We start from the raw sequence: 144,179 nt of genomic DNA on the forward strand, positions 1-144,179 counted from the left end.
GGTTTCAAGAGGCGTTCGCCTGGAGAGCCCTGCGATTACCGGCGAAGTTCCCAAACAGCAACCGCCCAACTCCCCGAGTGCCAGAACGCCAAGCTACTGGTCAGGAGACAGCGCAAAGGACATCGGCAGCGACGCCAGCATACATCTCCAGCAGCCACGTTACCATCGCCGCGCGGAGCTCATTGGGGAGCGCAGGAGCGTCGCGGACGTCAAGCATTAGGGTGAAGCCGGGTGGAACGTTCGTCTGCGCTAGGCGTAAAGCAAAGTGAACTGCTAGGCAGCTTCCTGGCGGTAGCCTTGACTGACAGCGCGATCAGAGCAATAACCTAGCAGGACCGTCCGGGACAGAGCAAGGGACAGGTATTGCCTCGAAAGGCGTTGGCCTGGAGAACAAAGCTTGTTCACCCTAGTCTGAGAACGGTGACGCTTCCCTAAGCCCACAAGGCCGAATTTTCTGCGAGTCTAAGGCGCGACAAGCGACCCGGAAGCAGCGCGTCGGCAAGCGAGCAGAGGCGGCCACTACGAGCGTCCCGAGACACAGGAGCCAGCGGACGTCGAGTCAACGCGTCGACAAGCCAGGAAGAGGAGCACCAGCAGCCGACAGAACCAGAGCAATGAGATACCGAAGCCAGCCCAGCCACACACCCGCTCTACTAATACCACGAGAATAAATCCCACTGTTACCATTTGAACTCTTTGTTTTCTCACTGAGCTACGGGGCAGTCACGTCATATAAATTTAGTGGGACGAACACACAATCTTTTGAGCTAACCGCACGAAACTCGTAGCGAGCAGACAATAAAATCAGTTCGTTACAGCCCAAAAGTTGAGGAATCTCAAATTTTCACAAGTTATGAGGGTGTTTTCAAAACCGACAGTCCAGTTAAAAAAATAAACAACAGTTACGCATTGTTTGGTATTTCAATTAAATTAAATTAACCAATTACCAATTCAATTGGTAGCACACTTGGATTTCAGGAACCAATCGAAATAAATAGGTAAGAATAGTGGGATTTTTTTTAATAATGACTAAAATTTTGATTGTTTTAAATTAGCATATGTTGTTAGCCCTTGACCCACTGTGCGTTGGAGAAAACGAAGATGTTCGTATGTATGTACAATGTACATTCCTTTTGTGGAATGTGGAATTGTGAAGTCATCCCTTATGTTTGTTTGTTGGTGCGCTTGCACAATTTAATTGCAGTTGTTTTTCTGGAGCAATTTTGTGGATTTTGTAACTTTGTTTTTAATTTTTGAAATAATTTAGCAGTAATTATAGGTAAAAAAAACTTGTTAGAGTGGACTGTGTTAGAAAGAGTAGTTGAAGTGGACTGCATTAGAATATTTATGTAAATATAAGCACGCAGCTGGAAAACAGTAAAAAATAAAAAGTGCAATTCTTAAAAAAACATTTTGGAATCGGGAATTTTTACTGTGGCTCGATGATATTTAAGACACACTTGGAACTAAAAATATATTTAAGCAATATATGGGTTGCATAGTAGCACTACAATATATTTCGTTTGTTATTGGGACTGTTTTAAGTCTGCAATTGTGGGCAAAAGAAACTGGAATATGGTCGCACACAAATAAGAGAATTAAAATGCATATGTTATATGCCGTTGCGTCGGACTAATCACTTTTGGGTTTAGAAAATATTTCATAAAGAAAGTTAGTCGAAATAGGGTTCGATAAACTGGCTGTATGACCGGTCAATAATGATAATTTGTGGAGCTTAAATCCAAAAGTTATAAAATCCGGTTCGACTGGACCAAAATGTTGGGCGTGGGGTTGGAATGATCGTTGAAAATTTTGAAAGTCCAAAGAAAGAAGAAATGAAAAACACGGGAGAACTTTCGGGCTGATTCGCGACTGGGAAATTAAAGCTACTAAAGCGGTGACTTTAGGGAGAGATGGAGAGCGGAGGGCAGTGCGAGCGAGCGAGATGTTGACATCTGGAGAAAACTGTCGCTCCACATTGCCTACAGAACGCCAACACCCCCTTGTGGCGTGAACACTTATATTTATAGATTATTAACTTCCTAGATATACTTTTTGAACAATGTGTTTTGGCGTTTTAGTGCCTTTTTTCCATACCTACATAAACTTGAAAGTAAAATCGGTGTAAGATATATGGTAAATTAAATTTGTGTTCTAACTTTAAGTCGCTTTACTAAGGCCCAAAAGGGATCTAAGCCAGAGAAACCTAAATGGTCATTGGCTAGTTACATTTCAAAACCTAAAAAAAACTGCTTCTTTTGTGCTAAAAAAGTTATTATCTTCCATCAATAGGCGCATTCGAATAAACCTAAAAAGTCATTTGTCCTGAACTGATTTCCATAACTTCTAAACGCGAATTTTCCTGATAATGTGTAATTCGTAAAAAGTTGAGGAATCTCAAATTTTTAAAAGTTACAAGTTTTCAAACCGACTGCTTAGTTTTAAAAAATCTCAAAACATGTGTACTAAAATTAATTATATTAACTGTAATATTGCAGAAATTTTGGTAAGAACAATAATGTAAAAGTAAAGTTTGAAGATCTTAAGTTTATCTTTCCAACGACATTTAAAACATGACTTTAGTATAAGGCGTTTAGCTACTGTGATCGGACCATCACTGCAGATTTTTATTTCTGCGGCTATATATTGTATTCGCCTTCGCACAAAAGTTAAGGAATCTCAAATTTTTTCAAGTTCTAAGGGTGTTTTCAAAACCGACTGACAAGCTAAAAAAAAAAAACAAGGAAGAACGCTATAGTCGAGTACCTCGACTATCAGATACCCGTTACTCAGCTTAAGGGACGAAAGGGAAATGGAGATATGCAAGCAGCAAAGCGAGAGTTAAATACGCCACCTACCGGCGGTAGACAGATTTAAGCGTTGTGGGCGTTAGAGTGGGCGTGGACAATTTTATTTTGGATCAATCGATAGGTATTGACGAGATCAATACATTTCAGCTACAATTTTTCATCTAGCATAACAATTGTGGGCGCCACAGGTTTTGGCGGTTTGTGGGCGTTATAGTGGGCGTGGCATATTCGCGTGACAAAATTGCGCTGCGTACAAAGCTACGGAATCTAAATCTGAGATCCCGATTCTCTATCTTTGATAGTTTCCGAGATATCTACGTTCATACTTACGATTTTTTGAAGTTTGTGGGCGGTTTGTGGGCGTTAAAGTGGGCGTGGCAAACTTTTTTTTAGGTCAATCGATAGGTATTGATAAGAACAACACATTGCAGTTAAAATTTTTATTCTAGCATCAAAACTGTAGGAGCCACAGTTTTGTGCGGTTTGTGGGCGTTAAAGTGGGCGTGGCACTCTACTGAAACAAACTTGCGCTGCGAAAGACGCTCAGGAATCTGCACGCCAAATCTCAATAGCCTAGCTCTCATAGTTTCCGAGATCTCAGCGTTCATCCGGACGGACAGACAGACGGACAGACGGACATGGCTAGATCGACTCGGCTAGTGATCCTGATCAAGAATATATATACAGTGGTCGGCATAAGTATTTTGACAAAACAAAAGTTAAATATACTCATAATTTGAACTTACTTGCTATAAGAAAAATGATTTTTGAAAAATTCTTTTTGCAGTTACTATTATTTTTGTTTGAAAAAACTTTTTGCATAAAAAAATTTAAGTTTTTAAGTCGAGGAAAAAAGTTTTAAAAAAAATATTAATGTTGATTTACACAAATTCGTCCTTTTCAATAAATACTGAATGGGTTAAAAAATGTATTTTATTATTCAAACGGCATTTAAATTACCTTTCAATTGATGCCTAAAGTTTACAAGAAGTAAATTCAAGTTATGAGTATACTTAACTTTTGTTTTGTCAAAATACATATGCCACCAGTGTACTTTATGGGGTCGGAAACGCTTCCTTCTGCCTGTTACATACTTTCCGACAAATCTAGTATACCCTTTTACTCTACGAGTAACGGGTATAACAAGGAAGAACGCAATAGTCAAGTACCTCGACTATCAGATACCCGTTACTAAGCTAAATGGACCAAAGGGAGATGGAGGTATGCAAGCAGCAAATCGAGATTGAAATGCACCACCAACCCGCGATCTCATTGTATGGTTATGTGGGCGGCAGACAGATTAAGGCGTTATGGGCGTTAGAGTGGGCGTGGCAAACTTTTTGGGTCACTCGATAGGTATTGACGAGATTAATACATTTCAGTTAAAATTTTGTATCTACAGGTGGCTGATGAATTTTGCTACATTAAGAAACTCAAATAATTTTTTTTTCAGTGTATGGAATTCATTTTTCCTTTATTCATGTTCAAGCTCATTCAATTTTATTAAATATAGCTCAATTAGTTTTAAAAATAATGGAATTTAAATGCCCCCCCTGCTCGTTGATGCATGTTCGGCATCTTACCAAAAAGTTGTTCATTACTGCTTGGAGAGTTGAGACAGGAATAGCCGCAGTTGTTTCTCGAATGGATTGCCTTAGTTCGTTCAAATTAGTTGGTTTTGCTTTGTAGACTTCCTGTTTGCAATAACCCCACAAGAAAAAGTCAGGTGCAGTAAGGTCAGCCGACCTGGGTGGCCAACGGAATGTGGAGTTTCTGGAATCAGCTTATTGGGAAATTTTCGTCGCAATTCTTTCATAACAGGTTGGGCTATGTCAGGAGCTGCACCATCTTGCTGAAACCACACAGAGTTGAAAGAAATTCTCATTCGGCGTAATTCTGCATAGAAAAACTCTCTCAACATGCTCAAGTAACGGTCTCCAGTAACCGTAACGGTGTGACTGTTTTCTTCGAAGAAGTAGGGCCCGACAATGCAGCGTGATGAAACTGCACACCACACTGTGACACGAAGTGGATTCAATTCCGTCTCATGGAGTATCTGTGGGTTGGAAGCACTCCATATTCGACAATTTTGTTGGTTGCCGTTTAAATCGAAATGGGCCTCGTCAGACATAAAAAGACAGTTCAACATGTTTCCATCCTCAATTTGAAGCATCTTCTGGCAAAATTCCAAGTGAATCGGCAAGTCTGCAGCGTTCAGTTTGTTGGCCATTTGAATTTTATATGGGAATAAGTTCAAATCTTTGTGCATAATTGACTGTAATGACTGTCTGCTTACACCCATTTGAGCAGATAAGTTTCTTGTCGAAACACGTGGATTGTTTTGTATGGCAGCAGCTACAGCAGCGATTGTTTCCTCCGTTCGAACTGAAGGGTTTCGATGGTAAGGTCTTCTGTTGACTGTCCCATGCTCGGCAAAATTGTTTACAAGTCTCATTATGGTCCATCTGCTCGGAGGATTGCCGCCAAACGTGCGCCTATACTCTCTTTGAACCGAAACTACGGACTCCAGTGCGTGATAGCGGCAGACAATCCAAATTCTTGTTTCAGTGTCCCAGTTATCCATTTTTGTTAAATGTAAAAGTCAATCTGCAAAAAAAAGTTATTTAATTTTTTTTGGTAGCGGCTTTTATCAGCCACCCTGTACAATGAAAATTGTGGGCGCCACAGGTTTGGGCGGATTGAGCTGCGTACAAGGCTACGGAATCTAAATATATTTACGATTTTTTGAAGATTTTGGGCGGCTTGTGGGCGTTAAAGTGGGCGTGGCAAAACTTTTTTTGGTCGGTTGTTGCGCCTTAGAGTGGGCGTGACACCTTGCTGAAAGAAATTTGTTATAGTTTCCGAGATCTCAGCGTTCATACGGACGGATATTCTGATTAAGAATATAATTACTTTAAGGGGTCGGAAACTTCTCCTTCACTGCGTTGCAAACTTCTGACTGAAATCATTATACCCCCTTCAAAGGTATAATAAATGCAAGGGTATAATAATTATTTCATAGTTTCTCTGGCCGTTTCTTTGACAGCTATATGTTAGAGTCGTTCGATTTTTATTAAATATAATTCGAAATTCTTAAAAATACACAAAATGTTATTCCCAATAGTATAAGATAATATATCAAAAAACACCGAAGCTATAATTTGTTTCATATTATTTTCCCAGAAATTTTCCGAATTTTTTTCCGTCTCCTTCACTGCGTTGCAAACTTCTGACTGAAATTATTATACCCTCTGCAAGGGTATAAAAAATGTTATTTCCAAGCTTAGAAGGTTTTATGTTAAACAAGAAAAGAAATTAACTTTGGCAAGCCAAAGTTTGTATACCCTTGCAGCTAAATTTATTAAATTTAAAAATACAAAAAATGATATTCCCAATAGTCCCAATAGATAATATGTTAAAAAACACCGAAGCTTTAATTTGTTTCGTATTATTTTTCCACCAATTGTCCGATCGTTCCTATGTCAGCTATATGATATAGTCATCCGATTTTGATAAAATTTAATTCGAAATTCAGAACTAATTAAAAAATGTTATTTCCAAGCGTAGAAGGTAATATGTTAAAAACAACGGAAGCTATAATTTTTTTCATATTATTTTCCCACCAATTTTACGATCGTTCCTATGGCAGCTATATGATATAGTCGTCCGATTTTGGTAAAATTTAATTCCCTCTGCAAGGGTATAAAAATACAAAAAATGATGTTCCCAATAGTATAAGATAATATGTCAAAAAACACCGAAGCTATAATTTGTTTCATATTATTTTCCCACCAATTTTCCGATCGTTCCTATGGCAGCCATATGATATAGTTGTTCGATTTCGGTAAAATTAAATTCAAAATTCAGAACTAATTAAAAAATGTTATTTCCAAGCGTAGGAGGTTATATGATAAAAAGTACCGAAGCTATAACTTGTTTCATATTCTATGATATATTCGTCCGATTTTGATAAAATTAAATTCGAAATTCAGAACTCATAAGGAAATGTTATTTCCAAGCGTAGGAGGTTATATATTAAACAAGAAGAAAGTTAACTTCGGCAAGCCGAAAATTGTATACCCTTACAGCTATATTTATTAAATTTAAAAATATAAAAAATTATATTCCCAATGGTATAAGATAATATGTCAAAAAACACCGAAGCTATAATGTGTTTCATATTATTTTCCCACCAATTTTCCGATCGTTCCTATGGCAGCTATATGATATAGTCTTCCGATTTTGATAAAATTAAATTCGAAATTCAGAACTCATAAGGAAATGTTATTTCCAAGCGTAGGAGGTAATATGTTAAAAAACACCGAAGCTATAATTTTTTTCATATTATTTTCCCACCAATTTTCCGATCGTTCCTATGGCAGCTATACGATATAGTCGTCCGATTTTGGTAAAATTTAATTCCCTCTGCAAGGGTATAAAAATACAAAAAATTATGTTCCCAATAGTATAAGATAATATGTCAAAAAACACCGAAGCTATAATTTGTTTCATATTATTTTCCCACCAATTTTCCGATCGTTCCTATGGCAGCCATATGATATAGTTGTTCGATTTCGGTAAAATTAAATTCAAAATTCAGAACTAATTAAAAAATGTTATTTCCAAGCGTAGGAGGTTATATGATAAAAAGTACCGAAGCTATAACTTGTTCCATATTCTATGATATATTCGTCCGATTTTGATAAAATTAAATTCGAAATTCAGAACTCATAAGGAAATGTTATTTCCAAGCGTAGGAGGTTATATATTAAACAAGAAGAAAGTTAATTTCGGCAAGCCGAAAATTGTATACCCTTACAGCTATAATTATTAAATTTAAAAATATAAAAAATTATATTCCCAATAGTATAAGATAATATGTCAAAAAAACACCGAAGCTATAATGTGTTTCATATTATTTTTCCACCAATTTTCCGATCGTTCCTATGGCAGCTATATGATATAGTCATCCGATTTTGATAAAATTAAATTCAAAATTCAGAACTAATTAAAAAATGTTATTTCCAAGCGTTGAAGGTAATATGTTAAAAAACACCGAAGCTATAATTTTTTTCATATTATTTTCCCACCAATTTTACGATCGTTCCTATGGCAGCTATACGATATAGTCGTCCGATTTTGGTAAAATTTAATTCCCTCTGCAAGGGTATAAAAATACAAAAAATTATGTTCCCAATAGTATAAGATAATATGTCAAAAAACACCGAAGCTATAATTTGTTTCATATTATTTTCCCACCAATTTTCCGATCGTTCCTATGGCAGCCATATGATATCGTCGTTCGATTTTTATAAAATTAAATTCAAAATTCAGAACTAATTAAAAAATGTTATTTCCAAGCGTAGGAGGTTATATGATAAAAGTACCGAAGCTTTAACTTGTTTCATATTCTATGATATATTCGTCCGATTTTGATAAAATTAAATTCGAAATTCAGAACTCATAAGGAAATGTTATTTCCAAGCGTAGGAGGTTATATGTTAAGCAAGAAGAAAGTTAACTTCGGCAAGCCGAAAATTGTATACCCTTACATATTAAATTTAAAAATATAAAAAATTACATTCCCAATAGTATAAGATAATATGTCAAAAAACACCGAGGCTATAATGTGTTTCATATTATTTTCCCACCAATTTTCCGATCGTTCCTATGGCAGCTATATGATTTCAAACAAAAACACCTCTTAACGAGGTAAAAAGTAGTGGCGAACGCGCCTTTAACAAAAATGTCTGATATCAACAATTGTGACGAAAAATGACATTACATTCGATAAAATAAATAAACTATATTCAATTTATGATTTCGACCCGCAACAGTAAATATTTATTTACCTACACGTACATTTTCTGTTGTAGCGTGTTTAAGTGTTATATATTAAAAGTTGAGGAATCTCAAGGGCTATATGATTTAAAATTTAAAAAAAAATTTAAAAATAAATTTTCATTTTGGGAAAAAGAAGAAAATCTTGTTTTTTGAATTACTTTTGAACGGAACATCGGATTTTAACAAGTGAGATGTCATTCGACGCGTATTCTCAGTAAGAATAAAACTAGCTAAACAGCCGGGGGCTTTTATCCCCACCGTATCCAGCAGCTCCAATTTTCTAAATTTTTACTTTTACACTTTCACCGCTTTTTCTCCCAAACAAATCTATATTTCGAAAGTCTTGGTATGCAATCTACTTAGTTTTTGCAATACCTTTCGATTGGTGTATCACTCGTTGGGACCATAATTGCAGATTTTCAATTCTGCGGCTATATATAGTAGTTGTCTTCGCACGCTCTCTTGCGCGCTTCGCCACTACGTGTACTGCCGTCCACAGTGATAGTCTTCCGATTTTGATAAAATTAAATTCGAAATTCAGAACTCATTAAGAAATGTTATTTCCAAGCGTAGGAGGTTATATGTTAAACAAGAAGAAAGTTAACTTCGGCAAGCCGAAAACTGTATACCCTTACAGCTATAATTATTAAATTTAAAAATATAAAAAATTATATTCCCAATAGTATAAGATAATATGTCAAAAAACACCGAAGCTATAATTTGTTTCATATTATTTTCCCACCAATTTTCCGATCGTTCCTATGGCAGCTATATGATATAGTCGTCCGATTTTGATAAAATTAAATTCAAAATTCAGAACTAATTGAAAAATTTTGTTTTCGCGCGTAGGAGGTTCTATGTTAAACAAGGAAGAACGCTATAGTCGAGTACCTCGACTATCAGATATCCGTTACTCAGCTAAAGGGACCAAAGGGAAATGGAGATATGCAAGCAGCAAAGCGAGATTGAAATGCGCCATCTACCGGCGGTAGACAGAGTGGGCGTGCCAAAATTTTTGTTGGATCAATCGATAGGTATTGACGAGGCCAATACATTTCAGTTAATTTTCTATTTAGCATGAAAATTGTGGGCGCCACAGGTTCGTGCGGTTAGTGGGCGTGGCATGTTCTCGTAACAAACTTGCGCTGCGTACAAGGCTACGGAATCTAAAGTGGGCGTGGCAAACTTTTTTTTTGATCAATCGATAGGTATTGATGAGAACAATACATTTAAGTTAAAATTTTTATTCTAGCATCAAATCTGTAGAAGCCACAGTTTTGGGCGGCTTGTGGGCGTTAGAGTGGGCGTGACACTCTGCTGAAATAAACTTGCGCTGCGCAGGAATCTCAGGAATATGCATGCCTAATCCCAGTATTGTAGCTTTAATAGTTTCCGAGATCTCAGCGTTTATACGGACAGACGGACAGATGGACATGGCTAGATCGACTCGGCTAGTGATCCTGATCAAGAATATATATACAGTGGTCGGCATAAGTATTTTGACAAAACAAAAGTTAAATATACTCATAATTTGAACTTACTTGCTATAAGAAAAATGATTTTTGAAAAATTCTTTTTGCAGTTACTATTATTTTTGTTTGAAAAAACTTTTTGCATAAAAAAATTTAAGTTTTTAAGTCGAGGAAAAAAGTTTTAAAAAAAATATTAATGTTGATTTACACAAATTCGTCCTTTTCAATAAATACTGAATGGGTTAAAAAATGTATTTTATTATTCAAACGGCATTTAAATTACCTTTCCGTTGATGCCTAAAGTTTACAAGAAGTAAATTCAAGTTATGAGTATACTTAACTTTTGTTTTGTCAAAATACATATGCCACCAGTGTACTTTATGGGGTCGGAAACGCTTCCTTCTGCCTGTTACATACTTTCCGACAAATCTAGTATACCCTTTTACTCTACGAGTAACGGGTAAAAAAATCCGGAAAAATCTGCACTAATTAATTATATTTAGCTCTAATATTGCAGAAATTTTGATAAGAACAATAATGTAAAAGTAAAGTTTGAAGATATTAAATTTATCTTTCCAACGACATTTCAAACATGACTTTAGTATAAGGCGTTTAGGTACTGTGATCGGACCATCACTGCATATTTTTATTTCTGCGGCTATATATAGCAGTCGCATTCGCACAAAAGTTAAGGAATCTCAAATTTAAAAAAAAAAGTTCCAAAAAATCTGTACTAATTATTATATTTAGCTCTAATATTGTAGAAATTTTGGTAAGAACAATAATGTAAAAAACTAATGTAAAACATGACTTTAGTATAAGGCGATTAGGTACTGTGATCGGACCATCACTGGTATCCAACAAATCAAGCAATATCCAAGTTGGGAACACTACCAGGCGCTCAGTAGCACCGAAGACCATAGAATATCAAGATGCGTAACTAGGAGTAAGAAAATGTACACAGGCGGGCTAATTTTTGCAAAGCAACCCTTACATGTATAGGAATCTATTTTTAGAATGCCGAAAATCGAAAATCCACACCAAAAATTTTGCCATACATTCCGTTTTATGGCTGTTACGCATCTTGTTATTCTATGGTCTTTGGTAGCACTCACTGCAGATGAAAATTGCTGATCAGCATATTATATGTCTCACTTACTCACCGTCACAACGGTACACTGACCCGCCAATGCAGTCAGCACATTTTGCAGTGTCAGCCGCGCCAACTACGCAAACTGCTACCATAATCATAATTCCCTGACCAAAGATAATATAAACTAGAAGATAAGTAACAGCCATACAACGGAATGTACGGCAAAATTTTTGGTGTGGATTTTCGATGTGGATTTTCGATCTTGCTTGTGTGCGTTGACCGTGTAAAGCTCTTTGGTTGAGTTGGTGTATCATTTTGCGTGGTCTGCTGCAATAAGGACTCAATGTCGCATTTGACTAACGTGAGGTGTCAATGGCCTGTAGACCAGGGTTCTAGTCGCTCAACCACGGGAATTGCACGTTGTAGTTCAACTCCGGCTGGGAACAACTTTTTTTTTTATGCAATCGGTCTTTTATTTAAACAATTAAATAAATTGAACATGGTGTTCATCAAAGATAATATAAACTATTCTATGGTCTTTGGTGTTCATGGTGTTTTAAACAATCTCCATGGTATTCAGCATATGTTTCACTTGATTTTTTAAATCAAACAACTGCAAAAGATGTGAAGCGATTATTTTAAAACAGGGAGAAATTTTAAACTCGCCTTCCGAAATTTTTATTGCAGAAAAAAATTTCTGTAACGATTCGGACTTCCTTCAGATATATTTTTTAATGTATGTAAAATACACATCAAGGTTTTTGAAAACATTTTTAATAACAATAAAAACAAGAAAACATTAAACAGGTTATTATGAGTAAATGTGTAACGTGTACTGGAGAAAGCGATTTTTCATCGTGGTTTGATGAAAATTATGAGTGCTATTCACATAAAATGCTTATGTTAGATAAATTAGATTAGAGTTTTGCTGTACAAACATTGTAAGTGGCAAGACTCCCCAGACAAATGTAAAACTAGCAATAAACAAAATATACTTCGTCATAAATAAATAAATACCTGGGGATCTTTGAACAGTAAAGCTTTAATTTATTTATCGAACACTTGCATTTTATATTGAAAGCACTCACCATATTCATCAAAATATTATGAAAAATCGTTTTCTCGAGTACACATTACGCTTTGATTCAAAGTGAATTACTTATTGTGTTCATGTTTTTATTGCTGTTAGATATTTTTTTAAAACCTTTGATATGTAATTTACACAAAAAAAAATATATCTTTAGGAGCGATTAATTCCTAAGGTACTAGTTGGTAAATTTAAAAAAAATTTCGGCTATAAAAACATGATTTAAAATAATAAAAAACATAAAATAAGTAAAAAAATCAAACTAAATAAAATAAAAAGCAAGAAAAAATAAAAAAAAAACTAAAAAATCTATCAAAAGTATTAAAAAAAAATGTCTAAAAGTACAGCTAAAAAAATATTATAATAAAAAAGAACTATAAAAAAATTAAGTTGAATCCAGTTTCAGAGTGGACTCAAACATGAAACTCAAATCCATTATCCACGGGTCACCAAAATACGCAGAGCGCCATAGCCCGCTTATAAACCGCATGAGCAATGCGTCTTTTAGATCGATTCCTTTTCGTCAACATTGAGACAAAAATTGAATTTTGACTTTTTTACAGCGCGGAGTGTCGTGAGCGAGATAGCAAGACAGAGGGAGAGAGAAGGAAGTAAAGCAACGGCATTCTAAAAATAGATGGTTGCTTTGTAAAAATTAGGACGCCTGTGTACATTTTCTTACTCCTCGTTACGCATCTTGGTATCCTATGGTCTTTGTCCTAACCTACTTTAGAATATAGCTTACTTCACTAATCATTACACTAAGCTTCCGTGTTCCAAGTAGTATATAAGCATGTATCAAATGAAGAATAAATCAGTTATCAACGCACCTCATAACTCCGCGGTTCTACTTCCTACCTCTGGGAACAGGGCTCGTAATACACTATCTCAACTAGCAGCTAACCACGTTAGCTCAACCTCAGCGCAGCTTAGCATCGCCTGTGGTCCGGCATCGCAGTAACCATCGTTACCGTTGCCGCGACGCGATCGTCCTGCCAGCAAAGCGTCCCCGTGCCAGCGACCAGTGCTCATTACCCCCTTGTTCCGCGGTGTGACCCAGAAGTGTCTACTTCGGTTAGGCACAAACAATTACCAACTTAATTGGTAACACACTTGGAATTTAGGAACCAATCGAAGTCTGATCACACTGGCGCTTAAATAGGCAAGGATAGAGGGATTTTTTTAAATTGTGACTTTAATTTTGCTTGTTTGAAATTAGCATATATTGTTAGCCCTTGACCCACTGTGCATTAAAGAAATCGAAGATGTTCGTATGTATGTACAATGTACATATGTGGGGAATAGCGTTGAATTTGAACAAATGTTTGCGGGAGTTCTGAAGTCATCCCTTATATTTGTTTGTCGGTGCGTTTGCACAATTTAATTGCAGTCGTTTTTCTGGGGCAATTTTGTGGATATTGTAACATTGTTTTTAATTTTTGAAATAATTTTGCAGTAATTGTATGTAGAAAAAGTAGTTTGAGTGAACTGTATTAGAAAGAGTAGTTGAAGTGGACTGTATTAAAATATTTATGTAACTATAAGCACGCAGCTGGAAAACAGTAAAAAATAAAAAGTGCAATTCTCACTGGAACTGTTTTAAGCCTGCAATTGTGGGCAAAAGAAACTGGAATATTGTCGCGCACAAATAAAGGAATTAAAATGCATATATTAAATGCCGTTGCGTCTGATTAATCACTTTTGGATTTAGACAATATATCATAAAGAAAGTAAGTCGAAATAGGGTTCGATAAACTGGCTGTATGATCGGTAAGTAATGATAATTTGTGGAGCTTATCTGAAGCAGTTCCAACCACCGTTACTGCTAAGAAACAATAATGGAAAATCCAGGAGATGAAAATTCAAAAATTTTGAAATTCGGTTCGACTGGACCCAAATGTTGGCGTGGGGGTGGCTTGATCGTTGAAAATTTTGTAAGTCCAAAGAAAGAAGAAACGAAAAACAATGAAGAGATGAAGAGCTGAGGGCAGTGCGAGCGACCGAGATATTGACATCTGGAGAAAACTGCCCCTCAACATTGCCTACAGAACGCCTAAACGCCCTTGTGGCGTGAACACTTATATTTTTCGATTTCTAACTTCCTAGATAAACTTTTTGAACAATGTGTTTTGGCGTTTTAGTGCCTTTTTTCCATACCTACATAAACTTAAAAGTAAAATCGGTGTAAGAGATATGGCTAATATAAATTAAATTTGTGTTCTAACTTTAAGTCGCTTTAATAAGGCACAAACGGGATCTAAGCCAGAGAAACCTAAATGGTCATTGGCTTAATTCTGCAAGTGAGGTCCAAAACGGAGTTACATATCTAAACCTAAAAAAACTGCTTCTCTTGTGCTGAAAAAGTTATTATCTTCCATCAATCGGCGCATTCAAATAAACCTAAAGAGTCATTTGTCCTGAACTGATTTCTATAACTAATCACACAAAAACTGAGAAATCTCAAATTTTTAAAAGTTCTGGGGGTGTTTTCAAAACCGACTGTTTAGTTTAAAAAAAATCCCGAAAAATCTGTACGAATTAATTATATTTAGCTCTAATATTGCAGAAATATTGGTAAGAAAAATAATGTAAAAGTAAAGTTTTTAGATCTTAAATAAATCTTTCCAACGACATTTAAAACATTACTTTAGTAATAGGCGTTTAGGTACTGTGATCGGACCATCACTGCAGATTTTTATTTCTGCGGCTATATATAGTAGTCGCCTTCGCACAAAAGTTGAGGAATCTCAAATTTTTACAAGTTCTGACGGTGTTTTCAAAACCGACAGTCCAGCTTAAAAAAACTCCGATAAATCTGTACTAATTAATTATATTAAACTCTAATATTGCACAAATTTTGGTAAGAACAATAATGTAAAAGAAAAGTTTTTAGATCTTAAATAAATCGTTCCAACGACATTTAAAACATGTCTTCAGTATAAGGAGTTTTGGTACTGTGATCGGACCATCACTGCAGATTTTTATTCCAGCTTCTATACATAGTAGTCGACTTCGCACACTCTCCTCCTGGTGCGCTTCGGAACTCTACCGTGAAATATTTTTGATGAGTCGATCTAGCCATGTCCGTATGAACGCCAATTTTCTGTATGAATATTTCCCCCGCACTCTATTGAGTTTTCTAATTCAAATTTATTATTGTTTGGATAAAGCTTTTTGAAAAATTGTCCGATTTGAATAATTTTGGGCATGTAGATAATGGGTATTGATAATAGGAACAAAACCGTAATTTAATTTTTTCCAAATAAAAAAAAATGTGGCAATAGACGGGTTAGCGTTATGAGCGATTGTGGGGAGAGGGAGCGGCACCCTGCCGAGGTAAACTTGCGCTGCGCAGGAAGCCCAAGTTTCTGCATGCTTTATCCCAACATTCTAGCATTTATAGTGATCATACGGATAGGCGGACAGACGGGGCGGACAAGGCTAGATCGACTCGGCTAGTAATCGGACACGCTTCCTTCTACTTTCCGACGAATCAAGTATACTCTTTTACTCTACGAGTAAAAGAAAAAAATTGATTGGATCGAGTGCTTGACGCAAGCAATGCTCTACAAATGGAATGGAATGCTAATTTATCAACTTTCAAGTGTTTGTTTCGTCGTGTTTTTATTCTCGAAATCCACGGTCTCTCCTTTGAAAAAGCTGAGTAACGATTTTATTATCAGATCTCATGTCAAATATCGCCAAAGAAATTAAGTTTGCCTGTAAATATCGCTGCTGAAGCGACTCCATAGTAGCACTTGCTTGGATACGAGAAGCCCCCTCTAACTTCAACATTTTTGTTACCAACAGGGTAGCAGAAATTCAACAGCGGGCGCAGCCACAAACTATGAGTCATCCATCTGATCTACCCGTTTAGTGGCTCTGATAGCAAAGCTACATCCCAGGCGCATCCAGAATTCAAAGCAGGGTTACAAAGGAATACATCCGATTTTGCTTCATCATCCAGTCACCGATGCAATAATCCCGCATTGCCGGACCACATTCCTTCATGCTGGTCCACAATTCCTCCTACCAACGGCTCGTCAACTATACAGGCCCATCAGAGGGCTTAAGGCGGCATCGAGTATCATCAATTAATTCATCCGTTGATATCGATTGCGTCCTAAACTCGTCTAGCCAAGCCCAACATTTTAGGTGACTGGCATTGACTTTTGGGGTCCTTTTTACACCAAATCAAAAGTCAGGAGCCGGGCACCAGAAAGATGTTACGTCTCAATTTTTATGGTTTTCAACAAAGGCAGTTCATTTGGAGTTGGTGGGGGATCTTTCGACGTCATCATTTCTCGTAGCATTGAAACGCCTCATAAGCCTTCGAGGGAAACTGCATTCAATATGGACTGATGACACCACTAATTTCGTGGGTGTTCGGAACGATCTAAATTGATCTGGAAGGGCCGGCTCGGGGTTGGAATCTTCCCTTGTTTCCTAATTTTTCTATCAAATCGTTTTTCCTTGGCTCGACCCTGGTGACAGAAAGAGGATATTTTATTTTAGATGAATAATTTAAATTTACCCGTTACTAATAGAATTAACGGGTATACTAGATTCGATGGAAAGTATGTAACAGGTAGAAGGAAGCGTTTCCGACTTTATAAAGTATATATATTCCTGATCAGTATCACTAGCCGAGTCGGTCTAGCCATGTCCGTCTGTACGTCTGTCCGTATGAACGCTGAGATCTCGGAAACTATAAAAAACTATGTAGATTGTTGATCTTCTTACGCAGCGCAAATCTATTTTAGCATGGGGCAATGCCCACTCACAAACGTCCATACGCCCATGCTAAGCCCTGTCTAACGCGCACATTTTTGGTTTCGTAAGTGTAAGTGAAATTTTGTTTTAATTATCTTCATGCCAAAAATGGTCCAAGTCCGAGCATTCATTAAAAAATTTTTAAGCAAATTAAGAAATCGATGCTTGGTGACGCTCTATCGGGGTGTTCAATATTTCGCTTAGCTTTTTATTTTTCATGGCCTAGTCACATATCCATTGTGGATCTCATTTCCATACACAGTTCTCCTAGATTGGTGTTTGTTGAGATACATCTGAGACGGGGTGGAAGGTTGTGGAACTTAAGAGCTGATCATGTTCCCCCTCACCTATCATCCCCCAGGGGAGCTATTCGCCTTCCACACTTCCCCACCTGAAGTGGCCCTGCAAACCTACATAAGACTGGCCACACTATCATGGTTTCCCTCTACCTTCCCTTATCGATTACTCTCAAATGCAAAAGCGGGATATTTCTGAGTGATCCACAGAGAAGCGAGATTGTCATTTGACATTTAATTTCCCTTCGTACACTAAACATCGGTGGAAGGCTGCCTTAAAGTCATCAAAATACAGTTTCCATCGCTTCGTTAGAAACTCTACCGTCTTATTTACGATTTAAAGATTCTTGCTGCTGGTTATTTTATATGGGGCAAAGCAAATGCAACGATCGACGAACCTGATTTAACCACCGAAACCAAAATTCGTGCCAAATGCAGCAAGCGTTCTAGAAGAATTGGAGTACGTCCTACTTGTCCGTGCTTGAAGAGCATGGGTCAAGGCACCATGGTCCCGATAAAAGAGGACAATAAACAGCCACTCAAGTGGCCCTTTGCTAGAGTCAAGAGAACGAACAAGAGAAAGAATATCAAGAAAATAGCAACCACAGTGGTGCAGAGGAGACACTGACACACTTAAAGAGGACAGTATATTTCCCGCATATGAAGCCATTAATAGTACAGACAATGAAAAAAGTACGACAGGAACCCGCAAAAAATGAAGTACTGCATTACAGATACGCCGGACAGACCTATGTCAATTATACACATAGATTTGTACTTTGTCAACAAGAAATAACAACTATAACTAACTATTATAGGCAAATTCCCGAGGTTTTCTTGGAGATATACAAATCCAGATAGAAATGGTATTAATATTATCAGCTCCATTGTAAAATTTATGACATTTTTTTGGGTGCCAGAAAAAAGAGTTTGCGACCAAGGGGCGGCATTTTCGTCAAACCTGTTCAAGGACTTTTGTAGGCAATACGATACGGAGTTGCATATGACGTCATTCCATCAGTCGTAGAGCAATACACCTGTAGAAAGGTTACATTCAACGATTACGGAAATATATAGTATCATTGTAGAAAAGAAGAAAGAAAGTTAGACATAAAGCATGAGGAAGTATTGGCAGAAACGTTCATAGCATATAATATTGCAATTCATTCAAGAACTCAACTCACGCCACACGAACTGTCTACGGGACGAACACACATTTTCATACATTAGTAATGTGACATTTAATGATGAACATGATTACCTAATCAATGCTTTCCAGACCGATCTATATCTGAAAATAAAGAAAAGAATGGAAAAGATAAAAACTATGAGGATTGAATTAGCTAACAGGGACAGTATGAAACTGAATGAGACAATATTTAGAAAAGAGAACAGAAGGGACAAACTAACGCCAAGGTTTTCAAACCATAAACTAGCTGAAGACAACTGTTTTACTATAACAACAACAAAACCACAAAAAGTACACAAGGAAAAATAAGAAGGCTAACAAGAGCTAACCAAGAATAATGATTTCAGATGGACGACACAAAGGGCGACAAGAAACGTCGACAGCACTTATAGTCCCACACACACAAGATATTCATTCACATAGTTAGACTGCGGGAATATGAGGAAAGCATAGAACAAATGGAAAAAACATTAAGGTCGGTACAAGAGGACGCAGAGACCAGGGATTTAGTTAAGATATTGCAGAAAAAACTAAGGTATATGGGAGATGATAGTACCGAGAATAAGAAAAAAGACAGGATTGATAAATGGACTAGGTTCGGTGATAAAGGTTTTTACGGAAAACCTAGACGCTGAAGAACAAGAAAGAAGAACAAGAAGAACATTAGACAATTCTATTCTTAAAAATTTGACAAAGTATTTTAATGAGGAGCAGATCAGAGTTAATTCTTTTATAAATAATAATAGAAATTGAATAAGTAAGACGTTTACAGAAGAGGATAAAAGGAAGTACATGAGGGAGTGTATCAATAGGATATCGATTACAATTGACTTAATAACACTAAACTTGAACGATTTAAAAGAAAGCTTACTATTAGCGAGAATGGGCATTATTCCCAAGTTTATTACAGATGAAAAGATTGTTCAGGCCCTAGAAGAGCAGGGAATTCAAACAGCATCAAAAGGGCACATGTATACATTTTTGGAATAAATGACTATAATGAATGGGACAGATATTATATTCTCATTGGTACTTCCAATATTTGAAAAATAAATTTATATCTTAAAAAGAATAGTACCTCTACCTTTAAATAAGACTGTATTTGTAGTAACACCTAAATTTGTAACCTATTATAAGAATATATTTTATTATTACACGAAAGAATATCAGAGTTAGAGATCTATATTTATGTAAGAGAGAAAGAAAATGTAAATGACGGAGGTGAGAGGTGCCTGAGGAATCTAATAGTCGGAGAAGCGGCAGAGTGCGAAACGAAGGACACAGAATTTCACCGGGAGATGTTCGAGGCGGAGCAAGGTCATATTGCGGTGTTTAACGGCAAAAAAGTCAGAGTACAATCAAGCTGCGGTCCGGAGAGGACAGTCGATGGCTCGGCGTTGATAAGCGTTAGTAATTGCAAGGTGACAGTCAACAACGTGCGATACGAAGCAGTAGAACGCTTGAAAGCAGAGAATCCAAAGATAGAGATTCCCAAAATCGAAACTTTAAGGAATAGAACTGGGGACAACGATACACATGGCAACAACGTATACTCCAGTTCGTATATTGACGCAAAGTGTGATCTGCATCGCCTGCTTAAAAAGAGGGAAGATTACTTATACAACAGCGGCACCAGTCCCGACCTAAACTCCAATCATAAATGCTGCCGACATCAGCAATCCAATGACCAATAGCAAATCTCCCAGCTCTCCGCCGGCAAATACCAGCGGCCACGAAAAACACCTTACATCAGCAGCGACAAAGCGACACCCGTTCCCATTGGACCCCAGAGACTCAACGATTCCCACACCACTTGCCAACAGCACCGTCAGCAAATTATATATTAAAGCCTAGTACTCACATCGACGAAAACCGCGAGCTAACTATAGGAGTGAGCGAGAGGCAAACAGGCGGCTAAAGCTTTTCGTCGGGTCAGTTTTTCAGCGCGGTACTCAGTTGACCTAAGGAAATACCAGAAAAAATACCAGATTTCGGGAGTGAATTTTCGATGAACGCCGTTAGCCGCGGCCCAAAGAATAAGAAATTTAATCTTTGGCGGTGTTCTTGCAGAAGCGGTGGGGAATTTAAAAATTTTAAATGGAAGAAAAACCCCAAAAACGGTTAAAGGAGATCAGTGCAGATGAAAAAGGACGCCTAATCCAAGGTGTTGCCCATTATTGTGGGACTTGACCGACAAGATGCAATACCACAACGGGGCAAATCCGCAGAATAGTTAAAGCGCTGGAGGAGATCCACTAGAGAATCCCAGTGGGAAAGAACATGGGACACCGCTCGATCTCCGACGAGTTCTCCATTGAGGACTTCTCCTTCACCAGCTACTTGGCAGCTGGTGATGGAGCGTAGTTAGAGGATGCGCCGGCTTCTATAGGGAGGAGGAAATAAGGTCACCCGCAAAGGGACAGCTGGAGGAGCCATCACCAGCCATTATTGGCCAGCTCGGAGCTGGACTACAGATAGCGCTGGAAAGATGGCAAAGCATCCGTGGGACGAGAAGGAAGCCTTAAACTTCTAATTTACATAAATAAAAACATTCGTTGAAAATTTCATTTACTTTTATTTTAATTTCTTTGTGCACCAGCTCTCTTCTTTTTTAAATTGCTTCAATTGATTTGTTTTCTGTTTGACAACAAGCCCCGCTGCTTGACAGTAAGACCATGCCACATGCATGGCGGGTGAACTTTGAAAACTTCGGTCACACTACAAAGAATAAGATTTTTCGACTAGTGAAACTCTTAGCCGATCTGAGTATTAGGCTTAACTTATAACCGTTTGGTATTTCAATTAAATTAAATTCATATATTACCAACTTAATTGCTAACACACTTAGAACCAATCGAAGTCTGGTCACACTGACGCTTAAATAGGCAAGGAAAATGGTTTTTTTTAATTATGACTTTAATTTTGCTTGTTTGAAATTAGCATATATTGTTAGCCCTTGACCCACTGTGCGCTGGAGAAAACGAAGATGTTCGCATGTATGTACAATGTTCATATGTGGGGTGCGAATAGCGGAATAGCGTTGAATTTGAACAAATGTTTGCGGGAATTGTGAAGTCATCCCTTGTTTGATTGTCGGTGTGTTTGCACGATTTAATTGCAGTCGTTTTTCTGGGGCAATTTTGTAGATATTGTAACTTTGTTTTTAATTTTTTAAATAATTTAGCAGTAGTTGTAGGTAGAAAAAGTAGTTTGAGTGAACTGTATTAGAAAGAGTAGTTGAAGTTGACTGTATTAAAATATTTATGTAACTATAAGCACGCAGCTGGAAAACAGTAAAAAAAATAAAAAGTGAAAATCTTAAGAAACAATTTTGGAATTGGCTGTGACTGTGGCTCGATGATATTTTACACACACTTGGAACTAAAAATATATTTGAGGAATATATGGGTTGCATAGTAGCACTGCAATATATTTTGTTTGTCACTGGAACTGTTTTAAGTCTGCAATTGTGGGCAAAAGAAACTGGAATATTGTCGCGCACAAATAAAGGAATTAAAATGAATATATTAAATGCCGTTGCGTCTGATTAATCACTTTTGGATTTAGACAATATAAAGAAAGTTAGTCGTAATAGGGTTCGATAAACTGGCTATATGACCAGTCAATAATGATAATTTGTGGAGCTTAACTGAAGCAGTTCCAACCACCGTTGCTGCTAAGAAAAAATTAAGGAAACTCCAGGAGAGGAAAGCCAAAATGTTGAGCGTGGGGGTGGCTTGATCGTTGAAAAGTTTGTAAGTCCAAAGAAAGAAGAAACGAAAAACAAGGGAGAGATGGAGAGCGGAGGGCAGTGCGAGCAAGCGAGATGTAGACATCTGGAGAAAACTGCCGCTCCACATTGCCTACAGAACGCCTACACGCCCTTGTGGCGTGAACACTTATACTTTTCGCTTTTTAGCTTCCTAGATAAACTTTGTGAACAATGAGTTTTCGCGTTTTAGTGCCTTTTTTCCATACCTACATAAACCGATGCAATAATCCCGCAATGTCGTACCATATTCCTTCATGCTGGTCCCCAATTCCTCCTACCAACGGCTCATCAACTATACTGAAGGCCAGAGGACTTAAGGCTGCATCGAGTATCATCAATTAATGCATCCGTTGCTTTCGATTGCAACATTTTTTGTGACTGGCATTGACTTTTGGGGTCCTTTTTACACCAAATCAAAAGTCAGGAGCCGGGCACCAGAAAGATGTTACGTCTCAATTTTTATGTTTTTCAACAAAGGCAGTTCATTTGGAGTTGGTGGGGGATCTTTCGACGTCATCATTTCTCGTAGCATTGAAACGCCTCATAAGCCTTCGAGGGAAACTGCATTCAATATGGACTGATAACACCACTAATTTCGTGGGTGTTCGGAACGATCTAAATTGATCTGGAAGGGCCGGCTCGGGGTTGGAATCTTCCCTTGTTTCCTAATTTTTCTATCAAATCGTTTTTCCTTGGCTCGACCCTGGTGACAGAAAGAGGATATTTTATTTTAGATGAATAATTTAAATTTACCCGTTACTAATAGAATTAACGGGTATACTAGATTCGATGGAAAGTATGTAACAGGTAGAAGAAAGCGTTTCCGACTTTATAAATTATATATATTCCTGATCAGTATCACTAGCCGAGTCGGTCTAGCCATGTCCGTCTGTACGTCTGTCCGTATGAACGCTGAGATCTCGGAAACTATAAAAAACTATGTAGATTGTTGATCTTCTTACGCAGCGCAAATCTATTTTAGCATGGAGCGATGCCCACTCACAAACGTCCATACGCCCATGCTAAGCCCTGTCTAACGTGCACATTTTTGGTTTCGTAAGTGTAAGTGAAATTTTGTTTTAATTATCTTCATGCCAAAAATGGTCCAAGTCCGAGCATTCATTAAAAAATTTTTAAGCAAATTAAGAAATCGATGCTTGGTGACGCTCTATCGGGGTGTTCAATATTTCGCTTAGCTTTTTATTTTTCATGGCCTAGTCACATATCCATTGTGGATCTCATTTCCATACACAGTTCTCCTAGATTGGTGTTTGTTGAGATACATCTGAGACGGGGTGGAAGGTTGTGGAACTTAAGAGCTGATCATGTTCCCCCTCACCTATCATCCCCCAGGGGAGCTATTCGCCTTCCACACTTCCCCACCGGAAGTGGCCCTGCAAACCTACATAAGACTGGCCACACTATCATGGTTTCCCTCTACCTTCCCTTATCGATTACTCTCAAATGCAAAAGCGGGATATTTCTGAGTGATCCACAGAGAAGCGAGATTGTCATTTGACATTTAATTTCCCTTCGTACACCAAACATCGGTGGAAGGCTGCCTTAAAGTCATCAAAATACAGTTTCCATCGCTTCGTTAGAAACTCTACCGTCTTATTTACGATTTAAAGATTCTTGCTGCTGGTTATTTTATATGGGGCAAAGCAAATGCAACGATCGACGAACCTGATTTAACCACCGAAACCAAAATTCGTGCCAAATGCAGCAAGCGTTCTAGAAGAATTGGAGTACGTCCTACTTGTCCGTGCTTGAAGAGCATGGGTCAAGGCACCATGGTCCCGATAAAAGAGGACAATAAACAGCCACTCAAGTGGCCCTTTGCTAGAGTCAAGAGAACGAACAAGAGAAAGAATATCAAGAAAATAGCAACCACAGTGGTGCAGAGGAGACACTGACACACTTAAAGAGGACAGTATATTTCCCGCATATGAAGCCATTAATAGTACAGACAATGAAAAACGTACGACAGGAACCCGCAAAAAATGAAGTACTGCATTACAGATACGCCGGACAGACCTATGTCAATTAAACACATATATTTGTACTTTGTCAACAAGAAATAACAACTATAACTAACTATTATAGGCAAATTCTCGAGGTTTTCTTGGAGATATACAAATCCAGATAGAAATGGTATTAATATTATCAGCTCCATTGTAAAATTTATGACATTTTTTGGGGTGCCAGAAAAAAGAGTTTGCGACCAAGGGGCGGCATTTTCGTCAAACCTGTTCAAGGACTTTTGTAGGCAATACGATACGGAGTTGCATATGACGTCATTCCATCAGTCGTAGAGCAATACACCTGTAGAAAGGTTACATTCAACGATTACGGAAATATATAGTATCATTGTAGAAAAGAAGAAAGAAAGTTAGACATAAAGCATGAGGAAGTATTGGCAGAAACGTTCATAGCATATAATATTGCAATTCATTCAAGAACTCAACTCACGCCACACGAACTGTCTACGGGACGAACACACATTTTCATACATTAGTAATGTGACATTTAATGATGAACATGATTACCTAATCAATGCTTTCCAGACCGATCTATATCTGAAAATAAAGAGAAAAAATGGAAAAGATAAAAACTATGGGGATTGAATTAGCTAACAGGGACAGTATGAAACTGAATGAGACAATATTTAGAAAAGAGAACAGAAGGGACAAACTAACGCCAAGGTTTTCAAACCATAAACTAGCTGAAGACAACTGTTTTACTATAACAACAACAAAACCACAAAAAGTACACAAGGAAAAATAAGAAGGCTAACAAGAGCTAACCAAGAATAATGATTTCAGATGGACGACACAAAGGGCGACAAGAAACGTCGACAGCACTTATAGTCCCACACACACAAGATATTCATTCACATAGTTAGACTGCGGGAATATGAGGAAAGCATAGAACAAATGGAAAAAACATTAAGGTCGGTACAAGAGGACGCAGAGACCAGGGATTTAGTTAAGATATTGCAGAAAAAACTAAGGTATATGGGAGATGATAGTACCGAGAATAAGAAAAAAGACAGGATTGATAAATGGACTAGGTTCGGTGATAAAGGTTTTTACGGAAAACCTAGACGCTGAAGAACAAGAAAGAAGAACAAGAAGAACATTAGACAATTCTATTCTTAAAAATTTGACAAAGTATTTTAATGAGGAGCAGATCAGAGTTAATTCTTTTATAAATAATAATAGAAATTGAATAAGTAAGACGTTTACAGAAGAGGATAAAAGGAAGTACATGAGGGAGTGTATCAATAGGATATCGATTACAATTGACTTAATAACACTAAACTTGAACGATTTAAAAGAAAGCTTACTATTAGCGAGAATGGGCACAATTCCCAAGTTTATTACAGATGAAAAGATTGTTCAGGCCCTAGAAGAGCAGGGAATTCAAACAGCATCAAAAGGGCACATGTATACTGTATTATTATTATCAAATTTATTAGATTGTGTGTTATTTCCTTTTGAATAAATTAAAAGGTTTTGTTTTAGTGGCCAACGGCCAAGCTTGTTGTTCGTTTATTGATGGTCATAATTCGAGTGACTTACAGCTAGCTAATTGCGGCTGCGCTGCCTGCAAACATTGGCAGCGGCCGTCATGTATATATCAAAGTATATGCTCACAATTGTATTTGTGCTGGTAGCACCAAGAGCGCGAGAGCAGTTGTATATGCATGCCTTGTATGTGTCTGCACTCAGGCCATGGGAATATGCTGACACTAACACTTCCCATAGTTGGGCTCTGAGGCGCATTCATATTTCGGCTGGCCGCAAGAGTTTAGCGGCCGGCACTTTTGTATTTGGTTGAGTACACTGTAACACAATGTTGGTGTCGGTACAGTGGGTACTCGCTACAATGATACATGCATACTACATCTCCCTCCTTTTGAAAAATAACGTAATGTGATGAAGTTATTTTCTAAAGAATATGTTTGGTTTTTTTTTTTTTAATTTTAAAAAGTAATAAAAATGAAATTATTTCTAGTTATTGAAATTATCTTCTAGTACTTATATATTTGAAAATTTAAAAGTTATAGAAATTATTTTGTATTGTTAAAGAAATATAAGAAAGTTGGAAAACATGTTATTCAAAAATGCTGTTCTAATCAGAAAATATTGATATCATGTTGTTTTTTATATTTATATTTTTTTTTTTTTATATGTATGTAATTTTTTTTAATTTTTTTTTTTTAATTTATTTTTTTTTTATATTTATTTATGGTATTTATTCTATGTATTTTTTCTATGTATTTATTCTATGTATGGCCATACGTATAAATTGTATAAAAATTATTTTGAAATAAAAATTTTTAACCTATCTTTATGAACTTTTTGTTCTTTGTTTTTAATATTTGAAATTCTTATATTATCATTATCTCCTATACCAATTACTTTATATGGTCCCGTATATTTGTATTCTAATTTGTGACCTGTTTCATTCTTTAATAAAACTTGATCTCCAATTTTTAGTTCAAAATCTAAACAGTTTCTATCATAGTGACATTTTTGTTTTATTTTATTTGATTCTAATATTAATCTGGCTCTTTTGAAAGCTTGCTCTAATCTAAACTTTGTTTCTTTTGCGTAATCATCTATATTATAAATAGGTTCTATTCTCTCTACGCTATTAAAATGTTTTGGTAAATTCGAAGTCCTACCAAACACTAACTCATATGGACAATAATCATGTGCCATAGAGGGTGTCGTGTTGAAACAATAAACAAAATATTTTAGCCATATATCCCAATCCGTTTTATCAGTTGAGATGTATGTACGTATAAATTCATTAAAGGTTCTGTGGCTTCGTTCCACAGTTCCGACAGTCTGATGATGGTGTGCTGTCGATGTTATATGTTTGATATTTAAGTTTTTGCATAGGTGTTCGATTAAAGAATTTTTGTATTCTGTTCCCATGTCCGTAATGAACGTCTTCATTGGACCGTACTTTAGAACAAATTCTTCGAATATAGCCTTTGCTACCGTTTTTGCATTTTTATTAGGTACTGGTATAGCAACAAGGTATTTTGACAGATCACATATTAAGGTGACTGCATATTCATTTCCTTGATCTGATTTTGGCAGTGGACCGATCGTATCCACAATTACCTTATCGAATACCATTTCTGGTGTTTCTGTAAGTGTTAAAGGAGTTTTTGTATGTCTTGTCGTTTTTGACATTTGGCATTTTGGACATTTACGTATGTACTGTGTTATGTCTTTACTCATTCCTTTCCAATAGTAGTGTCTTTTGACCTTGGCCAAGGTTTTTGTTATACCTGAATGTCCTCCTTGAATAGGGTCGTCATGTAGTGTAGACAATATTGCTTCTTTTTCGTTATTAGTTGTTATTAGGGTCACCGGGTTGAGTAGCGCTACTCTTAATGATTTTAATATTTTGTTGCCCATTTTTTTAAATTTATCTATTGAAATATTTTCAAAGATTTTTTCCCATGGTGCCACTTTGAGTTGGGTAATTTTTTGTTTACCAGCCTGCAGTTCAAGCCTTTGGAAAAACTGACCTAAGTCAAGACTTCCATTAGTATACAAATCTCCAACATCATATCTTGCTGTAATTTTTTTTCCATGTTTGAAAAAACATAGATTATTATTTACATGCAAGGTCACTACTTTACGTACTTCGTCATTGTTAATGACTTCATATACGTTGGGCTTAGAAGCTTTTACTTGAGATTGCCTAGGCAATTCTACTTTATCTTTTCCTGCGCAGGAATTTTGTCTACTTTTTTGTCTTGTAGTGACTTGTAATATATTTGCCGTAATGTTTTGAAGATCCTTAATTGTTATTCTAGAAAGGGCGTCTGCCACAAAGTTATCTTTTCCCTTTAGATACTCGACTGTGAAGTCGTATTCCTCTAATTCGAGCCGCATGCGCGTGAGTTTTGAACTAGGATTGACCATTGAAAATAAGTATGTTAGTGGTCTGTGATCGGTTTTAACTGTAAAATGTTTGCCATAAATATATGGTCGAAAGTGTGTAATTGCCCAATGAATTGCTGCTAGTTCCTGTTCTGTAGTGCTTTTATTGCTTTCAGCTTTTGTAAATGAACGTGATGCATATGCTAGCGGGAGTTGGAGTCCGTTATGGTTTTGCGTTAATACCGCTCCACATGCTTGTTTACTTGCATCCGTTATTATACAAAATTCTTTAAGGAAATCAGGATATTGTAATAAAGTTGGTTCTATAAGTTTATCTTTTAAATATTGGAATGATTTTTGGCATTCGGGAGACCATTCAAATGGAACATTCTTTTTACATAATCTAGTTATGTGCCGTGAATAGTCGGCGAAGTTTTTAATGAAACGTCTATAATAATTGCAAAATGCTATAAATCGTCTAGCGCTATCTGCATCATGTGGAACTGGATAGTTTCTTATGACATTATATTTCTTGTCGTCTGGTAAGATTCCTTTGTCGGTGCATTTATGACCAAGGAAGGTCACTTCATGCATAAAAAATGAACATTTTTGTGGGTGTAATTTTAAGTTGTACTTTCTGCATATTTCAAAGATGTCTTTTAGGTTTTTGAGCATATGTCTTTCGGAACATCCAATGACTATTAAATCATCCATATAGAGGAATGCTTGAGAAGCTTCAAGTCCAGAAAATGCAATAGTCATCATTCTCTGAAATGAATTTGGGGCTATTCTTAAGCCGAAAGGTAATCGCGTAAAACGATATGAGCCATTGCTCGTTGAAAACGACGTTATGTTTCTTGAATTTTCTTCTAGTTCGATTTGATGGAAACCTGACATTAAATCAAGGCATGGGAAATACTTTGCTCTACCTAGTTGGTCCAAGATGTCATCAATTCTTGGGAGTGGAAATTTATCAGACAGAAGTTTTTTGTTGATTTGACGATAGTCAACTACTAGTCGCCATTTCTTTTCGTTTGAACCCGGAAGGGTTTTCTTTGGGACAAGTAGAAGTGGGCTGTTGTATTCTGATACAGATGGCTCGACTATATTGTCTTTAATTAATTTTCCTACTTGTTTTTGAATTTCCTCAACTTGGCTGTGCGGGCTTCGATAATTTTTTATATAGATCGGTTCATCGTCCTTCAATCTCAGTTTCTGCTTGTAAAAATTGTTTGTTGTTATTGATTCGGTTTCAAGACCGAATACGTCAGTATATTTTCCACATAGTTCCGTTAATTGTTGTTTAAATTGAATTGGAAAATTTTTCTTCAGTTCTTCTATGATGTTTTGCTCTCTATTACTTGAAGTGTTTTGAATTACATTATAATCGGAAATTGGTTCACATTTTAAATTTGTTATACTAACCAATTGATCAGTACTGGTTGTGTTGAGTAATCGGACAAATGTATTCTCTTTTGATGTGATAGTATTTGCAACGTAAATACCAGGTTGAATCTCCTGATTTGGTATTAATATAGTATCAGTATCGGACATTACTTTGATTTTTCGTACTACTTGAGATCTGGCTGGTAGTAGAATTGTATTATTACCAGAAGTATATGTTATTGGGATATAAATATGAATGTCTATATTATTTGGTCTTATTATAAACCAATCCTCTGTAGGGTTAAGATCTATTTGACAGTTTAATTCTTTTATAAAATCTATTCCTATTATTCCATCACATGGAATCGCAAAATCTTTATTTACTATATGAAAATTGTATGGAATTATATATTTGTCTGTTTGGAGTTCTACTGGTGCAAGTCCTTTGGATTTTATGATTCCCTCGCCTATTCCTTGAATATTTATTGTATTTTTAATTTGTATGTTGCTAAAGGTATCTGCATTTTCTTTTAAAAGTGAAATATTTGCTCCCGTATCCACAAGGAACGTAAGCTGCCTTCCTGTTTCTGAATTAATAAATGGTACGAAGATATTGAGATTGAGGTTTATGGTATATACCGTTGGTATTTTTAATTTATTGTATCTAAAGGGGTCTGCGAGTTTCCCGAAACTGGCTGGGTAAAGCGGACATTATTGTTGTGTTGTGTGTTGCCGTAATTGCCTGTATGTTGGTTATTATTGTTTTGTCTATAATTTCCACGACCTCTACTATAGTTATTGGTCTGGTTATTATAGTTTCGATTAAAACCATTATTTTGGTTGTAACCGCTATTTCTGTTGTAGCTGTTATATTGGTAATACCCATTATTTTGGTAGTTACCACGACCATTTCCTTTACCTCTACCACGGTAGTTACTTCTGAAGTTGTTTCCTCTATAGGCCGGTCCTTTTCTGGCAAAAAGTATTGCGTTTGCATTACCCGTCATTTCCGTACTACATTGTATATATTTTGTGACAGCCTCATTCATTGATGAGAAGTTGCCTGCCTCAAGTATTGTTTTGAGTCGGCCATGCTCACAATTTTTGACCATTGTGTTTATAGCCTCCTTGGTGCTGAATTTGTCCGCATGTTCAGCGGGTAATCCTTCATCAATATACGAAGCTTCGAGTAGCTTTCGTAAATTGTCAACTTCAGTTGTGAATTTTTCAGCTGTTTTTCCTTTTTGAGTAGTTTTAGCCATTTTTGCTTTGACTACATCGGATGTTTCGCCGATAATTGTGTCTTGTAATTTTTTTATTATTCCGTTTATAGTGGATTCGTTTTGAACTTTGTACAAGGTTGAGCCAACTATTTTTGATTTTATGACTTCAACTGCTATTTCTTCAAATGTGCCTTTGGTTAGGTTTACTAATTTCAAGGCTGTTATGAATCTTTGAAGGTTGATTTTTTGTCCGTTGAATTCAGGGATAGCATTTGCTATATCCTTAATATATGCCCGTTGGGCAACAGTTTCGTCCGTCATTGTTCTTATTTGGTGTTGTTCGATTTCGCAATCGGATTCAATTGTTTCCTGATCTGATAATTCAGATTGAAAAAGTACAGCTGGAATTGTGAGAATATTTAAATCTTTCTCTTCTACTTCTGGGCTGTCAAATTCAGATTCTTCTACCTGTACTGAGTCGACTTCTGGTGGATCTGATGATTCCAATTTGTCCCCAGTTTCTACTTTCAAAGGGGTGTTCAGAATGGTCGGTATTGAAATATTTAAGTTATACCTTTCTTTTATAGTTATTAGGTTTGATCGAAGTCTGGTTAGAAATTTTGATACTTCAGACCAACGATTTTTATCTAGTCGATCTCTTTGCTCATGTATTAGTATACGCGCATTGTTGAAGCGAGTTACTAATATTTCTGCATGTTTATTTATAGTGGCTTGTTGTATTGATCTATTTTGCGTTAATGATTTATATGATTTATCGAAATCGCTTTTTAATTTATTTAGATCCTTATATAATTCACTCCATTCCATCATAATATGGATATGAATTATTCTTGTACACCACTGAAATTCTAGCACTACCTAATATGTCATTTTCGCTTACAATTGTTCTCACGTGGACACCCGGGATGGTGCTTAATACCATCGCTTTTTGTTTATTAGAGCAATGTATTAATGGTGAGGTTTCTAGATTATATGTTGACATATATAAATTTTCTAACTCATAGATAGTAATTGGGGTCGTTGAGACCAACGTGATAATTCTTTCACTAAAATATTGATCCCTCATATATGTATTGACAACTGCCTCTGCATTCATTCTGTTTGTTTTGTTTATCTACCTATACTTGTGGCCATAATAGAAGAAATTGTACAATTTTGTTTTTGTTTTTTTTTTTATTTTTATATTTATTTTAAAGTAAAATTTTTTTTTTGTTTGCTTTCAATAATTCTTGAAATTATAACTGGCAAGTTTTGTTTTGTATCCTTTTATTTTTTTTTTAAATTTTATCCAGGTCGTTTGCTCGACTCTGGTATCTTTTCTTCAAACACCTATTGTGTAGTTTATAGATTTTTAGAAGAATACTTGCTGACATTATAATTACAATTATTATTAACAGAATTGTTATTGTTTCTAAATCAATATTTTTAGATTCTATTCTATTAACGACGTTCGCCGTTGAATCGACTACTTTTGTGTCTACAAAACCCATTTTGGGAATGTTTTCCAAAATTCTATTTTTTATGCCAAGTATATATGGCGAATCTTTTGATTTAGATATACTATTATTCATAAAGAAAAATTTGCAAAGAAAAGAAAATATTTAGGATAGTAATTTTTCACATGGCAGATTTACAATTTGTCGCTCTATATAATTAAAATATCTGCCATATGATTTTAGTACAAAGCCTAACAAGGGGTTAGTAGTTTTCAAGCAGCGTTTTCACGCATCGGCTTGAGTGTAAGATTTTAATATTAAGGTAACTTAGGCATTGGCAATTAATGCAGCCTGGTTACGTTACTTCGCACCAGTGCGAAGTTTGTCCTCAATCTTTTTTAGTTCGGCCTTGTGTATTTCTGTTTCTTCAGATGTCGCTGCCGTCTTTATAAGGTCCTTAGCCAACCTCCGTTGGCGCAAGAGTTTACTTCTCCTGCCGCTCCTCTTCTTCTTTGGTTTGTCCTTCTTCTGCTGGCGTGCCCTGTACTCAGCTATTGTGAGGGGGCGTGGTCCATCGTTGGGGCACACCTCTAGAGCTTCTTTTAGGCTCGGTGCATCCCTTTGCTCGACAGGAGCAGCTTTGTCCAGTCCAACGTCGTCGTTTATGTTCATTGCTTTTCCAACGTAGGTGTAGGAGGAATTGCCATGCCTCCCACACTTTTTTTTCTTTTCTCCTGTGGTCGTCCCTGGCCTATGGGTTTAGGCGGCGCCGGTGCTGGTCCTCGCACAGGCAGTAACGTAGATTTATTTAATAGCTTATCCTCTCTTCTGGCTTCCCTCGCGTTTCTTCAACTTTGTTTTGTCTTCGGATTTACATAGCTCCCTTTATCGTAGGCGCTTGCTCTTCCTTCTGACCATTAGATTCTCTCATCAATATCACTTTCTCAGCATTTGCATCATATTTCTCTAACATTTGTTTGTTGTACATCAGGGTACCATAACCATTTTCTTCAATTTTTGTTGCTGGTGCACTTATTTTGGTTTGTTGTACACTATTCGCACTTCAAATTAAAACTTTTTCTTCGGCTGCGACATCACTGTCACGGTCGCCATGTATTATTATTATCAAATTTATTAGATTGTGTGTTATTTCCTTTTGAATAAATTAAAAGATTTTGTTTTAGTGGCCAACGGCCAAGCTTGTTGTTCGGTTATTGATGGTCATAATTCGAGTGACTTACAGCTAGCTAATTGCGGCTGCGCTGCCTGCAAACATTGGCAGCGGCCGTCATGTATATATCAAAGTATATGCTCACAATTGTATTTGTGCTGGTAGCACCAAGAGCGCGAGAGCAGTTGTATATGCATGCCTTGTATGTGTCTGCACTCAGGCCATGGGAATATGCTGACACTAGCACTTCCCATAGTTGGGCTCTGAGGCGCATTCATATTTCGGCTGGCCGCAAGAGTTTAGCGGCCGGCACTTTTGTATTTGGCTGAGTACACTGTAACACAATGTTGGTGTCGGTACAGTGGGTACTCGCTACAATGATACATGCATACTACAATACATTTTTGGAATAAATGACTATAATGAATGGGACAGATATTATATTCTCATTGGTACTTCCAATATTTGAAAAATAAATTTATATCTTAAAAAGAATAGTACCTCTACCTTTAAATAAGACTGTATTTGTAGTAACACCTAAATTTGTAATCTATTATAAGAATATATTTTATTATTACACGAAAGAATATCAGAGTTAGAGATCTATATTTATGTAAGAGAGAAAGAAAATGTAAATGACGGAGGTGAGAGGTGCCTGAGGAATCTAATAGTCGGAGAAGCGGCAGAGTGCGAAACGAAGGACACAGAATTTTACCGGGAGATGTTCGAGGCGGAGCAAGGTCATATTGCGGTGTTTAACGGCAAAAAAGTCAGAGTACAATCAAGCTGCGGTCCGGAGAGGACAGTCGATGGCTCGGCGTTGATAAGCGTTAGTAATTGCAAGGTGACAGTCAACAACGTGCGATACGAAGCAGTAGAACGCTTGAAAGCAGAGAATCCAAAGATAGAGATTCCCAAAATCGAAACTTTAAGGAATAGAACTGGGGACAACGATACACATGGCAACAACGTATACTCCAGTTCGTATATTGACGCAAAGTGTGATCTGCATCGCCTGCTTAAAAAGAGGGAAGATTACTTATACAACAGCGGCACCAGTCCCGACCTAAACTCCAATCATAAATGCTGCCGACATCAGCAATCCAATGACCAATAGCAAATCTCCCAGCTCTCCGCCGGCAAATACCAGCGGCCACGAAAAACACCTTACATCAGCAGCGACAAAGCGACACCCGTTCCCATTGGACCCCAGAGACTCAACGATTCCCACACCACTATCCAACAGCACCGTCAGCAAATTATATATTAAAGCCTAGTACTCACATCGACGAAAACCGCGAGCTAACTATAGGAGTGAGCGAGAGGCAAACAGGCGGCTAAAGCTTTTCGTCGGGTCAGTTTTTCAGCGCGGTACTCAGTTGACCTAAGGAAATACCAGAAAAAATACCAGATTTCGGGAGTGAATTTTCGATGAACGCCGTTAGCCGCGGCCCAAAGAATAAGAAATTTAATCTTTGGCGGTGTTCTTGCAGAAGCGGTGGGGAATTTAAAAATTTTAAATGGAAGAAAAACCCCAAAAACGGTTAAAGGAGATCAGTGCAGATGAAAAAGGACGCCTAATCCAAGGTGTTGCCCATTATTGTGGGACTTGACCGACAAGATGCAATACCACAACGGGGCAAATCCGCAGAATAGTTAAAGCGCTGGAGGAGATCCACTAGAGAATCCCAGTGGGAAAGAACATGGGACACCGCTCGATCTCCGACGAGTTCTCCATTGAGGACTTCTCCTTCACCAGCTACTTGGCAGCTGGTGATGGAGCGTAGTTAGAGGATGCGCCGGCTTCTATAGGGAGGAGGAAATAAGGTCACCCGCAAAGGGACAGCTGGAGGAGCCATCACCAGCCATTATTGGCCAGCTCGGAGCTGGACTACATATAGCGCTGGAAAGATGGCAAAGCATCCGTGGGACGAGAAGGAAGCCTTAAACTTCTAATTTACATAAATAAAAACATTCGTTGAAAATTTCATTTACTTTTATTTTAATTTCTTTGTGCACCAGCTCTCTTCTTTTTTAAATTGCTTCAATTGATTTGTTTTCTGTTTGACAACAAGCCCCGCTGCTTGACAGTAAGACCATGCCACATGCATGGCGGGTGAACTTTGAAAACTTCGGTCACACTACAAAGAATAAGATTTTTCGACTAGTGAAACTCTTAGCCGATCTGAGTATTAGGCTTAACTTATAACCGTTTGGTATTTCAATTAAATTAAATTCATATATTACCAACTTAATTGCTAACACACTTAGAACCAATCGAAGTCTGGTCACACTGGCGCTTAAATAGGCAAGGAAAATGGTTTTTTTTAATTATGACTTTAATTTTGCTTGTTTGAAATTAGCATATATTGTTAGCCCTTGACCCACTGTGCGCTGGAGAAAACGAAGATGTTCGCATGTATGTACAATGTTCATATGTGGGGTGCGAATAGCGGAATAGCGTTGAATTTGAACAAATGTTTGCGGGAATTGTGAAGTCATCCCTTGTTTGATTGTCGGTGTGTTTGCACGATTTAATTGCAGTCGTTTTTCTGGGGCAATTTTGTAGATATTGTAACTTTGTTTTTAATTTTTTACTATACGCACGCAGCTGGAAAACAGTAAAAAAAATAAAAAGTGAAAATCTTAAGAAACAATTTTGGAATTGGCTGTGACTGTGGCTCGATGATATTTTACACACACTTGGAACTAAAAATATATTTGAGGAATATATGGGTTGCATAGTAGCACTGCAATATATTTTGTTTGTCACTGGAACTGTTTTAAGTCTGCAATTGTGGGCAAAAGAAACTGGAATATTGTCGCGCACAAATAAAGGAATTAAAATGAATATATTAAATGCCGTTGCGTCTGATTAATCACTTTTGGATTTAGACAATATAAAGAAAGTTAGTCGTAATAGGGTTCGATAAACTGGCTATATGACCAGTCAATAATGATAATTTGTGGAGCTTAACTGAAGCAGTTCCAACCACCGTTGCTGCTAAGAAAAAATTAAGGAAACTCCAGGAAAGGAAAGCCAAAATGTTGAGCGTGGGGGTGGCTTGATCGTTGAAAAGTTTGTAAGTCCAAAGAAAGAAGAAACGAAAATCAAGGGAGAGATGGAGAGCGGAGGGCAGTGCGAGCAAGCGAGATGTAGACATCTGGAGAAAACTGCCGCTCCACATTGCCTACAGAACGCCTACACGCCCTTGTGGCGTGAACACTTATACTTTTCGCTTTTTAGCTTCCTAGATAAACTTTGTGAACAATGAGTTTTCGCGTTTTAGTGCCTTTTTTCCATACCTACATAAACCGATGCAATAATCCCGCAATGTCGTACCATATTCCTTCATGCTGGTCCCCAATTCCTCCTACCAACGGCTCATCAACTATACTGAAGGCCAGAGGACTTAAGGCTGCATCGAGTATCATCAATTAATGCATCCGTTGCTTTCGATTGCAACATTTTTTGTGACTGGCATTGACTTTTGGGGTCCTTTTTACACCAAATCAAAAGTCAGGAGCCGGGCACCAGAAAGATGTTACGTCTCAATTTTTATGTTTTTCAACAAAGGCAGTTCATTTGGAGTTGGTGGGGGATCTTTCGACGTCATCATTTCTCCTAGCATTGAAACGCCTCATAAGCCTTCGAGGGAAACTGCATTCAATATGGACTGATAAAACCACTAATTTCGTGGGTGTTCGGAACGATCTAAATTGATCTGGAAGGGCCGGCTCGGGGTTGGAATCTTCCCTTGTTTCCTAATTTTTCTATCAAATCGTTTTTCCTTGGCTCGACCCTGGTGACAGAAAGATGATATTTTATTTTAGATGAATAATTTAAATTTACCCGTTACTAATAGAATTAACGGGTATACTAGATTCGATGGAAAGTATGTAACAGGTAGAAGGAAGCGTTTCCGACTTTATAAAGTATATATATTCCTGATCAGTATCACTAGCCGAGTCGGTCTAGCCATGTCCGTCTGTACGTCTGTCCGTATGAAATATATATATTCCTGATCAGTATCACTAGCCGAGTCGGTCTAGCCATGTCCGTCTGTACGTCTGTCCGTATGAACGCTGAGATCTCGGAAACTATAAAAAACTATGTAGATTGTTGATCTTCTTACGCAGCGCAAATCTATTTTAGCATAGGGCGATGCCCACTCACAAACGTCCATACGCCCATGCTAAGCCCTGTCTAACGCGCACATTTTTGGTTTCGTAAGTGTAAGTGCAATTTTGTTTTAATTATCTTCATGCCAAAAATGGTCCAAGTCCGAGCATTCATTAAAAAATTTTTAAGCAAATTAAGAAATCGATGCTTGGTGACGCTCTATCGGGGTGTTCAATATTTCGCTTAGCTTTTTATTTTTCATGGCCTAGTCACATATCCATTGTGGATCTCATTTCCATACACAGTTCTCCTATATTGGTGTTTGTTGAGATACATCTGAGACGGGGTGGAAGGTTGTGGAACTTAAGAGCTGATCATGTTCCCCCTCTCCTATCATCCCCCAGGGGAGCTATTCGCCTTCCACACTTCCCCACCTGAAGTGGCCCTGCAAACCTACATAAAACTGGTTTCCCTCTACCTTCCCTTACTCTCAAATGCAAAAGCGGGATATTTCTGTGTGACCCACAGAGAAGCGAGATTGTCACTTGACATTTCATTTCCTTTCGTACACCAAACATCGGTGGAAGGCTGCCTTGAAGTCATCAAAATAAAGTTTCTATCGCTTCGTTAGAAACTCTAACGATTTGAAGATTCCTGATTTAATCCACCTAAACCAAACATTGTGCCAAATACAGCAAGCGTTCTAGAAGAATTGGAGTACATCCTACTTGTCCGTACTTTAAGAGCATGGGTCCAGGCACCATGGTCCTGATAAAAGAGGAAAATAAACAGCCACTCAAGTTGCCCTTTGCTAGGGTCAAGAGAACGAACAAGAGAAAGCTATTAGGGAATATCATGAGAATAGCAACCACAGAGGTGCAGAGGAGACACTGACACACTTAAAGAGGACAGTATGTTTCCCGCATATGAAGCCATTAATAGTAAAGAAAATGAGAAACGTACGACAGGAACCCGCAAAAAATGAAGTACTGCATTACAGATACGCCGGACAGACCTATGTCAATTGTACACATAGATTTGTACTTTGTCAACAAGAAATAACAACTATAACTAACTATTATAGGCAAATTCCCGAGGTTTTCTTGGAGATATACAAATCCAGATAGAAATGGTATTAATATTATCAGCTCCATTGTAAAATTTATGACATTTTTTGGGGTGCCAGAAAAAAGAGTTTGCGACCAAGGGGCGGCATTTTCGTCAAACCTGTTCAAGGACTTTTGTAGGCAATACGATACGGAGTTGCAATGACGTCATTCCAACAGTCGTAGAGCAATACACCTGTAGAAAGGTTACATTCAACGATTACGGAAATATATAGTATCATTGTAGAAAATAAGAAAGAAAGTTAGACATAAAGCACGAGGAAGTATTGGCAGAAACTTTCATAGCATATAATATTGCAATTCATTCAACAACTCAACTCACGCCACACGAACTGTTTACGGGATGAACACACATTAGTAATGTGACATTTAATGATGAACATGATTACCTAAGGAAAATCAATGCTTTCCAGACCGATCTATATCCGAAAATAAAGAAAAGAACGGAAAAGATAAAAACTAAGAGGATTGAATTAGCTAACAGGGACAGTATGAAACTGAATAAGACAATATTTAGAAAAGAGAACAGAAGGGACAAACTAACGCCAAGGTTTTCAAACCATAAACTAGCTGAAGACAACTGTTTTACTATAACAACAACAAAACCACAAAAAGTACACAAGGAAAAATAAGAAGGCTAACAAGAGCTAACCAAGAATAATGATTTCAGATGGACGACACAAAGGGCGACAAGAAACGTCGACAGCACGTATAGTCCCACACACACAAGATATTCATTTACATAGTTAGACTGCGGGAATATGAGGAAAGCATAGAACAAATGGAAAAAACATTAAGGTCGGTACAAGAGGACGCAGAGACCAGGGATTTAGTTAAGATATTGCAGAAAAAAACTAAGGTATAAAGGAGATGATAGTACCGAGAATAAGAAAAAAGACAGGACTGATAAATGGACTAGGTTTGGTGATAAAGGCCATTACGGGAAACCTAGACGCTGAAAATCAAGAAATTAGGAAGATAAGAGAGAACAAAAGCGAGTAAGGCACAATTTAAGGGCACAAGGAACATTAGACAATAAGTTTATCATTATGCTTAAAAATTTGACAAAGTATTTTAACGAGGAGCAGATCAAAGTTAATTCTTTTATAAATAATAATAAAAATTGATTAAGTAAGACGTTTACATAAGAGGATAAAAGGATGTATATGATGGAGTATATCGATAGGATATCGATTACAATTGACTTAATAATTCCCAAGTTCATTATAGATATAGAGGAGAAGATTGTTCAAGCCCTAGAAGAGCAGGGCATTTTTGGAATAAATGACTATAATGAATGGGACAGATAATATATTCTCATTGGTACTTCCAATATTTGAAAAATAAATGTATATCTTAAAAATAATTGTACCTCTTTAAATAAAACGGTATTTGTAGTAACACCAAAAGTCGAAGCCTATTACACGAAATCCTGTCAGAGTTAGAGATCTATATTTATGTAAGAAGAAAGAAGGTGGTAAGGTGAGAGGTGCCTGAGGAATTTAATAGTCGGAGAAGCGGCAGAGTGCGAAACGAAGGACACAGGATAGAGATTCCTAAAATCGAAACTTTAAGGAATAGAACTTCAAAGGAATTGAAAATCCACGAACTAAAAATGGAGGATATCAAAACGAACATTGAAATCGACAGGATGCAACTGGGGACAACGATACAAATGGAAACAACGTATACTCTAGTTCGTATATTGACGCTAAGTGTGATCTGCATCGCCTGCTTAAAGAGAGGGAAGATTACTTATACAACATCGGCAGCAGTCCCGACGTTCACTCCAATCATAAATGCAGCCGACATCAGAAATCCAATTACCAACAGAAAATCTCCCAGCTCCTCGCCGGCAAATACCAGCGGCCACGAAAAACACCTAACATCAGCAGCGACAAAGCGACATACGTTCCTGTTAGGCTCCAGAGACTCAACGATTCCCACACAACTTGTTAACAGCACCGTTAACAACAGTTAATCATTGTTTGGTATTTCAATTAAATTAAATTAATAAATTACCAACTTAATTGGTAACACACATGGAATTTAGGAACCAATCGAAGTCTGCTCACACTGGCGCCTAAATAGGCAAGGATAGTGGTTTTTTTTAAATTATGACTTTAATTTTGCTCATTTGTAATTACCATACGTTGTTAGCCCTTGACCCACTGTGCGTTGGAGAAAACGAAGATGATCGTATGTATGTACAATGTAAATATGTGGGGTGCGAGTAGCGGAACAGTGTTGAGTTTGCACAAACGTTTGCGGGAATTGTGAAGTCATCCCTTATGTTTGTTTGTCGGTGCGTTTGCACGATTTCATTGCAGTTTTTCTGGGGCAATTTAGTGGATATTGTTAGTTTGTTTTTAAATATTTTAAATAATTTAGCAGTAATTGTAGGTAGAAAAGGTAGTTAGAGTGGACTGTACTGGGGGGTTAACAAAAGTTCGCTTAGTCGGTGTCATGTTGTAAGTTTTTATTAAATCAAAAATTATATATTATTTTTCATAGTCTTACGATATAACTCTGTAATTTTCAGAAAAATTGGTTAAAATGAAAATCAGTGAAACAGTGTCAGTGGAAATTCTAGTGCCAACGCAGCAAGAGATTCGGTTTGCTATTCTTTTTGAATTTCGACGTAAACTCAAGCCTGTGGAAATACTTAGTGAATGCCAAACAGCTTTTTGGGTGTATGCTCTAGAGGTGCAGAAACATCGATGTTCGTGTCCATCGATGTTTTCGATGTTTTCAAAAAAAACATCGAGTGAAACATCGATGTTTTCGATGTTTTCAAAAAAAACATCGAGTGAAACATCGATGTTTAAAAAAAAAAAAAAAAATGCAAAAAGAACAGAAACAGCACAAACAGTAACATGAGATTCATTTGAGATCATTTAAAGTGTCTATTTCTATTCAGGAACAAAAGTTGATCAACAACTTCAGGTTTAAGCCTTGTCCTGCGGTCAGATATGGTTTGTCCAGCTTTGCTGAATACTAGTTCAGACTCACAGGACGAGGCTTGTATACAGAAAAATTTTTTTGCAACCAATTTCAGTTCGTTGTCAGCAGTCATCTGTAAAAAATATTTCTTATTTAACATGTTAGTCATAATTCTCACCGAGCGCAGAGTTGTTTGTGAAAACATCGATGGTGGTCACGAACCATCGATGGTTCCGATGTTTTGAAAACATCGATGTTATCGATGTTTCACTCGATGTTTCTGCACCTCTAGTATGCTCCATCCCTTGTGACTATTTCAAAGTGGTTCCGGCGATTCCAAACAGGTCATTTTTCCGTGGACGACGAACCTCGAGAAGGCCGTACAAGATCTTCGACTGACGATGTAAGTGTAGCGCTGGTTAAGTCTAAAATTGACGAAGATCCAAGATTAACCCAGGAAATGATTGCTAAAGATCTGGGCTTGAATGCCATGGTTGTATCGCGAATATTAAAAAATGATCTTGGATACACGAAAAAATCTGCACGATGGGTTCCCAGAATTTTAACTGAGGCTCAAAAAGAGGCAAGCGTGCGCTTTGCTCATTTCTTTCTTAACAAATTTAAAAAATTGTAACAGGTGATGAAGCATGGTTTTACAAGTACGACCCTGAAACCAAACAACAATCCACCAGAAGGTGCAAATCTACCTGTTAAAGCAAAGCAGCAAAAGTCAGCAACAAAAGTAATGATGTCAGTTTTCTTCACTAGAGATAAAGTTATAGCTGCTATTCCTTTGGAAAAAGGTCAGACGGTAACTGCTAAATGGTATACTGATACTAGCTTACCAGAAGTATTCCAAAAATTATTGGGAAAACGCCAAAAAAAGGAACTTCGCAGCTACTTTTTACATCATGACAATGCGCCTGCACACACTGCTGGAAAAACAAGCGATTTTATTGCGTAGTCAGGCATCGAAGAAATCCGACAAGCACCTTATTCGCCAGATCTAGCACCTTGTGACTTTTATTTGTATCCAAAAATAAAAAAAATCTGAAAGGAAGAGCCTTCAACAGCAATGAGGAAATAATAAATGCGGTCAATGATTAACTTTCGAAACTCCAAAAACCCGATTTTTAAGACTGTTTTTCAAGGTGGATTTATCGACTTCAAAAAAGTATCGAAATAAATGGCGATTACGTTGAAAAAGTACAAAGAGAATAAAGATATAAAATTAAAAAAAATTTTGTTTAATTTTTTCTACTCTATTAAGCGAACTTTTTTTAGTCCCCCCGTATTAGAATATTTATGTAAATATAAGCACGCAGCTGGAAAACAATAAAAAAAAAAGTGCATTTTTTAAGGAAAAATTTTGGAATCGGGAATTTTTACTGTGGCTTGATGATATTTTACACACACTTGAAACTAAAAATATATTTGAGGAATATATGGGTTGCATAGTAGCACTGCAATATATTTTGTTTGTCACTGGAACTGTTTTAAGTCTGCAATTGTGGGCAAAAGAAACTGGAATATTGTCGTGAACAAATAAAGGAATTAAAATGCATATATTAAATGCCGTTGCGTCTGATTAATCACTTATGGATTTAGACAATATATAATAAAGAAAGTTAGTCGAAATAGGGTTGCTGCTAAGAAAAAATAAAGGATACTCCAGGAGAGGAAAATCCAAAAATTATGAAATCCGGTTCGACTGAACCAAAATGTTGGGCGTGGGGAAGGCTTGATCGTTGAAAATTTTGTAAGTCCAAAGAATGAAGAAACGAAAAACACGGCAGAGATGGAGAGCGGAGGGCAGTGCGAGCAAGCGAGATGTAGACATCTGAAGAAAACTGCCGCTTCACATTGCCCACAGAACGCCTACACGCCCTTGTGGCGTGAACACTTATATTTTTCGCTTTTTAACTTCCTAGATAAAGCCAGATCAAGCCAGAGAAACCTGAAAAAAACCTAAAAAAAATTCTTTCTCTTGTGCTAAAAAAATTATTATCTTCCATCAATCGGCGCATTCGAATAAACCTAAAGAGTCATTTGTCCGGAACTCATTTCTAGAACTTCAAAACGCGAATTTTCCTGATAATGTGTAATTCGTAAAAAGTTGAGAAATCTCAAATCTCAATCTCTCTCTAATATGGCAGAAATTTTGGTAAGAACAATAATGTAGAAGTGCTATGTGTAACATATATAGTAGTCGCCTTTGCACACTCGCCTGGTGCGCTTCGGAACTGCGTGTTCCGCCGTCCACCGTGATATATACTTAATCAGGATCACTAACTGAGTCGATCTAGCCATGTCCGTCTGTCCGTATGAACGTCGATTTTCTGTACTAATATATCCCTATCCCTCTCGCACTCTATTGAGTTTGCTAATTACAATTTATTACTGTTTGGATATAGCCTTTTAATAAATGGTCCGATTTCAATAATTTTAAGCTGATGGGTATTGATAATAGGAACAAAATCTCACTTACATTTTAACAAATTATTAAATAATCTGGCGATAGACGGGTGTTTGCGTTATGGGCGATGGTGCGGAGAGGGATCGGCACCCTGTCGAAACAAACTTGCGCTGCGCAGGAAGCCCAAGAATCTGCATGCTTTATCCCAACATTCTAGCTTTTATAGTGATCATACGGATAGGCGGACAGGGCAAGATAGACTCGTCTAGCGATCCTGATCAGGTAACGCTTCCTTCTACCTGTTACATCATTTACTACGAATCTAGTATACCTGCTTTCATTAATTTATCTTCCTCGTACTCCCCTTAGCTGAGTAACAGTTATCTAATAGTCAAAACTATTGCTTAACTTCAGCAACATGATCCGGATTTATCCGACTCGCTGCAACTTCCAAACTCATGACTGCCTGATACCTACCGGCCATATATACAGTTTCTGCGCCCACCGATTTTAATCGTTTTTATTTATCCTGGCCACGTATCCATTGTGGATATCATTTTCGTACACAGTTCTCCTAGATTGGTGCTTGTTTAGATACATCTGGGACAGGGGTGGGAGGTTGAAAAAGCAACTTTTTACATCCCTTACTCGAGCAGAACCAAAAAGTTGACAAATCTAGAAAAAAAAGAAACATTTTCAAAAGTTGTGTGAGTCATATTTACTGATACCATTGCGCATCGCCAAAACTTTAAAATACAATTTTATTGTTTTCGAATTATTTTATTTTGTACAAAAAACTGCAATATCAGTTATATTTGAATTACTTTTCTGCGATAAAATATTATATTTTGTTCTATATATCTCTGCTTAGCTTCTCGTTTTTATATCCTTGCAGGGGGTATTATGATTTCAGTCAGAAGTTTTCAAAGCAGTGACGTTTCCGACCCCATAAAGTATACATATATATTTTTCGGAGATAGGGGTCTCTTCGCCGCTTCGCGAGTTGTTTCATCCGTCATGACTTTGCTTTCACATGGGATTTCTTACTCAGATGCGCAGCGAGTCGCAATTGTTTGTGTTGCCCGCTCGAAGGTTCTCGAAGGAATGAATCCTGAACACTTTTCTACTCTGGACAACTCTATCGTGTCCTTGTCATTCTGTAGTCACTTGTCATTTTTTTTAAATTTATTCTCTACTCCTTTTAATTTCACTCTCCTTGTTGCAACAACAATTGCGCCACACTCGGCTAAGGCGAGTTCCCACCTAGCCACGCTCTTGAAATCCTTAAACGGTCTTAGAAGGTCACACTTCTTTCTCTCAACTCTTTATTTCTATTGACAGGTTTCTCTTTTACATTAAATATTAATATTATTAATTCTCTAGACACGGCTATCCTGACTATCACACGTCCTCGTGTGCATGGCTTGGCATCACATCTTGCTAATTTGAAACAATTTCGAAGTTACACATTTGCTTAAATCATGCTTTTTTTTACCCTTAATACACATCTTGTTTCTTCAAATGACAGTTTGGCAGGATGACTCTTTCTCATTAGTAGCTTGTACTCTTCTGCGCAAACCCGACCATTTGGCTTACAATTTATCACAACACAGTACAGGCTCTTGCCGCCACTTGCGACGATATGCACCTTTAGTGCCACAATCTCTCATTAGATCAAACTTAACCTCTTTGTGTGATGTCCTGTGCACCTTGTGAGAAGTTGAATAACTCCCCACAAATCTCAGCAGCAGCAGCAACTGATGGCCGGCCGCTTACGAGATGCGCCGCGAATACGCGTAGTAACGGCACTGCGGGAAGAGAGAGTTTGGAAAATTCAGTTCAAGAGAGTTTGGAGAAATCAGTTCAGGAGAGTTTGGAGAATTCAGTTTAAGAGAGTTTGGAGAGTACGAGGAAGGAGAGCTTGGAGAGAAAAAGCGAAGGGTTAACGGTATATCGCCGCGCTTAGCACTCTATTGTGGGGCTGTTTGCAGAGGGCGAAAGGTCGACCCTGAAGTGGTGCGGTGCGCAGATGCCAAGAATTAACGGTACTAGGAACCCTATATAAGTGGGCCCAGCGCTGGATCAGTCGATCACGAGGAGTCAAACCATCAAGATCAGTCAAAATACCAAAGTGAACAGTCAGTCTACGAGGGAGACACAACAAGGCGAGTCGTCGTAAGCAGCGCCGGGGGAAGCATACAAGGAGCAAGATCGCCGCGTCGAGACGTTCGGAATTGGGACATCAGAAATCTCCGAATTGAGACACAAGTGGCTGAAGTCCGGAAGGCATCACACGGCTAAGTCAAGGCGTTTGGTTTCCAACTTTGTCACGACCACACTCTGGCGAATCGACCACGTTACCATCGCCGCGCGGAGCTCATTGGGGAGGACAGGAGTGTCGCGGACGTCAAGCATTAGGGTGAAGCCGGGTGGAACGTTCGTCTGCGTAAACCAAAGTGAACTGCTAGGCAGCTTTCTGGTGTTAGCCTTGACTGTCAGCGCGATCTGAGCAAGAACCTAGCGAGACCGTCCGGGACAGAGTAAAGGATAGGTATTGCCTCGAAAGGCGTTGGCCTGGAGAGCAAGGCTTGTTCACCCTAGTCTGAGAACGGTGACGCTTCCCTAAGCCCACAAGGCCGAACTCTCTGCGAGTCCAAGGTGCGACAAGCGACCCCGAGGCAGCGCGTCGGCAAGCGTGCAGAAGCGGCCGCTACGAGCATCCCGAAACACAGGAGCCAGCGGTCGCCAAGTCAACGCGTCGACAGGCCAGGACGAGGAACATCAGCAGCCTGTGGAACTAGAGCGAGGAGACATCGGGGCCAGCCCAGCCACACACCCGCTGTATTACACACGAGAACAAAACCCACTGTCATTACTCAATGAGACGTAGCGACAGCTGAAGAGAGCGGACGTGTCTTGTGCGAGCTCCGCGAAACAAAAACTAAACTGGTAAATTTCAAATAAACGAAAAGACGCTAAAACCCAAATAAATTTAGGTTTTAACTCACAAAATCGGTGTAATGACTTTAACTAGCACCTAAATTTGTTCATCTCATAATAATAAATAAGTGACACGCTAATAAAAGCTCAATGAGCTACGAACAAAATAAAGAGCGACTCAGCTCCGCGAGCCGAAGAGAGGGTTACTTTTCGTATGTCTCAACGCGTGATAGCGAAGTGCAAAAAACGACCCTACTGTCGGTCGATAGCCAAAGAGCACGATATTGCTCACCATGTTTATTTACGGCTACCCCTACTCCGACAGCGTGGAGTCAACAATGCAAAACCCCCCACCATCAGGTTCGGCCCCTGGCGCATCAACAACATGCAACGGTAAAACTTCTGCATCCGCACTAAATTTGTCAGCCACAACTACAGCTACGGCAAAAAAAACCAACAAAAACTACAGCGGAATCGACTGCAACCGCAGCTCTAAATACAACGGCAACAAAAACCACGACATCAAGTCAAAACCAAAACAAAGTTCAGCAAGCGGGACATACAGACCGGACTAGATCGGTATATCCATATCATTCCGCGGTAGGTAACAAGTCAAAAATAAACCGTGTCCAGTTAGAAAATGTATTACCCGGGAGATCCAACAGCAATAGATTTGCGCTTCTAGCAGAAAATTAACCAGAACGGGCTCAGGAGACCCAACCGAAACCTAAGCCCCCACCAATTTACACGCCCTGGTTAACAAAATTGTTGCGCTGACCGGGGACGGAAACTTTCATGTTGTTCCGGTCACAAAGGGGTATATCCATGAAACCAAGCTTCAGACCAAATCTGAAGAACATTTCCGAGCAGTATCCAAATACCTGGAGGAAGCTAGGAAAATCTACTAAAAAGCAGCAAGAGCTTGCAAGTGGTACTAAAAGGAATCGAGCCCGACGTAACCGCCAAGGAAGTAATCGATGCTCTCAAGGAAAAAGGGTTTTCTGGAAAGAACGTCAGTAACATTATAAACAGGAAAAAAGAGCAGCAACAACTCTTCAGGGTCGAGCTGGAGCCAGACAGCAGAGTCTTGAAGAAAAATGAAGTGCACCCCATTTATAACCTGCAATACTTATTGCACAGAAGAATTAACGTGGAAGAGCCACATAAAAGGAACGGCTCAGTGCAATGCACAAATTGTCAGGAGTATGGACACACCAGGGCATACTGTTCACTTCGAACAGTCTGTGTAGCTTGTGGAGACTTCCACAATTCGGCTAACTGCCCTGCCAACAAAGAAGACCCCAAAAAGAAAAAATGCGTAAATTGCCAAGGTAACCACACGGCAAACTACAGGGGCTGTCCGATCTACAAGGAGATGAAGGACCGCATGCGAAAAGTGATAGCAACGCGCCATCAGAATACCCAAAATGCGTACACTTACTCGCGTACGACGCCGGAAGTATTTTTCGACACGGCTGCAAGATCATCATTTGGTCAACTAAATACCCAGAAGGGATTCTCATATGCCGATGCCCTTCGATCGGGGACGGAAAACCCACTCCAGTCTAATCTAGGAAACGCTCAGCAGATCCAAGTACAGTCGCAAAGCACTCTGGAAACTATGATGGTCACCATGCAACAAAGTATGTTGGAACTCATGTCATTCATGAAAACGACCATGCAAACACTGGTTCAAAACCAGAACATGGTGATACAGCTACTTGTAGCTAAGCAGTCCAAATAACCAGATGGCAAATCTACGAATAACAATGTGGAAGGCCAATGACGTTTCACGGCACAACCTTGAAGTAACACAGTTCCTGAATGAAAATAATATCGACATTATGCTACTGGTAGAGTCGCACCTCACAAACAAATACAACTTCCAAATAAGGGGCTACACTTTCTACCGCACAGACCATCCAGATGGTAAAGCCCACGGCGTAACCGGCATCCTAATCAGGGAACGCATCAAGCACCACTTTCACCAAAGGTTTTCAACTAATTACTTTCAAGCCACGTCTATCAAAGTGCAGTCAGACATGGGAAACCTCACCATAGCAGCTGTTTACTGCCCGCCTCGCTTTACAATTTCTGAAGGACAATTCATGGACTTCTACAACTTGCTTGGAGATCGCTTTATAGCTGCAGGGGACTATAATGCCAAACACACGCACTGGAATCACGCCTTGTGACTCCCAAAGGAAGGCAATTATACAAAGCAATCATAAAACCGAACAACAAATTAGACTATGTTTCCCCTGGCAGCCCCACATACTGGCCAACAGACCCCAGGAAAGTTCCAGACCTAATAGACTTAGCGGTGACAATATACATTCCCTGCAATATAATAAGCGCCAAAGCGCTTTCAGACCTGTCGTCAGACCATTCGCCAGTGCTAATAACTCTTCTTCAAAGCACAAAAACCACAGATCACCCCCTCAGGCTGACGTCGCACAGAGCCAACTGGTTAAAATATAAAAAGTATGTAAGCTCACACATTAAATTAACCCCTCACTTCAACATCGAAGCGGACATCGACTGCTCTACCGATGCTTTTGAAGAAGTATTCGTGGAGGCAGTCACTATCTCAACACCACAAGGCAGGCCGTGCAAACCAACCACTTCAAAACTAATCTGCAAATTGAACGGCTAGTCCTAGAAAAGAGGCGCCTGCGACGTGCCTGGCAAACCAAAAGATCGCCGTCATCAAAACAACGTCTTAACACTAACTCACACACTAAATCGAGCTCTAAAGCAAGAAACAGAAAATGCACAGCTGCGGTACATTAAAAAACTTTCGCCAACCAGTACAAAACATCCTCTGTGGAGGGCTCACCCAAATCTGAGCTCTCCAATCGAAACAGTCACTCCGATAAGAAATTCATCTGGCATCTGGGTCCGCAGCGACGAAGATAGAGCCGAAACTTTTGCTTTACATCTCAGAAACGTCTTCCAGCCGAACCCTGCCACTGGTTCATTTTTCCTACCACAAATCGAATCTGAATCTATTTCCCTACCACCATTGTTTCAGCCAAATCAGATCGCGAAAAAGGCCCCTGGCGGTGACAAAATAACCCCAAAAATGTTAATTGAACTTCTAAACTCTGCCATTGAGGTTATTTGTAAGCTCTTCAATGGGATCATAACTCTCGGCTACTATTCGAATAAATGGAAAAAATCTATTATCATTATGATACCGAAGCCCGGAAAAGACCACACAATGCTTCTTGAGTCGTATCTATACAACAGAACCTTCTTAGTAAGGTGCAACACAACGAAATCCGACAACTACATTATCAAAGCTGGAGTCCCGCAAGGAAGCGCGCTAGGGCCTACTCTGTTCCTCCTATACACAGCGAATATTCCTACGAACGAGCAGCTAACAAAATCTACGTTCGCTGACTACACCGCAATTTTAAGTCGCTCGAGGTGCCCAGGCCGAGCCACAACACAGCTAGCAAACCACCTTCCCGTAATAGAGAGGTGGCTATCTGATTGGCGGATTAAAATAAATGAACAAAAATGTAAACACATACTGTTTACTCTCAACAGGCAAACATGCCCTCCACTATCATTGAATAATACTCAGATTCCCCAAGTCAACGATGTAACGTATCTCGGCGTCCACCTTGACAGACGACTAACCTGGAGAAGACACATCGAACGCAAGAAAGTACATCTAAAACTAAAAGCCAGTAGCTTCCACTGGATTCTTAACGCTGGTTCGCCCCTGCGTCTGGACTACAAGGTTTTGCTCTACAACTCCACTCTCAAGCCCATCTGGACATATGGCTCCCAGCTATGGGGGAACGCCAGCAGAAGCAACATAGACATTATACAGCGCGTTCAATCGAAAATCCTGCGAACTATCACTGGGGCACCATGGTATATTCGCAACCAAAATATCCACAGGGACCTAGGCATTCTTGCCGTAAAAGATTAAATAGACAAACAAAAAGCGTCCTACAACGAAAAACTCTCTGTGCACCCCAATCGCCTTGCAAGAGGCTTGACTTGGGTTTCCAGCCGATCCCGTCTACAACGCAACGACCTGCCAAGCCAGCAATAACTTTCGGGCCCCTTTAGCACATCATCAGTCATATGACTGTGAGTTAGATTAATTAGTCTAAAATTTGATACACTTATTGTTAGTATCCAAAGGGAGAAGATTCAATAAATAAATAGCAAAGCAAAAAAAAAAAAAAATTACTCAAGCCCTGTGTATTCTCACTGATCTACAGGGCAATCACGTCATATAAATCCAATTCGATCGGAAGCTCAAGGTTGAATATGGTCAGCACCGGGTCACTTGTCAACATATCAATAATCTTTTTACGTATTTCTTCATGATTCTGCTTCCAAACAAATCCATGTACCTTACCAGTTAGCTGATACAATGGTTTCATCTGTTCAGAGAATCGTGGAACAAACTGTCTAAAATATGAAGCCAAACCTATAAATTGTCTTAACTGCGTAAGAGTAGTAGGTTGACTTAATGCCGATAAAGCTTCTATTTTTCTAGGATTGGGTTTAATTTCGCCATCTTTAATATAAAACCCGAGATACTCTATTCCTGTCTTGAAGAATGTGCACTTCTTTATGTTGAACGAAAATCGGGCATCTGACAAGACTTTAAGCACAACTTTCAATCTAGTAAAAGCATCTTCTTTGGAGTTTGCGACTATCAACACATCATCAATATAAACAATTGCATACGAGTATGCCAAATCACCTAAGGCTCGTACTATCGCTCTTTGAAATACTGACGAAGCATTCAAGCAAGAAACTCGTATTGGCCTTCTGGAGTCAAGAAAGCTGTTTTCTCGATGGAATCAGTGAGAATCGATATCTGATAAAAATCCGCTGGCCATGTCCAAACTGCTAAAGTATTTACTACCACGTAGTCTATCTATCTGATCTGATATTAATGGCAATGGATACTTATCAGACCCCATATTCGCATTCAATTCGCGAAAATCAATGCACAGCATAGGACTAGCGAATGGAGATCTACTTGGGCGGATGACATTGCTTTCAATCATTTGTTGAATATTGTCCCAAACTATTAGTTTTTCTTCTGCACTTAATCTATACGGACGTCTTTGTACAGTCTTATGTTCATCAATTGGACGAATTTCTAATTCCTGTAGTTATGAATCTATCTGAGAATTCATTTAAAATATTTCTTAGTATTAACTTATAATTATCAGCTAGTTCCACATTTTCGTTAACCAGATTTTCTAAGATGCTTATCGAAAGTTTCATTACTCACTACATTGACAATTTGATTCATATACATTGTGAATTTGTTTGCATCTATCATGACACCAAAACCTAGCTGCATTATTTATCGACCAATTATAATATCGTACCAAAGAGCATTCGGCACCCGAATCGAAGAAGAAGATAAAACCCATTTGCTTCATAATGCCAGTTGGCTCCAACACTGCACACATGTCGACTCGCTTCTCGTTTTTGTAGTTGTGCGTCAAAGTCGTTCTCTTCGTACATGCAGATGCATTGTGACTTGGGTTTCCACACTTCAAGCAAGTAACTCCTGACCTCTCTCGTCCAGTCAAAGGTTTGCCAGTATGATGAATTGGTTTTGCGTCGTTTCTCTCTTCTCCCTTCTTTTTGCGACATTCAAACGCTTTATGTCCCATCTTGCCGCAATAATGACATTTGATTTGCGTCTTCGCCTTAAACCTCTTCCTGTCCGGTCCTTGACCCAATTCAGAGTTTTCACTGACTTTGCTGAACGCAAACGCCTTTAATAGTTCCTGCAGTTCATTCCTAATTTTTATGTTTGTAATGAAAACGGAACTTTGCAGCCTGGGATCGATTTGGGACGTGTGGGCCAACACTAAAGAAACAGCTATCTCCTCTAGGCTCATTCCTTTCCACTTCGTCAGCAGTGACGTCACCAGCCTGCTGCCATATACTGACAAGGACTCGTTTGCATTCGGCCGTCCGTTGAGAATGTTGAGCAATACGGCAGACGGTGGCTCGACGCCTTCATAGCGGTGTAAAAATAAATCGTTGAATTCCAGCCATGACATTCCAGCGAAGCAAATTTGGGATAGCCATTGCGAAGAGTTTTCAAGCAGCGATTTGCTAAGCGCAATTACTAGTGCTCCGCCCTTCAGTGGACGCTCGGCTATGATCATATCCACGGTTTTACACCACGCTGCGGCATCGGCCCCAGGCACATCAGGATTAAGCATAGGCAATGTCACCGAAATATTTTGCGAGGCTGCAGCCAATGTTGTTTGCACAGTATTCAGCAACTTTAGGAAGTTTTGGTTTTGTGTCTCTAAAATCGCCTGCAACACACCGTCGGAATGTTCTTGTGGCGATGGGAATCCCACTTCTGATGTCGCAGATAGGAGTCTCTTCGCCGCTTAGCGAGTTGCTTTATCCGTCATGATTTTGCTTTCACATGGGTTTTCTTACTCAGATGCGCAGCGAGTCGAAATTGTTTGTGTTGCCTGCTCGAAGGTTCTCGAAAGAATGATTCCTGAACACTTTTCTACTCTGGACAACTCTATCGTGTCCTTGTCATTCTGTAGTCACTTATCATTTTTTTTTAATTTATTTTCTACTCCCTTTAATTTCACTCTCCTTGTTGCAACAACAGTTGCGCCACACTCGGCTAAGGTGAGTTCCCACCTAGCCACGCTCTTGAATCTCTTAACGGTCTTAGAAGGTCACACTTCTTTCTCTAAACTCTTTATTTCTATTGACAGGTTTCTCTCCGTTACATTGACTTTGTTTTACATTAAATATTAATATTATTAATCCTCTCAACATATTCTTAATCAGCATCACTAGACGAGTCGATCTAGCCATGTCCGTCCGTCCGTTTCTACGCAAACTAGTCTCTCAGTTTAAAAGCTATCGGGCTGAAACTTTCCCAAAAGTCTTTTTTCTTTTGCAGGTAGTATATAAGTCGGAACCAGCAGGATCGGACTTTTATATAATATAGCACCCATATGAACTATCAGAAATTTTTTTTTTAATTTTATCTTTTTCTTAGCATATAACCTCCACGCTTGGAAATAACATTTTTTAATTAGTACTGAATTTTGAATTTAATTTTATCAAAATAGGACGACTATATCATATAGCTGCCATAGGAACGATCGGAAAATTGGTTTGAAAATAATATGAAACAAATTATAGCTTCGGTGTTTTTTAACATATAACCTCCTACGCTTGGAGATAACATTTTATAATTAGTTCTGAATTTCAAATTTAATTTTATCAAAATCGGACGACTATATTATATAGCTGTCATAGGAAGGATCGGAAAATTGGTGGGAAAATAATATGAAACAAATTATAGCTACGGTGTTTTTTTACATATTATCTTATACTATTGAGAATATCATTTTTTTTATTTTTAAATTTAATAATTATTGCTGTAAGGGTATACAAACTTCGGCTTGCCAAAATTAACTTCCCTTCTTGTTCATCTTGCATCTGTAATCTGGTATGTTTATAGCGGGTGTTTCGTGCAAACTCGTTTTCGAAGGCTTATCCTCAGATGGTTTTATTGGCTGCCCTTTTCCTCCTTATCAAGAGGTAATGGCTGTTCCTGCAATTCTGCGCCGCGGAGACTTGCTGTGCGGGTTTGGTTGTCTCTACGATCTCGATATCACCTTTCTCGCCAAGCCTTTAATGCTATGTCCACTATCCTCGCACACGAAAGAAAGAAAAATGGTACCATATTATATATTTTCGGGTTCGATCCTTTTTGAAAGCACCGCCTATCGAATTATCATTTTCACGTGGAATTAATTTTGTGTTAGCGTAATTAAATTGGTTTTTAAGCTGCTCTGACCTGTTGGGGAACTTACGCACAACGTTAGCGCAAGCCGTGCAAATCAGAATATATTGTCCAACAATGCTCTTAGCGTATTTACAAGAATGTATTTGATAGGTCTCTGTCTGAATGTTTTTTTGCACACGCGGAGCTTAGTCGTTAACTGACGCATATTTTAAGATTTTTAAAATACTGTTACAGCCGACCCTTAAATCCAAAAGAACTGCTTTATTTATTTAAAGTTCTATTTTATTCAAGTAACAAAATCAAGAGCTTTAAAAAATGTACATCTTCTCTTGGGGATCGCACTGAAATTGTCGCTCGATTGTCGACGAGGCAGCAAGGCAGCAGGCTGCTGGCGCACGCCAAGGCAAGGCATAGCTACAACAGCTGCCTGAACTCGGCGCGTCGCCTTTCTGCTCTTTGAATCTTCTGTGCATTCAGGACGAAATAGACGATACAGCACGGTACACCCCCGATGAATCTGCTGGCCGCTGAACAGGCCAGGACCTACAACTTCTTCATGAAAGAAACTTGTCGCCCAGCGAAAAGAGGTCGCTGCGCGCATCGAAAAAACTGCGCAGCGCGGATTCGTAGGAAATATGCTGGAAGGAGCCAATAAAGAAATAGGTATGCCGACGTGGTTATACAGGAAACATGGCCAGGTACATTACATTTCTAACTAACCCAAGTTCTGAACATGGCAGAATATGTGGCAAATGTATAGCTGTTAACAAAATTATAGCACCGCTTACTTCAAAATGGTAACATACATTTTACATTTTTATTTAAAACACTTTTTGATCCCGAAATGATTTTTATTGTCTTGAATTTTCGAACTTCACTTAAAAATATGCATCGAGGTTTGAGTGGATTATGATCAAAAGATGCCAAATGTGACTGTAAATACTTATATAACGACTCATTCTAAACGCATTTTATATTCAGCTTGGGGTAGGAATCACTCTATTATTAATATTTACATGTAAGGTTTAATCATGAAAAATGTATACATCATATTGGACTTACGTAAAAAAGATTACCATTTTCCTTAGCTTGGACCCTGCTTAATAAATGGTTGTTGTGGCACCTATACTTACAAAAAGGATCCCTTCTAACCAAGTTTAACTTTGCCATCATTTATTATATTTGTTTTGTTAACGAGCCTCATGCGGTTAACAGATTTAAAGATTTTTTTGTGTGAACGTTTTCAATATAACGTTTAAAAAATTAACCCCAAATCATTATTATTGATAACCAAGTGCCTCGGGCGTAGTGAAGAAATATTTTTTTTTCAAATGTACAACCATATGAATAAATTAAACCAGGGATCGAAAATAATCATTATTTTGAATTTTTTAAAAAAGGTATTCACTTTTAAAATTAGGGAATCCAAATAAAATTTAACATTTTGTTACTAATTAGATAGCCCTTGTAAGTCATCATTATTAATACACATGTGCCCCTGGCGTAGTGGAGCTATTATTTTATCTCAACTGTACTACCATATATCGAATAAAATAAAACAGACTTTTGAATCAAAAAATCATTCACTTATAATATTCGGGTATCCAAATGAACTACACAATTTTGTTACTTATTAGATTCCCTTTTCAGATCCGCAATGATTATTATTATACCCTTGCAGAGGGTATATCGATTTCAGTCAGAAGCTTGCAACGCAGTGAAGGAGACGTTTCCGACCCCATAAAGTATAAATATTCTTGATCAACATGACTAGACGAGTCGATCTAGCCATGTCCGTCTGTCCGTCCGGCCGTCTGTCCATCCGTTTCTACGCAAACTAGTCTCTCCGTTTTTTAGCTTTCGGCCTGAAACTTTCCCAAAAGTCTTATATTTTTGGCAGGTAGTATATAAGTCGGAACCAGCCGGATCGGACAACTATATCTTATAGCTCCCATAGGAATAATTGGAAAAAAAGTTTTAGAAAATTATATCTTTGGTGTTTTTTAGCTTATAACCTCCTAAGCTTGGAAATAACATTTTTTAATTAGTTTTGAATTTTGAATAAAATTTTATCAAAATCAGACGACTATATCATATAGCTGCCATAGGAACGATCGGAAAATTGCTGGGAAAATAATATGAAACAAATTATAGCTTCGGTGTTTTTAACATATAACCTCCTACGCTTGGAAATAACATTTTTTAATTAGTTCTGAATTTCGAATTTAATTTTATCAAAATCGGTCCACTATATCATATAGTTGCCATAAGAACGATCGGAAAATTGGTGGGAAAATAATATGAAACGAATTATAGTTTCGGTGTTTTTTGACATATTATCTTATACTATTGGGAATATCATTTTTTGTATTTTTAAATTTAATAACTATAGCTGCAAGGGTATACAATCTTCGGCTTGCCGAAGTTAACTTCCTTTCTTGTTTTTAATTGATTTTGGTCAGAAATAATAATTATTTCTGAGTTTTATAAGTATTTATCAGAAATAATCATTGCTTGTAAGCGAAAAAGTGTGGCTTACAAATAATCATTACTTACATTTAAATGTGTGCTTGGGTAGAACTATGAAGCCCATTCATAGTTATGAAAAAATAGGTGTTTTCTTTGTATAAACCATTTAAAAAGCGGTTTTAAGTTTACAAAATGTATCAATCATTAAAAAAAGATGATTACATTACGAATTTAATCTTTTGGTTCAAATGTTTGATTACACGATAAATAAGTATAAAACTCTTTCTTCGAAATACTCTCATATGAGTAAACATTTACTCGAACATTTACAATTTTGTTCAATTTTTTTATTATACCCGAAGTTTCAGTGCTAACGACTTTAATAATAGTTTATTTTTCAAATCTTTTTTTACAGTTTCTCCTCTTTCTACAGCTTTACAATTAGTAATGCTTGGCTGAAGGCTTAAGCTAGTTCTTTTATAACTTAATTTATATAAATAATCATTCTATCAACCGAATGTGCATCAGAATCGAAACGTTTTAACTGTTTTGAGCAACTATGCGTATAGATAATGGTGCTTATTTCGTCACGGTTGATTAGAAAATAAATTAGGTTATGTGGTGATGTCCCAGGCGGAACATTAATGCCAAACTCATGTAACATGTGATTCACTGTATTGTCTACATATGAACCGCTGATTATATTACATTCCAAACGTTTTGTATTAAATTTTAATATGTTCACAGTCTGAATATATTACATACATATATCACTTATATATAACATATTTTTATTATTATATAAGATATTATGAACTATTCCGTCAGTATGAACGCTGACATCGCGGAAACCATAAGCTATATAGTTGGGATTAAGCATACAGATTCTAGGGGTTCTAGGGTAGCGGAAGTTTGTTTCAGCGAAGTGCCACGCCCACTTTAACGCAACATCGGAAACAGCCGATTTGCTGCATGCTTATCTCCCTCGCACTTCCCTTAGCTGAGTAACGGGTATCTAAGAGTCGACATGGTCGGATATAGCGTTCCTTGTTGTTTTTAAAATAACTTACTATGATAAAGGTCCCTGAATACTAACATCTTTAGATTTTTTTTCTTTTTGTAAATGCTTTTTTCTTTGTAAAATTAAGCAAGGCACATTTGTCTATGGTTGTAATTTTTTGTATTAAGTAAACGCGTGCAATGGTTGGCCTCTTTACCGGCCACTGACTGGTTCAAGGCTGTTGACGCATGATAAAAACGAATAGAACCCTGATGATAAAATGGTTTATCATTAATGTAATAACCCTCTAGTATTGTCGTGACTAAATTTCAATAAGGTGTAAATCAATAATGAATCCTTTTTTATTAAGAATCAAAATAAATTAAATTTTGAACAGAAAACTATCTAACATAATGTCGATTTCACTTAAATTTGAGCACTGTGGTACACACATAGTAGTGAACGTTATTTTAATATTAAATATTATTGCTATTTAACTATCTCTAATACATTTTTTTAATTTTGTCCGTGTTTTTCATAACATTTTAAAAATTATAGACGTAAAAGTTATTGGAATATTATGGAAAAAATATTTCAAGAATAAATGCTAATTTTCGTCAAATGTATAGAAATACATATTTAACATAAAACGCTGAAATTTTTTCAATAAAACGACATTAAACGATGGACTTACATCAACTTAAGGCTTACGGCAATCACTTCCAACGTAATTATCCCAGAAAATAATTGAAACCTTCAAATTCTACAACAGCGGTCGGCAGCGTCCCATTAAGCGGGCATAGGAAATAGCTTCGCTCAGCCTCTGTCAGCACACGAACACCGTAGAACAGCCGTCGTCACATACACATCGATTAGCTGCCCCGTGCAAATTACTCACATAAATAAAAAACAAAATGTCATAATATTCCGTGCCGACCGCTGATCTACAACATAATCCGGTTTAGTTAGCTTTATTTACTTATCTGCTTAATTTTTAACTTTTGCAGTCCTAGCTTTAAACTTTTAAATTATCGTCATTAAAAATGTCAAATATTAGATTAAGTTTAGTTACACGTTTCTCTCTTGTCTCTTGTCTTTACGTTTGGGTAATAAATATAACACACTTATATATGTTTTATCCGTCATTAGCTGCTGTCTTGGGTTTGGAAATTTCCCATCAATAACAGTCTTTTGATTCTTGTTTGACACAATCCTGATTTCCTGAAAACTATACATTTATGATTAAGTTGCCTTTTTGTGCCCATTCTCCATCGATTTTTGGAAGCTTAAACAACGGTAATTTTTGGTATCGCCCTGCAAATTCTGATGTTGCCTTTGAAACTGTCCCAAATGTGCCTTGTACGTATAAAGGGACTGTAAGGGAACGTGCAAGAGCTCAACGATTTGCGTAAAGTCTACCACTGCAAAAATAAACAATTAATATTTTTTAGACGATATTTATAATTTACTAATTACCATCATCAGCAGTTATATGCCCGTGTCGGATAAGAAAATCAATGACCACAGGCGCTGAAGTTGTTTTGAAATCTGAAGTAAATACTCGCTCCATGCACTCCTTGGCTGGAAGCAGCTCGAAAGCCTGTACCTCTCCGTCAGCATTCTGCGGAACAAAGTCAACCGGTAGCTCTAGGTCGAAAACATATTCGGTATTGGGAAAAAGCCCTTGCCGGCTTTCAAAGTAAAATGAGACACATCCTGCGGACACCAAGTTCATGACAAGATGAAAAGGAATTGATGCCTCCTCAGCTGCTTCCTTAATTGCAGTCTCCTTAATGCCAAGGCCTACAGAAAGTCCACCGCCTACCATATTGTCCCACTTTCCAGGCCATGTCTCTTTTGTATTGGATCGCTGCTGCAGCCAAATACATAATCCAAGCGTCGGATGTCTCACGTAACCGTTGATATCGACGCCATACTTGCGCACTCCAAAAAGCGGTGTTGCTGCTCGTTCCATTTTCAGTAGAGCCCTACGTTCCGACTTTACTTCAAAGTACTCATCCCTCCATCCCTGTAAAGCAGGAAGTAATCCCTCAGAACGTAGGTTACGCAATACCTTTTCGAGTTGCTCAGTGCGCTCATTGTAATCACGGAATGCAGGATTCAGCTCAACAAACCCCTGTTTTAAATAAAATCATTTTCAATTTGAATTATTAGTTTGGATTGGGTGCATGCGAAACTCCCATAGTCATGGTCGTTGATTGACACAAAATATAAATGGAAACTGGGTAAATAACACAAGGTAAATAAAAAAAAGAAAGGAAGTTAGCTTCGGCAAGCCGAAGCTTATATACCCTTGCAGCTTAAATTATTAAATTTAAAAACACAAAAAATTATATTCCCAATAGTATAAGATAATATGTCAAAAAACACCGAAGCTATAATTTGTTTCATATTATTTTCCCACCAATTTTCCGATCGTTCCTGAGGCAGCTATATGATATAGTCGTCCGATTTTGATAAAATTAAATTCGAAACTCAGAACTAATTAAAAAATGTTATTTCCAAGCGTAGGAGGTTATATGCTAAAAAACACCGAAGCTATAATTTGTTTCATATTATTTTCCTACCAATTTTCCGATCGTTCCTATGGCAGCTATATGATACAGTCGTCCGATTTTGATAAAATTAATTTCGAAATTCAGAACTAACTAAACTTATTTCCAAGCGTAGGAGGTTATATGTTGAAAAACACCGAAGCTATAATTTGTTTCATATTATTTTTCCACAAATTTTCCGATCGTTCCTATGGCAGCTATATGATATAGTCGTCCGATTTCGATTAAATTTAATTCAAAATTCAAAGCTAATTAAAAAATGTTATTTCCAAGCTTAGGAGGTTATAGGCTAAAAAACACCAAAGATATAATTTTTTTGTCCGATTATTCCTATGGGAGCTATAAGATATAGTTATCCGATCCGGCTGGTTCCGACTTATATACTACCTGCAAAAGATATAAGACTTTTGGGAAAGTTTCAGCCCGATAGCTTTAAAACTGAGAGACTAGTTTGCGTAGAAACGGACGGACAGACGGACATGGCTAGATCGACTCGTCTAGTCATGCTGATCAAGAATATATATACTTTATGGGGTCGGAAACGTCTCCTTCACTGCGTTGCAAACTTCTGACTGAAATCAATATACCCTCTGCAAGGGTATAAAAATGTATGATATTATTTATTTTAAACAAAAAAAAATACAATTCCGAAATAATGGTTCGACAGTGTTTTGGTACAGGCTTATGAGCATTAAATGTTTCATCATATCTTTAGTCAATACAAAGTTATAGATATGCATTGTATGGATGGTATCAAGTAATCTTTTCACCTCTTAAACCGCACACTCCCACACAAGAGAGTTCTGTAAAAAGAGAGAGCGGTCACGTTTTAAAACCGCTCCGGACATACGCCTGGAAATTGGAAATTTTAAGCGGTTCTTTTTAAATTTTTTATAAATGCCCTACAGAGGATCGTGGGCACAGCAGACTACCGTTAGCTTAGGATTGGTGCTAAATGTAGATGAAGACACCCGACAAACAAAGGTCCGTCGGCGCGGGCAACTCCCGATGGCCTCCATACGCCGCTGGCGAGCCTCCCGGATTGGGCCCTTTTAGAAAGATCAGCATTCTAGCGAGATCAGCAGATAATATCGAAAATATATCAAACAAGAAAGGAAGTTAGCTTTGGCAAGCCGTAGTTTGTATACCCTTGCAGCTATAATTATTAAATTTAAAAATACAAAAAATGGTATTCCCAATAGTATAAGATAATATGTCAAAAAACACCGAAGCTATAATTTGTTTCATATTATTTTCCCACCAATTTTCCGATCGTTCCTATATAGTCGTCCGATTTTGATAAAATTAAATTCAAAATTTAGAACTAATTAAAAAATGCTATTTACAAGCGTAGGAGGTTATATGTTAAAAAACACCGAAGCTATAATTTGTTTCATATTATTTTCCCACCAATTTTCCGATCGTTCCTATGGCAGCTATATGATATAGTCGTCTGATTTTGATTAAATTAAATTCGAAATTCAGAACTAATTAAAAAATGTTATTTCCAAGCGTAGGAGGTCATATGATGAAAAACACCGAAGCTATAATTTGTTTCATATTATTTTCCCACAAATTTTCCGATCGTTCCTGAGGCAGCTATATGATATCGTCGCCCGATTTCGATAATATTAACATCGAAACTCAAAACTAATTAAAAAATGTTATTTCCAAGCTTAGGAGTTTATAAGCTAAAAAACACCAAAGATATACTTTTTTAAAATTTTTTTTCCGATTTTTCCTATGGGAGCTATAAGATATAGTTGTCCGATCCGGCTGGTTCCGACTTATATACTACCTGCAAAAGATATAAGACTTTTGGGAAAGTTTCAGCCCGATAGCTTTAAAACTGAGAGACTAGTTTGCGTAGAAACGGACGGACAGACGGACATGGCTAGATCAACTCGTCTAGTCATGCTGATCAAGAATATATATACTTTAAGGGGTCGGAAACGTCTCCTTCACTGCGCTGCAAACTTCTGACTGAAATCAATATACCCTCTGCAAGGGTATAAATATCTATATTTTTCACAAATAAAAACAATGGCAGCGTTCAGCAGGACAACACGATACCACTAATGGAATTCATACGATAGTTCTGCAGAGCCCACATGATTACTAATCATGGCGCAACAATTTTTGCAGTCCATAAAAATAGTACAAAATCTACATTTTCATGTTACATTGCTGAACTAACAAAACGATTATTAAACAAGAAAAGAAGTTAGCTTCGGCAAGCCGAAGTTTGTATACCATTGCAGTTATATTTATTAAATTTAATTCGAAGTTCTTAAAAATACAAAGAAAGATATTCCCAATAGTATAAGATAATATGTCAAGAAACACAAAATTTTACCACCAATTTTCCGAACGTTCCTATAGCAGCTTTATAATAGAGTCGTCCGATTTTGATAAAATTAAATTAGAAATTCGGAACTAAATCAAAAATGCTATTTCCAAGAGTAGAGGGTTATATGTTTAAAAAAAACTAAAGATATAATTTGTTTAAACTTTTTTTTCTGAAAATTCCTATGGGAGCTATAAGATACAGTGGTCCGATCCGGCTTATATACTACCTGCAAAAGAAAGAAGACTTTTGGGAAAGTTTCAGCCCGATAGCTTTAAAACTGAGAGACTAGTTTGCGTAGAAACGGACGGACAAACGGACAGACTGACAGACGGACATGGCTAGATCGACTCGTCTAGTCATGCTGATCAAGAATATATATACTTTATGGGGTCGGAAACGTCTCCTTCATTGCGTTGCAAACTTCTGACTGACTAAAAACCATGAAAATAGTTAAATTCTTTACAGCTGTTCTGTTTCTTTTGATTTTTACATATAGTAGTTGCGATGGTAGCCGATATTATATTTACAAACGTAATTTTAACAAAAAATATTTTTTTTATAAAGTAATTGTAAAACACTTACGCTATTAGCAACATATAAAACATTTGAATTTCATAGTGGAGATTTTTTTAAAAATATTTTACATTTTTGTCGTCATTAAGTACGTATTATGAGCGTTTAGCAGAACAAACTTGATCACTGATTACAGATTCATCAGTAATAAGTTATCATGTTGTTCTGCTCGACTCGGCCATGGCCTTCTGTCCGTATGAATGCTGAGATCTCGGAAACTATAAGAGCTAGAATGTTGCGATTGGGCATGCAGATTCTGCATGCCGATTTGCTGCATGTGGTGTGTAATCTCGATAGAATTTTCTAATTATTTAGTATTTGGTTATATATTTTTAATGAATGGTTCGCTTTCAGTAATTTCTAGCACGTAGATGGGTATTTAATTTAAATTTAAGTGGGTATTAATATGGCTAGACGAGATTTTGCGTTATGGGCGCTTGTGGGCTTGGCACCCTGCTGAAATAAGCTTACGCTAAGCAAGAAGCTCAAGAATCTACATGCCAAGTCCCAACTTTCTAGCTTTCGTAGTTTCCGAGATCATTCATACGGACAGACAGACGGACGTCGCTGGGTCGATAGATAGGCTAGTGATCCTAATCAAGAATATATGTACCTTATAGGTTCGGAAACGCTTCCGTCTACCTGTTACATATTTTCCGACGAATCTAATATACCCTTTTACTCTACAAGTAACAGGTATAATTAGTCTTTCATGTCTCAAATAACTCTTTTTTGCAGTTAATGGTTAAAATGAAATTGTGTGTTCTTAGGCTTATGAAGGACACAACTCTACAGCAAATAGTTACTATTTTTATTTTTGTATCGATAGTTTTGGCGGTATTTTCAAATATTAAAATTATATATTTTTTAAACAGTAATCGATACGATAGTTTTAAAATTTCCGACAACCAAAGCTGCAGAAAATGAGCAGGCGCATGGGCTAAGACATGTGATCGACCAAAGCCTGTTGGCCAGGGAGCTGAGGAATCTAATGAAAGGTAATCGTTCTATTACCAACCCAGTAAGGAAGCTAGGGTAGATGATGGAGCTAGGGCAGGCTGTAAGACGCACGGCTAAGGGGTAGCTTCTTATCCTCGTGAACAAGGTCTCCGAAAGCTAAAAACCGACTTGAAAGCGATGAAAGACCGCGTGGGACATAACCTGCATGAAATTTTGGGCATGAGAAAGCTGTCGGCGCGATGGGTGCCGCGTTTGCTCACTCCGGACAACAAACGCAACCGTGTAACCACTTCAGAGCAGTGTTTGACGCTGTTTAAGCGCAATCCGAAGGAGTTTCTGCGTCGTTTCGTGACCGTCGACGAAACATGGATCCACTGGTACACACCAGAAGGCTGTCCCATCGGCCGGTAAGGTGATGGCCACCGTTTTTTGGGATTCACAAGGTGTGATCTACATCGACTACCTGGAGAAGGGCAAAACGGTCACAGGGCTTTACTATGCCGAATTATTGGACCTCGCCAAGGCCAAATTGGTCAATTTGGCCTACGAACTGCTACTCCATCCAACATATTCTCTAGATTTGGTCCCGTGTGACTTCTTTTGTTTCCAAACTTGAAAAAGTCACTCGCTGGACAGAAATTTGCGTCGAATGAGGAGGTCGTCGCCGCCACAGAGGCCTATTTTGCAGACCTCGAGAAAACGTATTTTTCAGACGTGTTAAAGAAGTTGGAGCATCGCTGGGTCAAGTGTATCGAGCTAAAAGAAGATTATGTTGAGAAATAAATCACCACTTTTCCAAAATTTTCGTTTTTCTTTAGGAGGCTAAGTACTTATCGGACCACCCTCGTATAAGGAATATTTTTGGTTCTTGATTAGGAGTCGTTATAAAGTATATTTTATAATAAAAAAACGCCAACCGTAATGACCTATACAAAAGTAAAAAAAAATGACCGTGGAAGTTATCGCATACCCCCTTTTGGATTACACTCACCTGTTTGGTTTGCTCGCAGTCCCGGATGCAAAATACTTCAGGATACTTTATGAGATGCTTTAGAACATCTGACTTGATGAGACCAACTTGTTGACCCTCAACTACAAATGGCCGAGTGTCACATTTATGAAAACCTATGTTTAAATGGGCAATTATTAATTAGATTATAATTTTAATCGGTAGCTTGTTTAATGTTTAATCCCAGCGTTCATACGGATAGACGCACTGACAGGAAGACCGAGGATAGTTTTTTCGACATTTATCCCTAAAACCAAACATAAAATCATTATTTGTTGGATTCTTATTAGCTGTCATGGAAAGTTTCTAAGTTTGAAATCGTAATCTTTAAGTAAAACCTTTTCAGATTTTGTGGCGTTTTGTCTTGAGCTGACTTATTTATTACTCGAATCGCATTACCTGTCTTGACTTTTGGGAATAGCCAGAAGTCGCACGTAGCCAAATCAAGCGAATAAAGTGGTTGCTGAACGATATGCGTCGAATTATCACGAAGAACGAGTGAAATGTGAGCCGGTGCATTATCGTGATGCAAGAACCAAGAGTTGTTGTTGTCTATAATTCTGGTCTTTTCAGACGAATTGCTTCACGCCTAAAAGTTTGGCCGGAAGGAAGGAATTTATAGTGCATTACACCTCGAAAATATAAAAAAACTAATTCACTTTACTTTTTTCCCACAGTAATATAATAAAACAAGAGAAAACGCTGTAGTCGAGTGCCTTGACTAGCAGATACCCGTTTTTCAGCTAAAGGGACCAATTGGAAATGGAGTGTAAGCAGCAAAGCGAGATTGTAATGCGCCAGCTACCTGAAAATTTAGGGCGGCTTGTGAGCGTTAAAGTGGGAGTGGCAAACTTTTTTCGGTCAATCGATAGGTATTGACGAGATCAATACATTTCAGTTAAAATTTTAGTTTAGCAAGAAAATTGTGGGCACCAGAGGTTTTGGCGGTTTGTGGGCGTTATAGTGGGCGTGGCATATTCGCGTAACAAACTTGCGCTGCGTACAAGGCTACGGAATCTCAATTTGAAATCCCAATTCTCTATCTTTGATAGTGTCCGAGATAAACGCGTTCTTATCTACGATTTTTTTAAGTTTGTTGGCGGTTTGTGGGCGTGGCAAACTTTTTTTGGGTCAATTGATAGGAGTTGATGAGAACAATACAGTGCAGTTAAAATTTGTATTCCAGCATTTGGGAAGTTTGAGGGCTTTGGAGTGGGCGTGGCAACTGACGAAACGAAACTTATAGTTTCCGAGATCACAGCGTTCATACGGACAGACGGATAGACGGACATGCCTAGATCGACTCGGCTAGTGATCCTGATCAAGAATATATATGCTTTATGGGGTCGGAAACGCTTCCTTCTACCTGTTACATACTTTCTGACTTTACGAGTAACGGGTATAAATATTTTAATATTACATATTTATATTTCTTGTAAACTACCCATTTTGAGTATTGAAGTAAATTTATACATCCAGTTAAATCATAGAAGTTTTTTTGACAAATACCGTTCACTCACTCTTTTTTACGGCTGTATATAAGTCACTGTGGACGGCAGTACACGTAGTGGCGAAGCGCGCAAGAGAGCGTGCGAAGACAACTACTATATATAGCCGCAGAATTGAAAATCTGCGATTATGGTCCGATCGTAACGAGTGATACACCAATCGAAAAGTATCGCAAAAACTAAGAAGATTACATACCAAGACTTTCGAAATATAGATTTGTTTGGGAGAAAAAGCGGTGAAAAGCGGTAAATTTATGTATTCGACACGCTACAACAGAATATTTACGTGTAGGTAAATAAATATTTACTGTTGCGGGCCGGAATCATAAATTTAATATAGTTTATTTATTTTTTCGAATTTAATATCATTTTTCGTCACAATTGTTGATATCAGAAATTTTTGTTAAAGGCGCGTTTGCCTCTACTTTTTACCTCGTTAAGAGGTGTTTTTGTTTGATATGTTTCTTAGCTCAGAAATGTTTTGGAATCGAAAATCGTCTTCTTGAATCATAACGCACATATACGCACTTGAACGCTCGTTGCGTTTACTCACACAAGAAAGATTGTGGGTACTCACACTAGCAAGAGCAGGTCACTTCTAGCCATATTAAAACCAACCTTTTCTTAAAAAAAAGTTTGAACTTTTATCGACAAAAGCTAGATTCAAATTTTTTTTGTGCGACCACCATTCATATCGATTTTGGTAGAACACGGAATCAACGTGACATTTTCGTCCAATCACTTTTTACAACTTTGTGAATTATCACGATAAGTGTGCATCGATGAACATAAATATTTGTATGGCGATGAAGCGCCATCCTATAGCACTTTGACAAACTGGTTTAATGAATTAAATCGTGGCCGACGCTCGCTAGAAGACGCATGTGGTCTTAAAACAGTCGTTGTGTCAGAGAACATTTATGCCGTGCGTAAACTAATAATGCAAGATCGTCATGTGACATACCGTGAGGTAGCGGCATCCTTTTGCACTTCTTTCACCAGCACACATGTAGAGAAAGGCTTCCATTGGCTTCCGTAAATATATTTATAGATTATTAATAGTTTATTCTTCGATTAATACACTTCATTGATACAGTTTTTATACTTAAGTTGACACATTAATTATTACTGAGACACACGCGACCTTCCTCTGCTGATGCTCAATCTCTACTCCTCTTGCGCATTTTTCACGCTTTTTAACACTACCGAAAAATGTTACGGAACAGAACAACTGGTATGTTATTAATAGGGCTACTAATCCTACATACATTCAAAATGTCACTTGGCCGTAAAAAAAAATTTGTTCTTTTTGGACCCCGCACAATTTGACAATCGCTTAAAAAAGGGTCTTGTGGATTGTTGCAAAGAATTTTTGGAAAAATAAAATCGCGGTGTTTCAAAAGACGTTCAAAGACCGTCAAAGGGCACGAATCACGGATCTTTGCTTATGAGCCTGAAACAAAACAGCAAGTGTCCTCGGATACGAAAGTTGTTTGTGGAATTGTCGCCTGTTTCTTCGGTAAATCTGGTAATGTAGCGACTGTTCCGCTCGACAACGCGAGCTGCTCACTTAAACCTTTACATCTACCAACTCTATTAAATCAGCAAATAAACTCTACGGGGATAAGCAAGAGTTGCTGATGAAGAGCGTTTAACTCGGGTTAGGTACCTAAGACTAAGAAGGAATATTGACCAATCTGACGATAGCACTCGTAAGTCTGAAATGCCTAAGACTGACCAGGAACAAAAATATATGTCTTTAATGTGTGTTACCTTCATGCCCTTTCTACTTAGGGAAAAATAGTTTTGCTATTTTGTCTGATAATAATGATGATGAAACAATGAACTCTACTGGTGATACACTTTTTCCTGAATTTTCTCAAGCTGATCATTGCCGTGTCTTTAACCAGTGCCTCAAACTATGAATAAAGGCTTTTGCCTTATAAGACGACTGGTCGATCCTCCGTTTTAGGGTTGCACGTCCCTAGATTCTATCGCTAGTTTAGTAGATCATTACGGCGAAGACGGGAGCGGTTTCACAGAGGAAAGCCAAGTGAGTCGTCTGTCGAGGTGTACTCCTAAATACGCCACTTCATTCGCTTGCGGGAGTGCGGAATTGTTTAGTCTGAGCGGTGGGCAATTTCGCCTGTTTTGGGTAACTTTTTGTTCAATTACTTTTATACGACATTTTTTTACTTCTACTTTATAAAGTGCCAATCGCTCTGATGCTCGCATAGGACACCTGGAACGGCTGAGGATAGTTGTATCGTCAGCGAAGATGTCACTAGTCGTCTGATTGTCGGGATGTGTGCTGTGTAGAGAACATATAGCGTTGGCCCAAGTTCGCTGCCTTGGGGGACTCCAGCTCATTTCGAGTAATCGGCATTCATAGCAGAATTGCTTCTTACTACAAATTTCCTGTCGTATAGGCAAGATTCTAATAATTTGTATTATTGGGAATCGTTGCTCTGATCTTAGGCATTAGACCTTCTAACCAAACTTTATCGAATTCTTGGGCTTCATCTAAAAATATTGAAGTGCAATATTCTCGATTTTCCAATGCGCTTCGAATTTCAGAAGTTATGCGATTGACCTGCTCGATAGTTCCGTGTTTTTCACGAAACCCAAATTGGTGTGATGCCAGGTTTCGGTATCATTATTATCATTGATTTTTTCCATCTCTCTGGAAGGTGGCCAAGCCTTGTAATGCACTGAAGAGGTGGGTGATAGTGCAAACTACGCAATATGGGAGCTCAATAATCATGTATTTTAATAATAATCATTTATTTGGTCAGAGACTGGATATTTTTTCGCATCCAGATGATTTTTGATGATATGAGCGATATCGTTTTTTCGAAATTCCATTGGCTCGCGTTGAAGGTGAAAATCATTTGTTACAATACATTTTCACGGTGTTGTGCAAGTGTTCTGTCTCTGTCTTCATCAGCGCGGGCCCAGCCGCCTACTGTGTTTCTTATAGACGCCACAGTTTCTGTCGGTAAGCACAGGGTTGGATGATCTCTCCTCCGTTTTTTATGATGTGAGACAGTCTTTTGATAGGTCTTGGCATGAAGGTGTTTTCTACAAACTAATTCCGTTGTTACCTGAGTGACCCTGCTTGTGTCGTTGTGTCAATTCTCGACAATGCCGTTGACATTCGTGGGCATCTATCTGGACTACTTTAAATTCGAGCTGGTATGCCACAGAGAAGCGTCATTGGCCCGGTTGTGTACACAATTTACCTCGGATCATCCAAACCCAGTTACTCGCGATACACTTCTGGCCAACTGCTGCAATTGGCAACCCCAAGCTGCCCCAAAATTCCATTTGTTTTTTTTTTCAATTTTTTATTTTGTCATTTTTTGCTTAAGTGGTTTTAAAACGTCCTGTTTATAATCTTAAGGCATACCCGCAAATAGCTGCATACATTTTTGGAAATTACGCCTCCTTAACCAAGTCCCCCAATATTTCCTATTCCGCTTTGTCCAATGTGACGTCATGGCCTTCGTATCTTGATGTCGCGGTCTGTGGCATATGGAAATAGCCAAGCCTTTAAGTGTGACCGCATACTAACAAAATATCACATGTACGGAAAGATGGACAGACGGACATGGCTAGATCGACTCGTCTAATGATGCTGATAAAGAATAAAGTATACTTTATGGGGTTGGTAACGTCTCCTTCAGTGCGCTGTAAACTTCTGACTGAAATCATTATACCCTCTGAAAGGGTATACAAATGTTATAAATTATTTTAATTAAATTTTTTAAATGTTAAAACCAACTTTGCAAAAATCGGTGGAAAATCAAAATAAAACGGATAGTGCCAAATTAAATTCTAACAAGGAAGAACGCTTAAGTCGAGTACCTCGACTATCAGATACCCGTTACTCAGCTAAAGGGACCAAAGGGAAATTGATGAAATGCGCCATCTACCCGCGATCTCAATATATGGTTATGTGCGCGGTAGAGATTTAGGCGTTATGGGCGTTAGAGTGGGCGTGGCAAACTTTTTTTTCGATCAATCGATAGGTATTGACGAGACTAATACATGTCAGCTACAAATTTTTTCTAGCATGAAAATTGTGGGCGCCAAAGGTTTAGGCGGCTTGTGGGTGTTAGAGTGGGCGTGGCATATTCGCGTAACAATTTTGATATCCCAATTCTCTATCTTTTATAGTTTCCGAGATATCCGCGTTCATACTTACGACTTTTTAAAGTTTTTGGGCGATAAATTGGAAGTGCAAACTTTTTTTGGGTCAATCGATAGGTATTTCAGCTAAAAATTTTATTTTAGGACTAAAACTGTAGGAGCCACAGTATGCTTTTGTGGAAGGAAACAACTTTAAGTCGGAAGACACAAATTAATATTTATTAGCACGTTCGTTTCACTCGACTGTCCACACAAGAATGCATGAAAACTATCAATTCGTCTCTCTTACCAGAGTTATCGGTAATAATGTGACCATCCGGTGAGCCTACTACAATTCGGCCATTCTGCGTATTGGATCTCCTGATCCCGATGTACTTAGGACTAAAGATAAACCTAAATACAATATTCTAATGTTTCTTTACATTTTATATTGAACCTCTGCATTACAATGATTTCTTTTTACCTATCCACTGTCTTATATTTTGAGCACTCCAAACACCCCTGTATAGATTTCGAGAGACTTGGAAGCCCTCCTTCAACAAGAACCTGTCGTTGCGAAGTACCTTTGCTATAATGTATGGGCCTTTGTTCTTGGGTATCAACTTTCCTGCCACTCCCGCTGTACTATCAAAATTTTTCACCATAACGTAATCCCCCTTTGCATAACCCTTCGTCTTTTTCTTCGCTTTGCCAAAATAAGGCTTATTGTATGCCTGCGCTTGATTTTGATTATACATAGGCTTTACTCAAATCTCTTCTAAACTTTCTGTAACAATTGCATCCTGTATATCTTCCAATCCTTCTCTAAGCTCATCTACAATCTCACCCTTCTGTTGTACACCAAAAAGCATTTTGCTGGGGATCTCTTTAATACTTCTGTGTACAGTGTTATTAAGTGTAAACTCTACTTGCTCAATTACTGTGTCCCAATGTGCACCGTTTTCAGGTTCCGTATGTTTTGCAATCATAGAACCAATGCTTCTATTTATTCGATCGACCTGCCCATTTGCTTGTGGGGATCCAGTAGCTATTTTTAAGTGTTTTACGTTTCTTTTCGACAGGAATTGTTCGAATTCATTAGAGGTAAAGCTACTGCCTCTATCTGAAACAATTGACTTTGGTGTGCTATATGCCCTGAAGTAGTCGCTTAATGCTTTCAAAACTTCTTTTGTATTTGTCGTTTTAGTTGTGTACAATTTTACAAATTTAGTAAACCCATCAACAATGAGAAAGATGTGTTTATTCGCCCATCCTTTAGCTACTGATCCTTAATGATCTCTATGCAATAGTTGAAATGGCTTATCCCCTTTCGGAATACTATTTAGAAAACCTTCTGATATTCTAGTTTTCGGGGAAAACGCCTCACTTTTCAAGCAATTTTCAATATGACTTCTGCATTTTTCTTTCATCTTCTTAAACCAATATGTTTTTAAAATCGCGTCTATAATTTTATCTCTACCATTGTGCCCAAGTTAATAATGTTATTTATTTAAAATGTGACTTTCCATTTCTTCAGGGACATAAAACATCAATCTGTCGTCGTTCGTTTTTCTGTAGACAAACATTTCAAACATTTTAAGCTGATTTTTTTCTAATTGATCCCTTATTTGTTGTATATTTGTGTCCTTTGATTGGCAGATTAACAGATTATCTTCAAAACTATTAGCCTCAACAATCATAACGTGACACCTACTTAAGGCGTCAACATGCTGCATTTTTTTCCCGATCGGTGAACCACTTTGTAATCGTAATTTTGAAGTTCGAGTGCCCACCGGGCGATTCTAGGGTTAAGTTCGACCTTATTTAATGTAAGAGTCAAGGAGTTGCCGTCTGTTATTACCTTAAAATGCTTTCCCTGAAGGTATATTCGAAATTTGCGAAGCGCGTTGATAAAAGCCAACGTTTCTAACTCAAAGCTGTGGTATTTAGCATTTGTATCTGTTGTTTGCTTTGAGAAATAGAACACGGGATGAAATTTCCCCATCTCCTTTCTTTTGTATTAACACCGCACCGAAACCTAAAGAGCTTGCATCGCAATGCAACTCGATATCATCTTTATGATCATATGAATAGCTAAAACCGGAGATTCTGTTACCTTTTTCTTAAGGTTCAGAAAATAGTTCAACTCTCTCTCCTTAAATCAAAATTCTTTGTCTTTCCTTATCATGTGATAAAGTGGCTTGGCTAAAATAGAAAAGTCTTTTATGAATCGTCTGAAATATGAGCATAAACCCAAAAAACTTAAACATTTTGAAATTTTTCTGGAATTGAAGAGTTCCTAATTGCATCAAGACCTTCGCATCAGCTTTTATTCCTTCTTTAGTTATAAAAAATCCTAGGTATTTTAAGCTTTATTTCATAAATTCGCATTTGTCCAATCGCAGTTCTAACTTATTATTAACTGGTCGTACATATACTTCTTTTAATGTTTTTAAATGTTCTTCTACATTTATGCTTGCTACCATAATGTCATTCATATATACAATAACTTTATTCTCTCTAATCAAATCGGCAAAAATCTTGTTTACGAAACGTCGAGCTTTGAGAATATACTTTTATTGACTAGCTTGTCCAAAAGGTAATCTATTAAAGGTAAGGTCTTTTAGTAGAACTTTGTTTAGTTTCCTAAGGTCTATGCATAATCTAAGATCTCCAGTCATTTCTTTACTAATACAATTTGTGAAGTGAATTCCGAGTCGCTATTTCGTATAATTCCTTTTTCCAGGTATTCGTCTAACAATTTTTGGAGCTGTTCCTTTTCATTATATGATAGTCGCCTAGGTGAACAGCTTAATGTCTTAGATTTTTCTAAGTTAATTTTCATTTCACATCTGGTAAATGGTATTTCTGGTCTTTTTGCAGAAATATATAATTCCCTAAACATTTTGTCAAACCTTGATTTGGTCTCATAGTTGATATCATAACCGTAGCTATAAACCGGGAATTTATCATCAACTATCATGACATATCTTCTTCAAATCTTTCTTGTAAAACGCTCTTTGGCAGGCTTTCAATCTGTTTTCCTAACAGTCTCTATTCCTACCAGTTGTGCTTTAACGGTCGCTTCCCCTAACAGTTCATCCTTAACAGTTTTTTCCTCTAACAGTTGTTCGTTAACAGTCTCATCTCCTAACAGTTGTTCCTTAACAGTCGCATCCCCTAACAGTTGTTCTTTAACAGTCGCATCTCCTAACAGTTGTTCCTTAACAGTCGCATCCTTAGTAGTACTTTTTTGGCAATCTGTATGCAATCATTTGCTAATTCTGAAGTTGCATGAGATTGACCCATCGTCTCATAAAACAGGTTCAAGTTGTCAGTATTATTATTAAAATTACTATATTCAATAGTGTCAAGGGTGTCTAGATTAATGCTCAATCCACAAATTTCCATTAAATCTCTTCCCATAATTGCTTCATGTCCCATGGTCATATCAGCGACGATTATCAAATCAAAATTAATCTTTATTTCTTTCACAACGTTTTTCTATAACGTTAACTTTATTAATAATTAGTCTAACAGGAACTAATTTATTATCGCGCTCCCAGAGTCTATGAGGCATTCTGCAACAATTGGTACATTAGGTAAATAATCAAAAAACAAGAAAGGAAGTTAGCTTCGGCAAGCCGAAGCTTATATACCCTTGCAGCTATAATTATTAAATTTAAAAACACAAAAAATGATATTCCCAATAGTATAAGATAATATGTCAAAAAACACCGAAGCTATAATTTGTTTCATATTATTATCCTACCAATTTTCCGATCGTTCCTATGGCAGCTATATGATATAGTCGTCCGATTTTGATAAAATTAAATTCGAAACTCAGAACTAATTAAAAAATGTTATTTCCAAGCGTAGGAGGTTATATGCTAAAAAACACCGAAGCTATAATTTGTTTCATATTATTTTCCTACCAATTTTGCGATCGTTCCTATGGCAGCTATATGACATAGTCGTCCGATTTTGATAAAATTTAATTCGAAATTCAGAACTAATTAAAAAATGTTATTTCCAAGCGTTGGAGGTTATATGTTGAAAAACACCGAAGCTATAATTTTTTTAATATTATTTTTCCACAAATTTTCCGATGGTTCCTATGGCAGCTATATGATATAGTCGTCCGATTTCGATAAAATTTAATTCAAAATTCAAAATTATTTAAAAATTGTTATTTCCAAGCTTAGGAGTTTATATGCTAAAAAACACCAAAGATATAATTTTTTTTCATTTTTTTGTCCGATTATTCCTATGGGAGCTATAAGATATAGTTGTCCGATCCGGCTGGTTCCGACTTATATACTACCTGCAAAAGATATGAGACTTTTGGGAAAGTTTCAGCCCGATAGCTTTAAAACTGAGAGACTAGTTTGCGTAGAAACGGACGGACAGACGGACATGGCTAGATCGACTCGTCTAGTCATGCTGATTAAGAATATATATACTTTATGGGGTCGGAAACGTCTCCTTCACTGCGTTGCAAACTTCTGACTGAAATCAATATACCCTCTGCAAGGGTATAAAAATTTATAAATCTTACATAGTTGTTGTTGTCATTAGCGCTGTTTCTCGGAGGACATTGTCCTACGAAATGCCCAATTTCTCCACAGGCGAAACAGGAACCAGGAGTCCTTTTTGGTTTGCGGCAACACTTTGCGAAATGCCCCTTGGAGTTGCAGTTCCTGCATCGTAGCTCGTTGTATGCAGAGCCGTCCATAAATGGCTTCTTTGCTGTGTTGCACTCAGACGGCTTCGGGAGGCAGATATTGGCGAAGGCTTGCTGCATCTGCTCCGGGTTGGCGAACCGTTGGATGCGGGCTTTATCCCTCAAAGTTTTTGATGGCACTCCTTCAATAATTTGCTTCAAAAGCTCTTCTGTGTCCAAGTTGATGGGATGGGCTAACTTTATGTTGTCCTCAAAGTACATGGGAAAACGCTCGTTGGGCTGCCGTTTGCGTTGCTCGAACTTGCGACGCAGCTTATAAGCTGCTCACACAATCTTCCGAAAGGTTCCAGCATCCTGGTGGGGTTTGCGTGTAACCAACGGTGAGCTTTTCCCTGTACTTTAGTAATTAGCAACATGTTCTTCAGGGGCTCCACCCAATTGCGAGCACACATGTTTTCGTCGAAGCAAATAGCTGCTTCTTCAGCGAAAGACAACGAAGCTGCTGATGCAGCCCGGACAGTGGGTGAGTCGGCGCTGCCAGTTGCAATGTTATTGTTTGGGGCTTCGAAAACTGCCGGAGTGCTGCTGGTGCAAAAACGGTAAAACGATCAGACTGGCAGGGTTGCCAACCGATGTGATCTCGTGCGACAGAATGTTTGCACCGACGGAGTTGCCACCACCATTGTCAACAGCTTGTTGTTGTTGCTGCTGTTGTGCGGCGCCACGCGTTTGCGTTTGCTGCAAGAAATTGCGATGCGCACTAACCTCTACCTGCAACTGCCGAATGATAGCGAGAAGCTCATGTTGCTGAAGAGCATTCTCGGAAGACATTTCCTTTGTTGGTGGTGGTCCATAGTCTGGATCGTTGCTGTTGGCGGCATGAAGTTCATAGTCGGAGACGTCGTCTTGATCTTCTCCAGAATCCTCGTTGGCATCAAGACTTTTCCCAGAATCGTCGTTGGCGTCAAGACTTTTCCCAGTATTGGCGTCAAGACTTTTCCCAGAATCGTCGTTGGCGTCCTCTTCCGTTGCGTCTTCACGAGGTGCCTGACCACGAACTTCGGGTGAAACCCGAGCGAGACGAGGCATAAATTCGGATTTAAGGCCTTGTGTTGGCAATCCCAATACGGAAAGCCATTTCTTTAGCTGAACCACCGAAAATCCGTTTAAATTTATATTGTCCATGGTGTAGGTTTGAACCACTTATGAATTTGTGGAAGGAAACAACTTTAAGGCGGAAGACACAAATTAATATTTATTAGCACGTTCGTTTCACTCGACTGTCCACACAAGAATGCATGAAAACTATCAATTCGTCTCTCTTACCAGAGTTATCGGTAATAATGTGACCATCCGATGAGCCTACTACACATTTGATACTCGTAATAAAAATTGAAGAAATACAATAAGCAAGCATAAACTAAGTGTAAAACATAAAAACATTTTATTACTTACGCTGTTCGGCATTGAAACAAAATTTATAATTACATAAAAACAACAAGGACCATACCCAAATTTCGTTCAAAACTAATGAGTAATAACACTGGATCTAATTCTTTTTATTTGTATAAAAATATGTGTTATAAAATATTGCAACCTTGGTATTAGCTTAATAAATAATAACTTAAGCTTGTAGTGCTAGGATGCGAAAATATAATAAATAAATTTAAGTGAAAATGGACGTGCCGCTCGACACCAATACATTTTTTAACCCATTCAGTACTTATTGAAAAGGACGAATTTGAGTGAAAATGTCCTTTTTGAACTTTTTTCCTCGACTTGAAAACTTAAATTTTTTGATGCAAAAAGTTTCTTTAAACAAAAATAATAGTAACTGCAAAAAGAGTTTTTCAAAAATCATTTTGCTTATATTTTTTATGATTTGTGAATTCGAATGTTCAAAAGCACTTATAACTTTTCACATACCTCGCAAGAGTGCACCAATTCCTTAATATGTACGCTCATGTCTGGCCAGTAGTAAAGTTTTCGTGCTCGAGCTAAGGTTTTCTCCACACCTAAATGGGACTCATGAACTTGGTTTGAGATTGATTTCTGTAACTTGGACGGGATCACCAGCCTACCAGCACGAAATAGAAGACCGTTTTCAAAGTGTAATTCCGATTTGAATTTATAGAAGGTTTGACAAAATTGGTTTAATTTATGGAATGATGGCCACCCATTTTTAACAAATTCAGCTATTTTCCAATAGAATTAATTTTTTATAGGATCATTGACAAGAATATTAAAATGAGATAAAATGAGAAAGTGGGCTTCCATTTAAAGAAGCGATGTAAGCCACCGCAACTAGCTGACGAGGTCAAAATTCCAGCCCAAGACAAACAATAAAGTTTTCCGATTTGTCCCAATCGGATATCTTGCATTTTGCAACATAAATTTGGTGGGACGAACGTACAATATCTCTGGGCTACTCGCGTCGTTTAAGTAGCGCGTAAAACGGTCGAAAACAGTTCGTTACAACATAATTTAATAGTAATAACAAGAAAAGACTGCTTTGATTTTGATTTAATATAAACTGTTTTAACTAATTCTGGGGAAACCCATGGAGGTCCCACGTCAAAATTTGTAGGGTTCAACAAGGATTATGCTTAGAACATTATACTAATTTTTTATAAAAATTAAAAATGCCGATTTGCAGAAAACCGCGATTGAATTTTTTTTTTTTAAGTTTGGACTATAATTTGCTTGGAAACTGTTATGGGAGTTATTTTTATCTGAAAGGTTGGCAAAAATAATAATTAAGGAGAATTTTTTTTTATTTTTTACTCCATGTAATTTAAAGTTATACACAATCTTAACAAAAAAAGGGCATCGCCATATCTTTGCTTCTGTCAAATGGATAAATTTTCTTAATATTTTTAAAATCCTGTATAAATGGTATAATATCGTGATAAAAATATGAAACCGTTTTGAGACCATAATGAAAATCTCGATACGTTTCACAAAGAATCACTCTTATGTAGAATCACAGGGGCCAAAAATGTGAAAAATGGAATACTTTTCAGTGATTTAAAAATTTTTTTGCGGGCATAATCAAAGATATTAAGGTTATCGTATACGCAGTCAAGCATTAATTACCTGGGTTTCCTTATTACAAGTGTTCAGTCCACACAGCTGATAGCCCTGCCGACTGAATACGAAGGTCAAGACATCTGGCAAATCTACAGAACTTGCGAGAAGAGAAGAGAACACTAGCTTCAGCGATCGGAACAATATCGTTACCTTTTTACTTTTCTGTCCATTGCGATCCATTTTGTATAAAGTTAATTAATGAACAACAGTGAAGTGTACACATTATAAGCTAATGAATTAAAGGTTGAACTGATATATTTGAACTTCAGTCGATTAACTACTCCCAAGAGCCCCTCTTACTATGACAGCCGTGTAGTGTAGAGCATTTTTCGAAACGGCGTCACAACTGAACAACAAGTGAGGGGATTAAAGCTGATGAAAAAGGTTTGGGTGCAGTTACAACCCTGCAGATCCAAAATTTAGCACTGGCACAAAATCATTTCGCAGTTGTCTACAACGCCGGCAGAGCCGAACCCAATGGTGGCAAAGCGACCGCAAAGAGAACGCACAAAAAGTGTGGGTGAAGGCAAAGAGGACAAGCAATTAAAATAGCAAAAATTTTGTCCACCCTTGCATTTTAAATGTAATACTTTTCGTTAATATCTTTTGTAATACAAACTTAATAAAAATATTTTGTCTTAAAATATTTGCGTTTATTTAAAAATGTATAGGTTTATTATGTGAAATTTAAAATAAATATTTTTATGTAACTCTTGCAACGGGATATGCCAACGTACTAGTCGAACCGTTGTTTTTGTTACTGATCGTTGTTTTTCCTGTTTCTGGAAGATACGCGCCTTTTTTTGTTTTTTACTTGCGCTTTAACATTTAAGAGTTGGTGGTTTATAGAAGATTCCCAAATGATATAAAACAAACGTATATTTTTAACGAGAAAGGTCGTTCCCGTGGGAGCATTGTTGTATGTAAAGAGCTTTCAACCGAAAATGATTATTGAACTTTCTATCTTTGCTATTGAAGTCAATTTTAACTCTTTAGCAATATCACAAAACTCGGCTATTTTCCATCAAAATGGAAAAAGTCAATCAATATAATAAGACCGAAGCCCACATCAGAAATCCGTAATACATTCGAACATCGCGAGTACTGGATGGCAATATTTCTCGGCGTATTACATGCATTCGATGGTGTCTGGCTTGATGGTCTTATGTAGAAAATTAAGAAGCTTCTGCTTCTGTATACGGTCATAAGTTAATTGATCCTTTCCTTTATAATCTATCTATTGTTTGTCCTTAATACTTCTGATATCCCTACCAAAAAACGGCAAACTAAATTTATTATTTATTTATTTACTTAACAAATTAAGCTTATCATACAATGTTAAACTTAATACTACATTTCCGAGCATATCTGACTGCAACTAATCTGTTGTGTTTAAATCTGTACATGCGGTTTTTTTATGGGCTTAGTTTGTTATTATATTGTTAGCTTTGATTTACTTATAAACCCGTACATTTTTTTAATATTTTTTACGGATGGGCAATCGAGGATTTGGGAAGGGGGCTGTGTGCCGGACAGGTGGGCTCCAATACTGGCCAGTCCAGGGCAATTGTCTAAAAAGTGGTTGGTGTTTGGGATTCCTTCGCAGAGGCTGCAGATCCGATTGTTGATACTTTTTAATAGGTGTCCGTGTGTGTGTTTAGTGCGTCTTATTAGAAGCCGGATAAAGGTACTGCACTGTTGTCTCCCGATTGCCGCTGTGAGAGGTATTTTTGTACATGTGGGATTAAATTTGCAGTATCTATGGGTGAAAGTGGACCATTCTTCCATCTTTTGGTTTTCGAAGTTGCGATCGATTAGTTTGTGTATGTCCTTGCTGTTTATTGGAGTGAAAACGAATGTTGGTGAGATGCCAATGTTGTGGGCTGCCTGGTCCGCGTCTTCGTTACCCTTTATGCCTTGATGGCTTGGGACCCAAAAGAGTGTTATTTTTTCCGGATGTTTTTTTGTTAATCTTTGTATCTCTATCGGGATACTCGGGGTTATTTATTGCCAGAAGTGACGAAAGACTGTCAATGCAGACAACAATTTCGCCGTTTTTACTGGTGGCAAAGCGGCAGGCTAGTAATATAGCCGTAGCTTCTGCCACGAATATAGAATTGTAGAGGGGAAGCGCCCCTCTCGCTATGATGGTGTTGTTAGCGTCGATAACTGCGAAAGTGGTTGATTCCAAAGTTTTGGATCCGTCGGTAAACACTCAATGTTTTTCACCGAGGGGTTATTTTTCGTTTTGAAAGCGGGTGCGATGAACTGAGCTGGGAGTATGATTTTTTGTTGAGATACGCAGTTTGGTTCCGAGACCAGGGTGGAGATGGCCCGGACGATCTAAATCTGTTCGGTGGGGGTAGTTCCAATTCTTTGCTAAAGTTGGCGCATATCCGGAGAGTAGAAGGACATTTGTATCGCCTTCTTTCTTTAAATATGTTTTTGAAGTCGTCAGCAACCGATTTGGAGTGGTATATAATTTTGGTATGAGTCGGGTTGTAGTTTCTTTTATCCTATTGGTGATGCTGGGTAGTCCGGACTCCGCTAGAATGCACTTGGTCGGAGAGGCGTAGATGGATCTGCGTGCAGCTGCGTGGTATGGTGGTTGAATACTCTTGATATTGGAGGCTGCAATCCAGCCGAATATCGGGAGCCCGAAATCTTTTTTTGAGAGTATTAATGCCCTTGTTATGTTAATTAAAGTATTAATATGTATTTTGAGCTTAGAAATTTAATCATATTGAGACGAGATTCTAACTGCTTTCTAAGTCTTAGGCAGTGTTCTTTAAATGTAAGCCTTGAGTCAAAGGCAATTTCTAAGATTTTTAAATGATCAGTTTGTTGAATGGTTTTGTTGTTAAATACAATTTCGGGAAAGTTGCAATTTTGATTTCGGCAAATATGTAGGACCTGACATTTTTCAATGGAAAGAGATGCCCCAGATGAAGCGCCCCACTGTTCCAGTTCGTTCAGAACGTTTGAGAAGGTATCTTGAATTGAGATCTTTCTTGTTGGTGAAAATAAATGCGTCATCAGCATACAATGAAATGGAAATGTCTTGAAAATTAAAGATATTTGCTTAAAAGCAATCATAAAGAGTACCACCGAAAGAGGAAAACCCTGAGAAATGCCATTGTGGGGCTTATGTAGATTTGATGTTGAGTTATTTACTCGAACCCTGAAAGTTCTGTTGGTCATGAAGGCTTTAATAAGACTATAAAGTCTTGGACCAACGCCCCAGAGTTCAAGTTCAACACTGAATGTAACCCCACGCGATCAAAAACCTTTTCAAAATCCGTAGTCGAATGGATACGTGATTTTTTGAAGAAAGGGCCTTCGACGCGATACTGAACAGAGCATCCATAGTACTGTGAATCTTTTTGAATGCAACCTGGTAGTGAGAGAAACAGTTTTTTGGGTGGTAAACCACATGAGCCTGCGTCCAAGCATTTTCTCGACTGTTTTTCCTAGGCCAGAGAGACGTGGAATTGGACGGAAGCTATTAATTTATGGGTTAGTTTTGTTTGGTTTGGGTATAGGGATTACCGTGGCTGACTTCCAGTTATGTGGATAGGATCTTGTTTGGAGCATTGTGTTAAAGGCCGCTAAAAGTTTATCTTTAACAGCTGGTGGTAGATTTTTAAGCATGGGATACGAAATTCTGTCAAGGCCGGGACTTTTTTCCTTTGCCGTTTGAATTGCGATTTCTAATTTCAGTTTTGTAAAATTTAAGTAAAGTTGCCTCGCGGAAAGAGATGTGGAAATGGGTTGGTAGGTGTGGTTTAAATAGGTTTGCTTTGATTGACAGTACTGCTGAGAAAAGTTGTGATCGGCCGAGTACTCTGACCAACTATCTCCAAATTGCTCTGCAATTTTCTTCGGACAGGTAAGAAGACCAGTTTCCGTTTTAAAATATTTTATGGGAGTGGGGGGTACCCCAGCTAGGCGCTTGACATCGGACCATGTCTTTTTGGGGGTAGTGAAAGGTGAGATTCGGTAAGTGAAGTTTTGAAAGCAGGTGCGTTTGGCAGCTAGTACAGCCTCTCTGAGCAAGCGTTGGCTCTTTTGTAGAGTTTTCGTCCCTAAGCTCCTGTAGAGAATTGGTCCACTAAATTTACATTCGCTGGTGGCACCGCGATCATAGGTCGCTTGTCAACCCCAACACAAGCAACAGCTCAACTACTCGAACTTACAGATTCCATCTCTGCAGCATCAGCAATATTAACATCACACAAGTTACCTGGACGGCGACCAACGATCGATCACAATACAAGCATACTTATGGGGAATTCCCGGAAGTCGCTCGGAACATTTAAGAATTTAAAAAAAAAATGGAAAAAAATTAATTTTCATAATGGGCTTTACTTCTCACTGTTCCCTAGCTCAAAATTGTGTATACATTTTATTATTTTTCTGTGTTTTTTAAAGATATTTTAAACGGACTGGAATGGAAATGGGTTTTGCGGAAGTCCATTCAACCCTTGATTTCACCGAATTTAATTGACTATTTTAATGCGGTATTTTTGAAATGTTTTTCTATTGACTCAGCAACTGCTAATAGTTATACCCGTTACTCGTAGAGTAAAAGGGTATACTAGATTCGTCGGAAAGTATGTAACAGGCAGAAGGAAGCGTTTCCGACCCCATAAAGTATATATATTCTTGATCAGGATCACTAGCCGAGTCGATCTAGCCATGTCCGTCTGTCCGTATGAACGCTGAGATCTTGGAAACTATAAGAGCTACAATACTGGGATTAGGCATGCAGATTCCTGAGATTCCTGCGCAGCGCAAGTTTGTTTCAAAAGAGTGCCACGCCCACTCTAACGCCCACAAACCGCCCAAAACTGTGGCTCCTACAGTTTTGATGCTAGAACAAAAATTTTAACTGAAATGTATTGTTCTCATCAATACCTACCGACTGACCTAAAAAAAGTTTGCCACGCCCACTTTAACGCCCACAAACCGTCCACAAACTTCAAAAAATCGTAAATATGAACGCGGATATCTCGGAAAATATCAAAGATAGAGAAACGAGATTTCAGATTTAGATTCCGTAGGCTTGAGCGCAGCGCAAGTTTATTACGCGAATATGCCACGCCCACTCCAACGCCCACAAACCGCCCAAGTCTGTGGCGCCCACAATTTTCATGGTAGATAAAAAATTTAAGCTGAAATGTATTGGTCTCGTCATTACCTATCGATTGATTTAAAAAAAAGTTTGCCACGCCCACTGTAACGCCCACAAACCGCCCAAGCCTGTGGCGCCCACAATTTTAGTGCTAGATAAAAAATTTTAACTTAAATGTATTGGTCTCGTCAATACCTATCGATTGATTTAAAAAAAACTTTGCCACGCCCACTCTAACGCCCACAACGCTTAAATCTGTCTACCGCCGGTAGGTGGCGCATTTGCTGCTTGCATATCTCCATTTTCCTTTGGTCCCTTTAGCTGAGTAACGGGTATCTGATAGTCAAGGTACTCGACTATAGCGTTCTTCCTTGTTTTATTTTTAGATTTAGTTTAAAACATTTTCCCTCGGAACATGTTGCTCGGAACATTTTTTCTTACCGTTTTAGTAAGTGGAGTTGTTTGCCCTTAGAAACAGATTTATAGTTTAACATTTGAATGCATCCTTGAGTTTAAAAATTTGTCACATATCAACGATCTTATTGGATAAAATAACAGAATAATAAACATCAGCCAAGAAAGTACGAACAAAATACCAAAAAATATTTTTCAGAATATATTATATTACAATTAATTAATTATAATCGAATTGCGTTAGATAATTTTGTGTCCAGACCTTTTTGGCTTGGTTGACTCTTTGGTGGAAATGCCCATATACACAGACATACTTACACAAAGAATTATGGACATTTGTATTTTAGCTTACTACGAGCTTCTCGTGCAGCGAGAGCACACACAAACCCGACCAGACTAACAAATTCTCTTATAATTCTGAACTCAGAGAGGGCTGACATTTTTATTTAAAACCTAATAAAATTTCAAACACAGAACAGAACTTAAGGAATATCCAGCTCCCAAACTATAACTCGCGAACAATCCAAATAATCACAACAACAGGCGACCTAGCAAAGCCTCGGACATTGTCTACCACAAGATTTTCTGTTCCAAGCTCATTAACATCTTTAATGTTAATATCTCTCTAGGAAAACACAAGCAGTAGTACCAGCTTCTGACACTTCAGCCATTAAAAAGAGGTATATCTAAATGATCTTTCATTCGGGCCCATCGATGTAACCCAAGCTCCTCAACATTCTCATTAAGTTTCGTCTTCTAAGAGTTGCTATGTGCGGCGATATTTGCGAAATTTATAGTTGCGGGCGATTAAAGCAACCAGACCAATTGTTTCCTATGGCGTGATAAACCAGATGAAAAAGTAAGTACACACTAGATACCGTGTCGTTCGGAACTAAGACTGCTGCGTTCGAGCAGCAGCTGGCACTCGACGAGGAAAAAAACATTTCCCACTGCTAAAATCATACAACCAGATTTGTATGTATACGAATACGTCAACAAGTAAAAAAAATTTAAAAGAGGGTAATTGGAAGGAGAAAGCGATTCCGATTGTGAAAAGCTTATGGTATTCAAGGATGACACAAACATCACAAAGGCCTCGGCTTAGCCTGGGATCCCGGCTTCAGATTTCTGTAGTTTTCTCTACAAAGAATAATTTATTATTGCTTGATTATAACTTTTTATGTCCGACTTGAATAATTGTTGGCATGTAGATGATTATAAGGGCAGAATCTCTTTTTAATTTTTACAAAATATTAAAAAATGTGGGCGCTAGACAAGATTTAGCGTTGCTAAATCTAAATGGGCATTAGAGTGGGCGTGGCACCCTGCTGAAACAAACTTCCGCTACGCAGGAAGCGCAAGAATCTACGTGCCAAATCCCAATTCTAATAAAGAATGGATTTAAATATCAATCCAACCATTCCGTAATACACACAATATAATGATAAAGATTGTGTGAAACTTAATCCTCTTGTTAGATTGTGTAAATCACAAACATCCGCACCAAACAAAACATTAATAACCGCGGATCATTTAGAGGAGGAGTATTAACGTCTTTATCTTTGAATTGTGGGTCATTGAGCAAAAGGTTGGTTTGATTTTTAAATAAATTCTTCAGTAACCGCGAATCATACTCAACATATTGGTATTTGTGTTAAATTTTGGTTCCATTTGTTTTGAAGAGTTCGCGGCCTTAATTATACCCGTTAGTCGTAGAGTAAAAGGGTATACTAGATTCGTCGGTTAGTATGTAACAGGCAGAAGGAAGCGTTTCCGACCCCATCAAATGTATAGATTCTTGATCAGGATCACTAGCCGAGTCGATCTAGCCATGTCCGTCTGACCGTCCGTCCGGATGAACTCTGAGATCTCGGAAACTATAAAAGCTAGGCTATTGGGATTTGGCTTGCAGATACCTGAGCTTCTTGCTCAGCGCAAGTTTGTTTCAGCAGGGTGCCACGCCCACTCTTACGCCCACAAGCCGCCCAAAACTGTGGCACCTCGGTTTTGGTGCTAGAATAAAAATTTTAGCTGAAATGTATTGTTCTCATCAATACCTATCGTTTGACCCAAAAAAAAGTTTGCACGCCCAAAAATAGTAAATATGAAAGCGGATATCTCGGAAACTACTATCAAAGATAAATAACACCAGTTTACAAAAAAAAATTGATGAAATACGCACTTCAGGAAACCTTTGTTTTCCGGTAAGATACATCTCCCTGATTAAGAAAAGGGCATTTAAAATTTTTTCTATGGTACCAATTTTTTTTAAAGTGTAAAAAACGTTTTTCGCACTTTTTTATTTTCTAGCTCGAGTTGTGATAAACCGAATTCGGTCATTAAAGACTCATTTTACAGGTAATAGAATGCCCTTTAACTTTCTTATACACATCATTGAGTTCCATTCATTAGTTTAAAAGCTACACTTCGTCAAAGTTGAAAAAGTTGGAAAAAATGCAAAAACGCTGGCATAAATTGCTTCTTTAAAAATACACGCCTAAAAACCGAAATTAGTTTTATGTTGTTTTCTTAAAGGCTGAACTTTAACGGAGAATATAAGCCATTGATCACGACAATCCGTTGGTAAATCGATTTTTTACAGATTTTTAAACGTATATACTCAAGTTCAGTGTTCGGGAGCAGCGGCCGTTAAACATTATTTTAAATTTTCAGTGTTGGGGAACGTAAGATTTTGGTGCAAGTAGTTATGCATAACGTCAGTTTCTTTGCTATTAGTGCTGGGCAAGCTAAAAAGTATGCGATTGCAGTTACAAGGATATCATTTTCATATATTTTTAGCAAGGAAACTGACGTTATGCACTAGAACTTGCACCAAATTCTTACGTTCCCCAACACTGAAAATTTAAAATAATGTTTAACGGCCGCTGCTCCCGAACACTGAACTTGAGTATATACGTTTAAAAATCTGTAAAAAATCGATTTACCAACGGATTGTCTTGATCAATGGCTTATATTCTCCGTTAAAGTTCAGCCTTTAAGAAAACAACATAAAACTAATTTCGGTTTTTAGGCGTGTATTTTTAAAGAAGCAATTTATGCCAGCGTTCTTGCATTTTTTCCAACTTTTTCAACTTTGACGAAGTGTAGCTTCTAAACTAATGAATGGAACTCAATGATGTGTATAAGAAAGTTAAAGGGCATTCCATTACCTGTAAAATGAGTCTTTAATGACCGAATTCGGTTTATCACAACTCGAGCTAGAAAATAAAAAAGTGCGAAAAACGTTTTTTACACTTTAAAAAAAATTGGTACCATAGAAAAAATTTTAAATGCCCTTTTCTTAATCAGGGAGATGTATCTTACCGGAAAACAAAGGTTTCCTGAAGTGCGTATTTCATCAATTTTTTTTTGTAAACTGGTGTAATTGGGATTTCAGATTTAGATTCCGTAGCCTTGTACGCAGCGCAAGTTTGTTACGCGAATATGCCACGCCCACTCTAACGCCCACAAACCGTCCAAACCTGTGGCACCCACAATTTTCATGCTAGAATTTTAGCTTAAGTGTATTAGCCTCGTCAATACATATCGATTGATTCAAAAAAAAGTTTGCCACGTCCACTATAACGCCCACAAACCGCCCGAATCTGTGGCGCCCACAATGTTCATGCTAGAAACAAATTTTTAACTGTCATGTATTGGTCTCGTCAATACCTATCGATTGAACAAAAAAAAGTTGGCCACGCCCACTCTGACGCCCATATCGCTTAAATCTGTCTACGCCCCACATAACCATATATTGAGATCACGGGTAGGTGGCGCATTTCAATCTCGCTTTGCTGCTTGCATATCTTTTTTCCCTTTAGCTGAGGAACGGGTATCTTATAGCGTTCTTCCATGTTTTTTAACTAATTCAAGTAGAACAAGAGAAAAGGAAAAGTGAATTTCGTTTGGGATGTGTGAATACAGACATATATACTTGCTAGGTTATGTTAAAAGCATTTACTTTACTGACTAAAAAGACAAAATCATCTGCAATGATGCGGAAGGCCAATATCACCATTGTGTTTTTAAAAAAAATGTTGTAAGCATTAGCACAGAGAAGACGTATTCTTAAAAGCGGTTTTATTTTGAAAAAAAAAATCAATAAAAATAATCATAGTTATGATTTTTATACCCGTTACTCGTAGAGTAAAAGGGTATACTAGATTCGTCGGAAAGTATGTAACAGGCAGAAGGAAGCGTTTCCGACCCCATAAAGTATATATATTCTTGATCAGGATCACTAGCCGAGTCGATCTAGCCATGTCCGTCTGTCCGTCTGTCTGTCCGTCCGGATGAACGCTGAGATCTCGGAAACTATAAGAGCTAGGCTATTGAGATTAGGCGTGCAGATTCCTGAGCTTCTTACGCAGCGCAAGTTTGTTTCAGCAGAGTGCCACGCCCACTCTAACGCCCACAAACCGCCCAAAACTGTGGCTCCTACAGTTCTCATGCTAGAATAAAAATTTTAACTGAAATGTCTTGTTCTCATCAATACCTATCGATTGACCCAAAAAAAAGTTTGCCACGCCCACTTGAACGCCCACAAACCGCCCACAAACTTCAAAAAATCGTAAATATGAACGCGGATATCTTGGAAAATATCAAAGATTGAGAAATGGGATTTCAGATTTAGATTCCTAGGCTTAAGCGCAGCGCAATTTTGTCACGCGAATATGCCACGCCCACTAGAACGCCTACAAACCGCCCAAACCTGTGGCGCCCACAATTTTCACGCTAGATCAAAAATTGTAACTGAAATGTATTGGTCTTGTCAATACCTATCGATTAATCCAAAAAAAATTTTGCCACGCCCACTCTAACGCCCACAACGCTTAAATCTGTCTACCGCCGGTAGGTGGCGCATTTCAATCTCGCTTTGCTGCTTGCATATCTCCATTTTCCTTTGGTCCCTTTAGCTGAGTAACGGGTATCTGATAGTCGAGGTACTCGACTATAGCGTTCTTCCTTGTTATTTATTAATTATTATAATAATTATTATTTTGAGGAATATTATTAAATCAAAATTTAAAAATTATGATAAACGTCGGATAGACTTCCTTCCTTTATTGCATATGTCGATCCTAAGTGGGTAATTTTCTGATAAAAAAAAAAACAGAGCAATATTCATTATTTAAAGTTCCTGGCTTGAACAAGACAGAAATGATAAAACTATTAAACAAGAAATAACCAACATAACCTGGAAAATTCCCCATGTCACTCCAAGTGTTATTGCAAAATATAAGATGTATGATATTATTAAAAGTGGTGTTAACCTATCATTCGCATTCCGAAGTTGGTATTTATATGTTAACGCCAAGTTGGGGCACGGGACCCAACTCAGCTCAAACGATTCGTTTTTGGAAGCAGAACTTCGTGTTTTGCCTTTCGTGACAACTGCGATTGGTGGATTCGTTCGCCTACCCTCAGCAAATCGTGCAAATGGTTTTCTTAGCAAGGAGCCGTTGATAGTCCTCTTGGAAACAGCCTTGCACCTGTTTAATACAAGTAATTCCTGCTGCCCTATTCTCTCCAAACGTAAGAGCTCTTGAGGCCTTGTCGCAGCATAGACTTCGAGTCCGTTGAATGAATCTCTTCGCAGAGGCGACAATGTGAACGAGCTTGAGCCAAGAAGAAACTCATGCGATCAGCTAATCGAGTGGATGAACCTAAGTTGCAATAGCCACTCTAGCCAAAAAGTTGGACTTGACTTCTCCTTGAATGCGTTTCTCTGAAAAAGATAAGCCGAATCATGAATCGGTCAACTTTATCAAGTATTGATCCTTGTCCCGTAGCGATATAGGTTCATTCCACCACAAATGAAAGTCGATGAGGTCAGCCGCCATCAGACCCCTGGCAGCACAGTCAGAAATAGTGTCAAGGATTTCCGAGGTTCTGTTTCCAACAAAAGTCTTTAGTTGGCTGGTGCATAAAATAACCAGGATAGCACTATTGAAGAGTCGTACCAGGCAAAAAACAATTTGTTCTTGTGGCGTAGTCCAGAAGAGATCGAACGAATAAGTTGGCCTAGAAGTGCTGCGCAAAGTTCCAGGCGTGGCAAGGATTCCTGTTTCAGTGGAGCCACCCTTGTTTTCGCAGGCACAAGGGACTCCAAGATGGGTCCATCGTCATTTGTAACTCTGCTGTACACCACACCAGCATATGCCTTTGTTGAAGCATCCGAAAATCCCTTGAGCTCGAGGTTGTCTGCGTGGTTCGCAACGAAGCGTGGTAATTGGATCTTTTGTAGTGTGTCTAGATCTGCTCTCCACTTCAGTCAGTTGTTCGCCACTTTAGTTGGGAACGGGTCATCCATATACAAGTTAGAGACCCACATTTTTTGAAAATTATCTTAAACTGGATTACAATGGGTGCCAGGAGTCAAAGAAGATCCAAAATCATCGAGACGTCGGACAATATTCTTTGTGTAATCAGGATTCGCCGCTAGGCCTACGATGTATTTTAGAGGCAAAGAATTAAACAATCTAAGAGCCCTTAGTAGTGACAGCACGGTCCTGACAGCACGGTCCAGGAATGGAACCATGGTACGGAGATTCCTGGCAGGAACATTAAACTTGATGCATCCCAACAGGCAAGGACAATCAATATTTCCTACTAGCAGATCATTCAGAAAGAGAAGGCCAGCAGTTGCACAGTTGAACAAGTGTGAAGCAGGGAACACTGACTATCATAGGGCGGAGCCGGTTCAGTCAAATGCAAGGATTGCAATGCAAACTTTAAAAACTTTTTCTGCAACCTCTCAATCCTATTGATCTGGACACTTCCCGAGGGATTCCAAATAAAGGAAGCATATTCAACCCTAGAACGGACAAAGGCAGAGTATACAGACAATCTGGAATACGGATCTTTGAATAATAAAGTGTTTCGCTTAACAAAGCCGAACATTGCATAAGCCTTTGGTAATATAAAATTCAGGTGCTCATTAAACATACATTTGTCATCAAATAATACCCCCAGATTAACTATTTCATTCAAAACAGAGAGAGGGTGGTTATTGATGTGATAAGTGGATGGAATGGTTACAGAACGTTTCGCATAACGAACGATGTGGCATTTGTTAAGGTTTAAAGGCAAACTATTCTTGGAACACCAACTACCGATACTATCTAGGTCAGATTGAAGCAATGTCATTTATAAAAATAATGAAAAGTAAAGGGCCAAGAGAGCTACCCTGAGGAAGTCCAGATGTAGCTTTATAAGGATGGGATAATGCACCGCCTACTTCAACATGATAGCGTCGGTTATCCAAATACGATGCTATCCAATTAAGAAAAGAGGAGTGAAAGCCAAGTTCGGAAAGTTTAGCCTTAAGGGCAGAGTGACAAACCTTGCCAAAAGCTTTGGAAATATCTGTGTAAATCGTGTCCATCTGTAAATGATCCTCAATTGCATGTATACAGTGATTGGTAAAAATAGCCAAGTTGGTCGTCGTAGATCGACCGGGCCATGTTGATTAGGTTCGATGTAAGACCTTATTAAGAAAGATAATTTTTTGAAAATTATTCTTTCGAACAATTTAGCTATGTTGCTGATTTTAGCAATTGGCCTATAGTTAGAAATATCAAATTTACTTCCTCCTGTATGGACCGGCATGACTCTAGAAGTTTTCCATCTAATTGGGAATCTTTCTTGAGACAAAGAAGAAGAGAACATAATTTGCAGGGGTAGGTATAGACTGGCAATACAATTCTTAAGGAAGAATGAAAAAATTCCATCAAAGTCTAGTCTTGGGGAATCATCAAAATAACTAATTGCTTCAGAAATGTCATCATACGATATGTCCAAGCTTTCAATGTTGCAAATTTCTAAAATTGAATTTAAAGTTTCAGGTCATACCAATCATCGGAAGGTTCCATGTTCGAGGAAAAAAAGGCAGGAAACAAATTGGCGATATCGGCCTCGGTGGAAGCAACAACATCCCCATACGACATTGTTGAAGGTATAGACGAATGTGATTTTTTTGAGTTAACAAAGCGCCAAAACGCCTTAGGGTTGGCCTTCAAACTATGCTCAACTTCACAAATGTATTGGTTATATAGAAACTTATTAAGAAACTCAAACTCACGTTTGTGCTGCCTATATCTTTCACCATCGGCCGGGTTATGTGTTTTAGAAAATTGTTTGTAGTATTTGTTCCTAAGGCTTTTGAATTTTTGCAGTCCCTTAGTATACCAAGGAAGCCTGTAGGAACCACGTACCTTGGAACGGACTGTGCTGTCAAGAGTATTTCTAATCTTTGAAAGAAAGGATTTATAATTAGATTCAATGCAAGGGTTCGATAGCAAGGCACCCCAATTTAAGGATAGCAGGCAATCCCTTAGGGAACTCAAACTAGATGGATCAAATATATATCTAGGATTCGAATCATTGAATGGCAGAAAGCTGTAAAATTCGATGTTTAAGCACAAGGGTTTGTGATGTACAACACAATTTGAAATCGTAAATTCAGCCAGAGTTACGTTAGAATGAACAATAGAATTAATGAAGATTAAATCAAGAAGCTTATGCAAATCATTGAAAATATTATTAATTTGGGTGAGGCCCATACTAAAACAGTCATCAGTGACAATTATTTCATGAGATTGATGCCCATTTCCAGGTACCATAGCAGATGCTTATAGGTCCCACGTCCAGAAAGCAGAGCTGAGGTTGAAGTCTCCTGCCACACATATGCCATCAGATTCCTCCAAGCTGGCATGGATGTTAGCGATGTTGTCTAAGTGAGCCTGGTAAAGCCCAGAATCACTGCCAGGTGGAACATAGGAAGCCACAATCGATATCTTCCCGGATGAGCCAGACACCGTCACCGCCAATTGGTCCAGAAGAAAGTCATCATTAAGGAGTCGAATTACAGTGCAACAGAATTTACGTGTAACAGCCACGATGACACCACCACCTCTCTCTGCATTCTGCCAAAGTCTCTATCCTTACAAATAACTTGGAATAACTTAGGATCTAAAAATTCATTCGAACTAAAGTTAGAATTTAGCCAAGTCTCAAACAGTATGATAATGTCATAGTCATTGTTGGAAGTATTCATAAAGACAGACTGCCGGCCATCCTAAGAGGGCAGAAGAAATTGCATCAATAGAGAGAGGCGGTGAAGAGCACAGTGAAGAGTGTGTCCGACTACTCATATAAGAAATCGCTATCCCAGAAGACGCGCTGAGCTCATTAGTATCAGAATCCGAAGATAGCAGCATCCGATGTTGGTTTAACTCCGGCGGCGAATATGTAGAGAACATATTTTCAATGAGGGCTTTCAAACCTAATGAAGAGTATGAATCCAACCGATGTTCTAGGTACTTCGGGAGAGAGGCGCAAGATGTTGAGAGCTCAACTCCGAGGAGCGCGCCGATATTAGAGCCAGGCGGAAGGCGAATGTCTCGAAAAACGGACAACAAAAGCTCCAGCTGATGTTGTCGATGGTGCAACGGGAGAGCAGCGCAAGATGATGAGAGCGCAACTTCGAGGAGCGCGCCGATATTAGAACCAGGCGGACAGCGAATGTCACGCAAAGCGGACAACAAAAGCTCCGGCTGATGTTGTTGATGAAGTGTCAGGAGAGCAACGGAAAATGATGTGAGCGCAACTCCGAGGAGCGCTCCGGTATTAGAGCAAGACGGACGGCGAATGTCACGCAAAGCGGACAACAAAAGCTCCGGCTGATGTTGATGATGAAGCGTTAGGAGAGAGACAGAAGATGATGAGAGCGCAGTGAGAAAGGCAAGCAGCTGCCGATGTTGTTGCGAAAACGACTCAGACAAATGAGGAAAGGCTCTCAGAAAATGTCCCGCAAAAGTAACGACACCAGTGGCGTCGAACACCAGGGGTTTTTTGGATGGATCACTTGATGTTGAAGTTTGTCCACGCTCCGGCAAATTAGCTAAGATTCCATCCCCTTCAACAATGGCCCGTTCTCTATGAATAAATCTTTTGACCTTAACTGAGTTCGGCCAGAAATCGTTTTTGAAGACTGAATCATAAAGGTGATCGGGGATACCAAGCATGAAATTTACAAACTTTAAGGTTGTAACATCATCTTTTTTTACAAGTTTTACACAAGTGAGAGAACTAGCATCCATCTTAAGCTTGGTGGACACATATTTTAAAACAGCATTCGGCTCTGTACCAGTAGCAAACTTTCCGACATGCAAAAATTTCTTGGTAGGCTTTTGCCGATCTTCGGCATTAGGAGCCACTCCAACAACATGTTTATTGGACTTGTTGTTGTTCCTTCTCTTCTTATATCGAACTTGTATATAATTTCCTCTCTCAATATCCAGAGCATGATTAGAAGGGTCAATGACCTCGGAAGACGTAGCGGCGTATGACTGGGGAGCTGCAGCTACGTTGGTAGGCCTCGGTAGACGAGGTTTGGGATTTAAATATTAATTCTGAGACAATGCATCATCTTTAGGGGGGAACGCCTCCAAGAATTTATTATGAATGCCCTGATATAAGCGCTCCAGGGCTTTCAATTTATCATCGAACTCATCAATTTTAGATAGCGAATCATTCGCAACCACACAGCTATCACATTGCCACAGAATGTTTGGATTTAATAAAAGTTTGAGCACGGCACAAAGAAGAACAGCGAACAGAATCCGAAGCGCGAAGCTGGGCCAATGTAACATCGGTGTTGCACTCGGGACATCGGGGAAGTAACATAGCGAGAATTTTAAGCACGTCTGAACGCAAAGAATGCTAGATGACGACGTTTGATTCACCGCATCCATCTTTCCCACTCCTCGTGAAGAGCAATACAATAGCTGAACTGGTTAAACTCCTTCTAAACTTCGTTTAGGAGCTCTATTCGTGTGACGATCTCCTCTCTGATCGTCTGGCACGGCTTTTCACTTATGATTTTAATTGTTCCATTGTAAACAATTTTCCTGAGAATCAAAACACTTATAAACTGTCCAAGAATCCGGAACGATGGACCAGCAATAGGTCATATGGACAATATCCACCGAAAAAAAAAAATTTGGAAAAAATTCGATTTCCACATACGTTTTTTTTGAATCGCCAGCTGATTAATATTGAGGAAATGTGTTGTCCCTTATTAAACAAGTTCAAGGGAACCCGGTTTCCATATTGTGGAGCACATCTTAAGGACGCGGTTTGTGCCCTAAACTATGCACATATTTTTAATTTTTTTTAAGTATCCCGATGTCAATAAATTTATTTTTTAATATTCAGTTTGAAATTAAGACTATATGTGTTAAGCTGTTTAAAAAAAAAAGAATTAACCAAATGAATCTCCTTGAGGAAATTTACCGATTCTTTAACAACTTTAAAGGGGAGATATTTTAACAACACTTTCAATGGCTGCGTTCAGCAGAACAACATAATAACTCCAGTAATCCATCAGTAATCAGTGGTCAAGTTTGTTCTGCGGAACGCTCATGATACATAACGACGCCGAAAAAGTAAAACATTTTTCAAAAAAAAATTAACCTATGCAATTCAAATGTCTTTTTAAATAGGTTTTTAAAGTTGCTTTGTAAAAATGACATCGGTTGCCACCACAACTGTAGCCTGGCCCACAGCAATCGTAGATACGTAAAAATAAGAAAGTCCTGAACAGTTGTGTATAATTTAACTTACTTCATCGGTTTTTTTTATAATAATTATCTTAATTCTCCTTTTTAATAATTAATCATGCGTAGTTAAGCATAAGTAATCAGGCGCGCTCAGCAGAACTATCGTAAGAATTCCATCAATGATCAGGTATAATGTTGTTATGCTGAACGCAGCCATTATCTTCTCAACGCGAAATCTATGTTCATGGATCAAGGTGGACATGAGATTAAAACAAGTTACTCAGCTTAAGGGACCAAAGGGAAATGGAGATATGCAAGCAGCAAAGCGAGATTTAAATGCGCCATCTACCGGATTTAGACAGATTTAAGCGTTATGGGCGTTAGAGTGGTCGTGGCAAACTTTTTTTTGATCAATCGATAGGTATTGACGAGACCAATACAATTTACTTAAAATTTTGTACCTAGCATGAAAAATGTGGGCGTCATAGGTTTCGGCGGTTTGTGTGCGTAAGAGTGGGCGTGGCATATTCGCTCAACAAATTTGCGCTGCGTACAAGGCTACGGAATCTAAAACTTAGATCCCAATTCTCTATCTTTGATAGTTTCCGAGATATCCGCGTTCATATTTACGATTTTTTGAAGTCTGTGGGCGGTTTGTGGGCATTAAAGTGGGCGTGGCAAACTTTTTTTTCGGTCAATCGATAGGTATGGATAAGAACAATACATTTTAGCTAAAATTTTTATTCTAGCATTAAAACTGTAGGAACCACAGTTTTGGGAGGCTTGTGGGCGTGGCACTCTGTTGAAACAAACTTGCGCTGCGTAAGAAGCTCAGGAATCTGCACGCCAAATCTCAATAGCCTAGCTCTTATAGTTTCCGAGATCTCAGCGTTCATCCGGACAGACTGACATGGGTGATCAAAAATATATACACTTTATGGGGTCGGAAACGCTTCCTTCTGCTTGTTACATACTTTCCGACGAATCTAGTATACCCTTTTACTCTACGAGTAACGGGTATAACAACCAATTGTGGTGAAAACTTTACATTCTGCAATCCCGAATTGACATCAATGAACAATGAACATTGACATTCATGAACACACCTAGCCTATAGCCCCACCTATCTTCTTTTTCTATAGCGCCACTTGGCCTACAGCGGGTCGGAAACGGTTCCTTCGACCTGTTACATACTTTCCGACGAATCAAGTATACCCTTTTATTCTACGAATGACGGGTATAAAAATAATTACAGAAATACATTTCAATTTACTACCATATATGTATGTTTACCGAAAACGAAATATAACGGTCTTTGCATTATTTTGACATTAATTATACAATCGTTTCCATGGCAGCTATATGATAAAGTCATTCTTTCTTTTTTTTAATTTTAATCGAAATTCTGAAATTTTTAAAAGAATGTTATTCCCAAGAGTGGAAGTAAATATGTCAAGAAACAACAAAGTGAACATTACAAAGTGAGCATTACATTTTTTAAAAATATATTTTTCGCTCATTCCTATGGGAATGTTCGATCCGGCTCGTTCCGACTTATATATGTACAACACCTGCAACAGAAATATGACTTTTGGGAAGGTTAATCCCAATAGCTTTATAACAGAGACTAGATTGAGAAAAAAACGGACATACGGACGGTCAGATCGACTCGTCTAGTGATGCTAATCGAGAATATATGAAGTCGGAAACGTCTCCTTCACTGCGTTGCAAACATCTGACTTACATCATTATACCCTCTGCAAGGATATACAAAGTTTAGATTCTTTGGTAAGTCATTAACAGACCAAAAGTTTGTTAGAAAGTTTAGGCCCACTGTCCGGCGAATCTGGACCCCGGCCCCGCTATCCAACTGCACCGCTCTCCCGCTCTCTCGCGCTCTCGCGCTCCCGCTCTGTTCCCAGCTCCCCTCCGTGAAGTCTCCGCTGCGCTTTGGAGCGCGGAACTGAGCTTAGACTTAAGCAGTTCGATTTTGGCATTCATATGGAATAAACCGCGGTCGCCTATTGTACAAAGTGAACTTTTGCGTGACTACTTTTCGGTCAAGGGGCACTTCGCGTATCGAGTGGTTTTCTCCCCTACACCCTAGACGCAGATCGCCCGCCAGCCGCACCAGCAGCAAGCCGCCGAGGACCAGCGCATCAGTTCCCGCCATCGCCTCCCACGCTATTCTACCAGCGCCGACGGTACCCCGCAACCCACCGGCGTACATTTTGGTCCTTCGATCCTGTTGGGGCGGGTGGTGGCTTGATCGCTGAAATAGATAAAGTCCCAAGAACGAAGGGTATGCAAAAAACACGGGGGTACTTTGGGGTTCGAAAACGTCGAACGCAATACGAAAACGCAACACATACCCCGCCGGCAATAATTATTTAATACATTTTAAACCGGCGAACATACAAATATTTACATGCAGTATTATTTCTCCACGGGTGATATACGAACTCCTTACTCACCGTTCCTAATCCGTATCATTGGGTTTAATTCCGCAAAGTAAACCAGGTCGGTACTTGCTCCAATTTATATTTCTCCGATCCACGACTTTTTTTGTCCACACCTCGTTCCACTGTTAAAGAAGTGGACCAGGTTTCCTATTTATTCGACATAAACAAAGGCGAGCAGATACCGACCCAAAAAAGGTAATTTTTTTTAAGTGTCCGTTGGATGTGATAACAACAAGTTGTCTATTCCACCTGCCGTAGTTCCAGGCATATCCGTATATCCGCGCACACCCGAACTAACCGCTAAGTCCTCGTCGCCCCGAAAAAGGGTCACCCGTGGAAACGTCAAAATGGCACTAACACCTTCCCAAATTGCTCTAAACAAATTTATTGAGGTCTCAGATCGGCTGAGTTAGTTTGAATCCAGAAAAAACACTCCTTCGCCGATCCCTCCTACTCTGTCCATGCTAAACATCCGCCGCGAAGAAATACGCGCGTTATGGGACCGCATCAAGGCAGAATACGATGAATGCACTGGGTGCATAGCAGAAGCCGGAGACAGTGCAGCTGATAGTTTCCCAATTCTCAAAGCTAAATACGGCTACTGCTATTCCGTTTACGAGAGATGTGGGGCTCAGATCGCGGATATGATAGCCCAGGCTCCCCAAGTTCAAGCTGTTCCTACCCAGACTTACATTTCCTCTGGCTGTAAGCTGCCTGCGATAGCGTGGTTTTCACCGGAGATTATCTGCGGTGACCGACCTTTAGGGATCTGTTTACGGCCATTTATATAAATAATCCAGGGCTGACGCCAGTCGAAAAACTGTTTCACCTAAATGCCAAAGCAAGTGGCGATGCACACACGATAGTGTCGAACTCCCCCCTTACTAACGATGGCTTACGCTCAGTTTGGGCTAACCTAACTGAGCGTTTCGAAAATAGGCGGCTGTTAGTAAATAGCCAATTAAAAATACTTTCCAATGTGCAGTCCGTTAATTAGGAATCTGGGTCAGCTATCCGAGAACTTCAACGCACTATCCAGGGTTGCTTCACGGCTTTAGAGATGTCCGGAATTGAAACCAAAAATTGGGATTGCCTTTTAGTGTACATGTGCTTCTCCAAACTTCCGAAGCTCACGATATCCTTGTGGGAACAGTCCCTGCACAACAAGGCCGAGATTCCGACGTGGCAGGAGCTGAACGCCTTCCTTACGGAGCGTCACCGGACCTTAGAAGCCATAGACGACGTACGGCCGTCAGGATCGAGTCAATCTCTGCCAAAAACATCCGCCCCCACTGCAGCGCCTCGAAGAATAAATTCTTACGAGACAAGGGTAGCACCCAAGCCCAAAGGATGTGACCTTTGTAAGAAGGAAAACCATCCCGTCCGCACATGTGCACGATTTCTCCAGATGACGGTCGACGAGCGGTCGGCATATATAAAGAGAAAGCAGCTGTGTCTGAACTGCTTCGCACGAGGGTCGGGCTATTATTATTTTCCAGGCACTTTAAATACTTATTCTCGTTATGTTGGAGAGGAGGGAGGCCTACCAAGATCCTTGTCAGGACTCGGGCACTAATATGCCCATGTAACATACTGCTATGCTTTTTTTTTTTAAGGAAATGACCAACCTCCAGCATGTCTTTCTTGGCAAGACCAGAAACCTGTTGCACCAAAACGTACATTACTTATCTGAAGAAAAGGCCATTGAAGGCGCAGCCAACTCCCGAAATTTTTTCTTAAAAAGGAATATAGTCAAAGAACAGTATGCAAGGTAAGTGTTATAAATACATTTAAGGGCCCAAACGGTTCTACATTGGGCAAATTCTTGTGGCGAAACTCTTGGCCCACAATAGTCCCTATTCAATTTTCACTACGATTGCCTGAATGGAAATGTCATCCTTGATCAATTTGCCAATAGCAAATAGCGTACAAATTGTAAGTCAACAAAAATCCGCAACAGCGATTGTAAGTAGCTGTGTGCAGAGACTATTAGGTACAATTTTACCAATTCACCTATCGGTCTAAGTATGTATTATCGAGTAATTTTTTAATACCAGAAGTTCATATCGGTTTTGTCAATTTTGCTTATTAGAGCTGACATGTCTGTCCTGCTTGCACTTAAGTAAAACCGTATAGTCAGGGAAAAAATAGTTCTAATGAATGAGCCGAATAATGCAGGAGTAACCGCATGATTAGATTAAAGGTCCTATACAAACCTATTTTCCATCACCAAGAGGTTTCGCGATATAGCTAAGATTACAAAAAACCTATGTTTGCCTACATATTGAGTTATGCGGCAAATTAAAATATGACATGGCAACCTATGAAACTCAAGTAAACAAGTATATTTTTACACATAAAATAAATGTATTTATATATTTTATTTAAGACGATTTCAGACTTTGGAATAAAAAATTAAAAGTCGGCAAACAACAAAATTGGAGATGTCTTTTTGGCGACATTAGGCGGTGTTATAAATATTTTATTCTCAAGACGATTTTCTTGTTTACTCGCATTCTATAGGTTGCCATAAATTGTTTTAAATATGACAACCTATAGGAACAGATAGTAACACTAAAAAACGGTTTTATTGCTTTAACAAATCCAATAAAATATCTTCATGAAAACGCTATAAACCGAAACTAAAGCATACCTTGGACAATAGATTCCAGGAAAAAACCATTTTTTCTATTTAAGATTTTTTAGGCGCGGGTTTCCATTAGAGAAATTGTGAAAAATGAATATATATATGGGGAATCATTTTTAGCAATGCCGTCATGTATTAAGCGTGTGTTCCAGCAAAATATTTAAGATAAGTCAAATTACAGTGGCTGACAGCTTAAATTTTGCAGTGCATACTTTAAACTTTAACGCTAGATAGCGGTAAACGATTTCTTAAGTGCTTGCGCTTACATGAGAGAGCAGTCATAAATCTATTTTTTGTAATTATAACAGGCTGAAATTTTTTAATATAAGTTATTAACAAATGTGCCGAAAGACTCGCGAAGACTTAAATTTAATGTACATCGTGATAAGTTATAGATAGTAATATAGCGTTGGTCTAACAGGAACATTAAAGGTCAGGTGGTTTACAAAAACAACGTAATCAATATCACAGAGCATAAGAAAGGGTTCCACTGGGATAAGGTTACAGAATATTCATTAATTCATTATTCATTGAGTGCCTGAGAAAGTTAAATAAGAATCGGTTTACCTACACCTAGAGCTTCTTAAAAGAATCCGATTATATATCATAATAGCTCAAATTGACCTTTTTAATTTGTATTTTTAACAATATTTTAAAATTAAAATCATACCGGAGTAATAAAAAAATAAAAATGGTTATATTGCTATATCAATCAGTTAAATATCCTCATGAAATCGCTTTTATCCGAAATCATAGCATAACAAGAAAGGAAGTTAGCTTCGGCAAGCCGAAGCTTATATACCCTTGCAGCTATAATTATTAAATTTAAAAACACAAAAAATGATATTCCCAATAGTATAAGATAATATGTCAAAAAACACCGAAGCTATAATTTGTTTCATATTATTTTCCTACCAATTTTCCGATCGTTCCTATGGCAGCTATATGATATAGTCGTCCGATTTTGATAAAATTAAATTCGAAACTCAGAAATAATTGAAAAATGTTATTTCCAAGCGTAGGAGGTTATATGTTAAAAAACACCGAAGCTATAATTTGTTTCATATTATTTTCCTACCAATTTTGCGATCGTTCCTATGGCAGCTATATGACATAGTCGTCCGATTTTGATAAAATTTAATTCGAAATTCAGAACTAATTAAAAAATGTTATTTCCAAGCGTTGGAGGTTATATGTTGAAAAACACCGAAGCTATAATTTGTTTCATATTATTTTTCCACAAATTTTCCGATCGTTCCTATGGCAGCTATATGATATAGTCGTCCGATTTCGATAAAATGTAATTCAAAATTCAAAATTATTTAAAAATTGTTATTTCCAAGCTTAGGAGTTTATATGCTAAAAAACACCAAAGATATAATTTTTTTTCATTTTTTTGTCCGATTATTCCTATGGGAGCTATAAGATATAGTTGTCCGATCCGGCTGGTTCCGACTTATATACTACCTGCAAAAGATATAAGACTTTTGGGAAAGTTTCAGCCCGATAGCTTTAAAACTGAGAGACTAGTTTGCGTAGAAACGGACGGACAGACGGACAGACGGACATGGCTAGATCGACTCGTCTAGTCATGCTGATCAAGAATATATATACTTTATGGGGTCGGAAACGTCTCCTTCACTGCGTTGCAAACTTCTGACTGAAATCAATATACCCTCTGCAAGGGTATAATAAAAAGCATACCATGGAAAATAAAAATTAATTTCATTTAAAATACATTTTTAGATGCGGTTTTCCATAAAAAAAATTTTAAGCAATAGAGAACGTTATAGTTGTGTGTCTCGACTATCAGATACCGCTTACTCAGCATTTAAATTTAAAATTTATAGATGTAAATTTGGTCCGTCAACGGCAGGTTAATGCCGGATTTTCGGTCCTTTTACTGCCTCCTAGTGCTTTTCAACACCTATACGATCTTCCTTCTCTTTTTGAAAGAGAAAGTGTGAGGAGAGGAAATGCAAAGGGCGAGAAGCCCCCGCCCCCGACGCTAGCTTTCTGTTTCAGCAATTTATGGTTTACATTAACTGTTGAAAATGTATACTACCCGAAGCAATGCATTCTCGTTTCTTCACAATTAGACGAATGTTATAACAGAGTCGAAGTAAGAATGATCAGTCGTCAATAAACTCTTAAGCTAATCAGTTCATGTCGTGGGCGTTTTTGTCTCTTGCGCTAATAACGTTCATCCCTTCAATATTAACATTATCGGAATTAGATAAATGAGATTATTATTAGGTGATTGGGGAGAGAAGAGAGGGAGACGAAAAAAGGACAAATAGTTTAATTCACATATTAAACTTATTTTTCAAAATAAACGTGGTTAGTTTTGTGTCGCTAAACTCCTTTAAAACAAGAAAGGAAGTTAACTTCGGCAAGCCGAAGTTTGTATACCCTTGCAGTTATAATTATTAAATTTAAAACAAGGGAGAACGCTATAGTCGAGTACCTCGACTATCAGATACCCGTTACTCAGCTTAAGGGACCAAAGGGAAATGGAGATATGCAAGCAGCAAAGCGAGATTTAAATGCGCCACCTACCGGCGGTAGACATATTTAAGCGTTATGGGCGTTAGAGTGGGCGTGGCAAATGTTTTTTTTGGGTCAATCGATAGGTATTGACGAGACCAATACAGTTCAGTTCAAATTTTGTATCTAGCATGAAAATTGTGGGCGTCACAGGTTCGTGCGGTTAGTGGGCGTGGCATATTTGCGTAACAAACTTGCGCTGCGCACAAGGCTACGGAATCAAAATCTGAGATCCCAATTCTCTATCCTTGATAGTTTCCGAGATATCCACGTTCATATTTACAATTTTTTGAAGTTTGTGGGCGGTTTGTGGGCGTGGCAAACTTTTTTTTATCAATCGATAGGTATTGATGAAAACAATACATTTCAGTTAAAATTTTTATTCTAGCATCAAAACTGTAGGAGCCACAGTTTTGGGCGGTTTGTGGGCGTTAGAGTGGGTATGGCACTCTACTGAAACAAACTTGCGCTGCGTAAGATGCTCAGGATACTGCACGCCAAATCTCAATAGCCTAGCTCTCATAGTTTCCGAGATCTCAGCGTTCATCCGGACAGACAGAGGGACATGGCTAGATCGACTCGGCTCGTGATCCTGATCAAGAATATATATACTTTATGGGGTCGGAAACGCTTCTTTCTGCCTGTTACATACTTTCCAACGAATCTAGTATACCCTTTTACTCTGCGAGTAATGGGTATAAAAATTAACACCACTTAAAAATGTTGTCGTTTGAGATTTATGAACCATTAAGAATAAAAATTGTATATTTTTTATTTCTTGTTATTTCTTTGTAAATTATTAGAAAGAATTGTTTGTAAAATGTTGTTTTTAATTTGTTTAATGTTAGTTTGACATATTCTGAAGTCATCACAAAAGTATGCTACAAATCTATTTGTATAATATATTTTAGTTCTCATCCGAAGAAAGGTTATAAGTCCATATAAGCGCCTATGGACTCCAGGTTTACGGCATCGCTGCAAAAATCAACCTCAACAAAATCCGGGTTTTGCAATCGAAAACGCTTCGAAGGATCTCTGGAGTTCAGTGGCTTATGCGAACCAGGGACATCGAACGTGATCTCAATGTGCCCAAACTTGGAGAAAAGCTTTCTCGAAAATGTATGGAAAGGCTAAATGAGCACCCCAACAGCCTAGCCAAAAAACTTGGTACCGCTGCTATAAACAGCGCTAAACCAAGTAACCGAGTCAAAAGAAGACTGAAAAGACACCACCCTCAAGACCTACCGGACCGGATTTTGACCTAGCAACAATAATATGGAGGGTGGTAACCTCCATATTATTATAAAAAATTCTTCTTCTTCTTGTCCTAAGTAACGCTTAGGCTTATTATTGTACTATTTTCGTAAAAAACGATTAGATTAAGCAGCCAGTTGGATAGCAGTGTGCTAACCTTAAGAAAAAAGTTTCCACCTTAACAAAAGTTTAAAAAAAATCCGAAGTACAAGAAATGCAGCATACCTTTAGACATACTTAAGTCCTCCCTTAAGCGCTCTGCGGGGCAATTTCCTGTTTAATAGTTTCGGCATGGACACTATATAGATTTCGAAAGTGACATGAACGGTTAGCGTACCTTTCTGTACCAATCACATGAAACCTTACATTTGTCAACAAAGAAAACGAAAAAGTGGGATTAGATTCGCTTGTTTGTAAGCTCAGCTCGCAAGCGGTATTGAAACAGAAACTGACAGTCTGTCTATTCTAGTGATCATGATCTTTCTGACAAATGTTGTGGGTGCCACGTTGACCGGCTATATGGGATTTCATGTGATTGGTAAAGAAACCGAGAGTTGAACGGACGAATAGATGGATTTTAGAGATTGTAAGCCTTTAAGATTCTTCTTCTGAGAATTCCTGGGAATTGTGGTCCTCAGAGTCTGAATCGGAAAAGTGTGAGTCGCTTACGCATAAACACTCACTTGGGTTTAACATGAGTGATTCCTTGTGAAACGTATCGAGATTTTCATTATGGTCTCAAAACGGTTTCATATTTTTATCACGATATTATACCATTTATACAGGATTTTAAAAATATTAAAAAAAATTATCCATTTGACAGAAGCAAAGATATGGCGATGCCCTTTTTTTGTTAAGATTGTGTATAACTTTAAATTACATGGTGTAAAAAATAATAAAAAATTCTCCTTAATTATTATTTTTGCCAACCTTTCAGATAAAAATAACTCCAATAACAGTTTCCAAGCAAATTATAGTCCAAACTTAAAAAAAAAATTCAATCGCGGTTTTCTGCAAATCGGCATTTTTAATTTTTTTTTAAAATTAGTATAATGTTCTAAACATAATCCTTGTTGAATCCTACAAATTTTGACGTGGGACCTCCATGGGTTTCCCCAGAATTAATTAAAACAGCTTATATTAAATCAAAATCAAAGCAGTCTTTTCTTGTTATTACTATTAAATTATGTTGTAACGAACTGTTTTCGACCGTTTTACGCGCTACTTAAACGACGCGACTAGCCCAGAGATATTGTACGTTCGTCCCACCAAATTTATGTTGCAAATGCAAGATATCCGATTGGGACAAATCGGACAATTTTATTGTTTGTCTTGGGCTGATAGAATTAATTTTTTATAGCATCATTGACAAGAATATTAAAATGAGATAAAATGAGAAAGTGGGCTTCCATTTAAAGAAGCGATGTAAGCCACCGCAACTAGCTGACGAGGTCAAAATTCCAGCCCAAGACAAACAATAAAGTTTTCCGATTTGTCCCAATCGGATATCTTGCATTTTGCAACATAAATTTGGTGGGACGAACGTACAATATCTCTGGGCTACTCGCGTCGTTTAAGTAGCGCGTAAAACGGTCGAAAACAGTTCGTTACAACATAATTTAATAGTAATAACAAGAAAAGACTGCTTTGATTTTGATTTAATATAAACTGTTTTAATTAATTCTGGGGAAACCCATGGAGGTCCCACGTCAAAATTTGTAGGATTCAACAAGGATTATGTTTAGAACATTATACTAATTTTTAAAAAAAATTAAAAATGCCGATTTGCAGATAACCGCGATTGAATTTTTTTTTTAAGTTTGGACTATAATTTGCTTGGAAACTGTTATTGGAGTTATTTTTATCTGAAAGGTTGGCAAAAATAATAATTAAGGAGAATTTTTTATTATTTTTTACACCATGTAATTTAAAGTTATACACAATCTTAACAAAAAAAAGGCATCGCCATATCTTTGTTTCTGTCAAATGGATACCTTTTTTTAATTTTTATAAAACCCTGTATAAATGGTATAATATCGTGATAAAAATATAAAACCGTTTTGAGACCATAATGAAAATCTCGATACGTTTCACAAAGAATCACTCACATACACATTGCTTCTTTTGGAAAGTGCTGTTCTCGTTCCTTGAAATTTTTTAAACGTAATAAGGAAATAACAGGGTTGGAACAGTCCATTGATCTATAGAACAGGTCCGACATTGTTAATATGCGATCACACTTTCTGGTATGGTTTATCCGATCATTTTTGTAAAATTTGTTTTTAGCCTCAGAAGCTTCTTCGCCCATCATACCTACCGTTTAAATACTGGTCCAAGTTATATCTTCTCCATGAACCAATATTTTATGTAAAGTAGCGTTCATTGGGTACCACGGATATGCATCTATATAAAAAAGAGCTGTTTGTAAAGCATATTTTTCAAATTTTTGATCATTTATTTCATGTTTTGAGTTAATACCTATTAAAATAATTTTTAAATTTATAAAGGAGATCGGATTTTAAGCCCGTTATTTTTGGAAGAACGTATATGCCTGAAGGCTCTTCTGGCAGTATTTCCAGTGTTGGTGTTGCCGTATCCGCCGGGCTTTGGCTAGCTTACCCTTAGGCTCATCTTTTCCCAAAATTGATTTTGAATATAAGCCTTTCTAGAATTAAATTCCAGTTTGTCTTCCTCGGACCTATTAGAGATAGCACGAATTCTACTGAAATATTGGTATTTTCAGTAATAGTTTGGAACAGTTGTAGACTGGAAATCTCCTTTTCCAAATTATTGTACTCCGATAAAATTAATTCTTTACTTTCCTTTACGAACTGTAACTTCATCGGCCCATCGCCAGATGGTCTTAGAACAATTCTAAGAGGAATAGAAGTTGTTGCGAACAAATTTTCATCCTTTCCAGGCCCATTGAAATATTTTTGGTTGTAAGCAGAATGTCCGCTGCTACCGTCAAACCCATAGGAAAATGTAATCTGCAAGTAAAGTGAACTGCTGCCTAAACTTATTATTAAGTCTGAACATAAAGTTAAACACCGTTGGGTCGTGTGATTCACTAAAGCTTGTAGCTTAACTTCAGCTCTGTCTTCGGAAATTTTCACAGTCTCTGCGGACGGACGTCAATTATGTTTAGCCTCCTATAAGATATTATAAGAAGTCGGCTCCAGATTCCTTCGACGACATTCGAATGGCAGTATATTGTGCTTTAGAAAACGAATTATTAAAAAAAAACCAAGGCTTCATCGCCACTTTTTTTTTAAAGTTCACTTTCTAATTTAAATCCGAGAATTTTACATGCTTTTCCCGGGCTATTAGAAATATTTTTCAATGCTTAACTTAGATTCTTATCCCCATACCTCGTTGCAGCATAAGTCCCAGCTTCTAGAAACTTCTGTGAAATATTATTATGTTTGACACTTATATTTGAAATTTCTCGACGCTGCGACGGTTAGACATTTCCGAAAATTGTAATTTCGGACGACCCCTCGCGGAGGGATCACGTTTTAAGGTCATTGGAAATAAGAATAATGAATTTAACCAAGTCGAATGACGTTCGATAAAATTGATACTTAATTTTTTCAAATTGGTCCTTTTAACATTGTATTCGGATCTCAGTTTAATAGCTTTAATGCAGTTATCATCCGAAATTCCAGATTTAGATGCAATAAAACCAGCAACTAAAGATATATCATTGTTGTATTTAGAAAGTAAATCCACAATTTCCGCTTTTTTAAAGTTAGCCATGGTCTGCTCGCTTCGAGCTTCGAGCACCGAATGACAGAAATTGTGAACATTTTTTTAGAGAAGAGCCAAAAATGATATTTCTCTTTTCGATATATCAATATTACGTTCGATTGTTGGTTTCAGAAATAAAAGAAGCGGGAATGAATGAAAAAAGTAGATTTTAGATGTTAGGCAAACTAAAATCCAATATTGACGGGCAAAACGTACATTAAATCTGAAGAAAGTAAGTAAGAAAGTAGTAAAGCTCATCAAAATGGTTCGACTTTTAATTAAGCCTTCAATTAAAAATAAAATTACTGAAAACTAAGGCCAAAAACCGCATCGAGTCGCCGATGGATAGGAAACAAGTAAGACATACGAGTTATTTTATATTTTTACTTGTTGAAAATAATGACTTCTAAAAGTTTTGTGAAGAAGTCGAAGAAGTCAGCATCTTTGACTTCTAGATTTTTTTCCATTTCCATCAATATTTGATTTAATATATTATAAAAAGGACTCCATAGACGATATGGTCATTTTCTTTAAAAAACAAGAAAGGAAGTTAACTTCGGCAAGCCGAAGTTTGTATACCCATGCAGCTATAATTATTTAGTTTAAAAATACAAAAAATGATATTCCCAATAGTATAAGAAAATATGTCAAAAAACACCGAAGTAATAATTTGTTTCATATTATTTTCCCACCAATTTTCCGATCGATCCTATGGCAGCTATATGATATAGTCGTCCGATTATGCTAAAATTAAATTCAAAATTCAGAACTAATTAAAAATTGTATTTCCAATTTTACGATCGTTCCTTTGGCAGCTATATGATATAGTCGTCCGATTTCAATAAAATTTAATTGGAAATTCAAAACTAATTAAAAAATGTTATTTCCAAGCTTGGGAGGTCATATATACAAAAACAAGAGAGGAAGTTAACTTCGGCAAGCCGAAGTTTGTATACCCTTGCAGATATAATTATTTAATTTTAAAATACAAAAAATTATATTCCCAATAGTATAAGATAATATGTCAAAAAAACACCGAAGCTATAATTTGTTTCATATTATTTTCCCACCAATTTTCCGATCGTTCCTATGGCAGCCATTTGATATAGTCGTTTGATTTTGATTATTTCTAAGCGTAGGAGGTTATATGATAAAAAACACCGAAGCTATAATTTGCTTCATATTATTTTCCCACCAATTTTCCGATAGTTCCTATGGCACCTATACGATATAGTCGTCAGATTTTGACAAAATTAAATTCGAAATTCAGAACTGATTAAAAATCTTTTCTACACACACTATAATTTAAAAAAAAATCTTTTTCCGATTATTCCTATGGGAGCTATAAGATATAGTTGTCCGATTCGGCTGGTTCCGACTTATATCCTACCTGCAAAAGATATAAGACTTTTGGGAAAGTTTCAGCCCGATAGCTTTAAAACTGAGAGACTAGTTTGCGTAGAAACGGACGGACAGACGGACATGGCTAGATCGACTCGTCTAGTCATGCTGATCAAGAATATATATACTTTATGGGGTCGGAAACGTCTCCTTCACTGCGTTGCAAACTTCTGACTGAAATCAATATACCCTCTGCAAGGGTATAAAAACGTATTTTTGGCCAAAAATCGGATTGGCTGGCCCAGAGTGCATGGGTGAAAGTGAATTGAATTTCACAAAACACACAAATAAATCATATTGTTGTGTATCGAAAAAAGTTTTCCACAAATCTTTGCTCTGGCACTGCTGAATAGGTTTTTTCAATTTTTGCTCCACCTTTTTAATCAAAATTATCTCTCGAACAAATTACGCGAACTCTTTATAATATTATTGTAAATACATTGTCGGCACGATAGGAGAATTATTTGGATTTTTTACGTGACGTCACTGTTGGGGCGGGGTGGCTTGATCGCTGAAATAGATGAAGTCCCAAGAACGAAGGGTAAGCAGAAAACACGGGGGTACTTTGGAGTTTTTGGCGCGACGGGCATAGGTGTTTATTGGTACACTTGGAAATAAGAACTAGTTAAGCCTAACTTAACTTAAGCGCTCCGTAATTAAACGCCCTTTTGATAGTAGGCCATCAGGATAGTAGACTCAGGAATATGTTGGAAGTGAAGATCGGTCGTCCGTATGTAGAAGAGTGTGGTGGCCCTATCCACACTTGTGGCAGTGATGAGCACTGCGGCAGGAGTCCTTGGAATGATTGTGAACCAAGCAATTTGAGCAGTACTTCTGGATATGTACTTCCTGGAGCCGATTCTGGGGGCTTAGCCGTAGAAAGTGGTAGCACTTCCGTAGAGGATGGATATTTTGGCAGACTCGGCATTGGTAGGATTTAATACCTCGAGTACGTTTGCCATCCAAGGCAGGGTATGGAACCCAATATTCGGATGGAGTATTTTCAGGAGGGAATTTTTGTGCGGAAACTTGCGTTGAATAGGACGAAATGGTGTGTGGAACTGAGGCGGATACTGGCCTTGGAGGGTCGGATGGAATCAGCAGAATAGTAGGACCGCTGTTTCGATGCAGCAATGTGTGATCCCGATCTTGGCAATTGAGACAGTTGTGAGCGCTTGTGCAATCCCGGAATTGATGGCTACTTGCAAAGCAATTGGAGCACAACTGCTTCCTTTGGATATAGGCTAGGCGATCGTTTACCGTCATTTGTAGGAAGCGTGGACATATACGCACGGGATGGTTCTTCTTCGAACACAGATCACAGCCTTTGGGTATCGGAACTAACCTTGTGTTGAAGGAATTTATTTTTTGAAATTCTGCCACTCGATTTGTGACCTTGGACTGGACGTGGAGGAAATTGGCAGATCGGAAACTATCGACGGTCTCAAGAGTTCGATGGCGCTCCGTCAAATAGGAATCAAGCTTAAGCCACGTAGGAATTTCGGCTTTATTTTGGATGGATTGCTCCCATAATGAGAGGGTGAGCTTTGGTAGTTTTGTCGATACATATAAACCAGGATAGGATCCCAATTCTCAATATTAACACCGGAAAGTTTTAAGAAAGTTAAGCAACCTTGAAAAGTGCATTGAAGTTCCTTTAAGGCTGCTCCCGACTCCTGTGCTACGGATTGCACATTTAAAAGTGTTATCAGGTGACTGTTCACCTTATTTTCGAAACGCTCAGTTAGGTTTTTCCAGGCTGAGCGAAAGCCATCATTGGTTAATGGGGATCTCGAAACTATGGAATGAGCTCCGCCACTTGTTTTTGAATTTAAGTGGAATAATTTTTCAACGGGCGTTAGACTCGGATTGTCTATGTATATTGCCGTGAAAAGGTCCCGGAAAGTCGGCCAGCGAAGATAATCGGCAGAGAAAACTTCTGTGTCGATAGGAGGGAGCCGAAAGCCACAAGACTTGGAATTTCGGGACGGAGTTACTGGAGCTTGAGGTATTTGGGTAGAGTCTTTTTAGATTTGTTCCATGAGCTGCGCGGCAAACATTTCATAGGTGGAGTACGTCTGGTAATACTTGGATTTTAGTATGGATTTCGTGTCTGCGGCGCCCTCGCCTGCAGCTATAATACAGTCGGAGCATAAGTCGTATGCTGCCTTTACCGTTTGCCACAAGGAATTGAAGTGATCGCGTCGGATCTTACAGGCGGATAACGTTGGGGTAGGAGCACCTTTAGCGTTCACAGTGGCCTCAAAGTGGATCAGACAGTCAGCTGTGGCCATAAATCGGGTTAAAGCGGATTTGACTGATGTTGCCATGACGTAAAATAATTTAAAATTTTAATTCAGAAGTAAGGAAACGAGCTAGAATCCAATTGGAATTTAGGAACCAATCAAGATTGTAAATATATACGGTCACACTGTCGGATAGGCAAAGTCAATAAATATTTATTATATCGGATGGTCGGACTTATGTGAAGAATTACGGACTTTGTTTGTTTGGAAGGAACATTTATTGTGAGCCCTTGACCCACGTGCACTGGCAAAAATATCGATTTACGTATGTATGTACACTGTACATATGTACATATGTGGCGTGCGAATAGCGGAATAACGCTGCGGAATTGTAAGGACTTCGCTTATGTTTGTTTGTCGATGCGTTTGATTGTCACCTGCACAACTAAATTGCAGACGAATTGCTAGAGTAAATTTGTGGATATTGTAACTTTGTTTTTAATTTTAGAAATAATTTAGCCGTATTTGTGGGTCGAGAAAAGTAGTTGGAGTGGACTGTATTAGAAAGAGTAGTTAGAGTGGACAGTACTAGAATATTTATGTAAATATACACACGCAGCTGGAACACAGTAAAAAATAAGGAAAGCAAATCTTAAGGAAAAATTTTATGATCGGGAATTTTTTGCTGTGGCTGAGTTATATTTTACACACAATTGGAATTGAAAATACATTTGAGAATTATTTTAGTTAAATAGTAGCTGTTTACTGGAATTGTTTCAAGTGCACAATTGTGGGCAAAGGAAACTGGAATATTGTCGGGCACAAATAACGGAATTGAAATACATATATTTATTGCCGTTGCGTCGGATTAATCACTTTTGGATTTAGACAATATATCAAACAGAAAGTTAGTCGAAATAGGGTTCGAAAAACTAGCTGTATGACCGGGAAAATATAGTAAGTGGAACTTATCTGGAGCGGTTCAAGCCTGCTGGGAAAAATCAAAGGAAACTCCAAAGATTTTAAAATCCGGCTTCGACTGGACCAAAATGTTCGGGCGGGGTGGCTTGATCGCTGAAAAAGTTGAAGTCCCAAGAACGAAGGGTAAGCAGAAAACACGGGGCATAGGTGTTTATTGGTACACTTGGAAATAAGAACTAGTTAAGCCTAACTTAACTTAAGCGCTCAAGTGCGGAGCGGAGACCTAGGGGAGAGATGGAGAGGGAGAGCGGACGGCAGTGCGAGCGCGCGAGTTGTAGACATCTGGATAAAACTGCCGCTCGACACTGCCTCCTGAAATTAAACGTAAACAGTCACATATGAGATTTGAAGAGTTTCTCACCTTACCCTACTGATTTAAAGCAATCTCGCGCTGCTCAGGAATCTCTAGAGTACGCATTCCATATCCCTTTCTTTTTATGTTTTACAATTTGAATATGTCGGTCCTATAAAAACTCCCTCCTTCAATTAGGGCTTACTGATGCTTGGATATTTTGACAACAAGTACTTAAAGCCCAGTCCATCCTTATCCATGGTCTTGACAAAATTTTTTGGTAATTCCTAATTTAATATTAAGAGCTGGCATTATTATTGATTCTGGAGGAATAAGGGTTCGAATTTTACATTTTTCTCTCCCGTATGTAGTTCTTTCCGGCCAAATGCTGTCAACGTAGTGTTTCAATCGTGCTCGACTATTCCATTCACACAAAAAAAAAACAATATTTTGTATATCCACTCCGCAAGCAAGTTAGCAACGCCACGACTTTTAAATCTGCGTACATTGAACATTTATACTTATTATATTAAATCAAACTCAGGATGCTTTCAAGAACATAGTAGGTTTCTTTAAATTGGGGTCCATACGCTACTGTAATGGATGGTCGTAAATTGGTATTTTGCAAAAGCACGGCTTTTTTACTGACAGTAAACAAGACCGAAGTCGTTTTTGGTAAAGACATCTTCAAAAATAGAATGTCTTTAATGATATGTTGATACTTTGACTTCCGTGTTCACTAAATTCCAGTGCTTATGCCTTGACGCCAAATTCTCCTTTTTCTTTAGATAAGTCCAGATCCCTTATTAGATCATTAAGAGTCTGTTGATTAATAAGTATGGGAGCCGTGTCCTCATAGCAGTAGTCCTTTTCATTTTCTGAAAGTTCAGAATTTGACGAATTTTTATTCGATGACTTACTCTTAATCGTCGTGGCTTTAACTGGGCTAAATTCGTTCATTCGTTCAGACCTTCTTCATTTAATTGTAACGAAATGTCAGCAAACATAGCAAAACTGGCACGGAGATGTTTTACACTCGTTTCTTGGTTCCATTTTTTTTTGACTAAACTAAAATATGAAAACATTTTCGCTGGCAACTAAGATGTTTTAAAAATGATATTAAAAATTATATGAACCTAAATATAAACTTATTTTATGTATAAAAACATACACGTTTGTTTGTGAAATCGGTTAAAGCCGAAATTAAAGTGTTCAGTGGACGATCGATTCAAAGAAAAATAAAAATTAGTTCCATATAAGATTTATTTTTTATAGGCGGTTTCTATCAGAGAAATTGTTAAAATTTTGAATGTTTCCACTTTGACTTCGAATTCCAAAGACATGGACAATGGTTCAAGACAGGCACTATTTTTTTTTTATTGCCGTCATGTAATGAGAGTGCGTTTCAGCAAAAATATTTAAGATAAGTCCAATGACGTAGGCCACATAATTCAATATGTGGACAAACATCGATTTTTTGTATTCTTAGCTATACCGCGGGACTTTTACTCAGGAGGATCCAATTTTTATAAAAACTGGAAATGGTTCGTTGAAAATTTTTGGCTGTGTACCTGTGTTATTGATCACGAGGCGAGTCGATAGGAAATATAATAGCTAGAAAATTGGGATTTCAGATGTAGATTTCTTAGCTCAGCGCTAGTTTGTTATCCGAATGTGCCACGCTCTTTCTAACGCCCACAATCGCTTACAGCGCTAAGGTCTGTCCCCCTAAATATTTTTTATTTTGAATATCCATCTATCCAGGTCAGAGGCTAGGGAGCCGAAAGGATCACATAAAAGGATTATGACAACCCTAAGATCTACTTAACAGAGATCAAAGTTTAGTAATTTGGCACAAATATTCACCCGATAGCCGTCTAAAGGGCCATGTAAGTATTTTGCAGCTAAAAAAAAATCTGATTATAAGGGTCAGGAACATAGCTATTTTAGATGGAAAGACGGTGTCTAGGTATTCTGATCGACTACTGTTTCCTTTTCACCTCCACGTGATATAATAATCCTTTTTCCTGACTAAATGATTCGGTAAATGAAACTTTGAAATCAATAATTTTTTCTAGCTGCCTTAAACTGGTACTTTGAATTTTGCAGGGCCTTTCGAAACTCTATTGGTTAATTATCCCTGCCAAAGTCTTTCCTATCTTAAACGTTGATCTGTGCTGAGTAGTTGTCATCATGCCACTTAAAGCTTTGTATAGTCCTTTAGAAAGTCATAAAAGGCTAGTCAGTATTTAATTGACCCTGATCTATTAAAATTAAAGGGTTGTGCTGGGAAAATGTGCACTGATGCACAGACATAATTATGCTAGGCTTCCTATGGCAACTATATAGTAGTCCGATATTTTTTTCCATTTTTCGTAATTCTGAAATAAAGAATACAATCTTTATACCGGAGTAGAAGAGAATATGATAAACAAGAAAAAACGATAAACGTTACTCAGCTTGCAGCAAATCGGGATTTTCACTAACACATATATATACTTTATAGGGTCGGAAACGCTTCCTTCTACCTACTTTACATACTTTCCGACGAACCTAGTATACTCTTTAATCTACCAGTAAAGAGTAAAACAAGTAACGAATATCCTATTATTTTCCCATTACTTATCCGATCGTTTCTATTGCAGCTATATGACATAGTCGTCAAATTTTTTTAATTTAGTTCAAAATTCTGAAATATTAAAAAATTATGGGTAATACTCTAGCTTACGGTCCTCACCCCCAAAATTCGCGAAAAAATTATCCTCGACGGATCCATCCAAACCCCCTTTGAAGCATTGCTCCCAACCAGAGAAGACTGGGAACAAGGCCAGCCGGGCCCTACAGAGGCAGTCAATTTCTACACTGACGGCTCAAAACTAAATAATCAAGTCGGAGGAGGTATATACTCCGAACAACTTAATATCAGGAAATCCTTCAGACTTCCGGATCACTGTAGCGTCTTCCAGGCGGAAGTATTTGCCATAATTGAAGCTTTGATGCTTCTGAACGATGCTTCTGTCAGAATAAACTGATTAACATCTATAGTGATAGTCAAGCGGCTATCAGGTCGATTATTTCGACCAATACAAACTCCCACACCATATCAAACTGCCGCAAATCTCTGCACGAGATGGCTCTGCAGTTTAAAATTTACCTGATATGGGTCCCGGGTCACCGGAACATTACAGGCAATTGTATTGCAGATGAGCTGGCCAGGCATGGCACTACCGTTCCTCTCCTTCCGGACAAGGCTCTGGCCACTTAAGGCTTTGTATCGTCCTATGTGCCTTGTATTTTTGTGTGGTTAGAGACCTTTAGAACGCCATAAAAGGCTCCCAATAATAGAAAAACAAAAAAAATCGCTAATACTCTAGTTTACGGTCCTCACCCCCAAAACTCGCGTAAAAATTATCCTCGACGGACCGCGAATTCCTAAGAATTTACATGAAGAAATAAAGGCGCGATCTGCCATGGTTCTCTTGGAATCGAATTTCAAAGTTACGTGTTTGCTATACAAATAAGTAGCCTTTTATGATTTTGAGTGGCTTGCTATAAAAAACGTAAGGGCTTTTTATCCCTTGTCAAAATAATAAGCATTCTAAATAATGCTTTACAGATTTAGATTAAATTTGTCTGTAATCACGACTTATTCATAGATCATGAACTACTATGTTGGCTCCTGTAAGTCAACAACCGCGATTTCTTCATACCCGCAGTCCATCAAGGATATTTAATACGCGGCTGTGGGGCCTGGCCTGCTAAAAAAAAAATTACACATTTTTGTCACATTATTAGAATGCTTATTATTTTGACAAGGGATAAAAAGCCCTTACACATAGGACGATACAAAGCCTTAAGTGGCCAGAGAGGCGATAGGATTACATAAAAGGATGACAACCCTAAGATCTACTCAGCACTGATCTAAGTTTATAAATTTACCCAGTAGCTTTCCGAAAGCCCATGTCAAGTGCTAAGTACAAGTTTTTTGTAGCTAGAACAAACTAGGGTCAAGAATATAACCATTTATGGGTGGAAAAAGGGTATCTTGGTATCCCAAATGACTTCTGGGTCCTATTTATCTTCTTATGAGACATAATAATCATTTCAAGTGGCTAAGGGATTCGGTAAATTAACCTAACAAATCAGTTGTTTTTTAATGGCGTTTCGGAAGGCTGGGTAAATATACATTTCTCTATACATACATACACACCTGATCATATTAATAGGTACACACCGGAATTTTTTAATTATAATTGGTTTATTGGTACTTTTAGTGTTGACAACATTTTATTTTTTGGTTTTTTGTTGTTGTTAATGTCTGGCGACACTGTGACAAAGAGTTGACAAAGGGGCTGCCCCGTATTATATCAAAGCTTTTCTATTAATTTCGAGTCCACCACACATTTCGCCTGATCATAATAATAGGTACAGTCTCCGTTTCTCACAAGTATCGAGTGAATTATTTTTTAATCAGTGATCATTTGGTAACTAAAGGTAAATTAAGTATAGCTCCTGTCAATACCGAGAATTAAATAATTATTATTTTTTTTAGAAAAAATGGGTCGAAATTCTCATTGTACTATAGAAGAAGCCCGATTGGTTCTTAGTCTGAAACAAGAAGGCAAATCTTTACGAGCCATCGCCAAATTAATAAACAGGTCTCATAATTTTGTTTAAAAAAACATTAGAAAGGAAACCAAGACAGGAAACCCGTGGAAGGCCACTAAAAACAACAAAAACCCTTGACCACTACTTAGTAACTTTGAGCAAAAGGACCCATTTAAGTCATCGAAGGGTATTGCAGCCGAAATTGGGAATTCAATTAGTGCTCCAACTATCCGAAGACGACTACAAGATGCCAACCTACCAGGAAGAATTGCCAGAAAAGTCCCACTTATGCGAAAAAAAATATCACCATGAGGCAAACTTTTGCAAGGGACCACAAAGACTGGGTAGAATGCACCGGGGAGAAAAAATGGAGAAACATATTATGGAGCGATGAAACCAAGATTAATTTGTTTGGAAATGACTGTGAAAGGAATGTTCGACGCCCTAACGGAAAGGAATTCCATCCACGGTTTACCAAAAAAACAGTCAAACATGGAGGTGGCAATATAATGGTATGGGGTTGCTTCTTCTGGTACGGCGTAGGTCCAATTTATCAGACTACGAACAAATTGAATGCTGAAGAGTACTAATCCATATTGCAAACAGTTATGGTACCGTATGCTGAAGAAAATATGCCAATACGTTGGGTATTTCAGCAAGATAATGATCCAAAACACACATCAAGGCTGTTATCTAAATTTTTCAAGGTCCAAAAAGTTGACGTTCTGAAGTGGCCAAGCCAATCCCCCGACCTTAACCCCACTGAAAACTTGTGGGGAGACTTAAAAAAAAAAATTGGCGAAGCATTCATTTACAAATAAACAAAAATTATGGGGTGTCCAAAAACTGTTGTATGAGACACCAGTAGAGACCTGCCAGGCTCTTATTAAAAGTATGCCAAAAAGAATAGCAGTAGTGGCCAAAAATAGAAGTGGATAGACTGGATACTAAGTAAGGAAATACTAATTTACCTAAATAATATTACAAAATGGAAATTTAAATTTTTTTCTTACCAACACATGAAGTGTACCTATTATTATGATCACACTGAAAAAGTATCTGAAACACAAAATGATCTCTTTTATGTTATATTATTATCCTATGTTACAGTTAAGTTTATTTTATAAAAAACAAATAGTTTAAGAACCAATGAAAACTAATTTTAAGTTTGAAAAAATGAATAAATCTTTATTTTGTTACCTTTAAGTCAGAGTTGACGTGTGTACCTATTAATATGATCAGGTGTGTATGTATTTATGTATGTATATATATATCTTACATAATTATTACTTTTCTTAAAAACAAGCTTATGGGAAACAAGAATGCAAGTGGGGAAAATTAACCATATTTTGCATTTACTTTTTACTCCAAACGATCATACATATGTACGTAAAATATATAATGGCATTTAATGTACTTAAGGAAAGGATACCAAAGAATCCAACTGTGTCAACTAGTTACATATATCCACAGTGAACTGCGGGAGGGCAAATCAATATACTCCCACGAATAGACAAACGAAATGGTAGATATGTAAATAAACAAAGGAACTAATCGATAGAAGTGTAGTATATGTATATCGCGCTACATCCTACCTCTAAACAAAAGACCGGATATTGATGACTGCATTTCTCACCTTTTAGGTAGAAGTTGTTAAATTTCTGCGCTAGGATCAGCAAACGCGATATGTTGACTTCCGATGAAGACATTTAACGCAGTTTGTTTTTTTCACCGCTTTTCGTAAACACACCGCAGAAGTGTTCCTTTTGTATTTTTTACTTTTTGGGCTTGTTCTACAACAAACACTTGCACTCACTGAATAGCACGCACTTGTTGTGTAAGCTTTTCACCCTATTTCTACAAAATTTCAATGACACTTTTTAAAGGGCCTTCATGCCACCCAAACCAACTGATCAGGTAACAAAGAACACAAGGAACAAAGTTGCAGTGTGGAGATAAACAGATAGACGTAAGTGCCTGCCACCACTGAGGACAGCTGTTCACAGGAAGTAATGCTAATTTAGTATTTTATCATAATAAGAACTTACCAATTTTTCCCGCCAGATCCAGCACAATTATAGGCTGTTCAGAAAGAGTGTGTTACTGCAACAGTTACCAAACTACGCAATAGCGAATTGTTCTAAATAAAATCGCTGAAGCGAACAACTAATCGGCATAAGCTAACTGCATCCGAAAGGAGAGGACGTGTAATCTCAGTTGAAAATGATAATTTTTTGAATTCGGGCAAGCGTAGTGAACCAAAAGTGACGCCACAAAAATGTCCACCAGTTTGAGCCGCTTGAGAACTTTTAAGTTCTTATAACACAATCCCCGAATACGGATCTTTAACTATATCCAATTTTTAAGCAACAATTTCGTAAGGTATATGCGCCTTTAAATAGCTTGTTTTTTTAGATAAATAATGTTTTGGTGCAACAGGTGCCAGGTATTGCTAATTTTCGAGCCGTTGGAAGGTTCCTTGGTTCTGCACCAATAACAATTTCCATATAAAGGCGCCCAAATGCATTTTGTCTAAAATAATCCCAAAACTCCAAGTAAAAAAATCACTTGAGCTCGAAGAAAATACTGAATAAAAACAATGGAAACGTACCGCACAAACAAATCGACTAAATGTTTTGCTGGAGCGGTTCTTATAAGAGATAAAGTTTCTGAAGTGGTATTTGGTCGCTGAAGTAGAAACCCCCCTTCAGTTCCAAAAATAAAGTTTCACTTGTGAATCACCTTGGGGATCACGTGGGACATGTCCTCTTGCACAAGTGAAGAACAAGTGACGCTCCATACAGAAAATGGTATGGGATGTCCGCATTTTCACAAGTGAAAATTCAAATGAAAATTTTTCGAAGTCCTACGGGATTTCACTTGTTCCTTATACTCATTTTTCGTATGGCCGGTCACGTGCCGGTGACACGTCCCAAGTGAATCACTTGTGAAAATCAGAATTTTTCCATGAGTTTTCACTTGTGAAATCACTTGCAAGTGACACGTCCAAAGTGAAATCACTTGGGAAAATCAGAATTTTTCCATGAGTTTTCACTTATGAAAATATAGAATTTTTAATTCATACAATTTTAATTACATTTTAATTAAATCGTATTATTCAGATTTTCAATAATTGGACAATTGTTGTTAGTATTTCTGTTTTTTTGTTTTGCTAGTTTATTTTTCTCGTTCGTCATCTCCTTTTTCAAACATGTGGCCAACGCTCCTGAAAAAATGTATGGGCATATGATTAAAACATGCGTTTTACTTTTCAATTTGTATATTTACCTTTTAGAGCTGTGTATAAACCCATTGCGGGATTTTTTTGCCACAAAACATTTTGTCATCCACTTTCGGCTAACGGAACCCATTGAATACCTTCAAAATATACGTACTTTAAACTAAGATCAATGCACAACATCTTAAACTTAATGTAGCACTTACCTGACTTTATTATATTAACTAAACGATTAAGCTCCTGCTGCGCACAATTAAAATGGATGCTTCCCTTTCAATCACTCAAACAGAATGCACCAAGTCTTCTCACCCCTTTACTTGATTTCTTTTGTTTTTTCTTCGCTGTTGGCGCGTGCCACTGCACTTATACCCTTTCTAAGGCGAAATATATCCGACTATATAATTTGTACTTCTTAAGTAAAAAACACAATACGAATTTTTAAAAAATGTTAATACTAATACTACTAATGTTTTAAATTTTGAAATCAATTTTAACGGACTAATTTTCTATAATTACACTAAAAAAATATATTGTAATAAAAATGTATAATAAGTAAACATAACATTATAAGTAAATCCAAATTACTTAATTTTACTATAATCAAATAATTTACTTTTATAAAACAATATAAGTTGTATATTTTCGATACACAATAATGCTTCTAAAATATTAGGGCATTCACATGTCGCTGCTCCACGAAAATTTTTCCACCGAAATATTAGTCGCTAGCCGAACATAACGGAGAGACGCAAAAAAAAATAACGGACCGGCCGAAATTTGTCTCTGCGAGCGCGGAGTGCAGGCAGATTATAAGACAAGAAAGAGAGGGAAATATCCGAATATCTGCCTCTCTTTGTTGCACGATCGTTTTCGTGGGCAGTCTTCTACGCTGCGCCGACTGCTCTGCTGACGTCAACAGCGGCACAGCGTTTTAGGCACAAAAAAAAAACAAAAAAGCTTTTTGCCTTGAGCCATGTCACCGCGTCCCTACTGCAGAACTGAAGGGTATGTATTATAAGCGTTCAGCAGAACAAACTAATGGATCAGTAAAAGCTAATGTGTTGATCTGCTGAACGCTTTCACTTTTTAACCAGCTTGCGATTTTAGCGGTACGAAAACTGCGAGCTAACCATAGGAGTGAGCGAGAGGCAAACAGGCGGCTAAAGCTTTTCGTCGGGTCTGTTTTTCAGTGCGTTCTCAGATGAGCTAAGGAAATACCAGAAAAAATACCAGATTTCGAGAGTGAATTTTCGATGAACGCCGTTAGCCGCGGCCCAAAGAATAAGAAATTTAATCTTTGGCGGTGTTCGTGCAGAAGCGGTGGGGAATTTAAAAATTTTAAATGGAAGAAAAACCCCAAAATCGGTTAAAGGTCAGTGCAGATGAAAAAGGACGCCTAATCCAAGCAATACCACAACAGGGGCAAATCCGCAGAATAGTTGACGTGCTGGAGGAGATCCTCTAGAGAATCGCAGTGGGAAGGAACATGCCGAGTGGGACTTCGCTCTCTACATGGACATCCTGCCGAGCGTGTCCTCGCAAAGAAAGTAAGATCTGGCCAAAATAATTTGGTTGCGTTGTACTAATAGAAGGATCTTTTTAGCAGAACCACCAGTAATATGATCTCCGAAGTCCTCTCCATTAGGACTCCGTACACCACCACCACCAGCTACTTGGCAGCTTAAGCGGAGCTGGAGGACGCGGTGGCCTTAATAGGGAGGAGGAAAATAGGGCGCCCGCTAAGCCAGGCCAGGATGCTGGGCGACTTTCTGCAACATCAGCGGATCAACCCCGTTCCCAATCCGTCTCCCACTTCCTCAAGGTCCAATATGCCCATTGTGACTCGGAGCTGGACTGCGGTGGCGCGGGAAAGATGGCGAAGCATTCGTGGGACGTTAAGGAACCTTTAAACTTCAAATTTACATAAATAAAAACATTCGTTAAACATTCCATTTATTTTTATTTTATTTTCTTTGTGTACCAGCAGACTCCTCCTTTTTTAATTTCTCCAATTGATTTGTTTTCCGTTTGGCAACAAGCACAACCGCTTGACAGTAAGACCATGCTGCATGCATTGCGGGTGAACTTTGAAAACTTCGGTCACACAACAAAGAATAAGATTTTTCAACTAGTGAAACTCTTGGCCGATCTGAGTACTAGGCTTTACGTGTTATTTCCGTCCTTGTTGCAATTGTATCTGACTGATAAGCAGTTTGTCAACACACGTCAAATCGTTGGATTCCGCTTGTTTCTTTTATGTGTGCAATCTTTTGTGTTTGGATACTTGCAGAGGCCAGACTTATAAAAGCCGAAATTGTTCAAAATGTTATTTAAAATATTGAATCGATAATTAAATTATATTTTGGTGTTTAGCTTAGTGCTGTGTCCGAAAAGTAAGTTCGAAGTGCTCTAACAAAAACAATTACCACACATGTGCGTACATATTAGGTTTCACCATTCTTCATGTGGTTTTTTTTGTCCAATAAGATTGCAAAATCATTATTTACTTTTTCTTAATTTTACCTAAATGAGTCTTATTATTAAGTTTTTAAGTTTCCATAAATTCATATTCAAGTAGTAGTAGGTACGTGAAAAAAGCGTATTAATATTACAATTTCCTAAAATTGTATGATTAAAACAAAATAAAAATAAAAACGAATACTTTCAATCTAGGAGTAAAATGGAATGGAAACGAAACATTACTGGTTATATGTTTCAGTTTCGCGTAACTTTCGTTGGCGCTATCGCTCACGAGGACTTGGGGCACTGGGTAGCCCAATTAAATTCATATAAATACATTTGATTTTATTGTCTCTTATGCATTATTAAAAAGATATTCTAAATTTGTATTAGTATAACTAATTTTGATTAATTTAAAATAATTTTTAGAACCAATTTATCTTGTTAGCCAAAATAGTCATAGTCCCCCTGTCTACTCCCCTGTCATGACATATTATAATTGTGTGCCTGTTGTGTGCCAGATCAGCCGTTTTTGATTATTTTCAAAGATAAGCAAACATACCGAAAACGTGCCAAAAATATCAACCCCCGCAAAAACCCTAATTTTGCCTATTTCTAGTTGCCTATGCAAATCCTAAGTAGAAGGACAGAGTTAAGCCAAAACCCCATAACTCCAAAAGTCTACTCTAGTGTAAACAGGCTCTTGGACACTAGCATGTGTAACGTTTTCAGCAACAGAAGATTATTTCAGTGCTATTGGAAAATTGATCAAGGATGAGATTTCCATTCATTCAAGCGATGTTTAAATTTAAGATGGACTTTTGTAGGCCAAAAGTGACGCCACCATAACTTTCACAAGTTAGGGGGTTTAATTTCTGAAGGCAGTGTCTCCAGATGCCTACATCTCGCGCGCTCGCAGTGCCCTCAGCTCTCCCTCTCCATCTTTACCCTAAGTCACCGCTCCGCTCTGGAGCGCTTTGGTTAAGCCGTTATATTTTCCAAGTGTCACAATATATAAACCTGAAAGTACCCCCGCGATTTTCCTACAATTTCAGCGATCAAACCACCCCCGCCCCAACATATTGGTCCAATCGAAGCTCCTGGAACTCTCGTGGAGTTTCCTTGGATTTTTCCCAGCAGCAACGGTGGCTCGAAACTCTTTAAATAAGTTCCACTTATTATTATTATTTTCCGGTCAGACAGCCAGTTTTTCAAATCCTGTTTCGACTAATTTTCTGTATGATTGTCTAAATCCAAAAGTGATTTATCCGACGCAACGGCGTTTATTATACAAGGGTGGTCAAAAGTATTTTCACAAAAAAAAAGTTAAATATACTCATAATTTGAACTTACATCTTGTTAACTTTGGCATCAATGGAAAGGTAATTTAAATGCCGTTTGAATGATACAATACATTTCTTAACCCATTCAGTACTTATTGAAAAGGACGAATTTGTGCGAAAATGTCCTTTTTAAACTTTTTTCCTCGACTTAAAAACTTAAATTTTTTGATGCAAAAAGTTTCTTCAAACAAAAATAATAGTAACTGCAAAAAGAATTTTTCAAAAATCATATTGCTTATATTTTTTATGATTGCATTTTAGCCATATTTTTTTTTTTTCATACAAATTTTTTCCGACATTGTCACCTTTGGACGTCGTCGTGAGTAGACGTGTTTTCGTTGAACGCGCATAGTGACCAAAAATTGACAAGAAGGTAAATAAGTAAAAAGTAATCACACTGGTAGGGCAGGATAAGCCCACTCAAGAAGGGACTCAGGCGAAAAGGCAGCGATCCCTCGAACTACCCGGACCATCGGCGAAGAGATCTAAGATCCAGCCATTGGTCTCGTTCGCCGAAATCACGAAGAACCGTGGACTACTCGGCCTCAGTGACAGGGGAAATCCGGAGGGCAGGATCCTCAGGAACAAGTGGAAGGCAGTGGAGTCCCACCTTTCCCTCATTTGCCTGCGCATATTACGGGAGAAGACAGGCACTTCGCCCTGCTGCATGGACGCGGGCTGGTACCAGGGCAGCGTCAAGGTGGTGGCCTGCGACAGTCAGCGGTCGGCCGACTTGTACAACAGGCGACGAGCAAGCTCGGTGAGGTCTACGATGGGTCGAACATCGTCGCGCTAGACTGGTGTGATGTCCCCAGTAGGCCCCGAGCCAGGATTCGGCTTCCAGCAGCGATCAAGGCGCCCGAGGACATCCTCTTCATGTTGCAAGAATGCAACCCGCACCTCCCCACGAAGGACTGGAAAGTCGTCAAGGTGGAGGAGCATGAAGGGGACGTCAACCAGGCGGTGTTGGTCGTGAACAAGGTGTCAGTTTCTGCGATCGAGACTGCTCGAGGAGTGCACGGTGTTTTTATTTTTTTTTTTTGTGTTAGTGGTGGTTTAAAGCATCGAAAGCCAACTCGGAGCTGAGCTAGCTTGCCGAAGTCTGGGACTCTAACCCAGTAAAAACTCCACCCCCTCCCCGCTTCCCCGGCGGTACTGCCGTTAGGTATTACTTCGCCGGGGGGGAATGCCCTTAGGGCTCTCTAGGATTCTATCCTATTGGAATTTCGCAGTCTTTCTGCGATGCGCAGTTTTTTTAGTACTATTGTGGCCATGTTGCATACCGCAGACCAATTTACTTCTGATTCAAGCATAATGTCCACCAGGTTACAAGCGGCTGGCGTCCTCCCAACCCTTATGCTCAGATCTCTTCGTTCATTTTCGAATCTCGGACAGACAAAAAGCACGTGTTCTGCGTCTTCATTATCCGACTCGCAGAGTTGGCAGTGCGGATAACGTTCATGCTTAAACCTATTCAGATAGTATTTAAAGCATCCATGTCCCGTCAACAGTTGCGTTAAGTAGTAGTCCACATGTCCATGATTCCGCCCCAGCCATCTCTGCAGTTCTGGGATAAGCTTATACGTCCATCGTCTTTTGCTACCATTTACCCACCTCTCTTGCCACTTAGCAATGGTGAGTTCTCTGTACCTTTTCCGTAGGGATTCTGCAGTTGCGACCCCTGTGCTGCCTGCGCGGATGTTAGCTGATTCCACTGCCAGCAGATCAATCGGTATGCCTCCCGATATTACCAGCGCCGCGTCATGGGATACCGTGCGGAACAGCATACCCGTAGGGCACACAATCTCTGCACGGAGTCGCCGTCTTGCATATAACGTCCATTTTTTGTGGCTCGAGCCCATATGGGAGCAGCGTACATCAGCGTCGATGTGACAGCACTAACCAGTAATCTACGTCCTGGTTGCCTTGGTCCCCGAGTGTTCGCCATAATTCGAGAGATCGCGGCCGCGGTCCTACTTGCCTTGCCACTAGCGTACGCTAGATGTTCTTTGAAAGAAAGCCGGTGGTCGATCATGACGCCCAAGTATTTTACGCTTGGACGCGATGTAATTGTGGCTTCTCCAATTTTGATAGTAGCCGCCTCCACTTTCTGCCTGCTACTTATCAGGACTGCTTCAGTCTTGTGCGCTGCCAAGGCGAGTCCCTTGGAGTCGAGCCATGCGCTTGCTCGTTTTCCCGCTTCGTTGCAGATTCTTTCCGCATCTGGGAGTTTCTTTGCCGTAACCACTATGGCCACGTCATCCGCGAGACCAATGAGTCGTGCCCCTTCGGTCATCGTGATCCTAAGTATCCCATCGTACATGACATTCCATAACAAAAGGCCTAGGACTGATCCTTGGGGAACTCCCCCGGTGACCCTGTGGGTCGATTGCCCGGAATCAGTTTCGTACAGGAGCAGGCGGCCTTCAAAGTAGCTCGCTATTACTCTCTGTATATACACTGGTACATTTAGGTTGCTCAGTGCATTTAGTGTGTGGTGCCAGCTGGCGGAGTTGAAAGCGTTTTTTACATCCAACGTTGTCGCTATGCAGTACTGCTTAGTGCCGTACAACCACCTTTTCCCCTAAATGGCTTTGTCTGCGATTTCGCACAATTTACCGACGGCGTCGATGGTGGATAGCCCCTTCCGAAAACATTACTGCATCTCTGAGAGACCGTTGGTTTCGACAAGGGCACCTTCTAGCAGGGAGTGGGTTATTCTTTCGAGAATTTTACCCACCGTATCCAGAATGCAGAGTGGCCTATACGAAGAAGGCTCCTCCGCGGGTTTTTCCCGCTTTGGTATGAGTACCAGCCGCTGTGTTTTCCAACGACTAGGGAACACACCTGTTAGGCATGCATTATACATGTCAACATACTCCTTAGTATTTGCTTTTATGGCAATTTTTAGAACTTTATTCGGGATTCCATCTGGTCCCGGTGCCTTGTCGTCCAGTATTGTCTTCAATACCCGGAGGACTTCTTCGGCACTTGTGAGCTTTATGCTCGCCGTGTTCACGATCAGTGAGGTTCGCGTCATACTCTCTTGCTCTGGGAATAGTGTTTCCACTATCCTTTTTAGGCTGACTGGGCATGTCGGTGATGGCCTACTAAATGCCCGCAGCCGTTTTGTGACGACTTTATATGCGAAGCCCCATGGGTTGGAGTCTATTTCTTCGCATATATTTTTAAAGCACCTGCGTTTATAGTTTTTTTCAGGGCTCGTCTTTTTTCCCTGAAATATATTTGAAGTGCCTCAAATTCGGGCCTTCCTCTTGAGCGTTGGTATGCGCGTCTTGCCCTGTGGCAGTCTTTCCTGGCTTCCGCAATGGATTGGTTCCACCAGTATGCAGGTCTTCTTCTTGATGGGATTTTCCCTCTTCTCTGCATAGATGCATCACAGGCTACCTTGGTGTATTCTGCTATGTGGTTTGCCCTTTCTTCAGCTGAGCCGCTTGTGGAGAGGTCCTCGAACAACATCTGTACCATCTCCACGTCTAGCGTTTCTATTTTGTACCCTGGCACGGTCTTAGGAACTCGTGGTGGGCCACTTCTAGAATTTATCGTGCAGATTATTGCTGCATGGTCACTACCCGTGTAGGTGTCACTAACCTCCCAGCTGGAGCCCGAGGCCAATCCAGCGTTCACAAACGTGAGGTCAATGATAGAACTGGTGCCGGCTCTTGAAAAAGTCGGTTTTGTTCCAGAGTTCAGCAGCACTAGGTCAAGTGCGGCGAAGCTCTCAAGTAGCGCCTTTTAACTCGCGTTGGTTCGGGGGGAGCCCCACTCCGTAGCCCAGGCATTAAAGTCCCCGGCAATTACGGCGGGGCGATTTTCCCGGGCGTCTTCTGCAATCTCTTCGAGCGCAGATGTTGCCTGGGGAAGGCTAAGGCTTGGCGGCAGGTAACAGCTACAGAAAGCTATACCATTCACTTGGGCCCTAGCGAAGCAATTTCCGCATTTTTTCTTGCTAATCTGTCGCCTTGGATTACCGCAGCTCCATATTGCCGATTTTTTGCTATTATTTGTTACGCATTCTCCGGAATTTTTATTCCTGTATTGCTCGCTTATGAGTGCCATGTCTACGTTTTTCTCGATGACATTTTGCTCTAGCAACGATTGGGCAACCTCGCAATAATTTAGGTTAATCTGAACGAAATTCATTTACCCCTAAGCCCTTGCATAGCCCTCCTGAAGTACGGGCATTTCCCACTCATTGTTGGGTGATCGCAATCTTTCTCCTTTTTGCGTTTGCATAGCGTGCAGCAGGCCTTTGCTTTGCAGCCTCTGGCTTGGTGCTCCTTTGCGCCACAGTTGTAGCAGCATTTTGAGCAGTCCTCCTGGACCCTGGAATTCCCTGCTATATGGTTAAACTCCATACATTTAAAACACCTTTTAGGTGTTAGCTTTGGGCGGACTCTACACCAGGTCCATCCCAGCCTAATTTTGCCCTTTTCCAAGAGTCGCCTCCCTATGTTGGGCATAACTCTTAGTGTGGCGGTTTGGGTGCCTCCGTATGCCACCCTTAGGTTTACCACCGCGGACTCTGGCAGTTCCACATCGAACTGTGATTGAACCGCACATAAGATGTCCGCTTTGTCGGTGGTCTCATCGATGTCTTTTACCTCGATCAGCATTGTCTCAGTCAGCGCTCTGACGTCGACATTGTTGACCAGGACAGCCTTCATTGTGGTCTGAAGCTCTACGGTTTTAGGGTCAGAAACCTTGTTAAGAATCACTAGGAGTTCCCCCTTTGCTGTTCGCCTAACGGCCTGTACTGCTTGTCCTAGCTCCTTAAGCTGCGGTTCAGCCTTAACCTTTTTAAGGATGTCGGCATAGGACCCTCCAGCGGAGGCTGCGATGACTATCGCGTCGTTTCGTGGCGGTCGCACCTTGGGCTTCCTAACCTTCTGCTTCACCTGTGTCCACTCCTTTGGCTTCTCCCCAGGTTTTTGGGGCTTGCTGGTGCTAACTGTCCCAGCATGTTTCCCTTTATTTACACCTTGACTGGCATCACTTGCCGGTGCCTTATGCATCGCCTTTTTCGCTGGTACCGCTAACGTCATCCCAGTTTCTTGACCCATGGGTCGCTTGCTGGTGCCGCTCGCGAGCACTTCTGCGCAGGTTTTTTTTGCTATCTCCTTAGCTTTTTCCTGTTCTTCGACTATGCATTGCACAGCCGACAGGACTTCCCTCTGGAGATAGTCGATTTCGTCGACTATATCCCTCATGGGGTTAGTAATGGAACGCTTTCCTTCCATTAGCTTCTTCAGCTCCCTGGCCTTTGATCCCAGGCCAGTCAGCTGCTTCAGCATATCCCCCTGCTCCTCATTAGCAGCTTTTGGGCTGCTTTTTTCTCCTGCTGGAGGGGTGCCAGGCTGCCTGCCACTGCACTCCACCCTTTTTTCTGGCGATCTCGCCATTACACTGCTTTTTTAAACGGGTCAGCTCCCGTGTTGGCCCAGTCAGGTAGACTGGACAAAGGCGTGTGGAAGCCGTCGGCATTAGCCGGCGCCGCCAGGCCTTTGTTTGCCGGCGTGCCTTCACTATTGGTTGGCCCAACCCCTAGGCTAGCGCCAGGGTGTTGTGCCCCCGATCCCCTGCCCGCCATTTCCCCGCCTGGGGAGTTCGATGGTACTGCAGGAAGCTTGGATCTTTACCCGCAGTATCCTGCTGTTTTTCGATCGGACTTTAATTTTTTATAAATTATTTAATAAAAGGGATAAATCTTAGTAATAAGGCTTATGGTTTTTATTTTCTAATTTTCTTAAAAGAGCCGCCCAAAATTCCCTACGTGCTACGGCACGCACTTATGTGCTTGGCCTGCACCCTGTCCGAAGCTTGCTGCTATAGCACCCGCAGCCCCTTTCGCACACTACGATCAGCAGGTCGCGCAAGTGCTTTCCACCACTGATTCAGTATTTGCGAAAATAGAAAGCGCGAGTGAAAAAATTTGGCAACTGCTAAACAAACAACGAGTGAAAAGTAATCAGAGGCATATATGCCTCCCCTCCCTCATCTACGACCGGCCCCTGCCTGGCCGCCAAACCTGTTGGGGATAGATTCCCAAGCTGCTCCTAGATGTCGTCCACGGCCTCCCGTCCACCAGCTGATGTCCAGGTGCGTGTCCCAAGTGCTCCACGCCGGATGGCTGGCTGCACTTCTGGCTTTATGCTGAAAACTTTAAGGAATAAGCGGAGCGATTTTAGAACGCGTCCGCACTCTCTGCTTTCACATATGGGTCAGGAGTGCACGGTGTACAAAGGCGTCAAGGTGTACACGGGCGACTCCAACGCCGCTAGCAGCTCTGCCGGCAACCCAGCCGAGAAGGTGCCTGCTGAGGAGTTGGAGGCACCTGGTGGGCCGGAGGACGGCTACTCTACCGATTCGTCGCTAAGCAGCGCTCGGACCGGCTTTCGAGGACGTAGACCTCAGCGACACAGAGGAGGCCGACGTCACTGTGGTGGAGGTTGAAGCTGTAGATGTCACTAAGACTTCTACAAATAAACCTTCACCACAGTAAAGCAGCGTCTGCTGCACTTCTGCTTCGCCGGACCGAAGGCGGAGCCGACCCAGTCCTTGTACAGGAACGTTGGATAGTAGGAGGCATATGGACTGCATATTAGCCAAAAGGCATCTTAGTATATTTCTACTTCGCAATTACAGCAACGGAGCCAACACCGCAGTAAGCCTGGAGCTGCAAAGTGGCTCTATAAGGGTCCTATCGGCCTAGTTGGCTTTTGAAAAGGAAAACCCCGCAGATGCGCTGGTCAGAGGACTGGCAGAGGAATGCGAAAAGCTCAGGAAAGGTTTGGTAATAGGCTGTGACGCCAACGCCCATCACACCCAGTGGGGTTGCCCAAACCACAATGACAGAGGTGAGTTTCTTTTTGATTTTATTCTAAATTCGAACCTATTCTTATGTAATAGGGGCACTGTCCCTACATTCATAACTAAAGCTTGCCAAACGATCATAGATCTAACTTTGGTATCAGACTCACTCGTAGGCGCATTCAAAAACTGGGCAGTCTCTGACGAGCACTCCTTTTCGGACCATAGATTCATAGAAACCGTATTGTCCCTTGATTCGCCCTTGCCGGTCAGCTTCGCTAGCCCCAGACGAGCTGACTGGCACAGGTACAAAGAAGTTCTGACAAATATCCTCCCCATGGAACCGTAGGAAAGCATCACAAACCCACAGGAGCTGGACGGAACAGTATATAAGTTCACAGAGGCATGCAACACTGCCTTCAAAGTGGCATGCCCCACAGGGAAACCAAGGGGAAGGAAAAAACCCCCCTGGTGGACCCAACCACTATCAATCCTCAGAACCAACTGCAGATGCCTGTTTAACAGAGCAAAGGCGGGAAATGAGGACACTAACTGGTATGAACTAGCCTCTTACAAAAAGACCATTAGAAGAGCAAAACGAACGGCATGCCAGACCTTCTGCTCCGACATAGAAAAAACAACTGATGCCGTAAGGCTCAGGAAAATACTCTCTAAGACAGCCGCACCTTTGGGCTATCTTCAAAAAGCAAATGGATCATGGTCAGACTCCAGTAAAGAGTCCTTGGACCTGCTCCTAGACGCTCACTTCCCGGGGAGCCAACAAACAGGTCTTCCTCCTGAAAGAGGAGCAGGAGAGGGAATCGAATTAGATCCACTCCTATCAGACCGCAACATGAAATGGTCCATTCATAGTTTCAAACCATACAAATCGCCGGGACCGGACAGGATAACACCGGCTCATAAACTGGTTGAAAAAAATCTTCCAATCCATCCTGGCGGTAGGAGAACTACCAACAGCGTAGCAAGAAACAAAGGTGGTTTTCATTCCCAAGGCAGGGAAGGCCACTCACACCACAGCAAAGGATTTTAGGCCAATAAGCCAAACATCATTCCTGCTTAAGAGCTTTGAAAGAATGATAAGCCTACACATAAGGGTAACCGTAGACCCGACACAAATATCAGCAGCACAGCACGCTTACACCAAAGGTAAGTCAACCGAATCGGCGCTACACTTGGTGGTAAGCAGCATCGAGAAATCACTCAGCATCAAGGATATAGAGGGAGCCTTCAATAACGTGCTCCCCACTGCTATAACAGAATCTCTCACAGAACTAGGGGTTGAGCCGCAAATGGTGAGGCTAATTCATAAATTGCTGATAAGCAGAATGGTCACAGCCACACTAGGGACCTCAACCCAGACTAGACTAGTGAACAGAGGCACCCCGTAAGGAGGTGTACTATCACCCCTCCTGTGGAATATCGCAGTAAATAAACTACTGCGGATTCTGGAAGGAGGAGGTTGTAAGGTTGTGGCATACGCAGACGACGTCGCCATCATCTTTAATGAAAAATATCCACAAACACTTTGCAATCTTATGACCGCTAAACTTAAAATACTATCGGAATGGACGATAGCGAACGGACTAGGGGTAAATCCCTCAAAAATGGAACTTGTTCTATTTACAAATAGATACAAAATTCCACAACTCAACCCACCCAGTCTAAACAATTATAATCTCTCTTTTAGCGATCACGCCAGGTACTTGGGGTTAGTAATCGATAAGCGCCTCAAATGGGGCTTAAACAACCAAGAGAGAACCAAGAAAGCGACCATTGCATTTTACTCCTGTAAAAAAGCAATTGTGCGGTAGTTAAGCCAATCCTACTGTACGGAGTGGCTCTGTGGCAAACAATGCAAATTAAGTTTCTCACTCGTGATTTAATTAAAAAAATTTATTTTTATTTTTTAATCACTTAATCACTATTACAATTTTTCAATAGGTCGAACTTAGTTTATTCACTGCTCGTTTAATTTTACTCGATTAGTGCTACTGCTCGATTCGGATCTCAAAAACGATCTGCCTGATCTCTAGTTCAATGATCAATAATCAAACCTCGGCTTAAGAGAATTTATCCCCAAAAATTGATAAAGAGAATGACTCAAGAGAGTCGGAAAATAGGATGATGCAATTTGCCAATTAAATTTAAAGTCCAATCTTGGCCGGAAATTGGTGTTTACATTAGCGGAGTTTAGGGACCGCTTTGGGGATCTTTTTGTTTACGTTAGGGGACTCGGGGCTCGGTTTGGGGATCTTTTGTTTACGTTAGCTGACTGGATGTTTACAGCATCCGTTTGATTTGGGCTGCGTGAAATTGATCTGGGTGGGAATGATTCGGAGGCCTGGTTGACAGAAATAGCTGACCACGGATTTATCTCGGGTCTGTCAGAGTTATTTGGAAATTAGCTCTCGGCTCAAAGTTGTTTATAAATTGGGTAAGAGCCCCTAAATAATGTGTCATATAACTCCCCCCATTCTAAATTGAATCGTCCCGATTCATTGGAACTGATGGGTATATTGAATGTAATTGATGGGTTAATTCGACAATGATATTTTCTTCTAGGGTATTTTCATTGTCGGGTATATTATTTATTTCAATATCGGAAATATTGTTTTCTGGTTCAATTTCTATATGAATTTGCCATGGTTTGAATATTAAAAATTTTCTGAATTTGATTGTTCGTACCCAAAGGTACTCAACATGACCACACCCAACAAATCAAGCAGTAGCCAAGTTGGGAACAGTACCAGGCGCTCAGTAGCACTCACTGCAGATGAGAATTGCTGGTCAGCATATTATATGTCTTACTAACTCACCATCTCACCGTCACAACGATACGCTGACCCGCCAATGCAGTCAGCACATTTGCGGTGTCAGCCAAGCCAACTACGCAACTGCTACCGTAATCATAATTCCCTGACCTACTTTAGAATATAGCTTCTTTCACTAACCATTACACTAAGCTTCCGTGTTCTAAGTAGAATATAAGCAGGTATCAAATGAAGAATAAATCAGTTATCAACACATCTCATAACTCCGCGGTTCTACTTCCTACCTCTGGGAATAGGGCTCGTAATACACTATCTCAACTAGCAGCTAACCACGTTAGCTCACCCTCAGCGCAGTTCAGCATCGCCTGTGGTCCGGCATTGCAGTAACCATCGTAACCATTGCCGCGACGCGATCGTCCTGCAGGTGTCTACTTCGGTTAGGCACAAACATTGATTATAATCATAATAATTAAATATATAAATGTGAATATGATTAATATTAACGTAACTGGTATTTGAGTTTGTTTAATTTGAATAAATGGATTTAGTATGTTAATATTATCGAATGTGAGTTCCGAATCATTAGATATAATATATTCGGATACTAAAAAATCTGTATATTTTCGAGCTTTGATGTATACCAATATCTTATTGTCTACATTGGTGTAGGAAATATTATTAATTTTAGTGGTGCCATTAAAAGTTATTAAATATGACCCATTTAAATGAGTGTCCTTAACTGTATTTTCTCCATTTACAAAAATGGCTCCATCTTGGATTACATCTACATTTTTATTTTTTTCTCGGATTTTGTTACAAAAGGATTTTTCTCCATTTAGTAATCTAGTGAAACAAGAGCCTTCTGGGTTAAGTGTGCAATAATTATTAAATATTTCTGTCTTAAAATTAGACATTACATAGCACTTATTTCTACATTTTGCGACGTGATTATCAATTAATAATTTTCCATCATTATGTGAAATGGATCTTGAATTGTAAACGTCACAACGATCGGTGTACGCCGGGGGGTAGTGGGGTACCGTGGTGGCGCTGGTGGAATTGTGTGGGAGGCGACGGCGGGAAAACTGGCGGCGTCGGCGGGCTGCTTCGCTGGGCTTCGGTGGCTTGCTGCTGGTGCGTTTGCTGCTGGTGCTGCGGAAGCTGTAGGGGAGAAACCACTCGAACGCGTATTGCCCCTTAATCGAAAATAAGTACTCGAGAAAAAAGTTAACTTTGAAAGTAGGCGGGGGTGCGACCGCGGTTTATTTCAGTTGAACTCCAGAAATCGAACTGATTTAGTCTAAGCTCCGCTCTGCGCTCCAAAGCGCAGCGGAGACTTCATGGAGGGAGCTAGGAACAGCGCAGGAGAGCGGGAGCGCGAGAGAACGGGAGAGCGGGTGAGCGGTAGAGCGGTAGAGCGGTGCAGCTGGATAGCGGGGCCAGTCCAGATTCGCCGGACAGTGGGCCTGAACATTCCGCCCCCCTTGCAATCGCTAGCGTTGCAAAAAATAAAGGAGACGGAACTTCGGCCATTCGCCTACGCCTCAAGCCTGCGTACAGGCGCCGGAGACGATCCACCCGAACACCGTCTTCTGGGCTACTGGCAGTCCCTCGTCGACCACGTGGAAGCCCGGCTGTATCACCTTCGGGTAGACGTCCGCGCCCAGGATCAATGAAACAGTGGCTGGCCGGTGGAAAACCTCATCCGCGAGCGGTAGTTCCTTAAATTTTTGGACGACGCTCTCACTGAGCGCACGGATGGGAGTGCGGATGCGCACGTTCGGCTCGATCTTGAGGACCACCTCCAGCTTGACGGCCTCGTCGACCTTCGAACGAATCGTCGCCGTGCATATGCTCTCATCGCCCACGTTTGTTGTCGGCAAACGAAACGCGGCGGCCAGGGATGCGTCGATGGAGCTTGTCGGGGTGCACGGATCGATGAGTGCGGCGGTGTCGAACGTCTTCTCTCCGGTCTCGACGATCACCACAGCAGTCGGGAGGACATTGACGCTATGACGCTGGAGCAGTGCGGCGAGCGACGGAGCTGGTGTCGAGGATGCTGAGCGCGGTGGAGGGGCAGGCGTTCGGCGAGTTGGCGGATCTTGCCGGCGCGAACGCTGCGGAGAAGCGGGCTTTTGCTTGGAGCCGGACTTTTTCCGGAAAACAAGGTCGTGCATGTGCAGCAGCGTGTGATGGTTCCGGTTGCACGTTCTGCACCGGTCACCGCTACGACAGCTCCCAGTGGAGTGCTCGTGTGCGAGACAGTTCGCGCAGTACTTGTTAATGAGAACTGCCCGCAGCCGCTTCTCTGCGCTCAGCCTTAGGAACCTCTGACACTTCCGAAGAGGATGGATTCCGCGGCAGACTCGGCATCGGTAGGACTGAGTACCTCTAGTACGTCTGCTGTCCAAAGCCTGAGCGCTACGTGGACGGGGAGCCATTTTCCTGTTTAAAGTGTGGATAAGGAAAAAACAAACAGGGCTGATTAACAATGACATGGATAATGGCTACGGACTAAGGTGTGTAAGAAACGCGGCTCGTTACGAGGTAGTTTTGGGCGGCTCTCTTGGAAGAAGAACCACCTTGGTCACTGGACGTTTGACAATGCCGCGTGTCGTACGAATGTCGACTACGCGGACATTGCCATCGGCTCCCGGAAAAACGGAGTCTATTCTTCCGAGTCGCCACTCATTTGAGGGCAAATTGTCATCCTTAATGACGACCAGATCGCCAACACGCAGATTTTCTGTGGGGACTTGCCACTTGTTGCGCCTGTGGAGCTCCTTAAGGTACTCATCCCTCCATCGAGTGCGGAATTGTTGATGGAGAGACTTTAAGTGCTGCCACCGGTTCAGAATGGACTTGGATTCGCCCTTTACTTCAGGTTCCACCAACAAGAAAGTGCCCTGGTGTCAACGCTAAGAGATCAGTTGGATCCTCGGACATGGGAGAAGCGGTCTGGAATTCAGACAAGCTTCGATTCTCGCTAGGAGGGTGGACAGCTCTTCAAAGGTGTACTTCCGTGTAGCGGTGGACTTGTAAAACAAGGTCTTGAAGCTCTTGACACCAGCTTCCCATAGGCCTCCCATATGGGGTGCCCCAGGAGGAATGAATTGCCAGGTGAGCTGCTGATGACTATACGCATCGGTCACAGACTCCTTAACGGCTTGCAGGAAGTCTCGGGAAAGCACGGTGGAGGCGCCGACGAAGGTCTTTCCATTGTCGGACTGGACTTGACGAGGACACACTCTTCTAGAAACGAAACAGCGAAAGCGGCAAGAAACTTTTCAGTCGTTAAGTCGGATGTAGGCTCTAGATCAGTGGTCGGCAGCGGCCTATCTAGTGAGCATAGGATAGTGTTCTGCCCATCCTCTGCTCGCTCACGTATAACGTAGATGTGCGTATGACTTCGGCATGAGTCTTCGGGTCTTTTTTTTTTCAGCTTCGGCGTGTTTTTTTGCTTCTGCGGCAGAGAATTTCAGTGCAAAACAGAGAAACGTCAGGCGTCAGAGCGCTGCGCGCCAACTTCGTGTTTTTTACACTTACACTAATGCAAGGCAATCTGTGATGGTATGTGTGTGCCGACCACTGCTCTAGATGGATGGCCTTTGTAGAAAAACAATCGAAAACCAACACATACCCTTTCGTAATGAGACAAGCTCTTCCGGTATAATTTTTTATATCAAACGGGCCGGCGTAGTCCATCCCTGTGTACGTGAACGGTCGGGAGAAGGACACTCGCTCTTTCGGAAAACTTCCCATCATCTGGACTTGCAATCTCTTTTTGTGGATAACGCAGACGAGAAGCCGCGAGAGTGCACTTTCGTACGGCAGGATTATCGGATGTCGTTCATCATACCGGAAACTGTCGGAGGCCGTTACGCGGCCGCATGCCCTGATTACCCCTTTCTTATCTAGAAAGGGGTTCAGGGAGAGAATCGAACTCGCCGCGGGCACAGGACGCTTCTGACTCAAGCAGCGGTATTCTTCAGAAAAATACCTGCGCTGAGTGCAAATTGTCATGAGTTCTTCCGCGGCGGCAACGTCCTGGGCCTCTAGACGGACCCCGGAAGGCGGTGATTGTCTTCGACATCGTTGGACAAATCGATGGACATACGCGAGGACCCGCAAAGCTCTATCTAAATTGGAAAAGCGATCTAGGAAATCTTCTGTCGGCATAGACGCCACATGGACTTTAACGGCATGCTTTTCTATCTCAGTCACCGGCAGGTCGGTTCCCTGGCTGGGCCAATGGTCGCGTGGACGTTGCAGCCAAGTGGGTCCATGCCACCAGAGCTGGTTATCCACCAGCTCTTGAAGGGGAACTCCTCGACTAGCCAAATCACCTGGATTATGTTCGGATTGAACGTGCGACCAATTGGCCGCCTCAGTGGACTCGGTGATCTTCGTCACCCTGTTGGCAACGAACGTAGTCCAATGGCACGCTGGTTTGGCTAACCATGCTAGCACAATCGTGGAATCGGTCCAACAATGGAATTTTGAGGTCAGTCTCGGCATATTAGGAAGAATGGCTTCGGCCATCTCGGACAAAAGGAGAGCCCCACATAACTCCAGCCTGGGAAGGGACACCGTTTTGACTGGCGCCACACGCGTCTTGGCCGTGAGCAAGTGCACCATCGTCTTATGGCCCACTTCTACGCGCACATAGATCGCAGCACCGTATGCCTTTTGCGAGGCGTCACGGAATCCGTGATGCTCTACGCGGAACTCTGGACGGAAGGAAACCCATCTGGGTATCCTGACCTGGTCTAGGACCGAATAGCTCTGGAGAAAGCTGTTCCACCTTTGGCACAGCTCAATTGGAAGTTTATCGTCACAGCCTAGATCCTGAAGACAAATCTCTTGCATAAGGATTTTGGCACACACAACAAATGGAGCGAGCCAGCCTGCTGGATCAAACAGCTTTGCAATTTGGGAAAGGACTTGGCGTTTCGTGTGGGAGATTTCCGTTGCTAAATCTGGTGGGACGAAAAAGAACTCATCGGACGTCGCCTTCCATCGTACGCCGAGAGTTTTGGCTGTGCTCTCAGTGTCGATCTCGAGGAAGTCGGTTGTCAGAAGATGATCGCTTTGGATATGAGCTAATATTTATTTGTTGTTGGAGGTCCATTTTCTCAATGGAAACCCCGCGGAATCTAGAGCACTTTGTAGCTCGCGAACAATGGACAATGGAGCGTCCTCGGCGGAGTCAGCTCCCGAAAGGACATCGTCTACATACATATGATTTCGAATGACGTTGCTCGCTCTTGGATGGCTGAGCTGCACGTCAGTTGCCACCTGTTGCAGGACTCGAATGGCCAGGAATGGCGCGCAATTGACTGATTGTAATTCGAAATTTCGAATGTTCCCCTCGCTGTTGCGGAATATGATGCGCTGGAAAGGGGAATGCTTCGGATCTACCCATATCTGCCGATACCTTTTCTCGATATCGGCACTGTAGACGTATCGGAAATATCGCCACTTCAGGATCTGGATAGTTAGATCGGACTGTAAGACTGGGCCAGCATGAAGGATATCATTTAAACTGACCCCATTCTCTGAAGGGCTGGAGGCATTGAAAACCACACGTAACTTAGTGGTTGTACTTTCCGGCTTGAGCACGGCATGATGCGGAAGGTAATAACTGGCAGAATTATGGGTAGGACGGACTTCTTTCATGTGATTCAGGTCGAGATACTCTTGAATCACGGAGTCGTATTTGGCTTTCAGCTGACAGTCCCTCTTTAGGCGTTGCTCGGTTCTTAGGAACTGCGACAACGCGGAGGATCTGGAGTGACCGAGGGCGGATTTTACGTTTTGAGGATCACGAAACGGAAGACTTACGACATACCTGCCGTTATCGTCTCTCGTAGTCGTTCGGAGAAAATTTTCCTCACATGTCAAATCGGAAGATTTTGTCACTTTTACTGGCAGATCCTCCACCTCCCAAAATTTGGTGAGAAGCCTATCCAGGGACGTGTCAACTGTGTGGGAGAGTCGTGTGGAAAAAACGGAAATCTGATTTTCCCTTGGAGCAGGAAATGGTTTCTTGCCCGAGGAGAGAGCCACAAATATTCGGCCGGGTGCCGCTTAGGAGAATGGATGGCAGTATGTCGGCCCCGACCAGAATGTCTATCTGTGCGCTCTCGTAGAACTTTGGATCCGCTAGTGACAGTTCGGGAAGATCCCGTAGAAACTGTGGCGGAATCGGACAAGATGGAAGGTTTCCAGCTAATTGAGGAAGAACATAGGCCGTCGTGTTTATTTGCAAGCCAGGCCTGGTCGGAGAACGGATGGTAAACTGACAGAGCTTTTTGGATTCAGCGGATACTGTCTGGTTTAAGCCTGATACTTGGGCTCGGATTACCTGGTGAGGCAACTTAATTAGTTTGAACAGCCGCTCAGAAATAAAGGTTGCCTCTGATCCTGAATCTATCAAGGCACGAGCTTTAAAATTCGACCCCAGGTGACATATGTCAATTATGGCGGTGCCCAGCAAGACGGATCTATACCCCGTCGCGAAGTAATTTTGGACTGTAGAGTCCGTGGACCGGGAAGCGGTGGCAACTGGTGTACTTGGTCTTGATCTGGGTCTTGGGGCGGGATTCGAAGGCGATTGGGAGGAGTTGCCTCTGTGTAGTAAGGTGTGATGGCGGCCGCGGCACGTAAAGCAACTATGAGTGCTCTCACAATCACGCAGCTGATGCCCTCGTGCGAAGCAGTTTAGACACAGCTGCTTCCTCTTTATGTATGCCGAACGCTCGTCGACCGTCATCTGGAGGAACCGTGCACATGTGCGGACAGGATGGTTTTCCTTCTTACAAAGGTCACATCCTTTTGGCTTGGGTGCTACCCTTGTCTCGTAAGAATTTATTCTTCGAGGCGCTGCAGTGGGGGCGGATGTTTTTGGCAGAGATTGACTCGAGCCTGACGGCCGTACGTCGTCTATGGCTTCTAAGGTCCGGTGACGCTCCGTAAGGAAGGCGTTCAGTTCCTGCCACGTCGGAATCTCTGCCTTATTGTGCAGGGACTGTGCCCACAAGGATAGCGTGAGCTTAGGAAGTTTGGAGGAGCACTTGTACACTAGGAGGCAATCCCAATTTTCGGTTTCAATTCCAGACATTTCTAAAGCCGTAAGGCAACCCTGGATGGTACGTTGAAGTTCACGGATAGCTGACCCAGATTCCTGATTAACGGACTGCACATTGGAAAGTATTTTCAATTGGCTATTTACTAACAACCGCTTGTTTTCGAAACGCTCAGTTAGGTTAGCCCAAGCTGAGCGAAAGCCGTCGTTAGTAAGGGGGGAGTTCGACACTATCGTGTGCGCATCGCCGCTTGTTTTGGCATTTAGGTGAAACAATTTTTCGACTGGCGTCAGCCTTGGATTGTTTATGTAAATGGCCGTAAACAGGTCCCTAAAGGTCGGCCACCGCAGATAATCTCCGGTGAAAACCTCGGTATCGCACGGAGGCAGCCGACATCAGACATAAGTCTGGGTAGGAACAGCTTGAACTTGGGGAGCCTGGGCTATCATATCCGCGATCTGAGCCCCACATCTCTCGTAAACGGAATAGCAGTAGCCGTATTTAGCCTTGAGAACTGGCAAACTATCAGTTGCACTGTCTGCAGCTTCTGCTATGCACCCGGTGCATTCATCGTATTCTGCCTTGATGCGGTCCCATAACGCGCGTATTTTTTCCCGGCGGATGTTCAGCATGGACAGAGTAGGAGGGATCGGCGAAGGAGTGTTTGCTCTGGATTCAAACTCACTCAGCCGATCTGAGACCTCAGTAAATTTGCTTAGAGCGATTTGGGAAGGTGTTAGTGCCATTTTGACGTTTGCACGGGTGGCCCTTTTCCGGGGCGACGAGGTCTTGGCGGTTAGTTCGGGTGTGGGCGAATCTACGGATATGCCTGGGCCTACGGCAGGTGGAATAGACAACTTGTTGTTATCACTTCCAACGGACATTTAAAGGAAATGACCTTTTTTTTTTGTTTTGGGTCAGAATCTGCTCGCCTTTGTTTATGTCGGATAAATAGGAAACCTGGCCCACTTTTGGAACAGTGGAACGAGGTGTCGACAAAAAAGTAGTGCATCGGAGAAACAGAAATTGGAAGCAAGTACCGACCTGGTTACATTGCGGAATTAAACCCAATAATACGGATTAGGAACGGTGAGTGATGAGTTCGAATATCACCCGTTGAGAAGTAATACTATAATATTTAACCCTTTTGGTATATGTATTATGGTTGGGATCAAGTTTGGTATATTTTTGCTGGTATTTTTTGCGTTTGGATAAATTGAGGGGGAAAAATACCAACTATGTGTATATATATAGTCCTCGGTGGAGTAATTGTAATATTTTCGCCTTTATTTAAACTTCTGAATGAAGAAAAAATACCAAAATTTGGCCGGAGGATGCGATTGGTTGATTATTTAATATTGGAGTATTGCTTTAATTTGATTTAATATTCCGAGGGAAAAATACTAAAAATATACCAAAAAAATTGGTGGACGGAGGATGCTATGCATGCAGTGGAGTGCTGGTATTTTTCCCGTTTAAATAAAATAAATTTTACGGAGTAAATACCAAATACCAAAAAAAAATACTAAAAAGTTTGATGGTAAATAAAACACAATGACCAAAATTTTTTATTTTATTATTTTTTACCGGATGGCCGACGGAAAACTTTAATTAGTCGGAACGGGATGGTGGAGTTAAAAAATTATATGTGACTGTATGTAGATATGTGTATATAAGTAGATATTTGTATATATGTAGATATTTGTATGAATGTAGATATTTGCATGTAAATTAATAACTTCACTCGTGAATTCTTTAAAAAAATGTATTTTTATTTTTTATTCACTAAGTCTAAACTTCACAACATTTCCTTAGTATCGACTTTTATTCTTGGCGGTTCAGCATTAACTTCTTATACAACCGATCTTCTCGGATGCAAAAACGGACTGCTGGCCAACCTCGGTTTAAGAGAATTGGGGAACTCATTAAGAGTTGGACAAGGGTT

General features: G+C 39.4%; 1 protein-coding gene across 8 annotated transcripts; it reads right to left on the bottom strand.

Annotated features, from left to right (window-relative positions):
• Positions 1-4,286: 4,286 nt before the first annotated feature.
• On the bottom strand, positions 4,287-120,490 carry LOC119562213 (uncharacterized protein YJR142W). Of its 8 annotated transcripts, XR_005221764.1 has the most exons (5): positions 120,119-120,490; positions 65,749-65,882; positions 44,572-44,769; positions 41,857-42,103; positions 4,296-5,417 (listed from the first exon to the last, which is right to left on the bottom strand). XR_005221764.1 is itself a non-coding variant. In XM_037875412.1 (4 exons), exons 1-4 carry the CDS (start codon positions 120,109-120,111, stop codon positions 59,541-59,543), a joined length of 1,008 nt encoding a protein of 335 aa, XP_037731340.1. In that variant the 5' UTR covers positions 120,112-120,485; the 3' UTR covers positions 57,271-59,540. The 8 variants fall into 8 exon arrangements, 6 of the variants coding, with proteins under 6 accessions (XP_037731341.1, XP_037731343.1, XP_037731342.1 ...); XR_005221765.1 differs by lacking the exon at positions 44,572-44,769 and having other exon boundaries at positions 4,303-5,417; XM_037875412.1 differs by lacking the exons at positions 4,296-5,417; positions 41,857-42,103; positions 44,572-44,769 and adding exons at positions 57,271-59,719; positions 59,775-60,435 and having other exon boundaries at positions 120,078-120,485.
• Between the last annotated feature and the right edge of the window lie 23,689 nt (positions 120,491-144,179).

The sequence above is a fragment of the Drosophila subpulchrella genome, unplaced genomic scaffold (genome assembly GCF_014743375.2).
Source record: "Drosophila subpulchrella strain 33 F10 #4 breed RU33 unplaced genomic scaffold, RU_Dsub_v1.1 Primary Assembly Seq40, whole genome shotgun sequence".
NCBI classification, from domain to species: Eukaryota; Metazoa; Arthropoda; class Insecta; order Diptera; family Drosophilidae; genus Drosophila; species Drosophila subpulchrella.

Bases quoted from the DNA above. Each gene is read 5' to 3' on its own strand.
- LOC119562213 (XM_037875411.1), bottom strand. From the start codon at position 120,191: ATGTCTTCATCGGAAGTCAACATATCGCGTTTGCTGATCCTAGCGCAG. The intron at 65,883-120,118 runs GTGAGAAATGCA...ATTTAAACATAG, and splicing joins TAACAACTTCTACCTAAAAG to GTTTTCATAAATGTGACACT. The intron at 59,720-59,774 runs GTAATTAGTAAA...TTATTTTTGCAG, and splicing joins GCATATAACTGCTGATGATG to TGGTAGACTTTACGCAAATC.